Genomic DNA, 124,545 nt, shown 5'->3' on the forward strand with positions numbered 1-124,545 from the left:
TACAGCTCTCTGACCTGCGCATTTCTGATAGCATGCAGCTCACCTTCGATGGTGTAGCTTGTGTTGGGGTAATATTAAGTGCGATTGTTTGGGCTTACCTTCGTAAATCAGATAATCGCCTTCCTCTCCCACCTTCTCCTCCCACATGGAGACTTCGGGGACACCTCCTGCCCCCTCGCCTGTGAGGTTTCATATCCGCGACCTCATTTTGTATGCTAATTGTATCACATTTATGATCAGCCCATGCCTTACTGTAGCGCGGTGGATCGACGAGTATGGCCCTCTGATCACTATTCGCTCAGGAATGCAGAACATCGTGATTATCGGCCGCCACAAAGTCAGTTCCTTTATCATAGTTTCATTTCCAATTCAACACTCCGTGGCAGGCTGCAGTGGACATAATGGAGAAGCAGGGCAGAGTACTAGCTGATCGACCTCGCCTCGTTTCTGCTGGAGAAATTCTTACACGCGGATTAACCATCGGTTTCTCACACGTTGGAGACAGGCTTCGTCGTATGCGTAGGTTCGTCATTGCGATACTGTAAGGGCTCAAACAACCCTCGTCTTACTTTTCAATGCGATGCAGAGCACTTCATACGCATCTCCAGCCCAAATCAGCCGAAACATATCAGCCCCTGCAAATGTCACAAGCGAAAAACATGATCCTCAACATTCTTGACGATCCACACAACTTTCAGAGCCATGCAATAACGTAAGCGGTTCGGTTCCCTACGTGTGACGCCGGAGTCTCGTAGGATGTTACTTACGAGCTCTCGAAAGTTATGCTGCAGCGACAACCTTGAAAATTGCATATGGGAAGACCACACCGACGTCGGCAACTGATCCCGAAGTCAGAGAGGTTCGTCATCTCATCTCGCGCTTTCGTACACTCCTGCGCCCCGGTGCCTACTGGGTGGACACGATACCGTGGCTCAAATACCTTCCTTGGTATGCACCAGAACTAAGAGACGATTATAAGAGGGCCACGAGACTCTATACAGACCAGCTGAATCGTGTGAAACTGCATATGGTACGCATTGTGTTGCATATCTCCACATGCACATGATGTCTGAGTCGTTCCACAGCAAATCAATGAGGATAGCGGCCCTTCGTTTTCAAAACACGTTCTAGAAAATGCACAACTCTATGGTTTGACAGAGATAGAGATGGCTTATCTTGCTGGCGGCTTCTTTGGAGCAGGGACCGAAACAGTAAGGCGTCTTTCTGTTTTGACGATTGCAGACGCTGAGATGAGGTGTCAGACCGCTACGACGATATGCATGGTGCTAATGGCGGCTGCACGCTTCCCTGAAGAGCAAGCTAAAGTACAGGCCGAGCTTGATGCAGTCATCGGAAGGGAGCGAGGTAACTTGACTATATACCGCAGTCCTATCAAATCATTCATTTTTCTTCAAAGCACCGACCTTCGCCGATAGACTATCCCTTCCTCGTCTGGAAGCCTTCATCTCTGAGGCTCTGAGATGGAGACCTGTGGGTCCTAATGGTGGGTCTCTGAATAGTCAGTCATACGCGTGAAGTTTACACAATTTGCCTCTCAGGATTTCCTCACCGAACTACTGAAGATGTAATTTGGGCAAGTGCTCTTTAAATAATTTGTTGTGCGAGGATAATCTGACATATGCCGGCAGGAAAACTATTGCATTCCCGCTGGAACCACAGTAACCAGCAACCTCTGGTACGTCGATGTTTGTGAAGAACGACATATTGAATTGACACCATCTCAGGGCCATCTCTCGAGATCCAGAAGTTTATCCCGAGCCTGATGCGTTCAAGCCCCAGCGCTGGATTGATGACCAAGGTCATTTGAGAGACGATCTCACATTCTTTACATTTGGGTTTGGTCGGCGGTAAGCACCGTCTTGCGGGATGCACTTTCTTTGATTGTCATCTCTTCCAGTGTATGCCCAGGTCAACACGTTGCGAGCAGGTTACGGTTCTTTCTACGCATATAATTTCCCGAATCTGATTTGAAATGTTATAGATCGGTGTTCATAAATTCGCTTCTTATTCTTTGGGCTTTCCAGCTCAATCTGGATCCTACGAAGCCGCAGGATGATATGGCGTTCAGTGAAACCTTTATGCCAAATGTTCCATGCGCTATTGAATTCCAAACGAGGGTACCAGAAGTTGAGCTTAGGCGTATGATGCAGGATTATCCCAAGGCTGAGTGAGCAGAATAACCACTAGGGGGCAGGTGGCGAATCATCGTATCATAATTTCAACTTGGCTCGAAGTTTGATCCGTGTAACATAGTCAATTTATGCTTTCTCGCAAATTTTTTCAGTGGAAGTCCAGCTCACTTTGTGTACTTGCGCAATGTAGTCCCCCCATATGCATACCGAGTTACAGAGCTACGTACATAGTCTCGCAACCACGAGGTGACGGGGGAAGCACTTCCTGATTTCGACAACTCCACTCATTACATTTCCATATAATCAACGTGCGCCATGTAACAACTATACATCTATCATAACACACAGGCGCCGAAGGTACTATGAATGTCAATGCGGGTATGGCCAAGGTATAATCAGCCGTTAAGCAATGAGAAACTATACACATGTTCAATCCTTCTATCAATTTCATCATAGAATCGGGCTCGCATCTCTGCTAGGCTCTGCATCCCACATTTTGAACATCGCCGCTCCAAAAGCCTTCCCGAGAGCCAGAGCCAGCGATGTAGGTACCGCATTACCAATCTGCCTGAATTGCTATGGAACACGTCGGTTATAGAACAGCGCAACACGCGGCAAAGGCTTACATCATCGATAGCCTTTGCCGCCTTGTCCCTGTTCACCGAGACGAATTCGTAGTGATCTGGGAATCCTTGTGCACGTGCACATTCGCGGACCGTAAGGATGCGTTTTTGCTGACATACGAAGCGTTAAGGAGTCAGATTCCAAACAACAATAAGATAATGACTAGAATGCATACCGAAGGATGCAGTACTTGACCCCCCTTATTATTTGGTAGTACTGTGGTCAGTGCAGTCGAGAAGTACATGTCTGCATCCAGCCGCTGATAGACGGCTGTCGAAGGATCAGCTAATATGTTTGAGTACGAATGTATCGCGTCTCGCCTTTGTATTTCGTCCTAGCGTTCTCGCGCCTCGAGAGTCCAGTGTGCAGCTCCTTTGGCAGGTCTATGGCCTTCGCAGTGAATTCTACCCAGCCAGCAATTATGTAGATTGGCTTACCGAAATGATTAGCTCCTGCTCTTAGAGGCACGTTTACAGTTCTGAGTTCGGCTTTCAGCGAAGCTGTAATACGGGACAGATAGTAAAAATGTACCGTTCAATGATGATATCGTTGAAGCGTTTGGTATAATGGTATTGAAGCTCTTCGCTCCCTTGTCGCATGAGCTTCTGGTAACGGGATAGTGGCCCACTAGGATATTGACATGGCTTCGAGTAGCCAGCGTACGGGTCATTGGAAGTTCTTGCAGAATGCAACGCTGAAAAAGATGGGATCCCAAGATCGTCTTTACGCTTGCGCTCCACCGCTCTGTCAGCAGCAGTCTTCGAGATTTTCTTGTGTGGGTTGACCCTGAATAAAAGTTCGAATATGCCAGGTTCCAAAATTTGAGAGAAAAAATGCATACCAGTCGAATGGAGGCTACAAAATAGGCTAAAGTGAATGCATTATCAAAAAGGGGATTTGTGAACCATACCAAATCACCAATAGCTTCATGAATCGTGACAAAACGCAGCGGAGCAGAAAGGTCAGTGTTGTTGTCGCCATACTTCAAGCGCGAAATAGGTGCTAAGTATGCTCCAGTAGGCAATTTAACGCGCTGTACCCTTGCGTGCGGAAAGACATGTGTCGGGATTGGGAAATCGGGCAGGGGAACTCCTTGCCTGGCCGCTACAAACAGGACCCTCTTGCGTGCTTGAGGCGCGCCATAGTTTGCTGCATGAAGAACATTATATTCGATCTGGTAGCTGCAAAAGATCAGTATCGAACAGCGCAAATAGATCAAATTGTACTTTAAGGCAAGGAGGGCAGCGATGATGAATTTGACGACGCCGGAAGCGACAGTTTTTTCCTTCAATGCATGCTCCAGGATTCCGCCAACATTCTCCAAGAGGAAGTACATCGGCCGGTAAAACTCTACGTATGCGATCATGTTGCAGACAAGCGTAGACCTGCAATGAATCGTTTAGTGCAGATACACACCAACCACACATCGTGTTCACCGTATGTCGTCATCTCTCTGGGAACAAGAATGTCACTATGATACATAGAAATGTTTTTGATCCTTACCTTCGCATGATTCATCTTTGAGAAGGACTGACATGGCGGACCTAGTAAACACGATAAACATCACGGCTGATGGCATGGATTATTACGCACCGCCATAGATAAAATCAACTTCACCCGGCTTAGGCATTGAGGGTAGGCGCTTCTTATCCCCTAGAGCTTGGAGAGGGCCGGGATTCTTCCCATCTGCGGCATCAATAGCGTGCTGGAGGCACATGTTCGTGCATTGATTGTACACCGTCACATTAGGGTGATTTTGCCTGAGATAATATCAACACAAGCACGTCGAGCATAAAATGCACACTAACTTGTAAGTCCTTGCTGCTCCTGGAGAAAACTCAACTGCATATCTTGTCTCCACAAAGCCGGACATGTCCAATCCAGTTCCGAGGCCACCCGCACCTTCAAGTACGTGTTAGAATCAGCCGCAGAGCAACAGAAAATAAAGTCAAACCAGCAAAAAGTTCCAGCCCTCGAAGCGGGCCGAACCTCTGCAATTGCTGAGCCCGGCGTACTAGATTAGCTTTGTGCTCTTGATGGCATTGAACGCAGTGCCAGAATTCATTTTCTGACCACGGCTTTAGGTCATCGAACGTACGAATGTCGAGGGAATCAGCACACTCGTTCACGTAGTAGTGATCGTCGTGAGCGACCCATGCATCGATAGCGATATCATCTGTTTCATAAATGACGAAACATTGTCCACGAATATCATCAGGCCTTGTTTTCCCCCGGCTCTGTGCATGGAACAAGCGCCGCTATGGAATATGAATTAGAAAGACAGTAGGGTGCAGGTGGTGCCCTTACGTCGTCAGAAATGGCTCCTTTTGGTTTATCAATGCCACGGCCGATTTCCCGGGCAATGTCATTGTAGCGCCCAAAGAATCGAGTGATGACTTCAATGCACCTGCCCTTTTTAATTTTGAAGTCCTCGATCTGACCAATTTGATAGACACTATTATGGCCCGTTGAAATATACGTGAAGTCACCCTTATGATAGTTGACATCATTATGGGAGAATCCATCTCGAAGGGCTCGTGAATCAGTGAAATTTGATGCACGCTGCTTGTGACCGCAGGCGAGGCACTGTTTATGGTCGTCGCAAAAGGTGAGAAGTGTTTGAGTTTCCAAGTCTGAAAGCCGAACGAAACTAGACTCGAGGCTGTTGAACATAAGTCTGCGAGGTCGTGTTCAGTGTCGCGCGAAGCCCTGCTGAAAGAGGTTGCCTACCCAGAGTGAAAATCATTGTCGTCATCGAGAGTTGACTCGTCTGGCTGGAAACTGTCCATTGGCAGTTCACGAATATTACATTTTTGTGAGATGGCGTCAATCTCAACGTCGCTGCATTCGGAGAGCATCAGATAAAGCGCATGTGGATGTCCCGCTTCTTGGAGGAGGGTCTTTGAGCTGTGTGTATACCATTGCGCGTGGAACTTCTTGACGCCTTCGTCTTCGAAGAAGTACCGAATCACGCAAAACCTTTTAATGTAAACCCATCACAAATGACATAGCCGACGCATGAGGTCGTAACATACCAATAGTCGTTTGCGAGTTTGTTCGTCGACTGGGAGGGCTGGTACTTGTAGGATTTCGCACGAGCAGTATCCTCGTCTTCTCCAGGTACGACCATGACAGCATCTCCGACCTGACGCAAATAAGACATTTTTGTGGAGAAGCAAAGAAAAAACTTACTGAATACTTAACTTCGTCCACGAGAACGGAGCCATAAAAGCTGGGATGGTCATCCACAGGGTCCAGCCACTGCACAGAGTTCGGGTTGGTGGCATGTATTATCGAGGGATGTCGTGGCGCGTCGTCTAATAAATGCATGTCATCGTCCATGAGTTTTCCGGCAACCTTAATATTTTCGAATAATCGTTGTGCGACCCTACCGACGACAGGTGTTGTGACGGTTTTGTTCCTGTGCTTAAGAACTTCTTTCTCGATATTACCGGAACTCGACAAACGACTCTGGGGCGGACGCTGGGTACGCGAACGGGAGGCGGGAGCAGTTGCTTCCATCAAGTGATAAGACATTTCTTGGCCAACAATGTCCTTCACTACCGGAGTGCGCGCAACGTAGATTTTGTCATCACGAAGCTCGTCAAGTGTTGCAAAAACATAGGATTTCTGTTTGACGGTCAGAGAGTGATGCAACATACAGGAAACCTAGATATACATACAATGTCAGCAGATTGTATGTCATTCTCATTGAGCTCACGCCCGATGATGGTTAATGCAACAGAAACTTCATCGGGCGAGTCAGGAGTTATGTGAAGGGCAGAAATAAAATCTTCATAAGTCAACCGTGGGCTGGCCAGGGACATAGACACGAGGAGATGGGCGACTCGATGCCTGAGCCACAAGCCATGAAAGAAGGGAGCATATTGTTGTGAAGGAAGGTCGAGAATATACCAAGCATGTTTTGTTAGGATATAAAAATTACTGGATATTACCAAATGAGTTGCAAACTACGTCGGTATGATAGATAGATACTTACTCATCGAGTTCTTTAGAGTCGAGTTCTCTAGAGCGCTGTCGTATGTCGTGAATCGTGAACTTCCGGATCTCTGTCAAACGAATCCGTTGGAGGCAATCCTCATCGTTAGACATACCATTCCCATTATCCTCATCGTCGTAGTCATTATCATAGTATTCATCGTCATCCATATGGGATTTCACATAACCCGAGGCACGGTACATCTTGTTGTTCACCGCAAGATTAACGTTAAGTAGCTCAGCAATAGGCACTAGCTGTCGTTTTGCGCTCTCGTATATGGCGAAATCTGTTAATATGCGTATGGGTACACCCTCAGAATTGCCAGAGTCAGACTGTTCAGTGGGGTCGGTTTCGCCTATGACCTGAAAGTTCTCGTCCTCGTCATATTCGTCGTCGGGGGGTGTATAAATCAGGGTTTCTAGAACGAATGTCAGAGAGATGAGGTGAGACATTCAGATAGACGCGCCTTTAGGTGATTCGAGCTCTCTTGGTTCTGAATGCTGTTGCGGTGGCTGTGCCGCGTCGTTGAGCACGGACGAGTCGCGTATAACGAGAGTTGATTCCTCTGACGCGTCTGAATCCACCTGATCACAACTACCCTTTAATATCTGCTTGATATGACGGAGTGGCTAACTTACTACGAGTGAAAGTAACCTCTTTCTTCGTTTCTTTCTGGCGCGTGAGGACTGAGGCTCAGGCTCTGCAACTCTCTTCAAGGTTGTTTTCGAGGATGATGAACGGGTGGACATAGGCCCAAAGTGCCGCTTCTTAGACATAAATTACGCGTGGTGGGTAACGTATGAAGATAAAGGCTCAGGAGTAACAAATACCGACTATACCTAACCGAAAAGTTTAATAACAAAACGGGATGATTCTGGGGGTCGACCGAGAGCGATGTTTCCACCTTTCGACCACGTGGCATATAATTATCCGAGATAGTTGCTGGCAAAATCGCTTGCAGTCATTCCCAGTTGCTGACAACTGTCATGCGACTGCTCCTCCAGTTTCTTCTGGCTTTTTCAATTCAACAATGCATCTGTGCTTCACAACCAGCCAAGCGTTCTTATGCAACACACGATTATTATGTACTCGAGCATCACCCTTCCGCAGGCGCAACTCTAAATGAATGCACCGAAGAACTTGCAGTAGAGCTCATCGAGCAGGTCGGGGAATTGCAAAACGTATGGCTTGTGCGCTCCGCAAAACTTACATCCAGCGTTTCTCCAAGGACAGTATCAGATAGAGTCCTCGGCAAGTTCGAGGAATTGGTCACTCTTGCAGCGCATTCCACTAGTTTATATCCGCGGGCGGGTCGTCAAGCTCGTGCACACCGCATATTATCATCTATAAAATATTTATCACCCCAGATACCCCGCCAACGCACAAAGCGAGATGGTCCTTTCCTAGAACGTGCACCACCTCCTGTGACTCCTGGCGACTCTCAACCGAAAGCTTCTGAAATCATTGCAGAACGACTTGGATTCGTGGACCCCCTATTCACACACCAATGGCATATCGTTAATGACGAGTACCCTGAGCATATGATGAACGTGACGGGTGTATGGGAAATGGGCATCACGGGGGAAGGCATCATTACTTCGCTGGTGGATGATGGGTTGGACTACCGAAGTCGGGACTTGGCTGAAAACTTTGTGCGCTATACCTTGTTTGATCCATTTTGGCGCTGACTTTCTCAAAGGATGCTGACAACTCATATGACTTTAACGACCATACCGATTTGCCCACCCCAGTTCTTTCTAATGATAACCATGGCACCCGCTGTGCTGGTCAGATCGCCGCAGTCAAGAATGATGTTTGCGGCGTCGGACTCGCTTACAAGTCAAAAGTTGCCGGCGTACGCATATTATCTGGACCTATAACCGACAGCCGACGAGGCAGCTGCCTTGAACTACGGCTTGCATAACGTGTCCATCTTTAGTTGCAGTTGGGGACCCCCCGATGATGGCAGGTCGATGGAGGCACCGGGATATGTCATCGAAAAAGCTTTCGTAAACGGCATACAGAACGGCAGGGAAGGGAAAGGTTCAATATATGTTTTTGCCAGCGGAAATGGGGCTGCTCATGGAGACCAGTGCAATTTCGACGGGTACACTAATAGCATATACTCTGTCACAGTCTCAGCTGTAGACTTCAAAGGCCTACATCCATATTATTCTGAACCCTGCTCTGCCAATATGGTTGTAGCCTACAGTTCAGGGAGCGGTCAACATATCGTAAGCCTGCGATTCTGCACGTCGAAACCAGCTGAGGTTATTTGAAGGTCACTACTGACACCAACAACAAATGTTCCGACAATCACGGTGGCACCTCCGCTGCCGCCCCTAATGCAGCCGGTGTATTCGCTTTGGTCCTTCAAGTTCGGTAAGACTTTTATCCATTCACAGAACTTGCACCGACGAATCTTTCATGACAGGCCTGACCTGACATGGCGAGACATACAACATCTTTGCGTGAAAACCGCCCAGATGATAAACCCCGAGGATCCTGACTGGGAACCCATGGCTTCTGGACGGATGTACTCGTACAAGTACGGCTTCGGGCAGCTTAATGCCTACGCTTATATCCAAGCAGCGCAGGATTGGCAGCTCGTGAAACCGCAAGCGCGCTTTCACCCTCCTGCCGTGCAGATCAACAACGGTACTTTACTCACGGAGGATGGGGACATGGAGGGCGGGCAGCCGATTATCCCTGGAGGTATTACGAGTTCTTTCACGGTAACACAAGACATGCTTGATACGCATAACTTCGAGGGGTTGGAGCACGTGACGGTCAGAGTGTGGATATCGCATACCAAGCGAGGGGATGTCGAAGTCGAGCTTACGAGCCCTGCTGGGGTACGCAGCATTCTTGCAGCTAAGCGGGATGGCGACCACGCCACGACTGGTTTTAGAGGGTGGAGATTTATGTCCGTCAAGCACTGGTATGATCGTTATCTTCTCCAAGATTCAAGATTATCAAGTGTTTTTGCAGGGGTGAAAATGCAGTTGGCACTTGGACGCTCAAGGTCTCTGACCAATCTTCCGAAGGGCACAACGGAACCTTCTATGGTTGGCGTCTCATGTTCTGGGGCTCAACCATTGATCCCACTGTTTTAACAACCTACGTTCTTCCGCTTTCAGAGTATCAACTCCCTTCCATAGCTAACGATGACACAAATATCATCCCCACGTCGACATCCAGCAAATCTCACCCTAAGCCCACTTCTGGTCTTCCAGACGACCACGGTACTGCTGAAGGTGAAGCTGACAAACCTGCGTTCTCATCCCCGTCTGTACCTGCAACCGCAACGATGACACCCACACCAGACGAAGGGTGGTTTTCAGATATGTCTAACCTAGTGTACTAGCCAGAAATGGTTCTTCGGCGCTATTGGCGCAGTAGTGCTCTTCGGTGTTGGTGCAGGAGTGTTCTTCTGGAGACGCCGCGTGAAGCATCGAGCGTACGCTGCGCTCAGTGCGGGTGATGAATTGCAGATGAGCTCGGTCTCGGGGCAAGGCAGGCCCCGTGCCAAGGAGCTGTACGATGCGTTTGGGGGGGTATCGGATGACGAGGATGCAGATGAAGAGACTCGGTTGCATGGTGCAGGGTTTCACTCTGGGTTCTTGGACGATGTTGATCCATCGGCTGCCGGCCCCGCCCCCGTGTACAGAGACGAACCCCAAGGGGAGCACGATGCGAGTCCTGATATTAGATCTGTAAGCCCTGGAAGCGGCAGCGGCAGTGGAGATGGCAGCTGGGAGCATGCTTCTCAGACACATTGATATATATGAGTTTATGTCCTTTTTTCATTGTGGCGTTCTTTCATGAGCAGAGGATATAGGCTGCATCTGGTATTTCGTCAACACTACATTACATACCACTTGAGCATTACAAACGGATGCCAGGATACATCAGTATCTGCAACTGCTTGATGTAGAATCATCTTTACAACAGGCCACAGGATATGCAGCGACGATGATGTACAACTATGACAATAAATTTGGTATCCATGTAAAGTTGATGTAGATACGTTTTGAGATCAAAGTGGACAATACAGACACACGGGACTTCAAGTAAAAACACAATGCGCTAACTGCGAGCGCGAGCATCCTAACCATCATGCTGGTGCGATGACTGGGAGGGCTCCAGGTCCCATCGGGGAGGCATCCTCAGTCTGCCATGAGTCCAGCAGGAGAGATAGCAGAGGAATGCCATGAACCAATGCACGTTCGGGAGTGAGTCGGCGTAAGAGACCACAGACGCTGTGTCACTTTGCGCCGTGTCATGCGACACAGGCTCTTCTCTAGGCGGACGTCGGCTGTCATTGACTTTCTTGTAATGGGGCACGGAGGTAACAATGACACGCTGTAGAGTGCTAAACAACAAAAAGGGAAGGAGTAAGAAAATTTACCTTACCTCCGTAGCGTGCCCAGCTGCGACATTGACGACTTGTGGGTGGCCCGGATTGGGTATCGACCGACGGAAAGGAAGGCGCTGCAGGAATTGTGTGACCTTTTGGGGGTGATGTCCTGATGACGGGTATCCTTGCTGTGATTGCCTGCGAAATGGTAGTCGATTTACTATAGCCATGATCCGAGAGTGTGGTGCAGAGCGCTGTGACACTCCGTATGGAATATGGTTGGAGCGGCGGGGTGGATAAACCTGGAGATGGGCTCAGTCATGCTCAGGATGAAGCTAGACGAAAACTGACATCGAAAAAATTCGGCGGAAGTTCATCGTCTGGTGATGTTAGTTTTGAGACTGTCTCCTAATACGGGAATAATGTTTAGGAATGGTCAAGGAATGGTGAAAAAAGACGAAATTTGCTTGCCTGTTGGAACTGATTTGATTCACCTTGAGGAACTATCCATGTACGAACGAGCTTGTCGCGACAGCCAGTGGCAATAAGTCGGCTGTCCTCGGAAAAGGCTACATCCCAGACTTCATCAGGATGCTCAAGTGGCTCGCCGACGGGTTTAAAGGTGGTTAGGTCAAAGAAACGCGTTGTCCTGTCGTGTGACGTGGTAGCGAATTTTGTGCCATTGGGAGCAACGGCTAGTGAGACAAAGTTGTGGTCGGTGTGGGCGACAAACTGTTTGATGATGTCTCCGGTGGTAGCATCTGATATTCGGATGTCATTGGAGTCTCCACTAACGAGACGGAGACCATCTGGAGTGAATGCGATTCTAAATGCCCGCTGTTCTATTTTCAGCAATTCTTCTCCACTTGCTGGATTCCACATGATGATGTGTTTGTGGGTGCCCGCTACTAGTTTTGTCCCATCTGGAGAGTACGACACCGAGTATGCCCAGCTGCCTACTCGGAGTGGTCCAAGGAGTATTTCCCCCGTCTCCCTCTTCCATACGCATACCGTTTCGTCTATCGATGCGCTTGCAAATGTCTCGCTGTCTGGTGCAAACGCAGCGCCTTCAACACCACTATCATGTCCTTTGAACGATATCGGGACGCTCTTCTTTGTTGCAACTTCCCATACCATGATGCTTCCATTCCCTCCTCCACTAACAATCCAACGCCCATCAGGGGACGCTGCAACTGCCCAGAATACATAATCGTGACCCAACAAGGGCTTTCCTGTTTGTTTCCCCGTATCCAAATTCCAGACCCGAATACTTTTGTCTTCAGAGCAAGTGACGAGGAGACGGGTTCCAGGGATGAATGTCACATCCCTTACATAGGATCCATGGCCTTTGAGGAGAATTGACCCTTTGAATAATTCATGATGAGTGGTAGTAGATATCGCTAATACATCACTCAAGGAGGATAAGTCTCTGAATGGGAACGCGTCTCTGAAGAATGTGTCGTCTTCCTGAATCTGGGACGTCATTCGAGCTCCGACTCTGTTTCTGTCGTCATTAGCAGACATGTTACGAGGTGAGCAGACACTTACATGGGCTATGGTGAGTCGTGGTCTTGTTGCTGAATCTTCTGTCCTCGTTATTAAATCCATGTCTGCTTTGCTGTGCAGTAGTAGACATCGGAAGGGTTCCATCGAAGTTCTTTTTCACAGCGCCAGTCTAGGCCGGGAATCGAATCCAGAGTCATTGCGCCACTGCCGCAGACGCATGGTTTTCATTGAACTTTCTTAGAGTGATGGGCGAATTGGCTCACCCAGCAAAGCTCAGTGAGTAATGTATCATATCTAGCTCACATTGATCCCTGTTCTACCGTGCTCGTGGTCATGTGTTCGAGTCCAGGTTCACGTGTTGTATGGTGGTGCAGCTACACTGGCAGAGTCCATCAACATGAAGGGTACGTGTCTTCCCTTCAGGTGGGAGCGAGTACATTGATCCAGTAGCATTACGCCTTAAAAGTGCTATGCAATGAGTGTTTCCGCGTCTTTTCTCCACATGGTCTACCGAGGGCGCAGTGATTTAGCGTTCACTTGTTCTCGTGGAAGATGGAGGCTGGTTATCACGTCTAAAGACATATTCGAGCATTTTCGCAATGCACTCAGACTCTTGCACGACCACCAAAAAATCATGACAAGTCCCACTGATGACAGGTTGTCAGATGCAGACATCAAAGGCTGCAAGATCGCATTCTCACGAAGTGGTAGCACTGCCGACATGGCGACCGCCAGCTCGGGCTTTGGGATAGCTCTTGCACCCACGAACTACAGAACTAGATTGCAGGGCAACAAAGGTGGAGATATGTCCATCTTTTCGTTACTGGTGTTCGCACAAATGCTCACAGAAATAATCTACAAGCTCCCGAAGTGTTTTCATATAAGGCTAGTATTACGAATATTGGCTACATTTTGTATTTCGTTGACATATATTTTATACTCAAACGTTACGAAGAATTATGCATAGTGGCAAACCATACAGTAAATTGGCGAATGTAATGAAACGAACTTGCTCGATTCCTTGGTAGATTATCTCAATGTCAGAGAGTGCGATTCTCAACGTTCTACAGCTTTACATGCAGACTTTCACGTAAACGCATATCTGGGGCTCCGGTATGTAAACAAAGGCGGCTGTCGAGATGTCTATATGATTGGAAGGAGAGATTTCCATTTCAGGTCATATAATTACTCCAGTTATCCACACTTCGAAGTTCTTCCCTTGACGTTTGAGCATAGACTCCTAGTACGGGTATCTGGCTGCGCACCCAGACATCCTGTACCACCACAGCGCATCAACTCCCTACCAGAAATTATGATAAGTCTCACTGATGATGGGTTTTCAGATGCAGATATCAAAGGCCTCAAGCTCGCATTCTCACAACGCTGTAACACTGCCAGCGAAGCGACCACCAGCTCGGAGTTGGGAGTAGTTCGGGCACCAGCGAACTACCGAACTGGCTTGCGGTTCAAGAAGGAGTCGGGTACCCGTGAGCAACGAATCCCACCAGGTGGTATCTGGATGGAATCTCCAGTAGACGTCAAAGGAAAGGGCATCGCACGGAGCCTTGACTGGCATTTGGCTACCATGGCATCGAATGATAGGGAGCGTGAAGGTTCGTATTTAATCTACCGCATGAAGCACTACATTGACCATTTCTTGCATCCCTTTTCACTCACTCAAAATGCGATATTGCCATTCACATGAACGTTCACAGAAATGACTTACAAGCTCCTCGAGTGTCTGCCTCGTTCTGTACTTGCAAGTCTGCAGCGCAGAATGACCCCTTTGTTGCAGTTCGATATCGTCGGGGTAAGTCTGACAGTTTGTCTCTACCAGCCTTGGCTGATAAATCGATTATATTTTAGTCCCTTCCCACAGAACTCTCTCTCCTCATCTTCACGCATCTCCCAGCAGCTTCCTTGCTCGCGTGCTCTCTTGTCTCTAAACGTTGGCACACCCTTGCAACAGACCAAGGACTTTGGCGTCGTCTTTGCTATGCACACGGCTGGGAATGGCGCACGGACGTTGCTGCGCCCACACCCTGGGACGGACTTGGTGATGCAGATCCTGCGGATGCAATTCTTCGTGAAGAACGGGATGAAGATGAAGGTATGGGCGACGAAGAGGAAGATGAAGATGAAGGAAGTGGTGAAGGCGCAGGAGATGTCGTCGATTTTATAGGGGATGACTCGGTGGACTGGACGTCCATGCCGATGAACATTGACGACATTGAAGCACAGGGTCTATCACATCTCCTCATACCTCTCACTTCAACCGCATTATCGTCCTCTTCGACAACTGCCATCACTCCGATATCCCGTATCACATCACAGCATGGCGTTTTCCCACGAAGTACGCATCTTGCGCCAGACTACAGGCTCCTCCACCAGACGCACATGCTCCTCCACAACCGTTTTTGCCAGGGTGCGTATCGTAGGCGTATACTGCCTAACGCAGATACCGGTGGACACAGCGCTGCAGTGTATTGTCTTTGGTTGTGGACGTATCCGGCAGGGCTCGATGGTCGGTCCGCACCCCTGCAGGTGCTATTTACGGGTTCGAAGGACCGCACTGTTCGGGAGTGGGATCTGCGCACGGACCGCGTCCGGCGCGTGGTCGGTGAATTGCATGAGTCTAGTGTTCTAAGCTTATGCGTATCTTCCGACTTTGCGAAGTCGGGAGATGGAGAGGAGGATTTGGCAAGCGAGCCTAGTAGTAGGGCTGGTTTTCTGGTAAGTGGAGGGAGTGATAGGCGTGTCGTTGTTTGGGACCTTGGCAAGGACAGGTTGGTCAAGGTGCTGCAAGATCATCTTGACAGCGTGCTTTGTGTTCGTGTTGATAGCGGAAGGCTGGTGACGTGTTCTAAAGGTTTGTTTGATCTATAACTCTATCTATCAGTTGACTGAATGTTAACTTTCCAAGACCGGACCGTCAGAACATATGGATTTCCATCCTTGAAACCTCAATTCGTGTTTCGTGCACATCGTGCAGCTGTTAATGCTGTCTCCGTCGTTGGTGATGTGATAGTGTCTGGCTCTGGCGACCGTTCGATACGTGTTTGGAATGCAAACACTGGTGCGCTCATCAGCACCTTTGAGGAACACCATGCACGAGGGTGAAGTTCTTCCTGCATCTTCCGCTAGTAGATATGATTACTGAGATGACGTCTTCAGCATTGCCTCTATTGAGTTCAAGCCCCCATATTTGTTGTCCGGCTCCTCAGACATGCATCTGCGCATGTTTGACATAGCTTCGTCGCAAGGCTGGTCGACAAACCCTGATGTCAACAATATTCCCTCAGCCACGATTCCTACCTTTACCTCAACATCGCATTCCCGGGATAATATTGCAATGATACCGGGACAGGGGATAACGCCGTTCTTTCTGCATTCCTCTTTAACACGATCCATACCTGATATGTCACGGCCAGATGCGAACACTGTCGTGTGTCATGCTTGTGGGTCGCATGGATTAGCTGCACGGCGTGAGCAAGAGAGACATACCCATCTCGTGCGAAGCGTTGCCCTTGGGGAGGAGTTTGCTGTGAGTGGGAGCTATGATTTAACCATCAAGGTATGTTGGATGCAATTGTGGTGATTAAATGAGATTCATGACTCTGCGTCGACGCAGGTGTGGGACAGGAAGACAGGAGCGCTGGTTGCTGACCTGAATGGCGGCCATACAGGAAGGATATTCTGTGTAGGTTTTGATTGTACCAAGGTCCGTCCTCTAATTGTATTATTGGATTGATTGAATACTGAATTACGCAGATCGTTTCGTGCGGGGAAGATCAGGTGAGGAGTCTGCTTCTCTGCATTAACCAAGTAAAAGCTGACCACGTGCTTTACAGCGGATATGTATTTGGGATTTTTCTCATGGGATTGATACATCTTTCATCAAATTGTAGCTCTAGACTCATGCGATACCCTGTGTTTTGGAAGGCCTCCTCTGTGGAGCCTGTAGATTGTTTATTGATTGATGCTGTCGATGCCGTGTGTCCCGAGACGTTGTAGTTTTCGGACGACTGCCCCAGTCACGACTGTATGATGTCACACGACGTCATTTAGATTACGTGGTGACAGTACTTTCCAAAGCTCTTTCCAATCTTAGGCTTCGAGCACGCTTGCTAGGTATACGACTGCTTGATTCAAAGGGCAAAATGGATTTCTGTGTTCATCATGAAGAGATGTGTACGATATCGGCTATATGTGTGGGCATTGGATTCAATTCATCAATCATTTTGCACTTCATTCGTTTCGTTATACTTGATAGATCGCTCTTGCAAATAGTTTAGGATTGCGCAAAGATCTCATTCAGTGCGTTGACCGCTACTATAGGGGGGCTTCATGCACGTTGAGAATGCATTGGTAGAGTGGGTAATCGCATTGTGTCTGGCTCACGTTGACCAGACCATCCGGGTGTGGGATATAAAGACTGGCAAAGCAGTGGGTTATCCTTTTCGAGGGCACACAGGACCCGTTCTGTCTGTCGCAATCTCGCCTGATGGCAAGCGTATCGTGTCTGGGTCGGACGAGAAGACCATCCGGGTACGGGATGTAGAATTTCTGATCCGACAGCACCGATCACCTGAAGCACCTGCAATATGTTTTTCACACGACCCGACTCATGCCCTTCGTTCCGCCCTTTCCTTTGTTCCAGATTCCTGGTCTAAAACCCCAATATCAGCCCCACCCTCCTCACCATCTTCCGAGTCCGAGTCCGAGTCCGAGTCTGAAATTCCAGCCCCTTACGGCCTGAACGAGGAGGGATGGATTGTAGGTCCCGAAGGACGGCTTCTCCTCTGGATCCCACTCAATATCCACCCGGTGGTGTATGCCCCAGGTAACACGCTGGTGATATCCAACAATGCTCTGCAGCTGGACTTGAGTCGTGTCGCACACGGCATATCATGGCACAAGTGTCGTGAACAGTGGTAGGCTGTATTGCCTTTGCGGTTGTATCTCTCAGTCAGACTTTGGTTGTACTACGTTAATGGACTGAAGATTTATACACTACCTACATATTCTTACAATTCATGTTGCGCTCCATTCGTTTCATTTCGTACTTAGTAAATCGCTCTCGCAAAGCAGTTTAGGATTGCACGAAGATTTCATTCACTATGTGGACATACTTTTCTTTGATCGTTACTATATACTACTTAGAATTGCTTCCCGCATAATAGATCGTGCAAGAACTTGATGTGAGCTCACACCACCACTCGACAAGGGTAACCCCACTTCACCCAGCTTTGTCCTCTCCTCGTCAGACTTCATTGTCACTTTTTCTACATAGATAAATGACTCACCATATGTTGCAAGCCGCGCCCAACAGCATGGAACGTGGCATTAACCCAACTACCCGAATAACTTTCAACGAAGGTGAATTACAGGCAGCTCGGGCGTAAGCGGCTGCTCATATGCAATCAGCCTCTCCTGAGCGTATCAAGAAATATCTCACGACACACGTTTATCGGGAGGAAGGGTGAAAGAATAGGTAGACGGTGGTGATTGGAGATGAGGCGAAGCCACAGGAACATGCCGCTTCATGCGCAATGTCACAGATATTAAAACCTTCGTAGGCCAAACGGAAAACGAAGTTAGAAAGGTCGGAATTGATCAGTTGAAAATGTATTCACACCTATACGAAGTGGTAATAAGAATGCGTACCACAACGGTATTGGCAGGATGGCCCTGTTGACGTCTGAATCCACATTTTTTTTGGGATGGAAGACGATTATGATGGAAATAATTAACATGCGGTGAATGATGGGAGGAGGGCCTCATGCACGTTGAGGATGCAATGGAGCTCAGAGCAGGCTTGTGTTTCAAGAGGACAGATCGGCACTTCCGTTGTGGAAATGGAACTTCGAGGTAAGTAGTGTGTCATATATTGAACTGAATGCGAATGTGAAGGAAAGTTTACATCAAGCAAGAGGACTGCATGTAGGAGTACTCACCTTCAATAATTTACTACGTCTGACGGTTACTGAATGAGGGTTCATGTATCGTCCTGTTGGCACCCGTGGTACTCATACTGAACGCTGGACGCACGGTGCACATCGATCCGTGACGTCATTAATTGCTAACACACCCTGTACTGGCAGGCTGTACATTTTCTGCGCACGTCATCTTCTTCTTCGATGTCTTGACAGACTGACATTTCAAGTCGTCGCCCTTTAGGAACAAGTCAAAGATTTAAGATACACTCGACACATCTCACCTAACATACAATTCTGTAGAAGAAGAAAGTGCCTTGACATCAAGTGGTGGCGTAAACGGAGACTCATGCTCGAGTTCGAGTTCGACGCTAGTCAGCTGGAACATTAGTGGAACGTGGTGTTGGAGATTCGTTGATTACGTCGTTTTTTTCAGAAAACTATTTCTGTCTCTTGTCCCTCTGCACTCATTGCCACAAATCATGTCGTACCAACGTTAATAATATTTGCACACAACTAATATATAGTCAACTGCTATCACATTCGAAGAAGCACTGCGGCCAAAGACAGGACCGAACTAAATTTAGTCTAAGCCCTGTTATACTGGGCGATAGATCATCGATAGGCCAGCGGGACATGTGTCAAACTTTCTCGTCGAATATCGTATCTCCTGCGTAAGCTTGGGTGATGTAATCCGCCGGGTCAAGCATCGACAGAAATATCCTTGGCCATGATAAGGAAAAATGTCGGCGAAATCTTTTGTGACGTTCTTGAGTGTTAGTACCCTCTTGATGTTAGAGAGTAGAAATAGGATATGACGACTTGTGCAGATCATGATGAAGCTGGCAACACGAGCTCGCCATGCACACATGCTCTTGTAAAAAATAAGGGAGTCCTCCGAGCCAGGCTTGTAGCACATTTTGACGATATCGGAACTCTTAAGAGGACCAGTAGCATTGATAAGTGGCATGTCTCGAACGCGCTGGCTGAAGACAGAGTGGGACGCTCAGGGTGCATGCGTGACTGTTCTTGAAGCTCGGGGGAAGAAGTACTCCGTATATGCCGATATTGCAACAAGTCCAGTCCAAAACCACCGCTGGCAAAACTGGCGCTGAAAGACTGGCAATCCATCTATGTTCGATTGAAACCTTAATACAATTCATGATTTGTGAAGAGTATAAAATTATGCATCCCAATCTGCTACACACCGTTTCTGAACACTACGCAGGACCACCCAGATCTCAGAAGATTTCCGCAAGTAAACGAGCTCCCATGGGAGATCCACGACAAAATAAACATCCTCCGCGTTCCAATTTCTTCCCAGTTACGACTACATCAAACGATATGCTGAACGTCTTGCTTTGAGTTGCGCAGATATTCGCATAAGTCATGAGAGAATTCCGTGGCCGAAATGAGATGTCAATATTGGATGGAGTCGTCCAGGAAGGGTAGCTCGAGATCGAACTTGAGGCTGTTTCAATTTGTGAGCGGGACATGAACCAAACACATGCAAACAGAGGCGCGCTCAGCAGCTACTCACTGAATCGTTGTGCTCTTACTCGTGACTAGTCTGTAGTGCTGAACAAAGTGTTCTTTCAATACTATGACCCACGAGTACCACTGCGCGAGTGCTTGCACCTAACAATGGCGAGTTTTCCTGACGGTCTATTGCTTGATAAACTCACCTCGGTCGATCGGTAAGGATCCAGCATCACATGTGTATTGATATACTAGTCCAGCCAATCATCAATGGGCGCTTCAAAACGCATGTTCGGCAGCTGCCTATTTACACTGCCTATTCGCACTGACCACTCACCTCCCTCTTTGTTATCAAGAGAACTCTTAAACTCGCTTAACCCTCCGTCTAGGTTACTCGATGACTGAAGAGAATCCTTCTCGGAAGAAGCGTTGGGGGTTGTGGAAGCGAAGTCATTCAAACCCCCGTTTGGCAGAGGAGGGAGGCCAGAGGGCAGCCAGTGATGTATGGACTTCCGCTATCCCAGCTATGCTGCTGTCTCTGATCATAATTTTAGTCTTCCTCTCTCCCGCCTTCAAGCAATGGATCTCGTAAAGGAATATCACGGATTTTTCACAAGTCATTTTACAAGTCTGCTCGAAGCGCTCGACAGTCCCCCAACCCTGAACCCACGGTCGCAAGTTCCAGTGGTATCCCACCCGTCGAAACAATTCAGGTAAGTGTAATTTCAACTCTGCATGTTCGCGTGCGATAATTGCTCCTGCAGGATCCTTCACCTCTGGTCCCTTCCACTCTCAAACCGAATCCTGACCAGTCTTCCAATTCAGGCATCGCAAAGGTCAGTTCGATGATCCTTGTCTCGTCTTTTCGATAGTGTGCTGAGACCCATCATCAGGCGCAATTACCACCTGATACGACGCTTGTAACAGAAACGCTCGCACACGCCAAAACAGGTGTCGCAGGCATCAGCCCTGTTCGAGGAATTGTTCAAAATACTGCTTCAACAATCGGCGACCTACAGTCCGATTCTGATACGATCAACCAGTTCTCCGCGATTCTTAGTACCCTGAAGACGTTCCACGCCGTTGTTGACCAGATTGCAAATGTGCATCCGCTTATTTATACTTAGTACTCTGCTGACATTCATACGTAGCTCCACCCCTATGCAAAACTAGCATTGACTATCTTGACGCAAGCATCCAAGGTGCATTTTTTTCACTCTCTCACTACCGCGAGTTAATAGGGATGTCTCTGTGACAGATGATCCTCGATCAGGCGAACCTGGATAGTGCTGTGTATGATCTGCTCGATAAGGTCTCGAATGTGTATGTCTCGGTGATAGAAAAGAAGGCATTGGCCAACATTTCGTCCATGATTGAGATATACACAAAGATAGCAGAACATACGCTCAAGTGTGCGGAATTCGTCGTGCATCATTCGGAGACGAAGAGTTTCGGTGAGTTCACATCACCGCGTCGTTGTCTGGCACTCAATGTAATCTCTTTTCTTTTTGTACAGGGAAACGACTTGGCAAGCACGTCTTCAAGGACACGGATGCTGAGATTCGCAATTACAGTGATGCTCTCGAAGATCTCATGAAACAATTCCAATATCAAGCGATTGGTGATGCCGTGATCATGCTGGCAGATTCAGGTATGGATCGGCCTCCAACTCACCGTCAAACCTCTCTGACGTTCGACGATCCGTGACCTAGCCGAGGATCGGGATCTCAGGGACATGGAGTATGCAGCTCGTGCTGGACTGAATACATTCAAGTGTTGTCTGGAAGGTACTCGGAAAGAGCTTTTGACGGAGATCAAGTCCTGGATTGGCAGTACTGAGAAGGACGTGCCACGTGTCTTGTGGTTGTCTGGCACCGCAGGGAAAGGAAAATTGGCCATCGCCCATACAATAGCTAAATGGTCTAAGGACTTCGGGGGTCTGGGAGCTTGCTTCTGCTTCGACCGTACACGAGACGCGGATCGACTCCATGAGAAGATATTCACCACAATTGCACGTGACTTGGCTGACCACAATCCTATCATACGGAGAGCGTTGGCACATGCGCTTCACGATCACAATGAATTGAAATACACTGCAGACATCGCCAGCCAGTGGCAGGAGTTGGTCGTGGGACCGATACAAACGGCCTGGAATAATCAAGATATAGCTCCACCTGTCCTAATTGTTATCGATGCATTAGACGAGAATCGTGACGCAACTTCGCAAGAACAGATTCTTCGTTTACTTGCTGGAAAGCTGCGCGCTTCTTCGTTGCAGCTAACCAACCTTCCAGCAAACCTCCGTATTCTCATCACTTCTCGTCCACTCGGAGACATTCGCGACATCCTGGGCTCCACGCCACATCTTCGTCATATTCCCATAGATGATATTCCGACTGCGTCACATTCGCCTTTATATCTCCGACAAGCTAGCCGGTCTACGTGATGTATTTGACGACGAGCACTTCAAGATGCTTGCTGAAAAATCTGATGGCCTGTTTGAATGGGCTCGTCTCGCCTGCACATTTATCGGGTCGAACGAAGTGGGTGTGGATCCAATTGGCCGTTGTGAAGCTGTACTCGCTAGAACATCCAGCTCTCAAACTGGAACATATCTGCTGGACAATATGTATAGACTCATTTTGACAGACCTTATGCCGAAGGACAAGGGAGCAATCGCCATATTTCATTCGGTGATGGCGCAGATCGTTGCATCGCCTGAACCGCTCCCCATGGCTGCATTGACCGCCATACGACTACAATTTCCACGTAAAGAGGACCGTTACACAGTGAATCGGGTGATTGGGCGAATGGGCTCACTTTTGGCAGGGACTGCGGATCTTCAGACTCTGATTCGTCCCCTTCATGCATCCTTCTACGACTTTCTCACAGATCCATTGCGGAGCCAAGATTTTTTCATTGATACTTCATCGGTACAGAGCAACCTCGCCTTTGCCTCACTTCGGGTCATGGAGGGCGGACTTCGCTTCAACATCTGCTCCTTAGAAAATTCTTACTTGCCCAACTCCTCCGTCCCTGATTTGGACAAACGAGTGAAGAATTCTATTTCCACTCAGCTATCATACTCATGTCGATTCTGGGGCACGCATGTTAACTCTACGACCTTCGAACCATCACTCGCTGAGGAAGTTGAAGCTTTCTTTGATGGAGAGCGCCTTCTTTGGTGGTTGGAAGCACTGGCTCTGATGAAAAGCCTCAGCAGCTCGGTAGTGACCCTTTCATCTATTGTAAATTGGTTTTTGGTGCGTAGCTGAAGCTCATGCTTTTTCCAAAAAATTCTTACGAGTATTGGGGTGGTCGTAGGGTCATGCCGAGTTCACGCATGTTAGTAACGCCATCAGAGATACCCTTCGTTTCGTCCGAACTTTCGCAACCACCATTTTCCACAGCACACCCCATTTGTACTTGTCTGCTCTGCCATTCGCTCCAACGCAATCGAGAATGTTTCGCAAATTCGCCTCAAAGTTTCCTTGCACCCCCCGCATTGTCGTTGGCCATGTCGAAAATTGGCCTCCAATGGAGAAGATACTCCATGCGAATGCCATGGTTTGCTCGGTTGCACTGTCGCCAGATGGAAAACGGATCGTGTGTGGTTTATCCGACGGAACGATCCAGGTGCAGGATATGGATACTGGCGAGGCATTGTGCGCCCCTCTTCAAGGCCACACTCGTCGAGTTGTGTCTGTTGCATTCTCTCGGGATGGACATCGCATCGTTTCCGGTTCATGGGACAAGACAGTCCGGGTGTGGGACGCGAAGACTGGCGAGGCATTAGGATCCCCTCTCCAAGGCCACACTGACTTTGTTCTGTCTGTTGCAATCTCACCAGATGGAAAACGCATCGTGTCTGGATCGAACGACAAGACAATTTGTGTGTGGGATATGGAGACGGGAGAGGTTTTTGGTATACCACTCCAAGGTCACACGAAAGGGGTTAATTCTATCACAATCTCACTGGATGGAAAACGTATTGTGTCTGGTTCAGATGACAACTTGATCTGGGTGTGGGATATGGAGAGCGGTGAGGCATTGGGTGTCCCACTCCAAGGCCATGTCCGCCCTGTTCAATGTGTCGCAATCTCGCCTGATGGCAAACACATCGTGTCTGGGTCATACGACAGTACGATTCAGGTGTGGGATATGGAGACTGGCGAGGCATTCGGTACCCCCCTCAAAGGCCACACTGGCGCTGTTATGTCAGTCGCAATCTTATCGGATGGAAACCGCATCGTGTCTGGTTCACTTGACCAGACGATCCGCGTGTGGGATGCGAAGAATTGCGAGGCAGTGGGATCCCTTCTCCAAGGCCACACTGACTGGGTTCTGTCTGTCGCAATCTCTGTGGATGGAAGCCGCATAGTCTCGGGTTCGGACGACAAGACGATTCGAGTGTGGGATGCTGACGCTATTATGGGCAAGGCATCGGTTGCCGTCCTCGAAGACCACACTGATTCCATCAACTCTGTTGCAATCTCGCCGGATGGACGTTCCATTGTGTCTGGCTCAGATGATACGACGGTTCGGATATGGGATATAGAGACTGGAAAGGCAATGGTTTCCCCTCTCCAAGGGCACACTGAAGCTGTTCTATCAGTTGCAATCTCGTCAGACAGCAAGGGCATTGTGTCTGGTTCAGCTGACAAGAGCATCCGCATGTGGAATGCAGAGACTAGGGAAGCATCGGTTATTCTCCAAGGTCACACTGAGTATGTTCGGTCTGTCGCAATCTCGCCGGACAGAAATCGTATCGTATCTGGTTCAGATGACGGGACAATCCGGGTGTGGTATATTGAAACTGGCGAGGCATATACTCTCAGTGGGCACTCTGACTGGGTTCGGTCTGTTGCAATCTCATCGGATGGAAATCGCGTAGTGTCTGGTTCAGATGACCAGACAATTCAGGTGTGGGATATGGGGACTGGCAAGGCATCGAGTGGCCCTCTCCAAGGTCACACTGATTGGGTCCTTTCAGTCGCAATCTCGCCGGACGTGTCTCGCATTGTATCTGGCTTAAGGGACGGTACTATTTGTGTGTGGGATATGGGGACTGGCGAGCTATTGGGCTCCCCCCTCCAAGGCCACACGGGCTGGGTTAACACTGTTGCGATCTCATCAGATGGTAATCGCGTCGTGTCTGGCTCGGACGACCAGACCGTCCGCGTGTGGGATATGATGACTGGCGAGGCAGTGTGTTCCCCTCTTCGAGGGCACACAGGACCCGTTCGGTCTGTCGCAATCTTGCCTGATGGCAAGCGTATCGTGTCTGGGTCGGACGACAAGACCATCCGGGTGTGGGATCTAGAATTTCTGATCCGGCAGCACCAATCATCTGAAGCACCTACAATATGTTTTTCACCCGACCCGACTCATGCCCTTCGTTCCGCCCCTTCCTTTATTCAAAATTCCTGGTCTAAAACCCCAGTCCCAGTCCCACCCACATCGTCATCTGAGTCCGAAGTCCCATCACCATCACCATCACCATCACCATCACCATCCTCTGAGTCCGAGTCCGAGTCCGAAACACCAGATCCTTCCTGCCCGAACGAGGAGGGATGGATCGTAGATCCTGAAGGACGGCTTCTCCTCTGGATCCCGCTCAATTTCCACCCGGCGGTGTATGCCCTAGGCAACACACTGGTGATACCCAACAATGCCCTGCAGCTGGACTTGAGTCGTGTCGCACACGGCACATCATGGCACGAGTGTCGCAAGCGGTAGTAGGTTGCATGGCTTTCGTAGTTGTATCCGTCAGTCAGGCCATAGGCATGCACTATGATAATCGACTGAAGATTATGCACTTCCTACATATTTCCTACAATTCATGTTGCACTTCATTCGTTTCATTATACTCAATAAGTTGCTCTCGCAAAGCAGTCTAGGGTTGCACGAAGATCTCACTCACTACGTTGACATACTTTTCTCTGATTGCTACTATACTAGTTAGAAATGCTTCCTGCAGAATAAATCGTGCCAGTCAGAACTAGATGTGAGCTTGCACCACCACTCGACAAGGGTGACCCCACTTCACCCAGCTTTGTCCTCTCCTCGTCAGACTTCATTGCCTCTTTTTCTAGATAGATAGATGGCTCACAGTACGTGGCAAGCCGCGCACCGTGACATTATCCAACTACCCGAATGACTCTCGATGAAGATAAATTACAGGCAGCTTGGACGTAAGCGGCTGCTCGTATGCAATCAGCCTCTCCTGAGCGTATCAAGAAATATCTCACTTACTATGCACGTTGATCGGGAGGAAGGGCGGAAGAATAGGTAGACGGTGGTGATTGGAGGAGGTGAGGCGAAGTCGCAGGAACACGTGCGCAATGTTATCAGAGTTTTCGTAGACCAGAAGGAAGACAAAGTTAGCAGGGTCAGAATTGATCAGTTGAAAATGTATTCGCACCTATACGAAGTGGTAGTAAAAATGCTCATACGTACCGCAACGGTATTAGCAGGATGGATTTTGAATTTCTGTTGACGTCTGAATCCACATTTTTTTTCGGGATGGAAGACGATTCAATGATTATGATGGGAATGATTAAAATGTGGTGAATGATGGGAGGAGGGCCCCATGCGCGTCACGAGGATGCAATGGCTCGTGTTTCAAGAGGACAGATCAGTACTTCCGTTGTGAAAACGGAACTTCGAGGTAGCGTGTCATATTGAACTAGATGCGAATGTGAAAGGAAAGTTACATAAAGCAAGAGGATTGCGCGTAGCTTGAATGTTCTTCTTACAGCTACTTACAAGAAGTTAGGATGTTGTGGTTTCGAGCAAGAAAAGAGTCTATTATTAGAACTCACGCTCAGCCACACTGACCAGTCCGCTTTGGACCACATTCAACTCCCCCCGTCCACTCATGAAGGATTCTTAATGCTCCCACACGGCCGCCCTCCACTTCAAGAGCTCTAAACCAGGTGTGGGACGGGAAGACATGGTTGCTGGTCGCTGAACTGAATGGCGGCCACACAGGAAGGTCCGTCTTTTCTATAGAATTGTATTTTTGAATTTATGAAAATTGTTTCGTGCGGGGAAATTAGGTGGAGTGTGACCTTCTCCGCATTAGCCTGCATCTTGCAGAGGATCTGTATTTGGCATGGGATTGAACATCTTCCAGCATGCGATACCCCGTGTTTTGGAAAACCTCCCTTGTGGGCTTGTAGAATCCCCTCGGCGGCCTAGAATGCTGTAAGTACTGGGCGTTATAGTTTCATTTTGCCTCCAGCTTTGGGATAATGCTTGCGGCTTATAAGTCGCGCGACATCATCTATATAAGGCGTTATTCATCCAAGCATGTATCTAGCTGCAAATACCATGAACACACTCTTTGGTACGCTTTCTCGCACAGCTGCTCTTCGTCGTGCCCCGCTCGCCCTTCCCCGTTCGTCAAAGTTCCAAAGTTCTTTCCAATTTACTGCTCGTCCGGCAGCTGTAAACCTTACCCAAGTTCACGCACGATTTGCAGCAAGCTCCGTCTCCGGCAGACCAGGAAGCCAGAGTATCGAGCATGCGAAGCAGAATGTGAAGGAGGAAGTCGGCAACTCAATGGCAGACTGGGCCCGCTCGATCGCTGGTGGCGTGTTCACAGTAGACAGCGTCAAGCCAACAAAAGACTCTTTCGTACGTCGCCCTTTATGCGGATCAGGTCGTTCGTCTCATTAACCACAGCGCTTTGATGATCATTTGATGTAGCTTGGTATCACCACTGCAGTCGCCCACTCCGTGCCAACTCCCTATCTCGTCATGGGCCTCACTGGTGGCATCCCATACATCGCCTCATCTGCGACTACGGTATATCTTGCACACCAAGCGGGTCTCGCGACTATGGGTGTTCTCATAAACATGGACCCTGGTGTTGCCCTTAACATCTTAGATCAAGCACTCAACTTCCAAGTCCACTATGGCGCAGTCCTCCTGTCCTTCCTTGGCACGCGATCTCACCTCTACTCCGATAGCTTAGCTTATGTTATATTTAGGTGCAATACACTGGGGTATGGAATTTAGTGGTGTTGGCGGGCACAAAGGCTACCCCCGTCTTTTCCTTGGCATCTCTCCCGCAGTCTTGGCGTGGTCGACTATTACTCTCCAACCTACTTTTGCCTTGCTTTGGCAGTGGGTTGGATTCACTGCACTGTGGTATGCCGATAATAAAGTCACAGCTGCCAGTTGGAGTGAGTCTCCTTGTTTCAGGGTCGTCCTTCCCTTCTGACTTTGCCTTCTTCTCAGCACCAAAATGGTACTCCCAATACCGCTTCTACCTCTCTATCCTCGTTGGCACGTGCATCATCGGCTCCCTTGCAGGAATCTCCTATTATGGACCTGTAGCCGGCCATGGTCTTCTGTCCCATGACCTGAACATGATTCGTGATGAGCGGTCAGTTTTTTGTCTTCTTTCCCGTCCTGACAGCTTCTCACGCCTTTGCAGCAAACTTATCGAGCCTGAGCGTGTGGGTCACATCGGTGGGGACATCGAAGCTGTTTCAGGTGACGAGTCGAGCGACACATATGTTGTCATCCGCCGGAAGAACAAGAACGGGAATGCTGACGATGGAGCTAATGGAGAGGCTCATGCTCAAGAGTGATGTGTGACTCGTAAGATTGCTGCCACATAGCTGGATGTTGTGGAAATAATCATTACCATCGTTTGTACTTGTCGGCTGTATATTTGTACGTGTATCATACTTCTCGTTGTACTATCACTCCAAGATGAATCGAGTTTAATTTTCTTTACACATGTCTAATTGATCGATACGGTCGAGTTTTCACAGAGTCAGTCCCTCTGTCCTTATGATGCACATGCACGGCGGGCGGGCGAGCGGGCATTGCCTCTCGTCACTTGCTCGCCATGATTCACCACATGAGGCACGTGCTATGAAGTTGTTTCCATTGTCCTGCTTCTCACTTGCTCGTTGTCTCGTTAGCATATAGGGGCGTACTTGTATGATCGGAAGCGGAAGTCGTGCCGGTGTGCTATCGAGACGGGAAAGGGGTCTCTCAACACTATCATGAACCAGGATACGAAACCCGAGTTTCTGTTTCTCGCTGATCTCCATACTTACATTCTGTCCTTCCTTCCTTACCAAGATATTCTTCGGTGTACATCTGTGAGCAGCAATTTAATTGTTGATCCCCCTATGTGGTCTTTTGTCCTGACAATCGTCTCGCAGGTATGTAGAGACCTTCGTCAAACGTACCTGTCGTCTTCAGAGCTTCAATATCTCGTTGAACTCGGTGATTCACGTCGATCTCCCTCTCGATAACCGCACTCCCACTATTCCAGAGCGCCTACAACTCCTGAGGGACAAAGCTCATGCATGGTTCAATTTCAACACTCAACCTGTTGAAACAGTCGATGTTTCATTCAAGTGCATGTTTGTATATACAGCTATGTCAAATGGACATTTCTTCCTCATGGAACACCGGTCAAGTCCCATCTACAGGATCCAGGCTTAGCCAAGGTCTGTCCAATACTACCAGGGCCCTCACAGCAAGCATTTGACCGTGAATGGCGTCCGGAAATACTGTTCTCAGTTTCAAATGCACGCTACATTGACATTATCATGGACCCAATGCAAAACCTGCTTGCTGTCACATACAGTGTTCTTGAAAGGTCAGAGGTCTATATCGACCTTTTACCTTTGGATAGAGATGGTGTTCACCCCCAAGCTGCTGGACCGACACTGTCTACGTCATCAGGGCTGCCTGCATGCCAGCACACCCCTCGAAATTGGAGGTCCCAGAGTTTTGGGAGGCATATTGCACTCTTGGGCTGCCTGGTACTCAATGAGCCAGACAGGATCCTGTGGTGGTTGCATATTTGGGACTGGAAACACTCGACAACGTCCGATGTAAGTGAGCCTTGTTGATTGAAAGGCTCAATGACTGATGCTTTACTTAGAGTGACCTCAGTGACACTGTGTTTGGCGCAGGAAGCGCAACATCGATTGACTATCGCTTCCTTGGAACCAGCAGACTGCTCATGGTTGTCGGCATCAATTTGAATGTCTATTCAATCGAGGATATGTCCCAGGCACCACAATTGCTGGCATGCTTCTTATTGCCTGCACCTATATATAACGCGCATTTTTTTCCCAAATTACTCGGATGATGGTGCACAGAGGTCACAACCAGCAATGCGACAAAAAATATGGAAATCAGACCCTACTCATCAAGTAATATCCCTAAAAACATCGAAACATGTCATTGTCATTTACACCAAGATTTTCTTCGAGCCCAGCTTCCTTAAAGGGGCCTCAACATCAATACCTTGGGAGGGTTGGGGCCCTTTAAATGTTCGTATTTTCCAGCGCCTTGGGAAGGATTTTAATTCCGCTGCTGGGAGTCGAGTCTTAATGGTGAATCATGCCATTGACACAACAGCCAATACTTTTGTGGGTTATAGTTTGCTCATGATGGACTTCAGCCCATTAGCTATCAAGCACCGGCAGGGCCTGGGACGGTTAGTGAGAGAGTCATCTACAATAGACTTGGATGGAGAGTTGGTAACAACATCCCTGCCTTATGTCGAGGTTGTGTCGAGGGAGACACCCATTTATTACTCGGAGCTGGTGATATCATCAATCGATGATGGCAGAATTTATGCATTTCATTTTGATGAGCATGGTGTATGTCTCTTTCCTATTTCACAAAAGTCCAATCTAATTTTCGAACCGCTCGCAGGTTAAGGTCATCAAGGTTTGGGACGGGGTTTGAAGGGTGCTCCATTCATGGCAATAAATAAGTTCTACATGTAAGAGGAGTAGACTGTTAACGTCGAGGATGCAATATTACAGCACGAGATTGAACAGAAATGAGTAGAATGAAGGAGAGGAATTCTAATGGTCTAGTGGGAACGAGAAACAGTATGTCTGAGTCGAAGATACCTGGCTGTAGCTATGTGTGAACGCAGGGAAATATTTCCGATGATTCTTCTCCACTTGCAGTATTCCATGAATGACGCACCGGAAATCGGAGGTGTTTCCAAGCGACGTATCAAATGACACAGTGCGTATGAAGCAGAGGGAAATGGGCGGACCTTTACGGGTGAGCTGTGAGGTATACTCGGTGTTGAACTCCCAAAATCATGAGCAGGAACCGACGAACGCAAATCCGATATTCCAGACACTGCTTTCGTGTCCCTGGAACGAAATAAGTACTCTCTTGTTTGCTGCAACTTGTAAAATGAGAGGATAAGGTGAGATTGCAATCAGTTACGGTTTCGCAAAACTTGCCTATGATACAGCATCACTGCACGATTGTTTCCTAGCCAAATGTCGGAAATAAGTGCAGCACCGAGCCATGTAGATGTACAATGTACATTTGCAGCGAGCATCATTAGACACCATGACCATTTGAGCTGTGCTTCGGGATGTCATGTTAGCTTAATCGACTTCTCAGATGACGATAAAGCCATACCTGCCGGTCGATGCCTTCTGAGCTTCTCGCACTGCTGGAAATATCATTATAGCTTTGTGTTACGGACGCCAGACCTGTAGCCAGCCCGGGGGCCCGTATCCCGAATCCTGAACATCGCCGCTCGCGTGCAATTTGAAGTTGAGTTGTCTGATTCGGTTTGCAATTGGTCACCTCACTCTGACGCTAGAGTTGGCTTTGACACGTGAGAGGAAAGCCGAGTGCTATGCAAATGAACAGGATTTTCCAAGAGACTTTGTTGCCTTGTATGTGTAGAAATGACGGTCAGCGCGAAGCAGTGCGAATACGAAGTTGCCGGTGTCTCAGACAGAATGTTCTGGAGTAGTCACGATCACGAACTTGTAAACTTTAACTTTCAAATTCTTATAGTCGCCGCTACTCAGGCTATTGGTCCGTTCATCCCTCAGCACAACAGCCTCTGATCTCTTTTTCTTTATTATAACCAAAGATCCGAGCAAGATGGTCATGCCAAGTTCTACCGCGAACTGGCACTGGAAAAACAAAAATGTCACTCCATGGGCAAAGGAATGGTTCCAGCGAGAGCTGACAGCTATCGTGATCGAAGGAACCGAGGGAAACGTCGCGATTTCTTCTGTGAGGATCGATGAGGGTGATGTCGAGCTCGGCCAGCGCAAGTCAAAGTATGCATTCTGTTCTTTCTGCACTTTGCGCATTCATGAAGTCGTTTTGTCACTTCCAGGTTGATCACGATATACGATATTCAAATGAAGCTAGATTGGCAAGGGGCCACGAGTGATGGGACGGATGTAGCTGGAAAACTCAGTATCCCAGAAGTTTCCCATGAAATCACGCTGGATAAGCTGTCGGACTACGTTGTACGTTTCCCAATGTCCAATGCGAAGACCGTGAAGTTGATGTGTTTTGATCACAGTACAACTGGACGCTCGATACTGTTTCTAGTCCTGCAGTGGATGCGCTCTTTGCTTTCGTCAAGACACGTCTTCCACCTGCTCTCGAGGCCAAGTTTGCCGAGTTCCCTGCAGCTCTCATCGATACCCATGGGAAGGACCTTACTGTCAGCGGACAAGCTAGCCTCTCAGGTACACCAGCTCCTACCGAAGCAATTGCTGCGACGGCCGCATCGGCGTCTACGACCGTTCCAAAACCCGCCCCCGTCAAACAATCTCAAACTAATATTAACACGTCCAGTGTGGTCAAGGAAGCGACGTTTATGGCTGCTTCAGACGATCTTTTCGGACTCTTCACGGACGAAAGGAGAATTCCTTTGTGGACTCGTGCACCGGCTCAGGTAATTCGGGCGCACGTCCGTGAGCTAATCAGGCTGACATGCTTCCTTTCGTAGTCTGCAGCGCAAGCAGACACTGAATACTCGTTGTTTGGTGGTGGTGTCAAGGGAAAGTACGTGTCACTGACGCCAGGCAAAGAGATTGTGCAGACTTGGGCTTTGTCAAGTCCTACATGGCCATCAGGTCGGATATATTTCTTTTTTCGTATTGTGTTGGAAGCGCCTGAATTTCTGTTGTACCAGAACACTTTGCAACGCTGACGACGACTTTCGAGCAGTCGTCTGATTCGACGAAGGTGACGTTTACTCTTGACGGTGTGCCGAAAGGCATGGAAGACGAAATCACGAAGAATTTGGAGGGTTATTAGTACGTGCGCGTCTTCGAGAGTGCTGTCATGTACTGACTTTATTTACAGCATACACGGCCTCAAATCTATCGGGTACGTACAACTCATACCTTATACCAGACCTTTATCACCACCATCCACTCGTTCTGATACTGGCACTTCCTCCAAACCTACGAGTTCTGCTTCGTCAGCTGCGACGGCTCTAGGGATAGCCGTTGTGGTCCTTGTCGCGGCGTTCACCCTACCTTACCTCTCAATATCTCCGATCACCTTGCGTTCTTCTGCGAAATAACGTTATTTGTATACTGATAATGCTATGCTTTGCGGTTTTGGTTTTGATACAGGTTGGGCACAGTTCTCTGAACGAGTCGCCTTCATGCGGTGAAACGTCATTAAGTCGTGTCTGGGTGATCAAGAAGAAGAAATGCGCGGTGTAGGAGGATTTCTAGAGTAGAACCGAGCGTGGAACGATGTATAGAATTGGTAGAAATGGATACATTTGTGGATTTAGAAGCGGTGCCAGTAACACGTAAAGTCAGACCCCGGACCCCGACGTGAACAATTTTGGTCCTCGGTTGGCCCTCGGTTTGGTTGGCCCGTTCTTCGTCTTGACCTTCTCGTCGTCGTTTGCACCACCAGCTCTTTGCATACTTTTCCCTTCACCCATTTTCCATTTCGAAGTCATGGCTGCTGCAGCTGTCGAAGAAATCCGTGCGACGTCTTATGTCGGTTTCGACTCTATTACGCAGCAGATTGAGCACAAGCTTTTGAAACGTGGTTTCCAGTTCAATGTCATCGTCGTCGGTGAGTTTTGTGGTTGTTAATGTATCTACGTGGTTGAATGACACGTGTCGGGTTCAGGACAAACTGGTCTTGGGAAGTCGACGCTGATCAACACTATTTTTGCGTCGCATCTTATTGACTCAAAGGGTCGGTTGGAGTCGGACGAGCCTGTTCGGCAGACCACTGAGATTCAGGCTGTCTCGCATGGTCAGTCAGCATTTTCCAAGTCGTGTGGAACAGTATTGACGTCGCGGTCCTACTAGTTATCGTTGAAAATGGTGTTAAATTGCGCCTCAACATTGTTGACACGCCGGGGTATGGTGACCAGGTCAACAACGAGAACTGGTAGGTTCCTTTACACGTCTTTTTTGAACTGTCAATAATGGGTGTCTTGCAGTTGGGATCCTATCGTCAAGTACATCAAGGACCAGCACAGTGCGTATTTACGCAAGGAGTTGACGGCCATGCGTGACCGGTATATCCTGGACACGCGTATCCACTGTTGCCTGTACTTCATCAGCCCGACGGGACACTCGCTTCGTGCGATTGACGTCATTGTGATGAAGAAGCTGAGCGAGGTTGTGAACGTTGTGCCTGTGATTGCTAAGGCGGACAGCTTGACGTTGGAGGAGAGGGTTGCGTTCAAGCAGAAGGTCGGTGAGATCTTATGAACCTTTGTTCATTGACTGACCGAATTGAAGATTCGGGCGGAGCTGGTGTACCACAACATCCGTTTATACCCCTTCGATACGGATGAGACTGATGAGGAAGAGATTCAGTTGAATGAATCAATCCGGGTATGTGTATTTGTAATGCAGTTGGATCTGTACTAAGACCCTTTTAGAGCGTGATTCCCTTCGCTGTCGTCGGCTCTGAGCGGAGTGTGATTATTGACGGCAAGTCAGTGCGGGGCCGTAAGAACCGGTGGGGCGTTGTCAACGTCGAGGATGAGAACCACTGCGAGTTCATGCACCTGCGAAACTTCCTTACACGGTTTGTGATGTATGCCGATTTTTGCGGGACCGCATGCTCACGGATGCTTATAATAGAACACACCTACAAGATCTAATTGAGACGACAGCCCAGATCCACTATGAGGCGTTCCGTTCTAAGCAACTGCTCGCTCTCAAGGAGGGAGTACAGCAAAGACCGCCTACCAACCAATAGAGCGCTATTCCCCTGGTTGCGATGTGAGTGGCACTGCTTGAGATGGAAACATCGACTAAGGGAGCACAGGAAATTCGAGACCGTGATACCCTGTTGGTTCCGTACTAGTTTTTGCGTTCGTTTGTTTTTTTGATGGATTTTTTACTCGTTGTGTCGTCGTCCACCATCACGTTCATTTTGCTCTCATACCTTAATATAAGCGATTGGTTTCTGCGTCATTTAGATTATTAATAAGTGAGTCATTTACGTAATCCCGAGGCGGCCGGATGAGCTGGCTGGGGGTAAGAGAGGGGCCCGACTCTCAAGCTCAAGGCACGAAAATAATGAACTTGACTGGATTGTAAGTACGTTTTAGAAATAGTTTGAAACTGGGAGTCAGCGGACATTTAGCGTGGGTCATCATTAATGCATAATCAACTATCGGGCGCTGCTTCGGCATAGTACGTTATATCCTATGACTCTATAAACAAATCCACTTCTTTCCATTAAAATACCTCCTCCTTTCTCCCTCCTCCGTTCATATGGCAAGGCATTGCTCTACCCTTACTGCCTTGTACAACAAGGCGGTCAACTTCAACGTAGAGTCATTGTTCTCCCGTCATCCTGGCCCAGGTATCCCTCGCACCGTCTTCTTTAACCAGAATCTCCCAGATAGTTACTTCGATCCAAAGGGAAAGCCAAAGAAAGAGCATGTCTACCCCACTAATCAGGTCATCTCATCCAAGTACACAATCATAACATTTCTGCCCAGAAACCTCCTAGAACAGTTCAGGCGAATAGCGAACATGTACGTCTCCACTCTGCACCGCCTCGCCTCACTCCGCTGATTCACCACATCCTACAGCTTCTTTGCATTCATAGCAATCCTACAGTTTTTTCCCGAGTTTTCTACCATATCTCCAGGTCTGGTAGTCATACCCATCCTCATCGTCCTTAGTATCACCGCTATAAAGGATGGCTACGAGGACGTCAAGCGTCACCAGTCAGACCGTCACGTCAACCACTCTCAGGTTCGCGTCCTTGCAGGTGGCGATTGGGTTAACCCGAATATCAACGGTAGAAAAAGTCGAACCTTCGTCAGGGGTATCGTCCCAAAACGCCGTCCAAAACGAAAAGATGTCGAGGAAGGTGATGCAACCAAGCAGGATCCCAATATCGAGTACGACCATACGGATTCCATGGAGGAGGGCGAACACCATCTATTTGGCCATGCCGGCGAAAATATTAGGCCCCACTGGCACAAGACAATGTGGGAGGATATTCGGGTTGGCGACTTTGTCAAGATCATGAACAATGAGCCTATTCCGGCTGATCTCCTCATATGCGCCACCTCCGAGGAGGAGAACGTGGCATTTGTAGAGACGAAGAACCTTGATGGGGAGACGAATCTCAAGTCCAGAAATGCATGTCCTGCCCTTACTGACCTCCACACTGCTGCCGCTTGTGTTTCCGATCTCAATGCATTCTCTATCGATTGCGATCGACCGGACACCAACATGTACAGATTCAATGCTACCGTTACCCGCAACGGAGAAAAGTCCCCAGTGGACTTGCAGACCGTTCTTCTTCGTGGCACGGTACTCCGGAACACTGATTGGGTCATTGGCGTTGTTCTTTTCACTGGCGTTGAGACAAAGATTGTTCTTAATTCCGGTGGCACGCCCAGTAAGCGGAGTCGAGTGGAGAAGCAGATCAACCCTCAGGTGTAAGTCTTTCTATCTTGGGTCTCTTCTGTCCCTGAATTTGCTTTCAGCTTGGCGAATCTAGCTATTCTGGCTATTATGGCAGTCGTGTGTGGCATCGCTGATTCCACGATCGAAGCGGTTAAATATCCGGAGGGTGCCCCTTGGCTATACGATGATGACAAGTCCAATGATAACCCAAAGATCAACGGACTAATCACTTGGGCGTTTGCGTTGATCACGTTTGTGTTTATGATCCTATCATTTATCCGAAACTCATCAATCATAACAGGTTCCAAAATATTGTACCCATATCACTGTACATCTCAATAGAGTTCGTGAAGACGTGTCAGGCGCTCTTCATCTATTTCGATTACGACATTTTCTACGCAAAGAAGAACCAACCGACCATCGCCCGAAGTTACAACTTGTCCGATGATCTTGGGCAGATAGAGTACATATTTTCAGACAAGACCGGTACTCTGACACAGGTGCGCTTGCTCGGCTCATCTGCGTCCTCGTTTAACGCGATTTTTTAGAATTCGATGGTCTTTAGAGAGTGTTCCATCGCAGGAACGGTTTATCACGGCGATCCTGAAGAGGATGACGAAGACGAAGACATCAAGAAAACAGGGAACAGTAAGGAAATCATTCGTGAAACCAGCAACGACTCCTCCTATGCTTCGACCTCCGTGCGCGGGGATGATCCGGCCGCTCCATCTACTCCGGATGCCACTGTTGTCAAACTGTCTAGTGGGGTCCTCAAGCATTTCAGGGATGAGCGCCTCTCGCAAGATCTCGCACGTGCAGTAGAAGCCGAGCCAGATTCAGAAAACGCTGCACAAGCACGCTCGCTTAATGGCTTTTTCTCCGTCTTGGCACTTTGTCATACTGTTCTCACTGCTGTCGACCCTGTGACGGGCGCCATTGAGTACAAAGCGCAGTCGCCTGACGAAGCTGCCCTCGTTCAAGCTGCCGCGGACGTCGGCTTCATCTTTCGCGGACGTGAGAAGGAGATATTACTTTTGCAAACGCCTTTCTCGAAGGAGACAGAGCGGTATGAACTGCTTGATATCCTGGAGTTCACAAGCGCACGAAAGCGGATGAGCGTCATCGTCAAGAAACTGGATGAAGAAGATGGGAGGCTGTTCTTGCTTACGAAAGGCGCGGATAACGTCATCTTTGAGCGGCTCAAGGCTGGTGGAGATGATTTGAAACGGACGACTGAGGCGCATCTGGAGGACTTTGCGAATGCTGGGTTGAGGAACGTTGACTCTGGCATACAAGGTTATTCAGGGTAAGTCGCATCTAGTTCCTGTTTCCCTCAGCTAAAGGCTTTGTGCAGATGATGAGTACGAGGCCTGGTCTGAGCGTTACCATGAAGCTTCTACTGCCCTGGAAGATCGTGAAGACAAAGTCGAGGCGGTTTGTAATGAGATGGAGCGCGAGCTGCGACTGCTTGGTGCCACTGCTATCGAAGATCGTCTCCAGGATGGCGTGCCAGAAACGATCGCTGATCTCAAGGTCGCTGGAATCAAGATCTGGGTCGCTACCGGTGATAAGCTGGAGACTGCCATTGGTGCGTATTCCTTCTCCTTTTCAGTAGTCCGTCTCACAAATATTCGACGCAGCTATCGGGCGCAGTACAAATCTCATCGCCGATGAGTCCAATATCATCATCATCCGCGGTAACGACCGCCCAGTTGAACACCAGATGATTCAGGCGGTAGAGGAATTCTTTCCGGATAGCGGCATCCTCGACGAACATAACATCGTGGCTTCTCCATCTAAATCACCATCAACGGAATCAGCTAGTGCTATTCCTATGCGGAGGCTAAGCATTGGAGTCCGTGATATCGTCGGAGATGACAACGGTGATCGACCTGGAGGATTTGTACTTGTCATTGATGGAGCTGCACTAGACCACGCCCTTCCGAATGACGAGTACAAGGCTCTTCTTCTCCGTCTTGCTACCCAATGCGAAGGCGTCATCTGTTGTCGTGTTTCTCCGCTGCAGAAAGCGCTTGTGGTGAAGATGGTCAAGGACGGTCTTCGCGTGATGACTCTTGCTATTGGTGATGGCGCGAACGATGTCAGCATGATCCAGGCTGCGGACGTTGGTGTCGGCATTAGTGGTGAAGAGGGTCTGCAAGCTGTCAACTCGTCGGACTATGCTATCGCACAGGTATGTGATTTGGTTTGGTCTTAGACATGTCGCTCATGATGAAATAGTTCCGGTTCCTCAAGAAATTGCTTCTTGTCCACGGTCACTGGTCTTATGCTCGTAACGGGATTATGTCAGCTCGTTCATATCTGTGCTTAACGCTGGTGCTGATAATTTTCGACTATAGGATTGTCAACTTTTTCTATAAGAATATTGTGTGCATTGGTGTTCTGTGGTGGTTCCAGATCTATTGTGGCTGGAGTTCAGCTTAGTGAGCCATGCTCTTTCTCTCAATTCTGCGTAGCTGCTGACTCCTTTTTCCAAAGCGCATTCGAGTATACTTATCTGTTATTCTGGAACTCGTTCTGGACGATTGCTCCTGTCCTCGGAATCGGTCTGTTCGATCGGATAGTTGGTAAGATTATATCACTAGACATATGAGGCGCGGGTTCCTAATGAGTTACACAGATGCCGACGTTCTGATGGCCTTCCCTGAATTGTATCGCTATGGTCGCGAACGGACTTGGTTCTCTATGAGATCGTTCCTCATCCACATGATTGATGGAGTCGTACAGGTACGTTGCACCTTTCCTTGGATAGTATCACCTCACTGACATCCATGCAGTCTGTTCCCATATACTTTATCATCACCTATACATACTTCACGACTACTTCTCGTACTGATGGATATAGCATCGAATTGTACGAGTATTCGACAGTAAGCTTTATTCATCCCACTAATGTTATGTTGTTGATGGTAATTTTCCGCAGACCATGGTTTTTGCCACCGTTGTAGCTGTCAGCTTGTTCAATGGCCTGAACACGAATGTCTGGACTGCCTGGGTCTTCTTTGCTGTTTTCATCGGTATCATTATTCTCTGGTTATTCACGGTGAGTTCCTAACGCTCTTTCTGCCACCTATGATACTGACGTCTCCACAGGTTGTCTACGATGCAATTAGCCCGGGATGGACAGTGACTAACGTCTATGGCAACAATTACTACCTGTTCACGTCGGCCTACTTCTGGTTGAGTCAACCCCTCGTCATCGCCATCGCTCTTCTTCCAAGATACCTATATCGAGCATGGCAATTTGGCTATGCACCTGGGGACCTAGAGATGCTACGCTACATCCGGAAGACACGACCTGATCTTGACTTGGCAACACTCCGAAGTGAATCAATGCGCTCCAAACCGTATGCGTCTTCAAGACGGCGTCCGTCCTCACACATGTCACGAGCGTCGATTGCTTGTTCCAGCGCCGATAATTTATCATTGGATTTACGACCAACACAAGATCCTCGCGGTGCGAGCCGAACAGACATGTCCACTGGTATTCGCTCCGTACACCGCGGATTTGACTTTGCGACGGAAGAAGGTGGCGTCGCAATGCGACGCATGCAAACCAATCTGTCAGAGCGGAGACAGAGTAGCCGTAACCTGCCTTCACTACGACAGAGTTCGCAGAAGCGCAGCATACGCTTGTTCTCCTCTCTGCGCCGCAAAAGGTCGCCTACTCCTAAGAAGGACGACTGATGTTACTGTCTGATTTGCATGCCATGATTCACTTTACATTTTATTCATTATTCATCGCATTGTGCTGCTCACTTATCGCGCCCCCCTTATTCCCATTTCACTTGTATGGTCATACTCACTGTATTCCTCACCCACTATTTACGACATCTGGTATTTGCTATAACACCTCGACAACGACACATCTCATGAATATATAGATATCGGAACTAATACACTAACTATATACTGGGATGTAAAGGAAACAATAAATATAGGACGAAAAACGAGATAATAATGGATGATGACATATATAGGCCTTTCAAGCTTCAGGACTGTCGCTGTCATGCGAGAACTTGATCTTCTTCCTGGAGCTAGGGGTAGATATAACGACTTCGGCCATGAGCTTACGCTTCTTGGACGAATGTGGAGGAGTTGATGGTTTGATAATAGCAGCTGCAGGCATACGATAAGGTATTGGAGTGTATACGGAGGGTCGTGAGCGAGTATAGTCTCTAGAAGAAGTTCCTTCGTCTTGGACGTCGTCCATGCGCGCGGGGAATGGTGCAACGGGCAGAGCATCAGCGTCATCCTCAGATTCGCACATGCGCTGCACCTCCTCCTCTTCGTCATCGGATTCGACAATATCCTTGGCTTTGCCTCGCCGCTTCTTCGTGCTTCCCTTTGACTTGCCCTTCTTCCCCGTCTTGTTTTCATCCCCTTTACCCTGCTCGTGAACTAAACACAACTCCACTGCTGTTCCAGCTCGGAGAAGGACGTCGATCCAGAGCTGTAGCATTTATGAACGTCAGATGAGATACGTGCGCGGGGACTCGTTGATAATGACCTTTTGATTTTCCTGAAGACTATCACCTGGGCCCTTAACCTCAACGAACTTGCATTTTCCTGTATTCGCATTCCACACACAGAGATCTGGCCCGCCAGAACTGCGCCCAGCGTAGTCTTCACAAAGAATATGACATATCATAGACAGCGCCGTCCCGCCAAGACACTACAACTGCGTCAATTATCAGCCTGCTCAGAACGGAATTCACACTCACACGAACTATCTCTACGATCTCTCCTTTCTCTACCAATTCCCAGTCTACACCTACGCACCACGTTTTACGTGCTCTATGCTCTGCTTCTACTTGGTTCACAATTTCCTCTCCTCGTCCATCCTCGAGTTCCTTGAGCCTTGTTTCGATTGGATCTCGCCGGGCATGATAGAATGCGTCTTCCGCAATATCCAACGGTGCGGTCTGGAAAGGGGTCTCGAAGGCACCGGGGATGGGAAGAAATATGATATCCCAGAAGAGAATACCAAAGAGGGTAGTGATGATTCTAGTTTCTGAGTGTATGCTGCAAAATTGAGTGCTCACGAGGGTGGAAGACGACAAAGGCGAGAGATAGACATACCCTTTGAACCCCTGGTCCTCGTACCATTGTAGTGCGAGTGTTTCAACATTCACTTCTAGGTTATCTCGTCCAACCCAGATCGACTTTCCTTTCTCCTCTTTCTGTCCCCTTGTCTAGGAACAGATCAATATCTGGTTTCTCATCCTACGAGAACTCACCTCGACTTTGATCGAGACAGGTGTCGCATCCACCTTTGTCACGCAAGGCTTTTTTGGCGACAAAAATTTCGTGATGTCTCCCGCCTGAGTGATATAGACTTTTGGTTTGGCGGTGTCGATGATGTTCCGCCCAGAACGGTCAAGTTTCAAACTCGCTGCACGGTGGCGCACGCGTACTCCTTCAAAGGAGACCGATACGAGGGGTTGAAGGTTCCATTCGCTTGTATGCCGATCTGCAGGCTCAACTTTGAGCTTTTTCTCGAGGGCTGTCAAGCGGCGGTCAAGTTTGGGACGAAATACTATCCAGTCATCAGTCAGGATGCAATAGCTAGTAGCTTCAGGATCCCAACCCACCAATATGCGTATCGTTGTCTTTTAGAGCCTCGAGGCATGCCGAAAGCGCATCATCATACCTGACTACATATCTTTCCAGGATCAGCGCCCGGCGTTCATGCCACCTCCCCCGTCGTCCCCGACGCCACCGCTTCTGCGCAAGCAGGGACTCGAGAACACTGAGTTCATATTCATATTCTCCGAGAATACCGAGCGCATATGCACCTTTACAAACGAGGCGAGTTAGGACGTGCCCTACAAAAAAATTAAGCAAGTGGGTATATATGGTGAACGGAATATACATACCGCTCTCAAACCTTTCCAATCCATACCCCCTCTCTTTCCCCTCAAGACCACCTTCACTCTTCGTCTTCACAAGAGCCTGCCAATGTGGGTACACCTCCTCGAAGATCTCCTTTACTCGCCGCGCCCCAAGCACACGCACAGAGTCTGATTTCTCAATCTTAACAGACACGCCAGGTCTTGATTGTGGCTTGCCCTTGCAATTTGAAGCAGGCGTTGCAATGGTATCCGACACAGGGGTCTGCACAGTCTTCGTAGAAATTGGTGTCTGTGGTGCTCCAGGTGCAGCACTCGGTGTTACTGGTGTCTTGAATCGAAGTTCATCTGCGGCCGGAGTCTTGAATTCCCTGTCGGTTCCCACTGCTGCAAAGTTCCCGGCAAACGCCGCGTCTACAATTTCTTCTTGCTCCAGCGCTTGTTCGTAAGCGAGAAGGGCATTGCGTGTTGGCCAGATATCCTTCGTACGCGTAGAAGCTATGTTTGCATAGGAGCGCTTCTTAAACCGAGACAGCAGGGCAGGCAGAAGAAGACTCTGGGAAGATTGAGTCCTACTTATGAGTTAGATTGTGGTGTAGACAAGAAAAATAAAATAAAAGGCACAAGAAACTATTGAGGGAGAAGAGGAGACGCACATCCTGAAATAAATTATGTTTGCCCGCCTCACAAACCGGTGAAAGCTCTCGTGCACACGCACACACTTGCCGAGTGTACCGAGAACAATATCACGCAGTCGTTTCTGGGCTGTCTCGCGACCGAAAGGGAGAGTAGTTTGTCGGAAAATGGCTGTTGATGATGTAGACGTTGCAGAAATTTTGGATGTCGATCGACTCTTGGACGTCGTCGTAGCAGAGGCAAATGATGATACTAATGTTGACTGCATGCAAGAACCTCTTAGAAGAGCATGTATCATTTCGGGCTGTATTCATGGAGATTCAGAAGTTCAGGGCTAGATATAACAAGGGTTACGAGGACAAACTTTCGAACTAGCTTTGACACGCATTTGCTTCGCGATGCACCGTAGCTCGTCGACTCTGAGACACTCGAGGAGGGCAGGAAGGTCCATTTGAGATTCGTCTTCTGCTAGGATGCCTGCAGGCTCTGGTATTGTTTCAAAGTGGTTCATAAGCTTGGTGTCAGCCATAGGAAGGTCTTCGAGTTTTATGGAAGAGGGACCAGCAATAGTATTTGCAGCAGAGAACGTTGCATCTAAAGGTATTGGGACTTCTTCAGTCTTGATAGTAGAAGGTATATGTGGTGCGGGTTGATACAAGTGTAGCGCATTTTTTTCCTGAAGTTGTGGAATGTGTGAAGGCGGGAAATGTGATGGGGAGTCATCATCCGCGAGGTCTATTATTTCCCTTTCCTCTACGCCCATATTGGCGGCCTCTTCGTCTATGGCGTCTACTTTGACTTGACCTGGTACAAAGCACATCTCGTTGATAGCTTGAATAAGACCTTCTTTGCTACCTATTTCAGCTTCATATTTGAGCGAGTCTAGACGGTGCCATGCATTAAATTTTCGCAGGAGAAGCCTCGTCATAAGAAACTTTGCATTTGCTATTCATCACTGAGTTTAGCTTATGAAGTAATGAAAAGTAAACATACGCGAAAGTCTGTCGTATCTTTGGAAGTAATCAAGTTCTGGAAGGTCGAATAAATGTCCCTCAGTCTCTACCAAAGTCCTCAGCATGTCTGAACGCGTCTTCAACATGCATAAAAATACAATCTTGACACATGACACACCTTCAAAAAGTTGGACATATACGTTGACCTTCTTGTCAGATGAATCTCCTGTCTCGTGGTCCAAGTTGGAGAGCTTTTCCAGGCGCTCGCCTTCGCATATTTGGGTTTCGTATGAGTAGTCGCTTCCATTTTCGCCACCAGAAAATATGAGCGTACTAACTAAGTCCGCTTTTGGTGAACTTGGGCTCATTGTCGGGGTTGAATTGATGTGGGGTGTGTCCGAGTCGATGTCTCGCAGACGTATCGCGATCACGTGGCCCACCATTTGTCTTAGTTCCCAGTTAGGAATCGTCTACGTACATGGTCGCGGGCCCTTATACTACTACAGGGTTCGGGCTTCTAATGGAAACGCCCTTCTTCACTGCACACTCAGGTATGTGCTCACCACGCATCAGAGGCCAAGCACCCATGGTCATATGCTTCGTATTTACAAGTTCACGTTGATGACGAGGACCCCACGAAGCTCTGGAGGTTTTTCCCCGTGTAAATAAAACGGTGGGATCATGATTCGAGTTGGCGAATGGCATACTCAGTAAAGCTCTGTTGTGAGTCTTTGGTTGTTTGGGGCCGTGTCTCGAGGGGATGTGGAGTCAACAGCTCAATATATCACTGACTGTTTGCTCGTGTGGGCAGTCACTGAAATTTGTCGGTCGTATAAATACAAGGTCAATTTCGCCATCATGCACTGGCTCGTATGGTGCCATGCATAGTCTGTTCTAGGCGTACAGAACCCGGTCAGATCCGTCAAATTGTTCAGTGGATTGGAGAGAAGCGGGAAGAAAGGATCGTACAACATTCTACTGGCTATACTACAGCGGTCCATCTCCCAAAAAATCAACCTGAGGGATGCTCAGTACCCTCTCCTCAGCCTATCATTTTCTTCCCGCAACTTCACATTCTCCCTCAATTTTTTCACTTCCTCACCCCACCCCTCCATCTCCTGCCGAAGCCCGCGCCCCATTCGCAGCATGTCAACGTGTAGCGCTTTTATGTCTGCGTGGTTCTTGGTCTGCATATCTGCGATGAGCCCCCGGAAGAGCTCGTATGCCCCACCTGCACCAGATTGCATAGGGAACGCGCCTGAGTTTCGCCTAAGTGGTGATGGAACCCAGGTCTGTGCCACGGGTCGGCGAGGAGAAACTTGCATCGATAGCTCGCGCTCGTGGGCAATTTGCACCTCTTCGTCTTCTTCCACGGCGCCTAACTCACACTTGCCAGCATCTTCCGCACACACATTGACCTTTTTCTCTTTTCCTTTATTCTTACTTCCCTTGGACGTTGCGATACCAACAACACCAAGCCCTGTGCTCCTCATCTCTGTTCTCGTTCTCCCTGCACTTGTTCTTACCCTTGGTTTCTGGCCTTCGATAGCTATTTCCACCGTCTGCCTCTTCATGTTAGACACGGGAGTTACGGGGTCTATCGGCAAATCTGGAGACGAGAAGTTTGTACGTGCATCCTCGTCTTCATTGGTGGGCGTCTTTGAACGAGCGCTGTTCCTCGTCTTGGATGAAGATATCGATATTGTCGATGAGGCGCGCTTTAACGAAGACCCTTTGGTTTTCGTGCCGACACCTAATATCGACGACGTCCTTGTAATCTCAGAACGGGCAGATGATCCGGAAGCAACCTTCGTCTCTCTCGTTTTATCTGTGCGCATAGAGGCCAGTCTAGCAGAGATCGACTCGGCAGGATGCGCATGGATATCCGAAAGCCCCGATTTTTGAGAAGATGCGGCCCGTGTATTCGATCGCATTGGGGTGTCACCTACATGATTAAAGATGTTTTCCCGTGATGTATCCACACTAGTGCGTAGTACGCCAGTCGCTAGTTTTTGAGACTCATGTTAGGCTCTTTACGTGTACACTGCATAAAAGGTAACCCACCAGAACTATTGGTACCTCTGCCACCATGCGGTGATATAGGATTCCTCGATGTCGAGAAAGCACCCCGATTTGAGACACGCCTGATCGGCGTACTAGTCTCTAGAGAATCCTGCTTAGGTGACCCAGCAATGGATGATTTAATTGACGATATCCCATTCTTTTTTGGTACAGCAGCTGTCACAGGTCGAAGGGGAGAACGAACGTTTGAAGCTACTTTGGCGCGAGCACGTGCAGGAGAGAAGTTTGCTGGTGGATTGGAAATACTTGGTTTAACAGCAGACGCAGACGCAGACGCTTTTAGCTTTTTCTGCTTTTCTCGTTAGATTGGGTAAGTTAACGAAATTTGTGCCAAAGATATGTACCTGAACAGCGAGACATACTACTCCTTGTCCAGCCTCGCCCACAGAAACCCTCTTCATCTCCTTGTCCAGTTCTCTGAGATTGAGAATCCTCAGCCCATCTCGCATACCAAGGTAGATAGCTGCACCCTCGGGTGAAAATGTGATCGAGGTAATGAGCTGCGGGGACAAGACTGTCTTGAATAACCTAAGCTAAGGAAGTTAGTGCGTAATGAAATAGAATGTGTGTATACGTACCCCTTATCCTTATCCTTGTCCAAATCAACAAGGCAGACGCTATCTGTGCCTGCAACAGCAACCAGCGTCTTGCTAAACGGGCTGCACGCGATGCCTACTACATCCCGTCCAATGCTGATAGATTTCACAGGCGCGGAAGGCTTGTCCACGTCGTAAACCAGTATATCACAGCCGAGACCAAGAAGGAGGCGGGTTCGAATATGGGGATGGAATGTCATGGTACTCACAGACCTTGGAGCATGGGTGGGGAGGGGGAGAGATGTATGCTTGGCAGAGACGAGTAGATCGTGAATATGCACGCCCTTTGAAGATGCAGAAGCCATGAGCGTACTGTCGTTTGACACAGACAGCACGGTAATTGTCGTTCCATGGGATTCAAACGTTTTGAGCACTTTTGCTGATCCAGTTGCACATTCCAGTACAATCACCTTCCTCCCGACACCAAGTACTACGTTTCCTGATGGAGTTACTGCCATAGTATTTATCTCTCCTTCCTCCTCGGACTGCACGTATATGGCCTCATCCAATCGGCTTTGAGAGATTATGAAGCAATCGATGCTAAAGGGAGAGGCAAGATAAAGAGATGAGTTATCGGGGGACCATGCTGATGCTAAATATGGAGATGAAAGAGGCTGGCTTGTGGAAAGCAAAGATGGAGGACTCTTTAGGGTGACAGGAGAAGCCAGCGCAAGGGCTGTCGTGGTGACCAAGGCAAGCATGATAGTCGTGCTGTAAAATTATCACAGGTTGATTTGCAAGGAGTGGTTATAACGTCGGTGAATGAAGGAGCACGTAAAAATTGTAAAAATTTCTTGGTATGACAAGTTGGATGATAAATATCTTATACAGAGCTGAGAGGATTGATTGAACAACGATCCACAGCACGCGATCGAACAAGACGCGTCGGTCATGTGATACAAAGCTAACCATTTTTTTGCACGTGAAAATTACATAAGACGCGTCAGTCACATGATGTAAACTGTGACTTCTCTAGATGTTTTCGCTGAGTATGCACTCCGATTCGTACTCGCGCTGAGTCGCGCACAGTCCATCTGCAGGTGGGTTTCTCAGTTCAGTAATGATGGAATCAAGGACACGAGAATATCGGGTATGAGTGCCCTAGAGAACAGATTTGCACATTCTCCATATAATCAATGTTTTCGCAGTGCCGTTGTGCACTAGTGACAACGTACCTCAGATGTAAGCAGTCTTTTACTGTTGCTCCTAAGTGCACAGAGGCTCATGATGCATTCCAAGTGATGACTATATTTCGCATTATAGGGACGAGGTCCAGGACAAGTCGCTCCTATAACTGTGTGCTACCCTGCTGATTGCGGAGGAGCTGCTGCCTGTGACTAGTGTTCGTGGAGTGTTGTTCTTGTAGCTGGATGGTGTCGCCTCTGCGCTGGTAGCACGGCTTCGAGGGGTGAAGAAATTAATCACGGGGAGATATCTGTTCAGATAAGGAGTCAATGGAGTCTGATGAGGAGAAGACTCTGATGCTGAATGTGGTAAGGTCGTACTAGTTCAACTTCACATTGAGTTCTAACCTGCGTACTTGATCCTGGAGGAAGGAAACTGTGAAGCAATTCTGGACAGTATAGTAGCAAGGAGGATAGTATGTGGACATAATGATTGAAATTGTCATGCAGCCCAAGATTGTTTTGCGAGAGCGAGCCCATTGACGGTAGCAGCACGGAACGAGTGATGTCCAACAGACTCCATCCGCTATCGATATCTCACTCATCTATAGGCTACTCCGCCTACTACTAGGAGTCTAAGTGGGAACTACTACTGAGTACTTCATTTTCGCCGCTTGAGAATTTCTTCACGCGCGTAACAAAGAAACTATATATTCAGTCATGGCGGCCCTGTGGATTGGAACGAGTGCACACCTCATTCGAGACCAAGGTCCAACACCGCATCGAACATTCTGCTCTCGCCGGATGCGTTGGTCCTGACTTTTTATATCACTGTAGATCTGCACCCAGTGACCACTGAAACGGGTATTTCACCAATAATTTCACTGCTTTCTAATCCCAATCTGCGTTTGATGTAGTGCGACTAGTAAATCCTAGAAGCTGTGGTGTCGTGACATCGCTCGATCCCATCGAGGTAACCTCTTCCTACAAAGCACATAAAGAGCAGACACCGAAAGTTGGTCACATTACAAGTTATTCAAGTGCGCCGAAAAATTAGCTGCGCTATAGAGAATACAGATTATCGACGGATTACACATATTCTACGAGCTCAATCAAGGAGTTCATTTGTCCAAGGAAAGATTAAAGTGGAGTATAATCCAGAAGCCCGTACAATCGGTCACCTTTCGCGATCCAACTCTCGACGGTGAAACGCATTTTCGGGGAAACGACTGGTAGGACCTCCGGCTTCGTATATGAGTCATGCACTTGCCTGAGGTTGCCGATAACGGGTTGTAGGCGAGCTACGAGTTGATCAAAAGCACCTTTATCCGCTTCCAAGTCGGCAGCAGGCAAGCCGCACAGAAGTTTGCACTTTGCAGCCGCTCAGAATCTGACAGAATATGCAAAACGAGACAATAAAACTTACATCTTCGTTGCAGGCAGAAACCGAGATCGTGTTTCTTTCATCATCTTCCAATAGTAATATCAGTTTGTAAAACCATTTGCAATAAGTATCGAGCATGTCATCGCAGTCGACACAGCGTTTCCAGGTCCGCCGTAAGCTACAGAACAGATTAGCGTCGCCTGCGGAAAGAATTGGCTTGAGCTGACATGGTTTCGCACTTCGTGCATCGCAGGTACGTGGCATCATTCAGATCGAAGGGATAAAAATCGGTCACCCGTGCAACAACTGTGAATGTGTTGGGACAGACAGTACTGGCGATAACTTGTTTCAGAGTGAGATCCTGCGATGTCTCGGGAGTACGAGGGCGTGATGCTGCAGTAGAAATATTCAATGGTTCAATGGACACCCCGTCTCGTTTCATTTCTAACTTCCACTTCTCCTTGCGTCTGTTGTAGGAGTGTCAGCGACCAGATAAACAGTCCCACCGACACGCACTGTAGAAGAGCTTGTACTTCCTCCTTCTCATGGTCATTGGCTGCGATGATGAGTCGTTCGTCACCCCCTAGACGCCCGAAAACACCTTTAACACCTGTCCTCTTGATCAAGCGCAAATTCTTGATTCTATACATCGCGCCTAGCTGAAGGTCACGTGTTCTCCCTTTCTGCCCACCCTCCAGGACAATCTTGACGATCCGGCGGTCGAGGCCGAGGGCCCAGGGTGCTGGCTCTGCTGGGTTGACGAGGTCGGGATTAAATGTGTAATCCGTCACGTAAACAACGGGCTCCTCTGCAGAAGCAAGATCAACATGAAGAAGCTGTAGAACGTGTCATGAAGTGGAAGGCAAAGTCTTTATCCGACTCACCTCAACCGTGCAGTGGAAGAACGCGACCTCTTCGTCAACATCTTCAATCAACTTGGTGTCAAACCGTGCAGAAGAGCCAGACATCCCTCCCCTCTGCTCAAACTTCTTTTTCCGCCTAGAGAACACGCGATGAGCGATATAATTGACCAGCCAACAGTACCACTCACTCTAACAATGCGCGAAAATGTAAGTTATTACCAGATTCGGCCTCGTCAAGTTTTTTTGACTTTTGTGTTTCCACCAATTTACCATGGAGTTGATAAGAGTCTGTCCTCACGCGTGCATTTGGGAGGCTCCAGAACTCTCCGGGCTGCATTGTCTTTGCAAGAAGTCTCGCTTTATCCCACATCTCCATCTTGAAAACGTATGCTGACAGTTCCGGAGGGCACCAGTTTGCTTGTGGCGGTTTGGTGTGAGGGTTCACAGTGTAGTCGGTCACATACAAGGTGTGGGGTCCGCTGGCATTTTCGTAGCTGTACAAAATCTAGACTTTCATCAACTTCACATTTGCGAAAAGTTGTATATAGACTCACTTCGACGGTGCAATCGAAATAACCTTGAGGAGAAGTGTCCGGGGTAACCTCAGAGATGAGGTGATGCTCTCGCGAAGGGCGTGGGGCGCATTGCACGGTTGTAATACTTTGATCTTTCGCATGTATCGCTTGCCACCAATCGGCAAGCTGAGCACAATACTCTGCTTCTTTGCCTTGTCCACTCGGCTCGTAGTAAGGTGAGTACAAATATCCAAATCCTTCACCTGATGTCTCGGAACGCGGAGCGTCAATTCTGTTAGGATTGCGGAAACGCCGGGCTTGGGTATCATAGGTGACCCAGCGCAACTTGTCCTCATACCCTACACCATTGAGACCCCCATGGAATGTGGAGGCCTGAGGAATTGTGAGCGAGTGTAGATCAGCACAGGGAATCGATCAATACCTTCAGCCTCCGAAAGAGGACTATATCGCCAACTTCAGCCTGAGGGAGCCACGCAGTGTGCTTCTTCTGGAAGCAATTGACCGTGAAACTATAAGTCACGACATCTATATCGTCTTCCATGCAGGACGGGTCGACGATGGAAAAACTACGGGACCACTCTGGTGCTACGATGAGTAATGGAAGAACAATAAACGCTGACAGAATCCCACCTTGTGAGCGCGTTTGTGACATAGGCCTGGTTGACGTAACTACACCGATGACGTTGAAGAATCCCGGTCCCGATTCAATCTTCTTGATTGGTACAAACTCATCTCCCTGCAGGCAGGTTTAGAATGAACTTGTGCTGAAGTTCTCTAATGACACAAAACTCACCCCTTGCGTGGTCATTCCAGCCTTCATGGCCAGCGGTCCATGATTGCGGGCAGGATCGCTTACAGGAAGTTTCGAGGGTATGATTACCGCCGCTGGTGTTACCCCATTGGACGACGACGAACTGGTCTGTTTAGAACCCGAGCTTGTGCACTCGTTGGAGGATAATTGTGGTGGTGACCGTACATCGGTGGGGGGCGATGATGGTGCTCGTGAGGCAACCGCCTCTGCTTGGGGTGCCGCTATCTCATGCCTCTCCGATTCACGTCTGGTCTTTAAAGCGGATGACTTCTGAGCTTGCTTTTTCAGCCTGCGCCTCTGCTTTTTTGTAAGCTCCATTTCTGGTGACTGCGCGCCAGATTGAGGAAGATTAGTAGCTGGCGGATCGAGATGCTGACGGGACGCAAGAACAGGCGTTGGTTCTTCTCGCGCCTTCTGACTAGCAACGATTTCCGGCCGTGGGCTTTTAGATAGGGGATTTGTGTTTGACATTTCCACGTCTTCTGTGGAACGTTGCCGGACAAGGTCCCCAATACGGGGAATGTCGCCGGTACCGCTATACCAGTCTACTAGATGTCGAGAATGTCGCGTCAGCACAAACTACTTCTGTAAACATTCAAAAGTCACCTTCCCAACTACTGAATATCTTCCCTGCTTCGGGTCCTGACATGAGCATGGCTGCGATCCCATCTTTGAATATGAGCTTGACGGGTAGATAGAAAGGGGCAGAAGATTGTGCCCTTGGCAGAATCTGCACGCCCTTGAGAGAAATGCAGATTTTGTCATTAACAGCGAATGGGAAGGGAAGTAATTCATCGACTTTGGACGAAATGAGAATGAGAAAGCGGTAAGTGTCGCCATGCTCATGCATCTCGACGTTCACCTGGCGTTTGTTACCGACACAAGGAAAGATCATATGAACTTTGGCTTCGATATTATTTGTTTCCTCTGTCGCTGGGTCGAGAAGCTCAGTTGCATTCTTTCGACGTGTTTCGTCGAACAGCGTGAGGCTATCCTCCAGGTGAGGTCTTTTTGGAGGAGATCCTTCTCCCGTAGATATTCTTTTCATAACTGCGCTGGAATGTGGACAGTGTGCGCACAGAGGAGAACGTCTAAGTTGATGAAGCTAAAAGACGAACAAATTGCAAACTGACTCTGGAAATGTAGTACGACGCGATGTAACGCGGGTTGACCCCCGGGCACTTTTAATATACAGAGTTAAGTATGTAAGATAATCCTGGCAGGACCCCAGAAAATCCTTACCATGACCAGCACACTTCCCTTACCAACTCTATTCTCCAGGGCGCTTGCAACAGCCTCAAAGGCCGCAAATCTGCCCACTGTCGAAGATGAAACACAGGTGCGCTTTCACCCTGGATCACTTATTGTTTATCGTTATTTGACAATACTACAAAGGAACTAATTCAATCAGCCGTAACTGATCTCAAGGAGCTGGACCGGCGCATTGCAGCCCTTTCATTGTTCAGTTCCAATGAGGTTCTTGAGGATATATCCACCCGGAATCTGGTGTACTTGTTTGCACGATATGTTCTAGCTGAGGTGCAGAACCGCATGAAGACGACAGATAGGGATGAGCGCATGGCCGTTCTCAAGCAGACACAGGTGAATTCTCTATTTCAGTCGATCAATTAAATGGTCTAACCTGGGATCAGGTCCATCTGAGATCATTCATCCATTATTTGGATACTTACTGTTTAGTACCCGAGGTGGATCGTGCGCTGTACGCACAGAGCGCATCCTCCATAAAGGACGCGGCTAAACGGCGAGAAGTCAAGATCAAGCAGTTTAAGGCACAGAAGGACTTGCGTGCGCGAATCGAAGCTGTGCGAAAACGACGGAAGCAGATACCCATTGAAGACCTGTCTCAAAGTGATTTTGATCTTATCCGGTCATTACTCCCGTCAACCGTTACTCAACTGAACGACGAGGACGAGGACGACGATTCAGAGACAGATGAAATCCTTCGGGAAGCATTATTGCTACTACTACGATTCAACTATGCACAAGCATACTCTCAACTCGAGAGCATGGATCAGGAACTCGAACTCCTGTGTAACGCCCCACCTCCTCCCAGGCCGGGTCCACCCTCAGACGATAGGAAAAGTAAATCAAAGGACCAAGATGACATGTGGAAACTGGACACAAAATCTTCCGTCAGTGAGAGCGGACCATTACTTGACTCCAGCGGGAAGGTACCATAACATAACATTACCACCCCAATGAAGTTGATCGTCGTGATAGCCCCTAAGGCCATTTACTATCCTTCCTGCAGGCGGTTCAGATCGCATACGTCTGCAATCTCAGGTCTTCGGACCTGGTCACCGACTGCCAACGATGAGTATTGACGAATACCTCAGGATTGAACAAGAACGCGGCAATATACTCACAGGGGGAGGGTAAGTTCTCACCATTTCAGTTCTTAAACACACTAATTGATCTGTTCAGCCCACAATCTGAGGAACAACCGACGTCGTCAGAACAATTGACGATAGACTCCGAAACGGACGGCACAGTCTTTGGTGAGCTGAAATCGGAAGAGAAACGACAGAAAGACGAACAGTGGGCACAATTCAAGGATGCAAATCCGCGTGGTGCGGGAAACACTATGAATCGCGGTTGAAGGGGGTTATCGGTGGGAAATGAGAAGTTCGTTGCATTGTGTCACAAACAATCTGTATTGTGATGAAGGGGGCAGCGAGCGTACTTGTTTGTAACACGAGCAAGTAAAATAGGTATCACGAGTGGGTAGTACGTATCATCACATGGAAAACACGGAATTAGCAGTTGCATTGTGATGCCTCTGGTACGGTGGCGGCCTGCTGTGTCGTAACATCGATTTCTACAATGAAAGATCAATCCCTGAAGTAGCGATACCGCGCAAGAGGGCATACTTGTATTCTGAGCATCTGCTTGGCCTTCTTTCTCCATCCCAGGTAATGATAGAGCAATCTTTTTGAACAGGCTCTTTACATTATGTCCAGCTTTCGCTGATGTTTCCATGAACATGATGTTCATTTGTGTCGATTTTGCAGTTGCCTCCTCTACAGTGACTTGGCTGATTGCCGTGTCAGACAACTGCGTATTATAGACTGAAGAAATTGCTTCTACAAACCGTTTCTCCGACAGGTCAGCCTTATTACCGACGAGCACAATAATGACATCGTTCCCCCGTTCTGACCGAACGTCGTCTATCCATTTTGACGTTGAAAGAAAGGATTGCCGATCTTTCCAGCAATTAGCGACTGTCAGACTACGTGAACTGAACTCACTCACTAGTGATATCATACACGACTATAGCTACGGACGAATCTCGGATGTACGATGGTATTAGTGAACGGAAGCGTTCCTGAAATGATACCGTGACAGATCAGCTAACAACTACCAGCACGACCAACTACCGCGCGTCACACGCACCTGTCCTGCAGTATCCCATAACTGTAACCGCACCGTCCGGTCCTCCAGGTACATAGTCTTGCTCAGGAAGTCAATGCCGATGGTGGCCTGGTAGGTGTTGTCAAACGTATCGTACATGAATCTACGCCCATGTCAGAATATGTAACTGGCCCAAAATCCACTGCAACTGACCTGGTGATAAGACTGGTCTTCCCGACGCTCTGGTCGCCAAGAAGGACGATCTTAGTGCGTTTCGGGGGCGTTGAGGAGAAGTCGGCGGTTGCGGGAGTTGATGAAGCGTCCATTGGCGAGGTACAATCCTGGCTTAATGCCTAAACCGTGTACAACAATGATAAAACAAAGCGATTGGCTTGCCAAGTGCTGCTAAAGACCTCTGGATGTGAAAGTCAGTCTCGTTGAGCTCTGTCATGGCAGTGTGTTTATCCGTGTTTGCTCCGCCATTACTTGTATGTAATCCACGTGATATTCTACATAGAAATCTTCAAGATCACTGCCTCCCTGCGATCAAACCTCGAGACTCTAACCAACCTAACTTGATATCGGCGTATTTTGGATAGGATATGCAATGAAACTTTCAGACAAAATTGCTGCGTACAACTCCCCGCATCCTTTCTACACCTTTGAGTTCTTTCCCCCTCGGACTGACCAGGTTCGTGTGTAGTGTTTCCTTATTATGCACACCCTATTCAAAATCTATATCAGGGGTTCGAGAATCTAATTCCACGTATATCACGCCTGTCAAATCTGAACCCCCTTGCGATAAGTGTAACATGGGGAGCTGGGGGCTCGACGAGAGAACGAAGCATTGATCTTGCAGGTCTGACCCAATCAGATTATGGGATTGACACCGTTTTGCACTTGACATGCACAAATATGGTCCCAGGGATGGTGGATGATGCTCTCAGGGTGAGTTAATTGCCTCCCACGAATTTCCGGGCTACGGTGAATGCCGCCTTGACAGGCTGCAAAAGTGCGGGGTATACAGAATGTGCTCGCGCTACGTGGTGGTGAGCACCGCGATTCTTGTTAGAGACACTTTATGTTACTGATAGTTTTACGGAAGATCCATCCCGAGGAACCGAACATTGGACTCCTGTCGACTCTCAATTCACTTGTGGAATTGACCTTGTGAAGTACATCCGTTCTTCTCCGGAGTTTTCCTCCCACTTTTGTATTGGCGTTGCAGGTAGGGCCCTTGTATTTGAATTCCTTGTTACTGATATATGTGTAATAGCCTACCCAGAAGCTCATCCAGACCGCGAGACTGATGAAGAAGGTAGCTTAAATGTCTTGAAAGAGAAGGTCGATGCTGGAGCAGATTTTATCGTCACACAACTATTTTATGACGCGGACCCATTTCTTGAATGGGTCGACAAAGTTAGAGCAAAAGGTCAGTAGCAACTCACGGTGTCATTTACGTTTTCCTGATCGGATCGCAGGCATCACTGTACCAATTATACCTGGTGTCATGCCTATTCAAACATATTCTTCCTTTTTGCGCTTGATTAAGCTATGTGGAGTCAAGGTTCCCCCATCCGTCATGGCTGCTTTGGAGCCTATCTGTGTAAGTAATCTAATTATAAGTCACATTACCCTTCTCATTAGAGGACAGCATGATGACCAGCTTGTCAAGGATTATGGTATAGGTCTTGCTGTCGACATAATTCGGAAGATTACCTCCACAGGAACAATCAAGGGAATTCACTTTTGCACTCTAAACCTCGAGAAGAGTGTTCAGCTTGTGATAGAGAAACTGCAGTGGGCAGGTGGAAGCCCGACAATGAAGAACAGATTGATCGCTGCAAGTCTCATTAATATATGGCTGAGGTTGAGTCGCTGATGTAACTTAGGATGCTCCAGGACCGATGATCCATGTACAGCTTGCTAATTCCTCCGATTTGGTCATCGATCCCACTACAGCAACAAACACAGCAACAAATGCGCTGACGTTTAAGCAAACGTTGGACCCAGATCCCGGCCGAGGGGAACTGAATAATGCAGCAACATGGGATGATTTCCCGAACGGTCGTTTTGGCGACTACAAGAGTCCTGCGTTCGGTGCTCAAGATCAGTGGGGTGGTAGTGGCCTGTGTGTGCGAATTATCTTTCTACCCAGCCTCAACCACCGTGTTAACAGTTTTTGCAGCAGTATGAAGGTCTTAGTGAATGGGGCCATCCAAAAAGCAGTGATGACCTTACGTCGCTCGTCCTGCGCTACCTTCATTCTGAGGTGTCTTCGTCCCCATTTTCTTCCCTACCACTTTCTCCAGAGTCGCTGACTATACTGCCCCACCTCGAGCAACTCACGAAGCGCGGGTGGTGGACGATTTGCTCGCAACCCGCAGTAGACGGAGCGTGCTCTACCGATGAAATTTTCGGGTGGGGTCCGAGGGGTGGGTATGTTTATCAAAAAGGGTTCGTAGAGTTTTTCGTGGAAGAGCAAGATCTAGAGAAGATCGAGAAAAAGATCAAGGAAGAGGGGCAAGGTTGGGTGCACTATTTCGCCGGGAATTTGCAAGTGAGTGCTCCCTTGAATATTGCACCATTTGCGGACTCACGCGGGTAAAGGGAGAATGTAGAAGTAATGTACCTGATGACGGCAGGAACGCAGTCACTTGGGGTATGTTTCCCGGGCAAGAAATCACTCAGACGACCATAATCGAGCGTGAATCTTTCCTGACGTGGAAGGTATGCGTTGCCTTCAGATTAATTCTGTTCATGATTGTACTGATAATATCAATATAGGATGAAGCATTCTCTATCTGGGCTGAGTGGGCCTCCTTCTACCCACCAGGGTCAGAGGAAAGGGAGCTATTGAACACTGTTCGCAGGGAGCGTTGGCTAGTGAGCATCGTTCATCATGACTACAAGAGACCGGACGCGCTATGGACGTTCCTACTGGATGGAAAACTATGACGTTTGTGCTAGTACGAAATCGCCATGTTCCAATTTGTTGGAATAGTTTTTGCTAAGTCTGTTTACATAACTGGGAAAATTTATGATTAGCTAATGTAAATTCTGCAAATGAACCCGGCGAGCCGGAGAATTCCAGGTGTGAGGCGTACTGCTAAGCGGCGTACCATGAGAAGTCTTTACAAACCGAGCCTTAAAAGTCGAACTGTGCATGGAAATTCCTTGGGCATTGAGCACTGGGGGTCTTTCATTGGCTCTTCATCATTCTATTTGAGTTCCCCTACAATGCCTCGTTTGATCTTTCCCATCCGTCGCCATCATTGCGTGGCATGGTGTCGGACTCTCCGGAATGCTCGTACTTCCAGAACGAAGTCACCGTCAATTTCCTAGGCTTTTCGGAGCGGCGCCCTGGCAACCCTGCAGGTGCAGGACAAGTTCGCGTTGCCAACAATACTCCCTCAAGATCTGGAACTCAGCATAAAAATGCATCTGTTGCTTGAAACAGAATCATATTTCCCTTGCTCTGAGGGTGAGTAGGCTGCATAGAAGCTTCGTGACCCTCTCTGTATCGAAGTCAGTCTTGGTCTCCGGGTTCACTGAGTAATCATGACTTGTTGGTGCAGCTACAGCCGAACCATGATAGCCAATACCCTTTACCGAGTCAATTGTCCTTCACCTGGAGTTCAGAACGACAAATGGAACGAAGTGTCTGCCAAAACAGACGAACAGTAGAGTGCTGCCACCGTTGTTACTTGTTATGGTGTGGGTAGCGCAATCCTCTCTGCATTGTAGTCGCGATATTGGCAGGTCCTACTTGCGAGGTTGCAGCTGTCGCGGTTCAATGGCAGGAACCTTACGCTATGCGTCCACCAGTACAGTGATTATCAATTCCGTCAACATTCTTGACACATCCCCTTTCTCATCGATTGGTTGGACAAAAGTAGTGGACTTCACACGCTATATTTTCGATGAATCAAGGATCCCGTCCGGAGTAGAATATAGGCCGTCAACGTTGCAATAAGAACAGATTCGCATCGGTGAGACTCGAATGGATATATTCTTCCAGGTTATTCGATCGATGCTGCCTTTGTCCTACCGTGCAGTTAAGTTTCTGAATCTGGTGCAAAGCTTTTAAATTGATATTGCAAGTTGCGGACCGGTTCCGGTGTTGTCTGGTTCGTCGATGACGAATCGGCGGTTTTTCAGCGGGGCTTTGTGGCGCATACCGTTCAAACTCATTGGGGCAAGGTAACTTGACTGCTGATTGGATTGTTACTCAAAAACACACTCTCTAAAGCCCTTTCGACGATTCAATGGCGGACGCATTCAATGGACGCCAGCGCATTGCCAGCATGGCCCTCTTCGCAATGCATTATTTAAATACTTTCTAACCGCGCACTTGACATTCCTGCTGTGCCCTTGTCATTTTGCATATCTGCCCGTCAACCACCATGTCTGTTTTCCCATATTACTACCCAGAGGACGAGGAGAAATCTGTTGCCGGGCTTGAACATGCTCAAGATATGTACGCGATCGAGGCAGCACCAGATCACGTGATCGTCAAGCGTTTTGGTAAATCAGGACCTCTTCTTTCGAGACTTTTTGCAAGCGGTGTCGAGGCCTGTGGAGTAGAGCGTATTCCAGAGAACCAGCGAGAGTCAAAAAATGCCTGGAATAAGTACGTATCTGAGTTCCACTTGTATACTCGATCTGAGCCCAGTGTAGCATATTAATGTGGTGGTCAGTCTGTCACCTGACCAATGTTCGTCCTGTTGCTGGACCTTTGTTTAGGTCTGTTAACACAGTGTTTGATATCATTCCAATCGGCGTGCTGGCACAGTCAACTTTTAATTTGAGCTTCGGGTAGGTCACTCGGGCGGGCATGGTATTGCAACCACACTCATTCTCCCGAGCAATGCTGTAGCTACTATCCTCTGCTTCGGCGCTCTTGGGGCCGTCGCGACGGCATTTGTTGCTACCCTCGGCCCCATAACGGGCCTCCGTACCATGGTCATCACCCGCTTTAGTTCGGGATATCTCGGTTGTACCATCTACTCAGTCCTCAACATCCTCACACAGTGCAGTTATATTCACTCGGGTTTTCCATATTTTCTGAGTCTGCTCTAGGCTTGGCTTTGCCACAATGACTGTCATCATCGGAGGTCAAATGCTGTCCAACGTAAACCCTGGTACCCTTCCCTCCGTCGTGGGAATCATCATCATTGGTGTGTGCTCCCTTATCCCGTGCGTTGTCGGATACAACATGGTGCACGTCTACGAGCGCTATGCATGGATAATTACTCTGATCAGCATGCTCTTCCTCTGGGGTCTTGGCGGAAAAGCCGGATATGACATCAACGCGCAAAAGCCGCTTCAAGAGAACACGGGGCACGCTCTCTCAGCAGACGTTCTCAGCTTTGGTGGGATCATATTCGGTTTATTTACTGGGGTGAGTTGAATCATCATTTATGTTTGCTCGACGAGTACTAAATTGTCGTGTAAACCGTTACCAGTGGGCGCCAATTGCAGCGGACTTTAACTGTCGGTTGCCTGCTGATACATCACCCATGCGCGTATTTCTGCTTACATTCTTCGGCTTGTTCATCCCTATCTGCTTTGTCGGGATTCTCGGCGCCGCTCTCATGACCATCACGGACCCTGCATACGTTGCAGCATTCAGAGACGGTTCGACAGGCGGCCTCGTTGCGCAGGTCCTCTCGCCATTGGGTCACATTGGCCAGTTCATCCTCGTCCTGCTCGCACTTTCTGTCATGTAAGAATGAGTGAACGCATTTACCTGTTCGCACTCAACCAGTCATAGTGCCAACAACATCCCGAACACTTACTCCGCTGGATTGTCCATGCAGGCACTTGGGCGCCCATTCGCCATTATTCCGCGCTTCTTTTGGGTACTGGTGGCTTTCGTAGCGTACACTGTAGCTGGTGTTGCGGGCCGCGAGCATCTTAGTACTATCCTTTCAAATTTCCTTAGCATTCTCAGCGACTGGACGGCATTCTTCATTGTGATCGTAGCCGAGGAACACTTCATCTTCCGGCGAAAAGATGGGCCACTCGGTGGGTACCACTTGGATGATTACGATACACCATCGAAGTGAGTCCAGCTGGTAGTGCTTCTGTTGGATGAAGATCGTGACCTCGCCATCTTCTCTTCACTTCTTCAGACTACCAGTAGGCGTAGCGGGTATACTTGCGGGGTGCTTTGGTGTTGCAGGTGCTGTCATTGGGACGTCGCAGGCGAGTCATCGCCACTACATCAGTCCAGCCGACTTATCATTTTGCTCGTAGGCGTTGTATACAGGCCCACTTGGAAAGATGGTAGGAGCAGAGATCGGGTTTGAGGTTGGTACCATCTTTGGTCGTCTGGACATTGATTCGCTCACAAGGTTCAAGCGCACAGCTTGCAGCAGCATTTTCAGCTATTACTTACCTTCCGTTGCGTGCGCTTGAAATTAGGCTCACTGGTCGATGAATGCAAGATCTCCTGATGCTGGTGTCAGTAAAGTGGTGCAAAGATTATGGCATATATTTATGTATCTAGTATAAGTATTAAGACGGATAACTAGAGCTGGGGATATCTGAGTCTCACCAGTTTACTGCCGCCCATGGCAAAGCTGTATCTACCCACTGATAAATTTCATCCGCAGCTACCAAGCTAGCAGTGATTTTGGACTGCGCCCTCTCCTCGAAGCTGGTTGAATTTTAGCCGCTCCCCAGATCATATTTCATGTGTAAACTTTTTCCGCTCAATTTCGTGAAGCTTGACGCTCAGCATCGACACCCGGGGGTCTGGCTTAATGAGTCACGTGTCGAGATTAAGCGTGACAAGGAATGTCACGTCCTGACCTGGTTGTGACAGACGCGCTTTTGAGACGCGACTAACAGCATACAATGTCTCTCCCGGTGCTCAACATATCCATTAATTACGACGATGAACTAGGTATGTTTGCTCGATAAATTAATGATGAAGCTAATGTGTTTACAGATAAAATACAGAACTTTTTATCCACATATGTGGGCACATACAAGCAATGGGACGAGGGTTTTGCAGATATGGCGCTCAGCGATGACGAGGAGGATCAGCAAGATGCTAGCAGGAAAGGTCTCAAATATATGCAGCAGCTTGTACGTGTAATACAGTGATCAGGGCGCGTCTTTACTCAATGTTTGATTCATCAGCAACGCATAGCAAACCGTGACCAGCAGATGCTCACCATTGACATGGAAGACATCCACCAGGTACAAAAATTCACATTTTTATATATTCTATACGTGTTAATCTTCTGTAAAGCACGAGAAAACGGTCGCTGAACTGGTATCTCGGATACGAAACAACACTCGGCGCTACGTCGCGCTTTTCAGTGAAGCCGTGGACAAGCTCATGCCGCCTCCAACCAAGGACATCAGTGAACATGACGAAGTCATCGATGTCATCCTGCATCAAAGGCGAGAGAGGAATGAGCAGACTGAAGGCAGCCAAGAGGGCTTCCCTAACCATCTCTTGCGGCGGTAGTAAGTGGACACATTGTCAATATTCGTTCCAGAGCTGACTTTATATTCAAGCAACCTTTATTTCCAGCCTCTTCGGTCCGATGTTGCTCTGGCCGTCCGAGAGGTCAAGGGAACCTATCTTGGCAGGTTGATCACTGTTCGGGGTATTGTTACTCGCGTGTCAGAAGTCAAGCCACTGCTCCTTGTGAACGCCTATACCTGCGATGTCTGCGGTTCCGAAACATTCCAGCAGATTTCTAGTAAAACTTTCTCTCCCATTACGGACTGTCCAAACGAACAGGAATGCAAGAAGAATGGCATACGTGGCTCTCTTCACATGCAGACACGAGCATGTCGGTTTAGTCCTTTCCAAGAAGTTAAAATTCAAGAGATGGTGAGCCATGTACACCTGCTTTGTATTGACATTAACAACTTCCAGGCCGACCAAGTGCCAGTAGGGCACATACCCCGATCCATGACTGTGCACGTGCACGGCAACCTGACACGCCAAATGAACCCTGGTGATGTTGTCCACCTCGGGGGTATCTTCCTCCCTATTCCCTACACAGGATTCCAAGCCATCCGAGCTGGACTGCTGACAGACACCTACCTCGAAGGACACTATATCCACCAGCTCAAGAAGCAATATAGTGACATGGAGATGACGCCACAGATACAAGCACAGATCGCGGAGATGCAGGCAGACCCGTCGCTGTACAACAAACTTGCCCAGAACATTGCACCCGAAATATATGGACATACTGATGTGAAGAAAGCCTTGTTGCTGTTACTTGTGGGGGGTGTAACAAAGACGATGGGTGACGGGATGAAGATTCGTGGCGACCTCAATATATGCCTGATGGGCGATCCTGGTGTGGCCAAGTCGCAGCTACTGAAGTACATCTCGAAGATCGCTCCTCGAGGAGTCTACACCACGGGTAAAGGTTCGTCAGGAGTTGGTCTTACAGCCGCGGTCATGAGAGACCCGGTTACAGATGAGATGGTCCTCGGTGAGTTTCTTTCAGCTTTGCTTAAATTCTCGGTCTGACACTACTGAAGAGGGCGGTGCTCTGGTTCTCGCCGACAACGGCATTTGTTGCATCGATGAATTTGACAAAATGGAGGAAACAGACAGAACTGCGATCCACGAAGTCATGGAGCAGCAAACAATCTCCATCTCAAAAGCTGGAATATCGACAACTCTGAATGCTCGCACATCCATACTTGCGGCCGCGAACCCTCTGTATGGCCGGTATAACCCGAAAGTGTCGCCTGTCGAAAACATCAATCTGCCCGCTGCGCTCCTTTCTCGTTTTGATCTTTTATTCCTCATCCTGGACAAACCGACTAGAGAAGACGATGAGCGACTGGCACAACATGTAACCCATGTACACATGTTCAACTCCCACCCAGAGCTTGAGTACGACGCTGTTGACCCTGTCCTTATGAGGTGAGCATCGGTGCTGAAGACGATTATTCATTTTAACGAGCCTCCTGGCAGACACTACATTGCTCAAGCTCGCCAACGCCGTCCTACCGTTCCCTCAGATGTCTCTAGCTACATCGTTGACTCTTACGTCCGTCTTCGCAAGCTCTCGAAAGATGAGGCTGCACAAAAGAAATCTCATACTTACACTTCCGCGCGTACGCTCCTCGGTGTTCTCCGTCTCGCACAATCTCTCGCACGCCTCCGCTTCGCAGACATCGTGCAGCGGGATGATGTCGATGAGGCACTCCGGCTTATGGAGTGCAGTAAGGAGAGCCTGCACGATGACGATGACAAGGAGTATGAGCCTGATCGGTCAGTTGTTAGTCAGATCTTCAGACTTATCAAAAGCATGTCGAACGAGGGCGGACGGAAACGGAGAAAGAGACAGAAGAGGTTTGGTCGAGGCCCCGGTGGGGAACGCGAGATGGACGTCGACTCAGATGAAGATGAGGATGATGGGGAAGAACTCGCTCTCATTGACGTTCGGTCCCGTGTGTTGGGTGCTGGATATACCGAGGTGCAGCTTAATGATACCATTGCGGAGGTGAGTATATATGCATCTGATAATCCGGCCTTTCTGACACCCGTTTCCAGTATGAAGCCATCGATGTCTGGACACGTGTAGCAAATGGCGCGAAACTGCGTTTCATTCTTGATTGAGGTATCTTGTATAGGGCACTTGCGCTGTGACTTTTCTATCGATTGATCTTTCTGTGAATGTAACATCTGTTGTGCGAGTCTGCATGAGGTCTTGTGTTTCCCAGCTTCCGCACTTATTGTGAAATTGTTCACGCAATCAGTTTTCCATTCCTTTCTTGTTGTTTGCAATTGAAAAATTGACATCAAAGCCTCCAACCTTATTACCCACACAAGACCAACGATGTCTTGTCTGTACATCAATGTGGGTCATCTGCTAATGCGATCGACGGAGTTTCTCAAAGTAAAATTCCGGATCAAGGGTTAGTGAGAAGAATAATGGTGAAAGATATCATTCCATAACCACAGCGCAATACATCATGACTATGTGTTTAGCCACGAAATGAGCCTCGGGGTCAATCCGCGAACCTAACCGTTCGAGGTCGTTTCAAAGCCCGGTCTACCGTATCATCTGAGGTATTGATGATGTTGATATTTGGGGCTGATAATGTGGCTGAATCCTCCGAGGTGTGAGTCTGTCCTTGAGGGTCTGCATACATTAGCAAGGGTATCTGAAACGACGAAGAGAAATGTTCTGGCTCTATTGGAACAGCTAGAAAGCGAGGGTTCTAAGAAGATAAAATTTTCATGAGTGATTCTATGACCAAGTATAACTGAGTTGCATTTACCTCCATAAAGTGGCGCATCCCCACTTCAGCAGTCATCCTTGGAATTTTACTGGATCCCTTCAGGAGATGACGCCTAGCGACCATCGTTTCTTCTGCAGTGTGTTTGATCACCAGAGTCTTAACTAAGGATAGTAATGTGATGAACCGAACCATTAACCGCCATTAAAGAAGAATTACCAGTAATTGGTTTTGTCTGTCCGATACGGTGCGCTCGCTGGCAAGTCTTTCAGTGACGATTGTCTGATCTGAAACAAAATCTGACCTTTATAGCTTGCGCCTCGACATCGGGGTGCCAGACAGGCTCACAGAAGATCACTCGGGAAGCAGAGATCAAGTTCCTGTCGGTTGTATTAGGAACAATAAAAATGAATTCAAATGCGATATACTTACAGACCACGAGCACCGAGCTTCAACTCCATCAGGAAAACACGGAACGTCTCAGAGGACTCGAAAGTCATGACGCATTGCTCTCGTAGTGGCGGAGACATATCCGTTGTATATCGAAGGTACTTAATTTCGATCAAAGAGAGTGCCTCTGCGATGTGGGCAAGAGTGAGTGGCGAATTAGAGAATATGAGGAATTTTTCCTTCTCTGAATACTCCAGAACCTAGAAAGAGGAGTGGGAGGTGGGTGACACAATAATACTGTGCACTTACCTCGGACTAGGACAAAGTTCAGCTTGGTGGATAGAGATGGCCCGACACATGTCCCTGACAATGGCGATAAGCTGAGTAGATTGGATGGCGAAGGAGCATCGTGATGCCCCAACTTGCGGCGAACAAGGTCATCGATGTGTGTTTCAGGCACATCCTCTGTTTGATATATTTTTTCTTTCTCTTTTATGACCTCCAATTCGTCTTTAACCTCAGACACCATCTTTTTCATCTGTGCGGCGTTTGTGACATCATGCACTTGCGTGGATTTCTTCTCGCATCGTGCTCGTTCATTGAAATCCAGCGCTTTACCCTCCTCGACCAAACGACTAAGATTCATCAAAGGTTGATTGCGAACAAGAGCTCGTAAATCACATAGCCGGTTCGCGTGCATGAGATCATGAACACGAGATCTGTCCTTCAACCTTCCCCGTGTCCAGGCTTCGAATACAGCTGCATCCATCCCCGTAACGTGGAAAGGTACATCTTCATGATGTTGCATAGCGCGCCATAGAGGATCTTTCGCTATCGCCTCCCTGCGAGACGTTGCTAAGTATTGAGTATACAGTGACGAGGAGAGCAGACTAACGCGTGTGCTAGTGCTTCTTCCAACAGCGCCATATCATGATCGGGCATGTTGGCTGCGGTGGCACGAGCCAGAAATTTAGGGGCCTCATGTCGTATTTGATCGACATTGAACAAGATGTCGGACACCGACCAGAACATTCCTCTAAATTTAATTTTGATTCTAGTTATTGATGTGCTAGGCCCAAGAACTCACTGTGATAGGTTGTCCATGGCAATCTGAAGACTTTTTGCGTTCTAGTGTGAAATGAGAGTCAGCGTTCAATAGAGCCAATGATTTGAAAGTTTTTCACCCTGGGGTGGAACATGTAATCCTTCAAGCGATATGAGTTCAATCTCAGATATACGATCAGACACGCACCTGACCCTCACGTTGAGAGTCAATAGCGTTAATTGCAATACTGGCTTGCATTGCATTGTAAGACTTCGCAGCGTAGGCATCGAGATCCATGTAAATGGGTGTATGCCGCATGGGAGGTAGAACTACTTCTTCCTCAACGTCTTCAATCCTGGATAAGATGAGTCTTGCACAGTCTCTAGTAGTATACAATATGGCTAACCTGTGACGAACCATGACCATCTCCATGACCTGACTCAGTACTTTGACTGCGCCTACGCGAGGCCCACGACGATCGCAAAGGGGTGCAGAAACGTGGCTACCGAACAATTTGAGATCAGAATGAAACTGGGGGACGGCGAGGAAGTCGCTGATCATTGCCCCGAGTTTTCGCAGGTTGACGTAGTCATACGTCCCCCATACTCTGACTGTGTTCTCTGCATCGCCGTCAGAAATCGAAGAGCTATCGGACGAAGAACACTCCGTCGTAGCAGGTATAGGTAATGAGTAGGTATTGTCGATTCCGATGCCATTTTCTATGTCCTCATCCTGCTTGCGCCCCAAGCTCAGCCCTAGTATATTCGACGTTGGTGTTCCAGTCACAATCCATTTACGTTCGATGCTTAGCTCACGAACGAAGTTATTTAACGCGGCGGCCGTGTTTCCTGACGTATGGCCTTCGTCGATCACCAGCCTCTTCCAGCGAATTTGAAGAAGAGGTGATAGATCTGGGTCGCCGGGACAACGACAGTCTGGTACGCGGCTACCAGGAAATGGAGCACAAGTACAGGGTTTGAATTTACACAAATGAGCAACTTTATTCTTCACTGACTCCCTGCGAAAACCTAAAGATAATCAGCACTGAAAGACATACGAAGTACTGAAACGCACGGCTATCTGTCATAATGATCAGCTTGCATATTTACAAATAAGTAATGCGGTGTCAATGCAGATACAATGTTACGTACATCATAATCAGACGCCAACACCTTCGCACTTGGTATTTTCGTTGTCTGTCGGACGATAAGATATCTCAACGTGCTATGACAATGTTTCAGAATTTCCATGCCCCATTGTCCAAGTAGATTTACGGGCACAACAACAAGTGTTGCTGTTGTTAGGTGCATCAGTCGTGGATATGCAGAGACTCGATCTCTTGTGCGAGAAGGACCAAGGCCATGCATGTGTGATTTGACGAGGTAGTGGTGATAAAATGGCGTATTGGCTTGAAGGAGATGCCAGAGGTTGGACGCTTCTAATCGTTCTTCGTGCGATCGCGTATCCACCTTGTCACCCCACGTCCTTATGCGGTGAAGAAGAATTTCAACGAGAGAGGGTACATGTGTTACATCCAGCGCCAAACTTTTATGCATGCCAGCCCTTCTTCGAGCATTATGGTACTCATCTGCAGGGAAGGTGCGATAGGCCAAGGGAGACATGACGGGGCGGTAGTCCAATAGCGATTCCTCTGGATGAGATAGCTGATTGATAGTAGCAAGGATCAAGCCCAAGACCATCACTGTCTTTCCCGTGCCTGTGTACGGCCATATATAAGTCGAGGAGTTGAGAATAATCTGGCACTTACCTAGTTCTTCACATAGGATTCCGCCCTTACACCGAGCAACTGTTGGGCATTCACGTACAACAGTAAGAATTGAAGGCTGGAAGTAAAAGCGTTCGCCATGCATATTTGAGATCGGGATGTATAGAGGGTCTTGGACAGGCTGGTTGCTTAGCTCCTTCTCGATCATCACGGCCACGGACTGTCTCTGGTACTCATACAAAGTACTGCGAAGACCCCTTATTTCGTGTCTCACAGCAATTTTTGAAGAGAACAACGATGGTAGGTCGCTATAGATTTCCGCCATTGTGCGATTATCCTGTGTGATGAGATATACAGTTACTAGATATCAATCACAGTAGGAAGTGCTTACAATATCCCTCGGCAAGAAATACTTTTGAGGTTGACTGGTCGAGGGGAGTTCATCTGCATTCCAGGAATGTCGGTCCTGTACGATCGAGGGCAGTAAGGCCTGAAGGTGACGGCGACCCTCTTTCAATACAGCTTCACTGCGAAGTCGCAGGCTTTCTTTTGCACTTTTCAAATCGGTAGGCACGAGGTAAATGCGGATATACAACACTCGTTGACTCGTTCCAAGGCAACAGGTAGCGCGCAAGAATTGATGTTCAGTTAAAAAAGAGATCTTACAGAATACATCATCCTCTACACAAACAGAGAGCTGACACGACGGTACTGGATGCCAGGTGTCACTCGCGTGTATATGAGCGCAATGCAGATGACGGCCTTGAAAATCTACACTGATAGTTCCCGCAGATAACAGATTATCCAGAGCAAAGGGGTTCGATTTGTCGTGCTCGTTGCCCACGCCGTTTCCTATGCATGTCTGACAGCACAATAGACAAGATCTCGCTCCGTCCATGCGTGCATACAGGTTGGCCTCAGACAGAGGCGATGGTGATGACCAGTACTGTCAATGTCAGTGGAACGATGTCGATGATTGCTGAGAAAGACTTGCTGTAGTAAGTCCGAACTAGCCGTAACGCTGGAGAATAACAATTCCTTACATAAGTGTGGGAATGAAATTCCTGTCTTGGTATTTCGCTGTTGGCTCGGCTTGGTTGAAATGAGGAAAACCGCCATCTTTCTCATAATGTCAATACCTCTTGCGAGGGTCACCTGTCATGAAGTGCGCCTTGCGCCGTCACGGATATGCCGTCGGGCAGTCCTGAACATTAGACATAACTCAAGCACAGCGGTCTCCGAGGCAGAACAGCAGAGCTTGTCCTGGCCAGAATATTTAAAGATTCGCAAAAGTAAACGAAAATGGGAAACTGTGAGGTACCCTAGCTGCAATTCATGTTCACGTTTTCTCATAGGCTATGAACACATGATAGGCTGCTACTATTCCGGCATGTATTCTCGGGTTTGCGGGAGGAATTGCGTACTTTGGTTCACTGGAGTCAGACGCGACGAAGCCTATCATGGTGTGTAATAGATTGATATATCCTTGTATTTATCTCTCATAAAAGTAGGGGATAGATCCGTTATTATTCTACGGCAGTTGTACGGTCTCATGCATGGGTAAGACACTTTTTTTATGCGAAGGTGACCTTAATTAATCCAGTTAGGGCTTGGATATCTCATTGGCCCCGCTATCGGGGCTGCAGGTTGGAGAATGACTCACCGGCGCACAATGAACCTCATAGAAGCCAAAGACCGCGAATTTCACCGACACATAGTGAAGAATCGCGTAGATCCCACAGCTCAAAGTGCCACGAACCCTGTGCCAGATTTCTATGGTAAGTACCGATGCTTGAATTGTGAATGTGAGACTTATATTCTGTTCGCGGTACCATAGGAGAAAAGATTGGATCTCTTCACCAATATCGACAGGTGCGGTGCTTCTTAGCCTCCCTTGCAAACAAACTCACTATTTCATCCAGTGGTTGCGTGACCAAGCTAGGTTTAGACGTAAAGCACAGTTTGCGGAGGAATGAGATGTTTATGTCCTAGGATTGCTGAGTAACTTTGCACCTTACTATCCATAATTGACAGTATTCTTGGCAAAACATGTTTCGATAGTAACTAGGTTTACTATGTTTCGTTCTCTCGTCCCAGTCTCGATGAGTTTCGTTGCTCCGTCCTTAAACGTGATTCATGACTTCGCATGAAGGGAATTGGCTAATAGTCCAGGTGATAGGGAGGACATTTACGCCAATTTAAGGTGTATAAGAAATGAGACGATGAATCAAGACGTGGTGGCCTGGTGATTGCTGTCTATCCTCCATTTCTCAATCGAGTAGTGACGATGGGAAGCGTTTGTGCGTTACAATGCAGGCAACGCGCTATGGGTGATTTAGAGATGCGGTGGAGGTGCTTATTGAGTGCACATGGCTTGTGCAGCGCTGGAATAGGAGGGAGCAGTGGTATCGACAACGAGATTGCTGAATTTGCTTGGTAGCAATAACGCGGAGCGGATCAATCATATATATAACTTAATAAATCAAGGCTTTATGTAAAAAGGAGTGGGATACGCATTGCCATGAGCTTATGCGGTGAGGTTTCCATGTCTCCGAAAAATTAAAAAAGGGAAATACCTAATACCTAGAACCAGAGCTTGTACCTAGTGGACTGTAGTGGGATCTCGCTGAATCTGTGGTATCGTAAGCAGTTCTGTCCTGAATCATCATGGTCATTCAAAAGTTGCAGTAACTCAAACATCCCAATCCCGTGTTCCCTGTTCCTTCGTCCAGAGACCTCTAACCTGATATCCACTGACGGAAAGAGCATAGGGTTGAGGGGATAACGGAGAGGAGATGGCGTGGTCCGCTTCGCGAATCCCGGGTGAATTTGGAGGAGCAGACGTGGGTCGGGGGTCAGCAAAGGGATCTTGAGATGGTTTAGAGACGAGAGATGGCAGCGGAGAACGCGAGCGCTTGGGAGGGGGAGATTTAGACTCTTTGGCAGCTTCTCTTACATACTCAGGACCGCTGATCGAGCGAAACTGGGGTGCCCAGCCAACACCGGCAGGTGCCACGACGGTGTTAAGAGCTAGGGGAGCAGTTGCAGACGGTGCAAGCCATTTGTCTTTCTGTCGTTCTATATCTCCTTCATCAGCAACGTTGGCGGCAGCCTTAACGGATTTCATTCTTCGCATTCGTATGCGCCAGAACGCGATGCCTGATAGATGTCAAGCCCAGATGATATTACCATAGAGAACGACGTACCGAGGACGATAAACCCAATGATTGAAAGTGCAATGGCAAGAGTTTGACTTGAAGCAGGGAAACCCTTTGAAGTGCCTACGGGCGTTGTTGTTGGTGAAAGTGTCAACTCAGGTCCTTCAGGGATAGCAGGTGAACTTGAAGGTGCAGAAGGTGTAAGGGAAGTGCTAGTGCTAGAATCGCGCCGTTGCAGAAAACGGGCGATCCTGCGCCCTTCCAGCTGAACGAGACGCATAGAGTATGTCACGGAGAAAAGAAAAAGGGTGTACGTTTTGGAGGAAACTCGGAAAAGATGAATGAGTTCCTTACTACATACCCTGTGCAAATCATGAAGGCCTGTCATTCATATTGATTAGTCCTTGGCAACAATCTTTGCACCGCCGTCTTGAAAGCAGTGAGGATAATCATAATGGCATCAAAAGCGCTTCATGGGAGTGGTCGCTGATTGGTGTGAGAAGTTATAACTGCCAAGGGGTACTCGTCTCAGAGGTGCTTGGCACATAACACGAAAAAAAAATTGGACCTGAAGTTCAGCCTGGTCTGCTCATGTACATAGTTCGAAACCAACTGGAAATATTGGGCTTTATACAAGCTGTCCCTCCTGAAATAATATTCGATCAAGCTGGAATCATGAATCTCGCATAGCCTCGCAGTGCCACCGTGACACGATCATACGCACGCTGTCTTCCTTGTATTACAATGAAATATTGTCCAGACCTATGTCTCCTTGAAATCTACTTCCTAACACCAAACAAACTTGATCATCGGATACCATCAGATTAAATAAAGCAAATTCTGTTTTCACTGCGCGTCAGGCCTCACAAGTTCAAACATGAACAAATAATACAGGTAGCAAGTGCAAAGCGCCAACTGCATCGTGAATGTAAGGTTTATGGAAACTCTAGGTCTAGTCTACATAGAGTCTATTATGGGTCCTGTCTGGGTCCTGTCTGGGGGTGTGCCAGCTGCCCGGCCAGATTGAAGTGGAGTTCAATTCCAAATCAGGACGAGTCAGCTTGTAATGCCTATGGTATACCACCCGCCGCCTCCTGCTTGCTGTTTCCTATGTTGAGAAAGACCAAAAGATTCGCCTAGAAATCTGGTGGTGCTGGGTGGTAGAAAATGAGGTGCCAAGGAAGTAGAAATTCTGTAAGGCTGAGGAAGGAGGATGTCATCTTTGATCATACTGGCTGAGTTAACAAAGCGGGTTAAAGACAAATATAACAGGCCTGCGAGTTCGGCTTCATTGGAGAGTCCCTCAAAGAGAGTGACGACATCCATGGCCCCGCCGGGTGCGTGGTCGTCGCAGTGAATGTCGACGAGCTATATGACTACATCAATAAATTCTCACCATCTCAAATTGATGCACAATCAGACTAGTTATGAGTCTAGATGAGCTAGGGGCTGGCACAGTTGTCGTGCATGTGTGTGAGTACTCACTGGGCATGAGTCGTGACACGTGACTTCCAAGCTGCCTCACATCTTCCTGATTTGGAATTGAACTCTGCTTCAATCTGGCCGGGCGGCTGGCACACCCCCAGACAGGACCCAGACAGGACCCATAATAGACTCTACGTAGACTAGACCTAGAGTTTCCATTTCCTGGACGACCTCACTGCATCGATGACTGAATGACAAGCGATAGCCTTGAATGAATCTTGTCCTTTCAATAAGTACTTTCACTTGTTGAACAATGCTGCCCCTGCAAGTTCATGCACAAAACAATGGTGAGGTTTCCTGGTGGCCTATTGCCTGATCCCCTTTTTCAGCTTTTGAGGATTGCTATCATTAGTCCAGGTCAAGCAGCCAATTGATAACGGGCGCTTTTAGGCCCACATTCATAATCCATAATTCTCATTGCAGACATCTAGGCGCTCGTCGAATCTGTTTGTTACTTGCCACCTAGTTCCATCGCACCAAGACAGCCTATTAACACCCACACCTATCTACTTTTCTCATTCACTAGATGGGTGAAAACAATCCTACTTGTAAGGAACGTTGGAGGCGGCTGAAGCAAAGTCATTCAGACCCTCATTTGGTAGAGGAGAGAGGCAGGAGGGCAACCAGTTGCGATGTATGAACTTTCATCTTGACAACTACATTATCTCTAATCATTACAGTCGTCCTCTCTCTTGCCTCCAGGAAATGGATCTCGCGGATGACTCACGAGGTCAATGTGCAAGATCTTTGGCAAGGTGAACAAGCGCTTCACTCGAAACACTCGACAGTCCCCCAACCCTGAACCCACAGCTGCAATTTCCAGCCTACAGGACACCCAACCTGTTCAATCAACTAAGGTAAGTGTAATTTCAACTCTGAGTGTGCCCTGTGTGCCATGATTAGTACTAATCACTTCTGCAGAATCTCACCCCTCCCACTCTCGAACCGAATTGCGAGCAATCTTCTAATTCAGGGATCGTAGAGGTAAGCTCAACTAATGAAACTCTGAATATTCCCATCCGTCTCATTTGACAACGTGCTGATGTCTATGCTTAGGCCGAACATTTCGACCCAAAGGTTGTGAACAAAAAAATCGCCAATGCCAACAAAGGTCTCGCAGGCACCAGCCAAGTCCCCACATTACTCCAAAAGGCTTCTTCCATGATCAACAATGTACCATCTGTTTCTGATGAAATAGACATGTTTTCTGTGTTGCTTAAACCTTTAAAGGCATTCAACTCCATTGCCAACATGATTGCAGACATATGACCATCTATCTCACTTCCGCACGTCACTAACATTCACATGCAGGCCCATCCTTATGCAAAGTTGGCATTGTGTATCTTCACTTCTGCATCCAATGTAAGCTTCTTTCTCGATCATCGCTGTCGCAGGTTGACAAAGTTTCGGTAACAGATGATTCTTGATCAGGCAAACTGTGATGAAGACGTTTCACGTTTGCTCTCGAAGATATCTGGAGTCTATTATTTTATCATGGAGAAGCAGGAATTGATTGAGATGGAATCTATGCTAGCGATATGCGGAAAAATAGCGTGACGGGAGACGCTGCGATGCGCATGAGGCAGTGCTTCTCTTGCCCCATTTGTGATGGTGTCAGTTGGGAAGCTGACATGCGTTTCATGCGCACGGTTCTGTGCCCGAGCGATCATCACAAAATATACCCCCTGCCCAGAAAGAACATCTATATCAGCCAATGCCTGACATAGAAGCATGATATCACCAGTATTCGACCATACCCCAACAGGACAGATATGAATGATCAGTGAGTGAGGCAGCTCCCTGTGGGACCTGAGACATGCAACAGTCAGAGCCTCGAGGTGGAAATTAGACGCACGCTGCATTGCCACTCACCCATATTAGGCAATCTAATGCCCGAACGCACCATGAGGATGATGTAGCAGGGCACAATCACCACAACCCTGAAAAAAAAAATTTTGTGTAAATGATATTGCAAAATGTATACGTTATAAGTAGTGAACGTCCGACGTACGAACAGCCCACCATAGCAGCAAAACACCAAACACCCATACCAGTACGTCTACTGGAGCAGCTGGGCAACCACTGACATGAGCAACTGATCGGACAGACACAGAATTTTTTCACCATAAGTAAGAATCTATGAAGTGCACTGTTGATGCTTCTCCTGTCCGGCAAGAGCTGGATTTTTGATGACGAGAGCAGCATACTGGAAGATTTGTTTGGGCTGGATGAAAAAATGTTCCAGGTCCCGAATAAGCACCTAACCGAGAATCAGCGGGAGTCGTTTTGTGTGATGATCAACGCGATCTCACAGAGGAAGACAGCAGACGCACGTTACAAAGTGCTGGAAGGCAAGAGCGAGGGAGGATGGAGTGCAGGACGTGAGGCTTTGTCGATCTGGTTCAATAAACAAAAAATTTCATCTAAGTTAGCTAAGTGTATTGACGATGTCTGGCACTCAATAGGTGTCTCACCGATGCAACTGATTCACGACAGGCTGGAGGAGGGGGTTGAGTTTCCGAACATCTTGGACACTGAGCATGCCAAAGAAGACGTTCTGGCTGCGATCTTGGGGGACCATGCCAACAAACAGCTCCCGCGCGGTGATTTTCGCGATGCAGGAACGACAATCAACCACCACGCATGGGAACACCATCGTAAGCGTTTCAGATGTGCCCAGGACTCATTGCCCACAAAAAAACTTGCTGCTAGTGTAGCAATCAAAGGTATGAATACGACAATGACCTGAAAGATAAACTAACCTAGAGGCAGACATTGAGGAAGCGGACGAAGTAGGTGCAAAGATGTTGCGTGATGCCACCAAGGCCGTCAAAGCTCTGAGGATGGCCGTGGTGTGGTTCCCAGATGAGAAAGACCAAGTTGGCGAGTATGAGGAATTTTTGAAGGAGGTTGTTGTCACTGCGGTGGTGAAATCGAGGAAGGTTACTAAGGAGAAGGTAACGGTGAAGACTGATAACACACCTGGCAGTGCGTGATGCTCCGGTCCCCTATGGGAGCCATCAATAAAACCCACTCTGACAACACTTTGCAGGAAAGCATGGTACTGAGCAAGCACGCAAGATCAAGACCACGTTGCTCGTTGCACCTGGGGATGTCGAGGAGATCTGGGCCCTGTATGTGCAGCTGTTCGAAACTGAACCTGGTGAGTTAGAGGCGCCAAGAGTAGACAAGGAGGACGAACCTATTGGAAGAGATGACTGGGACAACAATTGCGAGGATCTTGGGGTAGATGGTTGGTGAGAGATGGATAATGATAAGTTAAACCACTTACTTCAGTTTCCCGGTGGCAAGCCCGCACTCTTTGCGGAATTGCAGTCAAAAACAGGACTGTGTGCCTGGGATGCAGATGTGGCATCGATGTTTATGAGGGAGAATGAATATATGGAGCTGTTGTCCCTCCTGTGGCACCAGCGAGTAGGTGTCGCGGCGATCATCGACAAGATATGGGCATCTGCGCTAAACAAAGGTAACACTCCGGGAATTTTAATAGCAGATGAAGTAGGTGTTGGGAAGACAGCACTCACCATGGGCACCATCGCCTTCGTCATTGATGCTTACTGGGTTCAAGAAGTCGCTGCCGGACGAGGAAAACCTGCCAGGGTGACCACAAGTATCAACCTGAGCAACCTTCGCCCAGCCCCCATCCTCGGTGAGTGTCCTGTTTGTGTAACGGTCCCCTGAGGGAGCTGTCCGTATCGACATGTGGGTGTTGTGGATGGATGATGGATCTGGTCCCCATAGGGAGCCATTGCTGGCTGCTGGTGTAACGGTCCCCTGAGAGAGCTGTTCGTGTCACGCACATGTGGGTGTTGTCAATTGATCATGGGTGCGGTCCCCGTAGGGAGCCATTGCTGGTTGCTGGTTGAGACACGAGTCTTATGTCCAGCATGAGTACAGCAGAATGATCTGACATACGGGTGTGACAGCAGTCCCCTTAGGGAGCTGCTGTAGGAGTGGGCACCTGTTGGACAACGGGTGTGATTGCAGTCCCTGTAGGGAGCCGTCTGCTGATCGTAGTCAAAGAACGGTAGCTCACCTGTGATTTCTCCCCCACAGCTGAACACCTGTATTTTGCAGGCCGAGATGCAATCCCGAACCTGCCCCACATCATCATCGTGCCAAATTCCTTGATCAATCAATGGTATTTGGAGCTACGCACCTTCTTCGCCCCTGGAGCTGTCGAGATCTACAGGTATCCATCAGCAGAAAGTGAGTTTGGCGATTTCTGGAACGGTCCATGGGCCACGTCGGCCACACCATTGATTCATTGAATCATCTTGGTCACTCATTCTGTGAGTCTGATCAGTTTGCCCTCACAATTCTATTCTTACAGCATACTTCACGCCAGATCATGGCTACATTAGGCAAAGTGTTCGACACACGCAAAGGCCTCGCAGGACACAACAGTCACAAGGTGTCGGACGAGACACGCTCCGTCAGACAATGGAAACAAGCATTGAAATGTCTGTGGGCTGGACATGAATTCCTTAGCATTTTAATTGACGAAGTCCACGAGATGCGCAACCTTACTGCAGGTTTTTACGCGACACTCGAGGTCACGAAGGCCTCCGTCATTAAATTACTCGCATCAGGCACTCCACTTTACACCGGCCTGATGGTAAGTCTCAAAATCAAACATGGTTAGTTAGCACCGACTCACTCCTTATTCAGGATCTTTGCAATATAGGTTGGTTAGCGTGGATCCAGCACTTCATGAGCAAGGAGGGCAATGAGCACGATAAAGATCACATCAAGCAACTTTGTGCTGCACGTCGAGCGATGACACAGGAGGATAAAAATGATGCTGCCGCACATACCATTCATTTGGTTGATAGAGGATTGTAGGATTGCCAGATGGACGGCACAAGGGATAAGACCCTAACCCTAGCATGGGGTTATATTTCTGGCAAAAGCTTCCATTTATGGAGATTGTAACCCTAGATGCAAAATGGTGCATGCTCATCGGCCACCTGTCATGTTCTACACTGTACACAGCTCCCATTGGGGGCCACATCTGTGATGAGCATTGAGTGTTGAGTGTTAACATGAGAGAACTTCTGTGATGAGTCTGCACATTGATCTGTACATAGCTCCCATTGGGGGCTGCCTCTCCTATGAGGGTAGTATGACATGACCAGCTCCCTGTGAGATGGCTCCCATTGGGGACTGCACACTCTGATGGTGTCAGTCAAATGCTCCCAGTATAGACTATGCTTGTAATGAGTGCCACTATGGCATGGCTCCCATTGGGGACTGCATCTATTGCTAAGACATATATTCCTATAAGTGGTACAGCTCCCTATGGGGACAACATGTCTGATAGGTCTAAGTATCATACATCCAAGCCTGTGCACAGCTCTGTTTGTGGATAGTGGACCCATGACTGTTGGACAATTACCACTGCAACAAACCAATCAACCACCACAAGGACCACATCAATGATAAAATGAGTTTCACCTATTGTCCTGTCTGTGGTATGGTCCCATTGGGGACCATACCTGTGATGAGCCTGATAACAAGACCCTCATTATATGTGCATGGCTCCCATTGGGTGCCATTTGTGTTGAATATGCATATATATGTACAATCACCAGAGGTTTTCCTTATGGACAGTCTCTCTAGAGGATTTAGCATATATAACCTGTTTGTATTCAAACTGTGTTGTTTATGATGGAACAGTCCCCATTGGGAGCTGTGTGCTTTGTAGGCACATGTCCATAAAAAACCCTCTGGCACTTACACATATATGCAGGTTCAACACACACAACACAAACAGCTCCCAATGGGAGCCATGCACATGGAATGAGGGTATCATTGTCAGCTTCATCATAGGTGTGGTCCTCAATGGGAGCCATACCATAGACAGGACAATAGGTGAAGATCATTTCCAATGGAGACAATCCATAAGGTAAACCCCTGGCACTCATATACCACTGCTGTAGTTGTATGGCTTATTGGGGACCACACTGCTGATGGTCAGTATGTGGTACGGCTCCCAATGGGGACTGCATCTGCAACAATGCTCAGTATTGTGGTATGGCTTCCAATGAGGACCGCACCTGCAACAATGCTCAGTATTGTGGTATGGCTCCCAATGGGGACCACACTGCTGATGGTCAGTATGTGGTATGGCTCCCAATGAGGACCTGCTGATGGTCAGTATGTGGTATGGCTCCCAATGGGGACTGCACTGCTGATGGTCAGTATGTAGTACGGTTCCCAATGGGGACCACACCTGCAACAATGCTCAGCCTTGTGAGATGGCTCCCAATGGGGACCGTACCTGCAACAATGCTCAGCCTTGTGAGACGGCTCCCAATAGGGACCATACCTGCAACAATGCTCAGCATCATGGTACGGCTCCCATTGGGAACTGCACCTGCAACAATGCTCAGCCTTGTGAGATGGCTCCCATTAGGGACCGCACCTGTAATAATGGCCAGCTTTTTGATACAGCTCCCAATGGGGACCACACCTGCAACCACTACCAGCCTTGTGGTATGGCTCCGCATGTTGATGATTGTCAGCATTGTGGTACAACTCCCAATGGGGACCGCACTGCTAATGAGTGTCACTTTGTGGTACGGCTCACATTGGGGACCACACCTATAACGACGCTCAGCATTGTACACGGCTCTCATTGGGGACCACACCTATAATAATGGCCAGCTTTTTGAGACAGCCCCCATTGGGGACCGCGCCTGCAACAACCCCCAGTTCTATAAAATGTCTCCCAATAGGGACCGCACCTGTAACAAACTCCAGCCTTGTGAGACGGCTCCCATTGGGGACCGCACCAAGCCTGCTATCAGTATCATTACATCATCTCTCAACCTTAAATTATGAATCTTAAATGTGATGTGACATCACAATTTTCTATATAAACCCTGTGATATTCAGTATGAGTTTCCCCTCCTCCTCCAATATCCTATGCTAAGAATCTTTAGCATTCTCCTACCTGTGATCATCTTCAATATGCCAGCCAATGGACCTGCTCACCAGAATATTTGAGGATGCTCTCTTGCTACGTTCAACAACAAGTGCATTAGTCTTCTTCAGGTTCAGGTTAATGGAGGAGATGAGCCTGCAAATGATGCTCAGTACTATAGGGCCCTTGATTTTGTGCTCACCAGAAAGGATTCTCAGAGTGGTGTTCAGCATTCAATTGAGCCAACATGCAATAGAATCACTGAAGACAGGGAAGTCACTATTGTCAGAGACTATGACAGCCTTATCAGCTTCACTTCTTGGATCCCAGTCGCCAGAGACTTGTATATCTATCCTGTCTCTAATTCTGTGGACACTCTTACATCTAGTGTGCATCTCAGGGTTCCAATGAAAATCTGTGAACATCAGGTAATGTCTCTGCTTTCTCTGATTAGTTCAGTCCATGCTTACAACCAAACCAACCAACCAACCAACCAACCACCTGGAAACAGCCTGCAGTGCTAGTGCATCCTCATCTTGTTCCCAACATATGCTTTGGCATTGTGAATGTTTGCACCAAGGTGCGGCTGTTCTTTCCAGCATTATATCAAGAGGACAATGCAAATGCATCTGTTGAGCTTACCCTGGAGCAGAAGACTGCAATTTATGAGGATGGTCTGTTGCCAACACTCAAAGAACACAACCCAGAGACTGTTACCAATTGGCCCACCAGCTATACCAGTGCCCTCAATCGTGCCAAGAAACACAACAATCGGTATCAATACAGAACTCATCCTTTCCAAAATGTGATGATGGCTAATCTCGGATACTACCTGCCTAGGAAACTGGCTGAGAAGCATGCCTGGACAAGAGATATGTTGTTTATGATGCAGATTCAGGGTGTCAAAGAGGCAAACCAACATGTTCCAGGATCCAGGGAAGAAGCAATGAAGGCAGTATGCATCATGATGGATGACCTGGAGCCTGCATTGCGTGAAGAACCACACTGCTGGATTGATGTAGGCTTGGAGCTATCTGAGCCAGGCTTCTCATATCAGTGGCGCACTGACTCTCACGTTGACATTATCCAACACTTCACATGTCTGAACAATTATCAAGCTGCCAACTATGTTGACCGTCCATCACGCCAGTACCACAGGGACATCTCTGCTGGTATGTTGCATATCTTTGGATTCCGTGGCACATTTGCACTGGCTAATGATGATCTGTTATACATCCAAGCTTACACAACCGATAAAGCCTTGATTCAACAACTGGATGGTGGAAGACATGGTTTAACCATGATGGGCAAACAGCTGTTAAATGGTTGTCCCCCAGAATACATGCAGAGGATGCATGATCTGTATTTTGATGCCAAGGAACACCACAACTGCACTGCTCGAATTGAGCTCAGAATTCTGATCTGGTATGCTGCCAGGAGGGTTTTGGACATTCCACAGGAGTTAATAGGAAACAGCATCTTGGCATTTGATCGTAAGGATTGGTGGTGAGTGAGCTTCATTTCAGTTGGTTGGTTGGTTGACTGGATGGTCGGTCACAGGCAATGGCGACTTGTCCGTCTGCAGGGATTTTCATGCACATTGGCTCTGCAAAATCCAGCTGGTGGTGCACTTTGAGTACAACCAAATGCCCTTGCCCTGATAGCAGGTCTCCATTGGCTGACTAATAGGCTGCACTCTCGACCAGATGATGGTAGTGCAGCACGTGAGATCATGTGCACGGTCCTGCCTCTGACCCAGGATTATGGAAATGACATGTTGCACATCCGTCCCAGGACAGAGCTTGTCCAGCATGGTGATAGCTTGCCATTCAGTGCATATGGAGCATATTTTTTCCGAACAATTATCTGGCCACCCACAGCAGATGTTTCAAGAATGCAGCGAGGTCCCATCATGCGCAACTCAACATTCAAGTATGTGTTCGGGTTGGATTATGAAGCACTGCGGAGGAAGTATCAACCTCCAGCTTTTATTCCCCAGGCAATGGTACCTCGTGCATGAGTGGAGACACAGAAGGGATTTTCCAAAAGACACTGAGTGGATGATCCGGTTCCAGCACCAATCCTTGCACACCTTGATATTGACCTTGTGTTGGACAACAGGATGCCAGCAAAGACCTCCCATGGGATGAACATGCTGACTTCCCTCCTGACCTTGAAGAAGACTGCACAGTGCAATTGACCAAACTGTAGAACCAATTTTGCAGTGACTTGCTGCAAAAATGCGGAAATTTGAAGAACAAGCCGCTTGTGCCATCACACTGCAGACTCACTATGGACGAGCGTCTGCATGTCACAGATAATGTCTACAAGGACCTGAACCTTGCGATGGTCTTCCACCAGGTTCAGTGGAAGAAAGTTAGTGGACAAGAATGGAAGGAGGCCTTTAACATTTTCTTCCCACCTCACAATGCACCACTGCAAGTGCAGCCACAGGACTATCCAACAATGAAGTATTGGGAGGAATGGTGGAGCATGAAACAAAGATTGCCAGCCGCCACTATTGATATGGTCCAAAACAGTTTCTGGAAATTATTCAAGGAGTTGCTATGGGTTCCAAAGCCACACAAGGACCGGCTGTGGAAATATGTTGTCAACCATGACTTCAGGACATTTCTGGCCAATTACAGTGATCAAGCTCCTCACATCATTGTGAGCCCAGCATCACACACTCCGAGATGGGAGCCAGAGCGTGTATCCGGGGGAGCTGATGAAGTGGAGGAAGAAGAGGTGAGTGAGGAAGAGCATGGAGGTGAGGCTGAAGTGGACCAGTGAGAATGGGTAAACGGAATTGCACCAATCCTGGACCAAATCCTTTTGCATGAGGAGGAGGAGGAATCCGGCTCAGAAATTGATGTGGAGTGACCGGTTCCGGTCACTGTTCAAGGCAATGCCAACCTGGCAGCAATGTCCATTGTACATAAACAATATGTGCCGTGTTTTTGTGATCATCCGTAATATTTCCATATGTAGTGGCAAGGATTTCTAGAGACTTGGTGTTGAAGCGGATAATCGGAATGTGCATCAAGAGATGTCCTGTTAGGTTCCCTATGGGTGGCCATCTCCCTTCAAGGTCAATAAGTGACCACTTGGACAGCTCCCATTGGGGACCATGCCTGTTGTAGCTTGTGCCTCGCTGTGAGACTGCAACTCATGAGATTTCAATTAACCCGCACATCATGGACGGGAAGAATGGAATTCCCTGTTAGACACATGCATGCGGTCCCCTGTGGGAGCCGTCTCATAAGCAACCTTTACACAGGTGCGGTCCCCGAAGAGAGGCGTGTCGCAAGGGAAAGTTGGCTGCCTAATGGGAGCCATCTACCCAGCAAGAGTGGATGACTGTCACTACTAGGTGTGGTGCCCAAAGGGAGCCATCCAACCAGCAACTAGCATCATCCGACCATATTGGGTATATGCCAGATGTGGTCCCCAATGGGAGCCGGCCACAGCAGGCAGAAAAGAAATATTACCTGCATCAGAGGTCCAGCACTTAATCAGAGCCATGGACAAGTCCTAGTTCAATTAGCCTAAGATTGCTGAGAGGTATGGCTCCAATTGGGGACTGCGCCTGTAACAAACCCCCCAGCCTCGTAAGACGGCTCCTATTGGAGACTGCATCTGCAACAACCCACAGTCTTGTGAGACGGCTCGCATTGGGGACCGCACCTGCAACAATGCTCAGCCTTGTGAGACGGCTCACATTGGGGACCACACCTGCAACAACCCACAGCCTTGTGAGATGGATCCCATTTGGGACCGCATCTGCAACAACCCACAGCCTTGTGAGACGGCTCCCATTGGGGACCACACCTGCAACAACCCACAGCCTCATAAGATGGCTCCCATTGGGGACCGCACCTGCAACAACCCCCAGCCTCGTAAGATGGCTCCCATTGGGGACTGCATCTGCAACAACCCACAGCCTTGTGAGATGGCTCCCATTGGGGACCGCACCTCCAACAACTCATAGCCTTGTGAGATGGCTCCCATTGGGGACCGTTCCTGTAACAAACCCCCAGCATTGTAGATGTAGTTTAGATGTATCAGTCCTTGTAGCACCACAAAAAATCAGATACAACAATGCACTCACTCTCTGGTCACTGTGCTGACCCAGTGCTTTGCTATGAATAATGTGGGATAGCCCATTGATGGTTGATGGTTTATATGGTCATTGGGCTGGCCCGGCGCTCTGCTATGCATAATGTGAGATAGCCCAGTCCAAATATTATCACCTGTTTATCACTATTTTTCTATATTCTATAACATTCTTTCTGCACAGCTTTTTCTTCTCTCTTTCTCCTACATTATATTATATTTTGCAACATCCTCACTCAGTATTAGGCCTGCAATGTTCTCTCTCCTTTCTTTGCTATTTCACTGGGTTGCTTATCTAGGTAAGTGCTTACTGCTAGGCTTCTCTGCTTTAACTAATCCAGTTTTTTCTGTAATATTTCTAGTAGTGACTTGCTCTTGCAAATCTGACACTAGTTCAGCAGCACATTCTGTGACTCACCAACGATCTCTCAGTTTCCTGACCTATAATTTTATCAATCTCTGGTTCTTAATTGTCCTCATCATCATTGCCATTATTACCATTCTCTATATACTCTACATTCATTATCTTCAACGCACAACTACCAATAGGCTAAATGCTATTGGGCTTCAATACATCACCACTCCTCATGAATCCCTTGCTAGACCTGAACCTACTCTTCAATGTACCAGATTATCAAGCCCTCCTATGCTTGTCTTCTAACCCTACACACAACATCCAAGGGCAGGACTTTCATGTTAGTACTCCACTATTCCTTCTTACCCAACTGCCTGATATATTAAAGGGACAGTCTACTATACAAAGTGAGTTAGCCCATTGCGACTTTCATATATATGGGTCAGCCGGATATGTGTCCTGGGCTGTCTCACAACACATTACATAGACATCGGGCTGACCCCACTGCATATATATATCTTTAACATACCACCAGGGATAGTCCACCTATTATTAATTGATTTCTGCTTGAGATGACCTAGCTACCCAATATATATCTGGGTTAGTTCATTATTCTTAATTTGCTTTGTGGGTTAATAGTCATGATGATCTAAATTTACATATATGAAAACTCCTAGATGCTGGCATTGTCTTTCAAGTGACTATTGTGCAGCACAGTTTGGGACAACAAAACAGATGGTTATTCAATCCATCATATACAACTATATACAAATATAGTTCAAGTGATATGACTTATTGGTCACAGTAAACAAAATCATGATCATATAGACAATAACCAGGAGCTGCAGTGTCCCTGCTATAATTAGATCTCTCACATGTCCTTGCAACTGCTCTCGAAGGGCCTGCAGCTGAAAAATAATGATGATGATGATGGTTAACATTATTCCCATAGGATTGAACATGACACAGAGACATCTGCTGTACCCCATCATCCCAATATTGATGTGGTTCATAGTCAGGGGTAGGTGCATAAGATCGAGGTCGAGGATGAGCAGGGACAAAGTATGCAGGTGGCAATTCAATGTGCAGGGCACCACCATGATAATGTACCACCTAAAAATTAACTTGAATGAGATAATGATAGAAGATGTCAATCTGAAGCTCATCTTTGACTTCTTCCTGGTGTGAGAGTCTGATGCATTCAAGCTATCAGCCTTAGATTCAAATTATTGATCTACTATACACTCAATTAGAAGAGTATCTGCAAGTAATTTATGGACTTGCCATATTCCTCTACATGTGGTCACTTGCAAGCCTTCTGCGGCTGAAATACTGATGGTCGGTGTTCTGGACAAGGTAGATCATCATCACTGTAGTGGTCCTCATGAATGATAGAATATTCACAAGCAGTGGAGGTCTGTTGATAAACAGGGCAATAAGTACCTTTCTGCCAAGGAACAATATCAATCTCAGACATAGCAATGTCCAACTCATCAATGATATCATTAAGAGTTTTATTGCTGCGTTCTTGCTTGTGCCAAAGTTCGAGTAAGTTTTCAGCTTCTGTCTTCAGTTCGGCATCATAATATTGTGTAGCTCGGCACTTGATGTAATGTACGAGTAACTTCAGATGTTGTGCGCTGAGGGTGTGGTAGTTGAAGTCTGGACCAATCAGGGGAACTTCATCAGGCCAGAGTTTGAATTAAAACTTGTTCTAGTATGCAATGTCCAGTAGCTTCTGCTACTGGACAGACTTTGTTTTATAGCCAAATTGGTCTGTTTAATCAAATTAAAATAGAGTCATGGACAGGAATAAGTTTGAGCTTACCTAGTTTCTCAAGCACCATAACTGGCCAGATATGTCAGTAATGGTCCTGTGGGGCTTTGCCAGGCTTCCAAAACAAAATATCATAAGCCCCTTCGGACTATGGCAGTGCGAGCTGGTAGTTTTTTGCACTGGACACATTGTAAGATTAAACTCGGGTTAGTTCCAAGCTATGTACTTTGCTGCAGTAATAATCCAATCTAATGCAAGGTGGGCATCAGTGTACATAGCTTGACAATGTGTTGTAAAGATGAGGGCACATCTAGTAAATTATGTCTTACATTATAGAATGCAAGCTTTCAGACTGCACTTCTTTCATTCTATGCCTATGACTTGCAAGGGAAAGCCACTCTGTGACGATCAAATCACGCATTAGCTTATGGCATAAACATGACCACAGAGGTTCGTGTCATATCAATGTGTGGCAATATAATATCATGTTGTTTATGACTTGCAAAAAGCTTATCAGCATGCCATTGAAAAGAAAGAAGATATAACATTAATGTTGAGATTTGTGTGGTTGGTAGCTAGTCAGAAATTGCTATCCTCATTATCAGAGTCAGTAATGAGACCCTTGTTGTTATTGTTGACATCATCATCATTGCTGCTCTGACTTTCCCTCTCGCTATGCCCCTCATCCTCATCACCACTGCTTTCATTATTCTCTCCATTGAGATTCTCCACATCTTCCTCATCATCATATCCCATATTGTCACCCTCATCAAATTCAACATTGTCAGAGGCTCTTGTCAGATCCTCATTGCTTCCACTCGAATCTCCAACTCACCAAGGCCCATGTCCAACTCCGGCACCAACAAAATGTACGAACATATCACAATCCACAAAACTATGCAAATAATTAGATGATAAATAGATTTCAAAAGGAGGACTTGCATGTTAACATAGTATGCCATCTATTCATTGTATTCCTTCCATATACACCCAGATGAATGCGGCTGAGCTACAGAGTGGAGTACCTTTCCATCTGCAAAAGCTGGGATCAGGTGTATCCCACAAACCACTAACATGGGATCAAGGAAACCAAATGCAGAGTCATCTGACTCGGGCACAAATGAGATTTTTGGCAACCGAGCTGCTTTGATTCCTGAGCGGTGTCACTGCACTGGATCAAACCATCTCACAATCAGAATCTCTATCCTGTTACAAGAACATCTAGACGCTTGGGCCCCTACCATTTTTCTCCTAATCCTCCTCGTATCAGCCCTCGCGTCATATCCTTACCCCGACCTTACCCTTGTCATCCTTGTCATCCTCGCATTCCCTTTCGCTCTCTACCTGTCGCTTCAGCAAAGCCAGTACATCTGGCCGGACCCTTTCGCTGACGAAGCATACCCATGCTCCGTTCCACCACCTGACTGATTCTGTGGACAGTCCCCTTGCCCTTACCGTCCGGATGGTAACCTATGATCTGATGCACGACGCATCCCCTTTGCCCTTTTCCCTTTCTTGATCTCTGACTCGATGCGCAGTCGCACATGCGACTTATACTTAGATCCGCAGCTGCACGATCGTGCCCCTGCGCGTTTCACTTCTTATTTCGATCTTTGACTCACTTTCTTATCTAGCACGTTCTACCTAGACCGAATGTGCCTTCCTGTTATGGTTATACCCTTTACCGATTGCCTCTCCCGGTAGTACGAGTTATCACCCACTAATACGTCTCCTGTCCTCTATATAAACTCGCTACCATGTAACATATTCCCTAACTTGAATCTACTTGGTTCTTGACCTCCTACTCTCACCAGAGTGATCCTTTCTGCCTTGCCAGCAGTCTATATTCTATCTTCTTATCTGCTCATCGCGGATAAGCCTATAGTCTTGACCTTTACTCCTCGACTTCGTCGACGAGCAAAGCCCCTGTTAACTAGTCGGACTTTTGTCCTTCTAATTAACGACGATCTTACGATTAACCTTCAGGTGTCGTAAGCCTAGGCCGATATAGCTTATCATCTCGCATCCGCGTGACATAAGCTACCCGATTTGGACATAGGCGTCAAATCTTACTTGCCAAAGCCTCGCCAAGTAAGACCCCTAACCTTGGGCTAGCCCAAGGACGTCCTCGACCGTTGACGACACACGCTCTGTTTGAGCATCGCCAACAGATACCATCCAAGTCGTAACATATCCAGTGTTTTTGTGGATTTGCTCCACCTGATTGTAGGTCAATCACATTGACATGAAATATGCGCAACACTCAGCCAAACTAGTAAGGATAAAGTGAGCAGGATTCCAAATTGCCTGATAGTGTTGTGATATCAGCATGATTTCGAGGGTTGATTAAATCTTGCCTGCATTGCAAATCGTAGGATGTGTAGTTGACACATAAGGTATTGACCGAAAATCGAACATTGTCGCAAATAGAGACACTGTTCCTGTTGTCACTAGAGAAATTGACAAGGGTGTCACTATCTTGTACCCATAAAGAGCGTAAGATATGGTCCTTGAGTTTGGGAATAAATTTCTTGTGAGGAAAGCTAATGAGTTCACACACGTAAGCTTGAGAAAAGACACCCTCAATGTTGGGTCCCTGTGACTATCTGAATCTTGCAACAACTTGTATATATGTACAGGAGAGTTGTGGTGGTGGGATACTTGATGGTGAAAGCATGGATCGGGAGATGGGAGATTTTCGGTACTGATTGCACCCGGAGTTGATTCTTTTTCTGAGTCACGGATTTGTCAAAGTCAATGACGATGATGTTCATGTTTGGAAAGCTGCTTGGCTGTATTCTGCTTATTGGTGAGCAAGTAAAATACCTTAATTGCCCTATGAGCAAGTTCACCCTACAATCCATGTTCAGTTTGTGACTTCAGGACTGGAATTGTACATACAATCTGCATTGTAAAAGAATCAGTAGTTCCGAAAAACTTGATAGTCTGAACATAATCTCATAGAGCATGAAACTTGTAGGTTTTCATATTGAATGATTTCTTCTTCGGAGAGGATGAAGGCACACCAGTATTCTGGTGTTCGCTGCATGCTTCTTGTCGCTGCCATGTGTTCTGTTCCCTCGGCAGTTCGAAAGTGTTGTATACATCACAGACCTGATGCCGGAACTTTTGTAACTGCCGAGTAAGGGAAGTCAACGCCTGTGACATGGAATCAAGAGCTGCTTCAGTGTGTAGTCGCATCTTTGCATATGCATGCCATTTAGCAAACCTGAATAACAAGGTCTGTATTGTAGCATCATGTGAGGCTGGAAAAAGGCCCTCAAAAATAGGCATAGCACACTATAATATAGTCAGTAGTCACCAAGTCTGGGCTGAGAAATAGGTCTACCTGTAGAATATCTTCAAAATCTCTTGCAGCTAACCTCTTCATGCTGAGGTATCATTTGAGAACCTCCTGATCACACCACGACCGAAGGTCGGGACTTCTCTGAACCTTTACAAGTGACATTTAAAAATATGTCAATATGAAGAGCAAAATCTTACCTTTTGTTGAGCGTGATTATAACTTCAGCGCCTTTGGGAAGGGTGTAAATGAGGCGAATCAGATGAGTAAAGAGAGCCTTCCAGGTCCCCAGCTCACACTCATGCATAATATCAACGACGAGCATGCGAAATGGGTCCAATCCGAAACACCCAAGCTTTTGAGCAAAGGCATTCTGAACACCGTATCTCAGACAAATAAGTAATCACATGAAAGACTCATGATAGTTGGTATCCATGACTCGCTGGAGAGGAGGTTCTCCACTGCGGTTCTGTCAACTGCATACCCTGACTGATATATAAAGTTGTGTGCTGCTTGTATCTTCTGCAAGTAATAGACCCTTATGCCTTTAATATGTGTGTGCATGTCTCTGATGAATCCAACACAATCGGCTTTCAATTTTGTCACCAGGCAGACATGCAATTAAGCAGCCGATATACTGACATATTTGGGAAAGGATGTGGAGGCGGAGGAACTGATGCAGATGGTGTAGAATCTGCTGGTGTTGGGCATTGTTTAGCCAGTAGACGCGAAGGAACGAACACATCAGGTTCATAGGACAGGCATTGAGGGTAGTCAGGAGATAGACTGAAAGCTCCAATGATGTTGTGAATGGACTCAGTTACCAGAAGAATTACCCTTTGGATGGTTTTGCTTGCTCGTGGTGTATCATGCATCACTAGAGGATCACCTTTCACCATATCCTGAATAGGAACTTCAATATCCTGGACTATATGTTCAATAGGCTCAGAGACTCAGTAATGACTGGGTAGTCGGATAGTTCTCTTCGGTTTTGAGAGCGCTAACAAAGCTTTAGGAAAAGTAAAAGTGCAATGGTGAGTTTCTCACCAATGCAGTTCCAGCTCTCATTACTGGCGGGTAGTCCACTGGATTCTGGGACATCTAATATGAAACTAGTTAGTACTACAAAAACTTTAGTGGAATCCCGTACTCACCAACATCTATGATTGGTACATTGATGCCCTGCTCCTTTGTTGTGTTGACTGCATCTGTAGCATTCTGGTCAACATCTATTGGAGATTCAGCATCTGGAGGGGAGATCTCTTCGAATCCAAGAGTCAAATGCCCCAAGGACACTCCACTCTGCAATTCAGCGCTATTAGTAGTACTCACAGATCCCCCCGCCAAAGTGATAGCACACTTGAGATTTCATGAGTGTGGTAAAGTGTCCCGGGTGGTATGATAAAACTCACTGTTACAGGATGAGATAATAGCCTGTCTTTCGATACCTTTGTGGATATCACATCACGCGCTTGATCCTTTCGTTTTTGACAGGTGGCAAGCACAGCTTTTCTGTACTGAACACAAGTTTTGCAGTGCAAATTCAGAGCTCGCTGGTCTTTGAGTACCCACAAACACCCTGAGTGCAGGGCTCTGCAAGCAATTCCAACCATTAACACAATGTAAAAACACAAGATGACAGTCGTGATATTGGGGCATTTGCTTCTGGTATGGAGTAGAACCATGTGGTATATGTTGAAGAAGTCAACAAGCAATAAGTGCGACATTAATGATTATTCTGACATGTTCAATTGCTGGTGTTGTCAGAATTATCCATTAGACAGATATTCAGCACTTTATGTGTATTAAGAATAATTCATCAAATATGCATTGCAGCAATATATGAAGTTACAATCACATAGCTACTATGTTCTCCCAATCCGACTCCAGAACCTCCTTCACTACATGTAAAAGTGTGAAGCAATTATAAGTTACCCTATGTCTTCCTAGTCCCCTGGCTGACAAACCTACCATACTAATGACATCGCAGTACCCATAAAGCAGGTCGGGTGATCTCTGATGAAGCAGATTGGTGACTGGAATGAGCGACTGTTCAGTAATAATAACTGATTAAGAGGGGGGGGAATGAGCGACTGTCCAGTGGTGCTAACTGCATGAAATTCGGAAGAGTTCAAAATTTTTCATTGTGAATTACAGGTCCGCCGGAAGTAGCCATGTGTACGTAATTAGGAGCAGTCTGCACTGATCAGCGTGAGGAAAGTCCCAACATGTGATTGGAAAAACCTGATGCACTTATCATAGAGTCTGTACACGCCCGGTAAACAGTGATAATTGACGAGGTGGACACCCCAGCCCACAATGACATCATTAACAGTAGCACCCAAAATACTTAATATTGAATGATAAGTCAAATATGTGAGTCAAATACTACTAAACAATTGTGTTGTGCTGACTAGAAAGGTTTCCCTCATTGATCTTGAGTTGTTGCATTCTCAAAAATTGGATACACCATTGTTAACATGTAAAAAGCACAAAAGAATAATGTGCTAAGTGCTGAATACTGAATTCTGAGGTCTGAGTACTAAGTAGTACTAAAAAGAATCCCTGATATCAGCTGACTCAGCCTAGAAAGGCTGTGCAGGCTATATACATCCATAGTGGAACCCATGGGAGGCACATCCACATCATGCCCGCTACTACCTGTCTTGCATCACCAGTCAAGACATACACTTCTCAGTCACAGTCTCCATCTACAGCACCATATAAAGCACCATATCAGATTTCTCGTCTAAGAGGAAAACAGAACATGACCTTTGTGAAAAGTTCCCCCCAAGCCAACACTCCCCTCACTGGCACTCCAGACTCATCACTGAATACAAAGGATCAAATGAGAATCAATCCAACAGCAACATCTTTGCAGAGGGAAGCATCCCTCAAGCCAGCTTATGATGAATCTTCTGCCAAAGATGGTAAGTGTGTCGAGCACACTGTATTGCATATTGTGCACCCTAACCCTGAGCAATAGCCTTGCGCAAGTGAATTATCGCCACCATCAAAGATGCTGATAACGTGCAAGAAGTCAAAGTATGTAATAATTATTCCGTTATCTTTTCAATTGACTCATGCTCCACTGATCTTAGGAATTCCTTGATGTGTCAAAGGAGGATTATGATTATGTCTTAGATGCCATCAATGATGATAAACTACCATGAAGGTAAGTATTCCCGCACACCCTTATCTGTCCGGTTCTGACTCTTGTTTACATATATCCATCAGATTAGTATACGCTGCAGAACTCAAACTCCTCACCGCCACCCTGCCTAACCGACTACACCAATCATATATCTCCCCTATGGCTGCTACACTTCTTGGCGCCATAGGGGAGATGGGTCTCCCATACTGCTTCAGGCAGTTATGCGTGCAAACTGATGTTGATCTTCTGAACACCATTGGTCAGAGGCTCAGAGTGCCAGATATGCTGGTGGAGTACAAGGATCCAGATGACGATTGCATCCCACTCTGGGCCACTGAGATCAGTGTCTCACAAACAAAGCAATCCACCATCAGGTGACTCAGCGGCTTCATGGAGAATCACAAGGATCTTCTTGCTGTCTCGTTGGTCAACATGAAAGAGGTCAAAAAGCATGCAGGGCCCAAGGATGAGTCAAAGGCAGTGGCATTGCTGGAAATGAAGCCATCAGTGTTTACATTTGCCCAGTGGTTGTCACAAACACCCTCAAGCGCTCGGAGTCCTACTGTGATGAAGACCTTTCATTATACCTGACAACATCCCATCAAGGTGACCATCACTACATGGCTTCACCGCCCAGACGGTGGGTTTGATATCAATGAAGAGGATCCCGACCTCTTCGCAACTGCGGTGAGTTGCTTATCCCTCTTTTAAACTGTGTTCTAATATCTACTACAGCGCTTGTTTCCTACACGTGATGGTCTTGAAGACGTTGACCATGTTTTTCAACTTACCCTGCAGAGGATCAGGAACCACATCATCAACCTGATCGAGGTGAAATCTTCAGAGTACATTTTTCTGTTTCTCCTCTGCAAATTGACCTCATCAACACCTTTTTCCCAGTGAGGTTAACAGTACCACCTTTGATCATATTCGCTCATGGTCTCCCCCATCATCACTGATCAATTGGGACCTCCTCACTGATGAGATTATCGTTGGTGCCAGACAAACAGGGTACAAGCACTATGCTACATGGCACAAAGTGATTCTCAAGCGCAAGGCAGAGGCGGACGAAGTGACCACCGGAGGGTCTAGGACTTCGAAAAGGGCCAAGATGGCTTAGCAAGTCATATGGACTTTTTCTTCTTCATTCTTACTCATGCAGCATGTTCATTGATTACTTGTTTGATGTTTTGACCTCTGCTGAGCCAATTTGTTCATGTCCTGACATGTACAGTACATTCTCACTAGTGTTTGTGTAACAAATAGTACCAGCTTTCAATCAAATTTTGACCCATGAGCCACACATGCATGAACACTATTATTTACAGCTAACTACTGATGATGTGCCTCAATATCAAGAACATGTGCTAAAATGACAATTTGTTCTTGGAGAACATAGAGGATTTCTTTTCCTAATTTGAGATTTGCTGTCAAACCTTCCACGTGTTTTCTTGGGAAAGCCCTTACTCTAATTGTGAGTTTGATTTTTTGGTGATCTGAAACATGAGAGACTCACTCCAACACACTCGCAGCCTCCAGGTGTGGATCCATCCAAGTCTGACAACATGTGTTTCAAATTAGGCCTTTGGTGCTTGAGATTAGGTGTAAGTCTATTTATCCAACAATCAATATTCAAATTCAAAATTTCATGTGCTACTTCATCTTCTAAGTCAGGCTGTACAACTTTGATGCAGCCTGAGGATGATTTAGGTGCCAGCGACCAAGATCTACTTTTGGAGTCATCTTGCATATCGAGACTGACTTGCTCAGGATAGATCTGATTGTAGATGTAATTTTCCACAGAGTCAGCTGGCGTGCCTTGACCATTTGCTGGGTAGCACCATCTGTGACAACCAGTAAGTTTTCAAGTTCTGGTCCGAGAATAATGAGTGATGCACTGTTGTTGTACCTAGTAGAACTTTGAGAGCTCTGAGTCTCATCATTGGCAGAGCTTGGATGCATTATGATGAAAGATGAACTCAATGGTGAGTGAAAGGATGACAACAGGTATTCATGGTCATTCTGCCGTTGCCCTTAAATGCGACTGAAATCTTTTTGGTATATTTTCCAATCCCTACTAATCGTGCACTTCTGTTTGACTTTCCAAAGGGTTCATTCTACATACGGCAGCTCCATGGCGGTAATTAAATGGTAATTTGATTTGGATACGTTACACCTTTGCATATTGATTTAGACAAACCAATACCATATTTGCTTCAGCTGTTTAGCATGACACAGAGTGTGACACTGACTGTCACACTGCTCCACTTGCCTGCAGCGACGTCTATGCTGCTGCATGAACATGTTATCGTTGAGCTGGTAACATGAAATGCACATACCTGTCAACAAAATTGTAACACTTTCGAGTCTTTCACGCACAACAGTTTACAACATCTTCAATCAATTGATCTCTACACAATCCACTTGTTCTACCCAGTGGCAGCCACCATCGTAAATTGAAAGTAGAAGGGCTTCTCAATGCAGATCCCACTATGTTTCTCAATGAAAGTTAAGATCACCTTGCTGAAACACGCAACATTGAAGTCTCTATTTGCTACACTTTCTCACACCCTTTGAAATCTCTCAATCACACACCCATCTCTCACAAAGGAAGCACTGGAACATGATGAACTATTGGGGATTCAGACCCACAACTGAAAGCTTGCAGATGGGCCAGAGGTAAAAGTGGGTCAAATGTGCTGCATTACTCATAGAGATTACTTTCATGGACAGTACACGAGGCCCAGCATCTTTTGTTTGGTGATGACGACTTCAGCCCAGTGGTGGTTGTCTGCGACAAGCATGTAATATATTTGTACCAAAAACATGACCAAACATATCAGCATAGTTTGTAAATGCCCATGATCATTTGATACCTTGGTCGTGTACACGCACACCTTGCCTCTGTTTCATGCAGCTTCGAACAATTCAATCTGGATATTGGTCCAGATATTGTATGTCTTAAGTTGCGAACTTTCAACTATTAGTCATGGTGCTTCTAGGTTTGATCTCGAAGGCATCACCCTAAATTTTTTCAAATGACAAGGTCACTGTTGCTCCACCACTCGTGTCTCAATCCCTGTTAGTGTGCCGTAAAGTTGAAGGTCAATTCAATTGCGTTCAAGCGAGTGCCCTTGGTCAATTTCGGGATGTATGACTTACATGACAAATTTTCTTGCAGGCATTATACTTTATGTTCAATGTATAAAGTACCAGCCAGCGTCTACTCTACTCACTTGCAACTATCGTGATCCTCCAGTGATGAGTTGCCAGGCCAATGGAGAAACAAGCTCCAGCATTCATGACAATCAAGTTGCCCCTCCTGTTGGTACTCAAGTTGACCCGTACTATATTGGTACCCCAAATCAGCCATTTTTCCCCTTGGCCTTAGTGAGTCAATGTCTCATTTGACTCTTTCATTGACGAAACTCTGATATAATCTTTACAGCTTTCCAAACGAGTCATGACCTCCATCAGGACGTATTTGGAGCAGCGATCTTGCAAAGCTTCAACATGCATCCTAGTGTTTTAGCTGGTGAAGCGAGCCGCTACTTTTATCTTGCCATGTTGTGAAACAGTCCTTGTAGGTTTATTAACGATCATACTCGTCAGACGCTGATCACTGTGTGTTGTAACAGCATCGGACGCTAACCAAGAGGCCTTCAGCTATTTGAAGAATGAGATTGGCACACACAAACCAACATGACTCCTTTCGATGTGGAAAAAGTGTAGTCTCGGATTTTTTCTTGAGGTGGGCATTTGGACCCGGTTATGTTTACCTTCACTCCCGTCATTTCGGATGCCATTGCTATGGCTAATCAAGTCGGTACAGCATTTGAATGGCTGCACATATGTGATTTGGGACTGGTCGGTCTACTGATGGGTTCTTTGACTTCATGCTGATGTCTTTTTTTGTTGGGAATAGGCCCAAAATTTCCAGTTCCATAGCCCACTGCCATATTGTCTCCTAGCAGAATTTCTTTCCAATCCGAAGTTTTTTGGAATTGTGTTGAGGAATGAGTTGCAAGTCACTTGCTCCACAAGAAACATGACTTGCCCAGTGGTTCTTTCTAACATGCGGTTCAGCCTTGCTTCTTCCATTATCATAGTAAAGTTTATATTATTTTGTTTCTATCATACAGTGACTTAAAGAGGATCTAGTTGCATCGCACTTTTAAAGGGCATTGGAACTGGTCATTGATTCAGGGGTTTGATCCTCTTTATACAGATGAGTTAGCTAGTGACGAGGAGACCACTAGTTTCCTTACCAACATCTACATTATGACTGGTCAATTGGCCGCCACTGGGGAGGTTGTTCGCAGGCAACTGAAGGATATGTTGAGCCTTGCTATGTGAGTGCTCATCCTACTCCTTTGCCAGAGTTTGAACTGATTTTTTTTGCAGGCGCAAAATGGACCCTACCTCGTACTTCTCATACTCATAGTTATGGTCAGTCACTGAGTTTTTGAGACATCTGTTGAAATTGATCGTGAGCTCTCCCACTTCTGCTCACATGTCCGACTTTATATTAATGACTGTCGTCATATTACATGCAACTTTAAGAATAAATGAAAAGGGAACTGCCCATCCACCTCCTTGCAGCCTTGCAGGCCTCGACCAAGACAGCCCATGAAACTCTTTGTCTCCAGCTGTAAGTTCCTTAAAGGTATTCTGTGTTGAGCCGAGGCACAAGGCGAGCGCAGAAGTTAATCTATGTGCGAATAAGCGAGGTGGCACAGCACTTCTTGCTTCCACCCACCTCGCAGCATCCTCTAATCCTAAGCTCATATTTAGTTCTCACTCTTTTTGCACCCACCCGCCTCTCCCAGATCAGAGTGCAAGACAAACACGCTGAATTCTAAACAAACCAGCTACATTTGTCTGACACTTGGTGGCTGCTCCTTAGACATCGCTATCACCAACTAAGTAAGCTGATCGGGCCCACCCGCCCTCACACAGCTCACTTCAATGCCCAGGTTCGGACCCAACTGTCAGGCCGGAAAAGCCCTGTGGGCTTTCACCCAGACACCCAAACAACAATCACTCACCCTAGCTTCGTATTCAGTAATATCCTCTGTAACATTAACACCATTTCATACTCACAAATATACATACTCATTTGTCCCCACTCAAACTCGTCACCATTCCTTGATAGCCACATAGTTATTGATGCACATAGACTTGAATTGTATCCACCTTTGCTGTATAGTTCTTGGATACATGAAATTTTAATTGTGAACCAGCTTAAATTGTCGTGTCTCGAGTTTACTGAGTGAGATGAGGATATAAATTATAAATTATGACTACAAATATCTGACAGGAACACAGTGGGTTAGTATGTATGAGGTGTAACTACAAGTAAGAGAGAGATAGAAACAGGATGCGGTGGAAATCACTATATGAAGATGATAGGTAGTCCCATGGTAATTGGTAGGCAGAGACAGTGAGGGATCTGGCGCTAGGTCTTGATGACATGCCACCTGGTCATGGTGCACTGTTCCAAAAAAAATTACCAGTGGCAATGGCGACAACCTAGCCAGGTTGCAGGAAGGAGCAGGTCCACAGGAGAAGGATTGGTGTATAGGCAAAGAGAGATGGTGGCATTCACAAGGCAGGCACTAGGATTGGGACAGAGTCAGCATCACTCAGATACTCGGAAGCGAGCCGGTCAGCCAGAGACAGGGACTTGGCAACGCTTGAGTTTAAATGTTACATGATACTGCTGCTTCTTGATAGCAGGCTTATGCGAGCTTCTCGGGAGCATATTCTAGTAGAACCCACCCTCAATCGCACCCCAAGTGAGAATACTTTCTGGAATATATCGAGTGACCACACTCATACCAAGTACGATTTACTCCTGTCTCACAAAATACCGACAAATTATAAAATCATTGTAAGTCTCTCGCTCTTTTGTTGTGCTCTTCCATCCTGATGGCTATACCACAACAAGAATCTGACAGTGACCACAAGGATGACACCGCTGCCCGTGCCAAATGGCGCATTGCATCTCTGGAGCAGGAGCTCAAGACTATGAGGGCTAGCAAGTGGAGCAAGCCATGACTCCCAATCTCCTTTCAATTTACAACGGGGTCTCATTCAGTTTGGTATAACACGCACAGACAAGCTAGCTCCAACATACACAAAGGACGCTGCATTCACTGGCTTGTATCTTTGTTCGACAGCCTTGAGGACCTAGTGGCTGAAAACAATCAACGCGAAGATTTACTGCAATTGCTTGATTCACAAGATGAACTTGTCATGAGTTGGGAGTATGTTCTTCTTATTCACATTGCAGCTTTCATGTTCTAACTGTGATCAGCGAGGATAGAATATTTAGTGCTTTCAATGAACTCCTTCGCTGCCTCCCTTGGCTAAGGAAGAAGCTTTTTTCTGACATTGAGGAACTTGTTTCAATTTTGAAAGAGGTGACCATTTCTCCCAAGACCACACTGGCCCATATCTCTGGGCATTGATCTTGTTCAAATGAAATGTGAGTGATATGAAACAGACGGTAAGGAAAATGAACATACACCCCACTATTGGATAGTGGTCATGCCAGGTGGAGGTGGTGCCTCCAATATATCCATATATTTCATGAAATTGACCTGCCACAGTTTAGCCCCAAGTCGATGGTGCTGTTGTTGGAATATCTTCATCTTTGTCCGAACTTTGAGTTTGACGAATGAGTCTCTGGAGACGACTTGCTTTTCCTTTCTTGACACAAGTTTCTGGGGCTGATGCAGTGGTACCCATTTCAAGGTAGTGAGCTTCAAACTTTTAAACACGTCAGATATGAAAACATATATTAAACATTGTTTGACCTACCACTCGTTCCATACATGCAAGGACCTCTTGCTGGAGATTGTCGGGCCAGTTTTTCTTGAAGTAAGCCATTTTTTCCATTGGATCAAGTACTTGCATTTCAATGTTAGCAATCATAATATATACAGTAACCACATTGACGAACCCATGGCCATAATATATGCAGGAGTCTTTGTTGTCTTCTCATAGTACTCGTCAATCTTCTCAGCAGCAGCATCCAGCGCTTGTGCAAAACAAGTATACTTCAGCCGTCCCGCATGAGAGGACCATGCTTTGTAGAGCATCTCAAGTGCAGGAACTACTAGGTGCAGCGTGGTGCCTGTATCCGACGAGAATGCCTGTTGGGCAATGTCCGCACATGTGCACATGTTGGACAAAGATCAAATCTGGACAACACTGTACCAGATGCCTGTGGAGTGATCCTGTAACTGTGAATGGTGAATACATGTCATATATTGGACAAACATTAAGTCGTGACATCAAAGTTGATTCTCAAAGCAACTGTTGCATTTGACGTCAGGAACCGATTTATGCTCATTTATGCTCAGACTATTTTTAAACATTTCATACAAGCCAACAGTAAATACACTCAAAGCCGTGGCCTGAGCCGCCGGCTCACAGCTTTTTGAAATCATGGGCCAGGCCAAAGCCCTTATCAGGCCACAACTTTGGCCTGGCCTGGCCCACGGCTTGAGGCCGGGCCGTGCACATCACTAAAGGTATGCTGCACTATGTCAAGGGTGACATTGCTCACCTAATTACCAAAGGCATTTAAACATGTCTTTACATCTCCATCCTCTGCCAAAGAAATTGACAGTGATGGCAATGGTGCTGATGTCATTGCGGCATCTCAACGTCGTCGGTCCTCAGAGAATGATGCGGCTAACCATAGTCATGTGGCTAATATAATAGGCATGAAAACGGTGACTCCACGCGCCATCACATATGCAGCTTGTCAAGTTCATCAACAATCTTTTTCATAGTGTTTCCGATTTGAAACTTATTGTTGATATAGCTTCCATTTGCTCTTTCCAATGTGAACTCCTGGCGGAGTGTTGATGGAGACTTTGACTACTATGACTTCTACAACAACATTGTAGACTTTTTTGAGGTTGTACCAGGTGCTGATGCTCAAGCCCGCATTACTGAGTTGCTCAAATGGTGGAATAGGTAGGTTCTTTGTCGTTGTCATGTGCCTTGTACTCCAATGTTTCGCATCACTCGCAGGAAAGTATTTGGAAAAGTCCGTATGGTTCCCCTTACTTCAACACAGCTCAGGAGGTTTTCAGTTACTAGGATGGGTTCACAGAGAGAAGTACATGAGGGAGGCTCTCCTTGACACACTGGGCACCAGATTGTCAAGCAAGTATCAATGTTGTATATGCCTGTTCATGATTATTATACTCGTCACAAAATATGATGCCCTGTTACTTTGATGACTATAACCTAGAAAGTGCTCTGAGTTGTGCGCATTTATTCAAAGCTGCCAAAGCCCCTCCAATAGAACAAGTTTTGCACTTCCGTTCGAACCTGCAAACACCCTCCAAACAAATGATTTTTTTTGAAATGCTCAATTGTATCCCATACAGTTCTACTTTGTCTTTCCCAACCAAATTTATCCGCGTGATTGACTTACATGCATTCGTTCAATGCTGGCAAAGGCTGCCCCACAGAATAAGTTTTGCACATTTATTTGAACCTGGCGAAGTCCTCCGAACATATCAAGCTTCTTGTTATGCTTCACAATGATCGTGCAGCCGTAAGGCAATGACCATAGCCATAATATCTCACATTTCTTATTCCCTTTTAGATTCTTTGCTGGTTGACTTTATACTGGTGAGCCAACTGTTTTTTTGAGCTTCATGTTCTCATTCTTCAATAGTCTGTGGTGGTCCTACGAGTATCACTTCGAAATCCGTCAGCACATTAGTGGTATGTGTTTTGTAACTATACTCGATCACTTCCACTAACAACGCTGCAGCTCTTTTGTGCCTTCATTGCCTTTGGTTAGTATCCTTTCTCGTATGTATTCGCCTTGCCTGACGTGACTTTTGATTATAGTTTTCAGCTTAAGTTGGTGCATATGATATTCAATTGAACCTTATTGACACAAGTGCAGCTTTAGTAGGGCAATTGTAAGCCAATATTCTAAGAGCATCCTTGGATGCTGCCGCTGATTCTCGTTCAGCTTCTAGCAGAGGCAGTTATCCACATTTGCTTCTCCTTCCATGGCAGTGAGTGTCAGTTTTTGCTTGATTCAGAAAATTCTCAACCAGGAATTGCAGATCATCGCTGGTATCAGCCAAGGCTTTGCAGCAGTCGTGAACATCATCATTCTTATTGCGATGTGTTGGTCATTGCATCCAGCACGTTATCCGGACATGCTTCAGTCAGTGTTTTGTATTATGAGACACAAGCAACTGCTGACATATTTTTTTCAGGCCTGAGGGAGTGTTTGAAAACCTTGTCATGCTGTTTGTTTGCCATGGCCTAGGATTTGTGTGGGTTTACTCCACATTTGGGTTTTGCAGCCTAACCATGTTTTTCAGCATTATTCATCTAATGTATCTTGGCACAGTATGTGGATACTTGGTCAGCATACCTTTATAGCTCATCTGTATAGTTTGTTGCTTTACCAGGAAAACCATACTGGATAGCAGTCCAGATGGTGGCACCCAGGGGTGAGTTTTCACCATCCACTCACCTTGTGCACAGGCTCATAGTAGATCATAGTTTACACCAATGCTGTCCTGGGACTGTGAGTCATTCACCTAACATCTCATCATACACTTGTTCTCATTTTTTCGCAGCTTGAATACCCGGGAAGTCAAACACGGTGTCGGTCTCAATGAAGAAGAGACCTTGTCTGATCGACATGAATCTCAAAATGATCCTTTCCCAGGTCAGCTCCGTTTTCGCGACATAAAGACAGTGAGCACACACCTTGAGACTCAGTGATCCAACACTAATGTATTATCATCCTCGGACACAGCAGTCATTGAGCTTTTTGCGCCAGGGAGAGACCGGTCGGGGTAGTGAAATTGAGGAAGCATGCAAATTGGACCAGAACCTGGTGGGTTCATGTCATATGGTGTTGAAGATGTCCCCCGATCTTACGGATTATACAGGAGTCCATTAGTTCTCATTGCAGCGAAAAAAATGCTGATGACAAGGCAAGCTTATCATGATGCGGAATGTCTGATTTGCTGGTTTTCATGCTTATTAATATCCATTGTACTAACCATCGCTGTCGTCCCTCCCGCACTTGCTTTCTTTGCTTTTGCCCCTCATTTGTATCATATCACTGTCAATGTTACAGTCGACACAGTGCATACTACTTTCTACATTCGTCCTTGCCTCTTGAAGTAGCTCGGACTTGGAAGACACGTATTATATCACGGACTCGGGGATTCTAACATAGCGTATATTGCACATATTGTACGCACCAATTAACATTTTAACATTCCAAGACAATTATTTTGGGAGATGGAATCTTTCTGAACCACACTTTCTAGATGTCGACCACACAAATTAAGCATTGGTCTTTGAAGCGATGTTTTCTTTCCCCTCGACATGAGTTGTGTCTGTCATGTGACAGTCACGTAATGTTTGATGCATTCGCTTACCTTAGATCATTAGTAGTACTTATGTCACAGTCAGCATTTCTTCCAATCAACAAGGACAATCGAGACGACTTCACTTTCGCAAAGCTCTCTGATCTCAAGCTCCCTGTCATTTTTCACATGTATGCACTATTACTCATTTTGCAGGCTACTTGCCCACACTCAACACCAGTTCTCAGTTAGAGGGATCAATACCACAACTGTCTGTTTCAAAGCTACTTGAGAACCCAGAACTGAGATTTCATGGTTCACAATCTTCGTGCATTTTTCTCTGATATTTAACTTCTCTATATTGCAAATGTCAGGGCTTTCTCAGACCTCTATGTCTCCTGCCAGCTCCTGGTGGATAACAAGCCACTGACCATACCCTTCCGCACTCCCTTCAAAGCTTTCAAGAACAACTACATGTACGCCTTATTTCACCCTTATTTCTTTTGAGCTCACTACTTATATAGGTGGAACGAATGGATAACATTACCCATTCGGTACTGCGACCTCCCATCAAGTTTGTAAATAACATTTACTGTATGGGATATCGGGGCTCCACGCACAGCGCTGCCCGTTGGCGGCTCAATGTTTAGGATGTTTGGAAAGAAATGGTTCATCAGGTATATTTACATTACATAACAATGCTTATCATACGGTCACCACATCAGGACATTGTGTCGGGGAAAACACTGCTTATTGCTTTGGGTGTGTGAAGAAGCGGACAGCTCCATGCAGACCGAAACTCCCAGTAAACTTGGCATTAGGGATGAAATGGGTCGTTTAGAGAAGGTAGGCAGTGCCACAGCGCCCTGATATGCTCGCTCATTGCTTGCCTTTCCCTCAGCTTGTGAAGAAATACGAATGTGGCGACTTGCTAAAGTCAGATTGGTTAGACAACATGGCTTTCAGAAAGATGGAAGATATACATGCCGTAAGTCTTCTTCAATTAAATACAAGCACAAAGACTCAAAGAGGATTGAAGGCAGAGACAGAAGTCAGAATATGTACCTTTATGTCGACCTTCCACGATTTGACTTTCCCTGTGATATTCAGCAAGGCTGTCAGTGTCTCTTTCTTGAATGTAGTTTCCTTCACAGTTTGACTTTCTGTAGGAGGCCCAGAATCAGACAACAATACCACTTGCACCTCCAGCTGCAGGTCAGACACCTCTCACACCTGTACTTCCCAGTCAGATCCACACCTCTGGGCCATCCTTGACCCCGAGATTTCACACGAAAGCCCTGTGGAGGACAAGCATCACCAGCTCGTATGGAGTCACCAAAGTAGGCCATACAACAGAGAGCTCAAGCCAAATGCCAAGCTCAGAGATGAACTTAATGTGTGCAAAATATCAACTCAATATGTACTGTTGATTTCCTCACATGCCATTTGTAGGAAATACTCAATTATGCACCCTCCCAGCCTCTCAACTCTGAGGAGAAAGACCTCATCTGGAAGTTTCATTTCTACCTCACATGGGACAAGCGCGGGCTTACCAATTTCCTCAAGTCTGTCACTTGGCGCAATCCTTCAGAAGTGAAGCAAGCAGTGGAGGAGCTACTGCCAATGTGGACAGAGGTTGACACAAATGATCCATTGGAGCTCCTCGGACCAGGGACCGGGAACTCGAGAGTAAGAGTGTTTGCAGTACAGCAACTTATCCGTGCAGATGATGAAGTCAAACATTTCCTTTGCCTACATGATTGCGGCGCTGATGATCTTAGCAGGAGCTTTTGTTGTATCTCTTGCAACTCATACAGGCGCTCAAGTTTGAAAGTGCCGCTAGCGAACAGCGCTTGAGTTGATCCACAACAAGTGCAATATCTTATGATGATAGTGGCCTGACAGACTTTTTGATCGTACATGGAGTACAAAACCATATACTGGGTAACCAGCTGTATTGGTATCTTATAGTAGAAGTGGAGCTGGAGGATAGGGTTGTGGCAAAAATGTACGGGCGAGTGGTGTTCAAGTTTCTGAGCAAGATTTTGGAGGTAATCAGATTCTTACCCATGTCCACCCTCGCTGATAAAACAGTTTATTAGTCTGAGGATGGCAGTGAATGCCGTGAGCTCATGCGACGCCAAGGCATCCTTGTCGAGACCCTCACCAAATGAGCCAAGGAACTGTGCACTTCTTAAGACCCATGACCCAAAAAAAAATCGAGAAACTCCACACCTTCATCAATGACTCCAAGAATGGGCTCGTCAACATCCCTCCTCTGCCTCTGCCGCCAGTCTTCAAGTTGAATCTCTACCCCTTCTTGTTATATTTCCAGTGTTCTGATGGCACAGAGAATCCTGTGATTTTCAAATATGGTGATGACATGTGCCAGGTCCAGCTTGTCCCCCAGTTGTTCACACTCATGGATCAGTCGCTCAGGAAGGAGAATTTGGATCTGAAGCTCATTCCTTATGATGTGCTGGTGACTGGGCCATTGCAGGGTATGGCACAGTTTATCCCCAGCAAGACTATCACAGCAATTATCAGTGAGAATGGGATGCTCTTCAACTATTTGAGAGCGAATAATCCACATGAGGGTGGCATTGGAACGTATGGGGTCGAGCCGATGTTCTTATTGAGCGTTTATACTCATGGTGCCTTACGTTCTCATTCACCTGCTGACTCGCTGGATGAGCCTATCAGTGCAGGCATGCGTTGTCGAAGGTCATCTAGTGCTGACGGTAGTAACCCACTTCTGCTTACGCCCAGAGAGTCAAAACGACTCAAGACATACACTATAAGGGTTGCTGAGGATAAGGGCGTCTCTGAGACTCTCCTTCATGATTTTATTGATGTAAGATTTGCTTGTTGCTATTATGAATTCTTTTTGACATGTTTTTAGACGGGAGGAATTTACTACATGCTCTCATTGATCTTAAAGTCTTGTTGCTTACTAGCATCGCAAATAGGGAAACCGTACTCAATAATTTGAAAGAGCTACTGGAATCTAAAGATTTCAAGGTATTTTTGTCAGTATTGCCTTGTGATGTGTTGGACCTGATCATTTACAACACAGTCAGGGCTGCAATATATATATAATGTCTTGAAGTTTTTAAATGTCTAGTGGCGCGACTGAAAAAACCAATAGCCAGGGCCCCCACCGTATGGAGAAGCATTCAAGCAATTGTTTGTGCTTCGTGTGAAATGACTTGCTTGTAACCAATGGACTTCGTTGATATTGTCTTCTAGGGCTCAATCTTTTGTTGGTCTTTATCCTGATATCTGTATGTTTCTTTCTGTCTTTGCTTCAACCATCTAATGTATGGTGTTTGAAGTGGGCTATAAACTTTGCTCTTCCCAATCAGTACACTCTTATATTCGTTTGTAAGTATGTGATCTAATCTTTACTGTAACCAACCTTATACATTGTTCTAGTTACATTTCTGGCTATCATACCGCTGGCCAAGGTAACCTAGATTCACTTTTCAGCCTGTTTGATGTTTTCGCAGCTCCTCGCCTTTGCGACTGACAATCTGTCACTACAAGTTGGCCAAACTCTAGCTGGTCTTCTCAACGCTACATTAGTCAGTAGTTCATGTTTCAGTCTTTTGCCCCGCTGAATTTTGATGGCTAATAGGGAAATGTGTCAGTAAGTTTTTTCTCAGTAGATCACTTTCTCACCTTTTTCCTTTTATCCACAGCGTCAAACTCATCGTATCAGTATGTCGTGCTATTTTCCAGCAGCCTGTATGACAACCAATTGACCCATTTTAGATCATCGCACTTGCGAAGTGTCAGCTTATAATCATTCAGTCGTCCTGTATGTGTCCCATAGCTTTACTCTTTTGTACTTTGCCTCAACCCTGACACGTGGTTTTTTTTATAGTGGTGGGCTCTCTATCCTGAGCAATCTCTGTATGTGCTTAGGTTTACTGTGGTGAAATCAATTAATGTGTACATAGCGCTGGTACTGGGCATGTGTTTCTTTGCTGGTGGTCTCTGCTTTTCGGAACAAGGATTTGGTCAAAGTATGCAGTTCCTTGTTCTGAGTTGGTCCAGACTGTTGATGCATACGTCTATGGCTTAGGCACTGTATAACTCAATTCATCATTACTGACCATCAGCATGATTGCTGTTCTGTTACCTGGGGCTTTTCACATGGCTCTGCAGGGTCAACCACAATATAGCGAATTGTCGACCAATTACAACATATTGAAAACTAGCCATGGGGTGTGTGGATTATTGTTCGTAATAAGTTTGGTCTTACATTCCCTATAGGTTGCGATTATTTTCCTTTTCAGTAGGTGAACAATATGATTTTCTTGGCAGTTGACTAAACCCATTCCAATCATCCACTGGCAGTCTACGCCTCGTATTTGGTTTTCCAGTTATTTTCGCACAAGCCCTCTACGACGATAATAATGAAGATATGCAACCAACCAAGGAGTACGAGGGCCAGAATCCATTTTGGTTGCACAGGGCACGGAGGAATATCACAGATGCCAAAACAGTGTCTTCCCTGACTCCAGCACATGGTGGAGAGGCAGCCGCAACATTGTCCCACCCTACAGGCGCCAACCCTGATGTAGAACCTGGGAACCATTCCATTGCATCAATAGAGACTGAGGCGCCTGAGCAACCATTGATGAACCTCGCTGTGCACCTTTGGCTTTTGGCTTTTGGCTTTTGGTTGTCGTAACTGCGGTGCATCCTCACTGTGATAGTCACACTAAGTTCTTAATTTTTTTGCTTTAGTTGGTTGCTGTTACTGCAGAGTTTCTCGTCAACTCAATTAATGGCTTGACATCATCTGGGTTGATCAACAAGGAGTTCGTTGGTGTTATTTACTCCCAATTGTCGGCAATGCAGCAGAACATGCACTGCAGTTACGGTATCCATGAAGGATACACTGACTCTAAACTTGGGTGTTGCTGTGGGTTCGAGTATTGTGAGTTCACTCTAGGCTACAGACATGGCTTCTATAGTGACTCACTGTTTTCAGAAAATTGTGCTCTTTATGATTCCATGCATAAAGTCTTTGGGCAAGGAAACCGAGCCAGGGGTCCAATAAGCGAAACAGAAAGTTCAGCTCTGGTGCTATAACTCAAATTTGTAGTTCAAGCCCAATGAGTCCATTGTAAGTCTCCACTGATGCCCCCACTGCCGTCACATAATGAACAATTCATGTAGGACATGGATCTTTTGAATGAAAAACAGCTCTCTTATTCATGCTGGCAAGCTGCTGCAACAACCCGACACTGGCTTTGAATGGAACAGGATGGACTGAGCTTTTCATCTTACAGTTTGACAACTACTGTAAGTTTTCTAACCCTTGTATTGTATCGGGACACTAGGTACAAGGGTCCTAGTGATCGAACATGGATTTTAATGTGAACAAGGGCTGAGAATAATTGGGAGTGAGTCCACATGTGTGCATGAGAGTCAAGGGGCAGAGGGGGCAAAGCAAGTACCATTGGGCAGTAGACCATCAAAGTGGACTGAGGGATGGGTGATGTCCAGGCCTCCAGGCACTGGCCCAGTTTTGCCACGATGTCGATGTCATGAAACCATGATAGGGTGCTCACGTTCCTTCTATAATAATGTGACCACTCGGCTTCAAGCCTTGTGTTTCGAGTCAACCAAACCCCAATGTTCTTCAAAGGCTTCAAGTATGGAGTGAATTGTTTCAGTATTTGTGGTTTCCTTGCAGCCATTTTCCATCCTCTCATGAGCTCTCCTTGTGATGTCCCCGGCATGTTCAGCCAGTCTGAGAGTAAATACAGCGTAGGAGATTGGCAGGTGCTCCTCCTGGGTAGTGAACTGTCTTTGCAGTGCCAGCTTGAAAAGGTTGTTTACTGCAAGCTTAGTATGAGTGCCATGCAGTGTGATACCAGTGTAGCCATTATTCTCCTTTCCTCACCATCAATGTCCTCATAATGATTAGACTCAGTTGCAGCATACATGAAACATATCAGAATTGACTGCTACAGAGTTTGACTAGGTTTTTCTACACAATTATGTAATGACAAGTAATGTAATCTGTTTGCAAAGAATATCCAACCAACCAACCAATTAACCACCCTGCACTTGCAGGTAAGGGGCCTGAGGTAGGCTAGGCTGGGCTCATTTTCAGTCTACACCGCAACTACCCCCAAGTCCCTATCTTTACTGCGGCATGCGAGTCTTTCAATTTACCCCATCCCTATAGTGTCAGAAGCCCCACATGACTCAGACACTATCTGGAGACCTTCAAGCTGGTGTGAGCACCGGACATGGTTGGTTAAGAAGACATGAATTAACGCAAACATGAAAAACTCACCTCCAGCTGATTTAGCATGAGCATTCCTTATCCTGGTGGAGCGTGATCGCAGGAGAGGCAGAAAAGGTCTGAATGGATGTCCATGTTAATGACAGGCATCAGGTAAATGACCCGAAAATGATAAATTATAGCAAGCTATTATAATTACTAACCACCTATACAAAGTAGTGTCAAAAATAGCCTGTATTCCAGTTTATTTTTGTTGGTTGGTTAGTTGTGTGAAGTCAAAAAGATGCATCAGCTTATTCTTATTCAAGACATTCTGTGCATAAAATAAAATATTGGCAGTATGGTTTTCACTCACACTGCTTGTTATCAATCACTACTGTTACTGTTGTTGTTGTTGTTGTTGTTGTTGTTGTTGTTTGTTGTTACTGCTAATACTGTCGCATGAGTGCCCATCACAGACACGGCTCCGATTGGGAGCCGGTTGGATAACAGGTAGTGTGCCAATATCTATGCACACATAATCAGTGTTCACCAGAGTCACGGTCCCTACAGAGAGCCGTGTCACATAGTTCATCTGCGTCTCTTACTCAATCAATTACTACTGTTACTGTTGTTAATACTGTTGCATGAATGCCCATCACAGACACGGCTCCGATTGGGAGCCGGTTGGATAACAGGTAATGTGCCAACGTCTGTGCACACATAATCAGTGTTCACCAGAGTCATGGTCCCTACAGAGAGCCATCTCGCATAGTCCATCTGCCGTCTCTTACTCACAGTTGAGATGTAAGCTGTGCCCAATTAATACTACATCACAGACATGGCTCCCATTGGGGGCCGGTCAGTGTATATGGTAGTGTGCCGACGTGCATAGGCTCATTTTACTCATGATCATTTCACCGGTAGCCAAAAGGATCAATTAAGACACGGCATCTTATCAGGCACATATATGTCTACTTATCTTATTGACCTACAAAATTACTGTCATTGTTACAAGAACATCTAGATGCTTGGGCCCCTACCATTTTTTTCCTAATCCTCCTCGTATCAGCCCTCGCGTCATACCCTTACCCCGACCTCACCCTTGTTATCCTCGTCATCCTCGCATTCCCTTTCGCCCTCTACCTGTCGCTTCAGCAGAGCCAGTACATCTGGCCGGATCCTTTCGCTGACGAAGCATACCCATGCTCCGTTCCACCACCTGACTGATCCTGCGGACAGTCCCCTTTGCCCTTACCGTCCGGACGGTAACCTATGATATGATGCATGACGCATCCCTTTTGCCCTATTCCCTTTCTTGATCTCTGACTCGATGCGCAGTTGCACATGCAACTTATACTTAGTTCCGCAGTTGCACGATCGTGCCCCTGCGCGTTTCACTTCTTATTCTGATCTTTGACTCACTTCTTATCTGCACGTTCAGGACTCGCCTGTGTCTCACCTCGAATGTGCCTTCCTATTATGGTCATACCCTTTACCGTTTACTTCTCTTGGTAGTATGAGTTATCATCCACTAATACACGTCCAGTCCTCTATATAAACTCGCTACCATGTAACATATTCCCTAACTTGAATCTACTTGGTTCTTGACCTCCTACTCTCACCAGAGTGATCCTTCTGCCTTGCCAGCAGCCTATATTCTATCTTCTTATCTGCTCTTCGCGGATAAGCCTATAGTCTCGACCTTTACTCATCGACTTCGTCGACGAGCAAAGCCCCTGTTAACTAGTCGGACTTCTGTCCTTCTAATTGACGACGATCCTTACGATTAACCTTCGGGTGTCGTAAGTCTTGGCAGATACAGCTCATCGTTCGGCATCCGCCTTACGTAAGCTACCCGATTTGGACATAGGCGTCAAATCTTACTTGCCGACATGTCGCCAAGTAAGACCCCTAACCTTGGGCTAGCCCAAGGACGTCCTCGACTGTTGACGACACACGCTCTGTTTGAGCGTCGCCAACAGATACCATCCAAGTCGTAACAGTCATACATGAATTGTCCACTGCAGATATCAGACTTTGCCAATTTTTTTGTGAACGTGAATACATGTGACTGCGTAGCTGTGGTTGTGGTTTGATCATTGTGGAACAATGGGTGGCACACGGCCACAGAATCGCGGCTCACTATAACTTGCCCACTGATCTTCTTTCGCCTCTTTTTCCTCAATATCCATCATCTGAATCTTACAATGTCTATGCAACCAGTCAATCACAGTATTTTTGCTCATCCTGACCCAACCGTGGAAGCCGAATACATTCTTACCCTCACACGCGAAGTAGACACATTGCATGTGGATCTCCACGCGATGATGGAATTGGCTCCTTCTGAAGACGATGACACTCTCTTCGTCAAGAAGGAAGATTGGTGCCAGCAGTGGACATGTTTCATGGTGCGTCCCTCAACTCATTCACACTAAACTCATGCCGACCGGCAAGCAAATTTACGACACTCTCCAATGCCAAGTCAGCACGATAAAGGAGGCTGTGGCAGGAGCAGGCCGTTCCAGTGGCCGAGAACATTTCCAGAGAGCAGCTGGAGAAGGATAGTAAGGATGCCGAAGTGGAGGAGGAATTGGAGGAGGATCAGATGGAGAAAGATGGAGATTATGAGGAAGAGCAAGAGAAAGAGGAGGCCCTGATAAAGAGATTGAGGCACATTTATCGTGCAAGGACCAACACAAGACATGTTGAGTCTGAGGCCAATGTTGAGACACCCGCTGTGCCCATCAAAATAGCAGAGCAGGTTGTCAAAAAGGTAAGGCTCCCTGACATCTCTACCCTCATCTTGACATTGATACAATCATTCATGGTTCTAGAAGGAGGTCCAGACCCCGCGCATGAGCGTCGCGCAAAAGCCGGTCAATGCAGTTCCATATGAAAGATGTGTGACAGCCAGTTGCACCTGCTACAGGGTTCCCATTGGCATTGTGTGCACAAATTGTAAGCGACTCAAGGCCGCATGCTCTCTTGTGGCTGGTGAGCTTTATTGTATCGTTCTTGTATTACCAGCGCTGATTCCAGATAAAGGCAAAGGAAAGAAAAAGCAAACCCCACCTACCAAACCCACTTCCGCTTCTAAGTCCATCCTGGATTCCTCATCCACCACTGCTAGCCCTCTGCCCCAAGCACGGCCGGCTCCCATGGCTGCTAAGGGTAAGAGTCGGGTTGAAGATGTGCCAACCGTCGCTCTGGAAATTCCATGGCCAGCTCCAGGGCCCTGACCTGCCCGGCGTGTGTATGTCGAGGTGCCTACCATTCACAAGAGGAAGGCCACTGAGATCAAAGAAGAAGAAAGTGAGAGTGATAAAGACCAAGACATTGCCTTTCTGGCCAGGTAGTATCAGTGGCATGAAAACAGTCTATGGAGTTGATAAGGAGGGTGATTGATGGGATGAAAACGGAAGTGGACGAGATTGATGAATACTTCGGACACATTGTAAACAAGCGCTGCCACTGCCACTAGACAAATGAAATCAGTAGTAGACTTACATTAGGAAGACTCATATTATGTATCAGCACATTTTTGGCTCAAAATATTTGTGTGATAGAGCGGTCTCATGCCAGACAATGGCACATTAATAATTAAAAATCTTATAAACTTAACCTCATCAATGTATTATTCAGGGTGCTAACAAACTCTATTTAATCCTCCATAGTAGTGAGCATATATATTTGGATGCTTTTGAACCGATGCCATGAGACAGACGGTCCCCTTAATATATTTGTGAGTAGTGTTATAATCCACCCAGTGGTTCCACCATGGACAGTCCCCATTGGGAGCCGTCTCTCCAGAGGGCGTCTGTACATGACCAGTTTCTATCAAAACTGTGCACATAGGACGGGACAGTCCCCATTGGGAGCCATCTGCTTTGCTGGTGCATGTATGTGTTACTACCATTGGGTTACCTTGTATGGACAGTCCCCCACCCCTGGCATGCAGGACGGCTCCCAATGGGGACTGTACGTCTTCTGGCATCGGTTGGTTGGTTGGTTCAGTTGCAATCAAGTCTGCAAGGCACCAATGACAGACGGCTCCCTATAGGGACCGTGACTCTGGTAAACACTGATTATGTGTGCAAATGGTCATTGATACATTACCAGTGATTTAACCGGCTCCTGATGGGAGCTGTGTCTATGATGAGCCCTCAATGCAACAGTATTAATTAGGCACCACTTATATCTCGGCTGTGAGTGCCATATCTGAGATGGCTCCTTGTAGGAGCCGTGACTCTCGTGAATACTGATTATGCAAGAACCGTGATAGTGTTGCTTATAAGCGACACACAAATGGTTCACCTTACCGGTGCAAATACAGCCAAGGAAATGTGGGACCAGCTGAAACCTGTCAAAGAATCTCAAGGTCAGCAAGGTATCTACACCTGGAGGCATAAATTGTACCAAACTTTTGCTTCAGAAACCAAAGATATTCCTACCCATATTGTTGAGCTTAAGCAAATCCAGGAAAATCTCCATTTAATGGGAAGTGTAGTGCCAGATATGGATTTCCACACTATTTTAATGGGGTCATTACCACCAAGCTGGGAAACATTGGTCGTGATACACCAAAGTAATCCTACTATGACATCACACAAGCTCATTGTGATGATTCTTGAAGAAGACTGTCGTCAAAAAGAAAGAGAGTTGGAGTTCACTGAGAGCAAGATAGTAGTGAAAGGACCTAAAAAGCGAAAGTGTGTTGAGAAGAAAGATGGAAATACAAAGAAGTGCAAGGTGTGTAAAAAGATCAGACATACCAAAGAAGATTATTGGCACAAGTCTAAGAAATGCTCTAATTGCGGTAAAACCAGACATGAGCATAAGGACTGTTGGGCTACAGGAGGAGGCAAAGCAGGTCAGGGACCATCCACTAAAAAGTGCTTGAAGAAGGATAAGGTGCTGCTTGTCCAGGAAGTGCTTATGGAAGAGGAGGATGAGGCCATAGATGACGTGGCCTATATGGCCAGTACATTAAAACTTGCCAAAGACCTTACTGAAGTAGTCAAAGATACTGAAAATATAAATGTAGGTGAAGACAAATCTGAGAAACTTGCCTGGTATGATTGGTTTGCTGATTTGAGATTATCATCCCACATAACAAAGATTTGATTAGTGTTGACCAATTATGTACCACTGAAGGAGCACTGAGTGTTGGGAATTGGAAACAAGTCCCTAAAAGCGCTCAGGAAAGGTACAATAGAACTTGTTAGTACATTAGGTAACCAACAAATCAGAGCTAAACTTACGAATGTCTTATATGTCCCGAGTGCTAATAACCTCATATCAATCACAAGTTTAGATAATGAAGGAGGAAAAGTGCTAATGGAAAATGGTCAAGTCACCTTACAATTAAAAGGAGGATGTACCATGATAAAAGGTCATATGACCAAAGGCCTATATAAGTTAGATACACAGGCACAATTATATTCAAAGACCCGAGTACAAACTACACAGGAAAGATTAAAAACAGATTGGATGACATGGCATCAAAGGTACGGACATATCATGTGTAGTGGGCTAAAACATTTGTGTTAGGAAAAACTTGTAGGTGGGTTAGAAGTTGAAATCAACTCATCTATAATAGACTGTGAAGCTTGTATATAAGCTAAGCAGGTACACAAACCGTTTCCTGACAGTATTGATGAGTGAAGCAAGAATCCTGGAAAACTAACTCACAGTGATCTTTGGGGACAGGCAAGGGTAGAATCAATAGGCGGAGCTAAATACTATATTTCATTTATTGATGACTGCTCACAAAGAGTCAGTGTCATATTCCTGAAATATAAGAATGAGGCAACTGCTAAAATAAAACAACACCTTACCTACCTTGAAAGACGCTAGGAGAATGGATCTAGAAAGATTCGTGTTGATAATGGCAAAGAATACATCAATAATAAGCTACTTACATGGTGTAAAGATAGAGGGATTGAAATCCAGATGACTGCCCCATACTCACCAGAGCAAAATGTCATCTCTGAGAGATTCAACTGAACTCTAACTAAATTAGCTCGTGCGATGATAATAGCCAGAGACTTACCTGAATTCTTATGGGCAGAGGCAGTGGCACATGCTGCCTATCTATGAAATCACGTGCTGACGCGAGCACTAGAAGGCACAACTCCTGAGTAATTATGGAGTGGTAAAAAACCAAACATATCTCACCTTAGTAAGTTTGGTACACCTGTATATATATTGCAGAAAGGTACAAAACCATCTAAGATGAAGTCAAAGTCAGTGAAACATATCTTCATAGGATACAAAGATGGACTGAGGGCAGTGAGATATTATGATGCTCGATTATATCAAGTCCAAATAAGTAGGAACTATCAATTCCTACAAAATGAACTTCCCAGAAAAACACCTGATGTGCAGTGCAAGGGGAAGATAGGGAGTATAGACATGCAGCTATCAGAGGGAGCTGACATGCATACACCTAAAAAAACCACTCACAAATGAGAATGAGCCCATGATAGATAGCAACATACCAATAATTAAAGAGAGAAGGAGTGAAAATACTACTTTCTCAGAGAGAAGATGGATGCGTCCATCAAACAATAATCTGCCTAGAAGAATGAAAAGAAAGGTAGTCAAACAAGACTACTGTAAGTTAAATGATCCAGAAAAAGAATGGGCTTACCTCAACCACAAAAGCAGATATGAGGAGATAAAACTAAACCAGACTGAAGCTGATATCATAATGGTAACTGTTGCTGAAAATGGAGGCTTCAATCCTATAGAACACATACGCTGAAAGACACACATAAATCAGCAGACTGAGACAAGTGGAAACAAGCCATAAATGCGGAACTTACCCAATTACAAGAAATAGGCACCTGGGAACTTGTAGACCCTCCCAAGGATCTAAAGATTGTCAGGAATAAGTGGATTCTGGTTAAAAAGACCAATAAAGAGGGCGAAGTTGTCAAATATAAGGCAAGATTGATAGCAAAAGGGTACTCACAGATATCTGGTATGGACTATACAGATACTTTCTCACCAGTCATTTGTCTAGAGACGATACAATCTGTTATGACATCAGCTGCTATCCTTGACTGGGAGATAGAGCAAATGGATGTAAAGGAACATACCTTAATGGTATACTAAAAGAGGAAGTATACATGGAACAACCAGAAGGGTATAACAATGGCACCGGTCAAGTTTGTCAACTAAAGACTTATGTTTTCAAACAGGTTCAGCATTGGACACCATTATGTGGAAGTGCAAGACTAACAAAGAGGCTATCACCCTGTCCAAAGCATCCCATACAAACTCCTCGCATATCAGTCAAAGCATTCCCGCACCTAATCTATCTTCTAGCTCACATACCTTCGAGTCCACCATCACATGTATAATTATTTATGGATGTCATGCTTCCTTCATTGCCAGCCATACAAGTCCCAAAACCCAGTGACATTGCACTTCCATGTGCTGATTTAGAACCTAAAGGGTTCTTGGTGGTTACAGTTGGCCAAGAAGTTGGTATATTCCATCACTGGTGAGAGTTATCAAACTGTTTACTGATAATAATATCAATGCTAATGTTAGAGCTAATGTGGCTGAATGCACCCATTTTGTAAGTGGTAACATTGAGTCAGTCAAACTTAGCAAGACACCACAATAGCAAAGGAATAGGGTACACCATGATATGATAACTTACGATAACAATACAATAGTCAAGGATAAGGATAAGCAGGGCAATCATACGTTAGATTCCCCCCACCCCCACCCACTAAAGATAGGTTTCTCATTGTCTCGTATAAAAATGTATTCTCTCGGTGTCTCGGTTCTTGGTCAGTCAGCTCAGCAAGACACCACAATAGCAAAAAAATAGCAAAAATCACGCAAAATCAAGCCAAGTTCAAACTAGGTTTTCACCTAAAGCTACGCCTCAGATCAAGCCATGCAATGGCAAAAATCACGCAAAATCAAGCCAAGTCCGAATGAGGTTTTCGCCTCAAGCTACACCTCAGATCAAGCAAAAATCAAGCAAAGTCAAGCCCAATCCTGAAGAGGTTTTCGCCTCACCCTACACCTCAAGATCAAGCAAAATCCAGCCCAGTCCTGACAAGGTTTTCAGCCTTCCCTTATGTTTCAGATCAAGCGAAATAAAGCAACACAATAGCAACAAAATAGCAAAAATCAAGCAAAGTCTGAACGAGGCTTTGACCTGGAGCAATCTAGACAATAGAAAGAAAACAAGCAAGCACAGACATGCACAGTCAAGGCAAGACTATGAAATGAAGGTCAAGAGATCTAGACAACAGAAATAAGCAGGTGTCAGCTTATTTTCAAAAATCAGGCAATGCAATACCAATGCAATCCAAAGCAAAGTCCAGTCCAGTCCCGACGAGGTTTTTGCCCAAATTTAGGCCTCAGATCAAGCAAAAATCAAGCAAAGTCGAGCCTAGTCCAAACAAGAATTTTGCCTCATGCCATGCCTCAAGATCAAGCAAAAAAATAGCAAAAATCAAGCAAAGTCAAGCCCAGTCCTGACCAGGTTTTCGCCTTTTGCTCACACTTCAGATCAAGCAAAATCAAGCAAAAATCAAGCAAAGTCAAGCAAAGCCCAAACAAGGTTTTTGCCTCAGGCCACACATCAGATCAAGGAAAAATCAAGAAAAATCAAAACAAGGTTCTGACCTTCGTCCATTAATCGCTCCAGACAAGGATAAGGTCAAGTGAAACAATAGTCGAGACCACAACAATAAGGGCAACAGCGGATCAGAGAGAACAAGCAAACAACAAGATACACCTCACTACGATGACAAGAGAAATACAAGACAAAAAAGACTACAACAAGATACGCTAAACTACAATCAACAAGGGAAACACCCCAGTTTAGCGCTAGCTTTGGTTACCCCTAGGATCCACCTAGGATCCATTTTGTCTCAATTTCTTTCATTATATCCTGGTTTGATTTGGGAGTCCAGGACTCCCTCTGTGTTTGGGCTCCATTTCCCATGAACTACAGGACTCCTGTTGTGTGAGGGCTTACTATCTGCTCTGCTATGTTATGTTATGTTATGTTATGTGATGTGATGTTCTATAGTTATCAGCTGATGGGAGTCCAGACTCCCACTGTGTTGGCCCATACACTATATCCTATATAGGGTACATGGATAGTGTATGATGGGCACACACAGTGGGAGTCGGACTCCCATCATGCATGGACAACTATAGAGGGCATGCTGGATACAGTTCACAGACTTCGCTCTTTGTTTATGCAATACAGAGATATAATATAGAGTTTCAACAATATTATTGTTGAATTTCTTACCATCTGCTCTGTGATGCCCTCTATAGCTGTCCAAGCATGAGCTGTCCATACATGATGGGAGTCCAGGACTCCCAGGACTCCCACTGTGTGTGGGCCCATATACAACTACTATCAGTTATCACAACTTTGGTCACCACTAGTTCAGACAGTCACACAATGTCACATCCGCCAAAACAAGCTCTGCTTGCCATCCAGTATCAGCGCCTTCAAGTGCACAGGCCTCACAGTGTTCATTACTCTAATTAAAAGTTAAACAGTTAAAAATGTTTTATTGAATGTGCATTATGAAGAGGTACAAATTTATGAGGGCTGTAGGAACTATGACTGGGACATTGTGGTACAAAATAAGGTGCTGCAAAAGAGTAAGTATGTGCCACTGGTGCGTAAGATCCATACGACATGATATTAGCTGATGAGTGTATATGATATTGTAAGCTTGAAGGAGGAGTACACAATGTGTGTTTCGAGTCCTGCAGGTGGCCATGAGACTGGGAGCAATGAGCTGAAGCCAAAATGTTGTGCAGGGGATGACACTGAATGACTACCACTTAGCAGTGTTAATATTAGGAGCGGAGTCCTTGCTGAGTGGGATGTATTTTGAATGTGTGCGACATTTTGCACCTCCAACTTGAAACAATGCAGAAAAACATGAATTGTCTGCCAGCGCTGGGTGCTCGTAAAGGTGTGCATCCTGATTTTATTAGTCAGTGAAGCAATTGTGTCCTTTTTTCGACAGCGAGTCCGAGAGCTTGCGCAATAGTGAGAAAATCGTCCTTAAGCTTGTATGAAGAAAGTGAAGCATCAAAATATTTCATGACTGCATTTTGGTTGATCTTCACTGTCCTCATGGTTTTGTCATGACGAGACAAGGATTATGATGTAGGAAATGGCATACCCAATTAAGGCCAGGGTGTCTATGGCATATCTCAAACACACAAGTCCGGAAAGCATGAGCATGGAGAGGAGTGGTAAAACTTGAGTTGAGGTGGCACCAATCCAGCAATGCAGCTTCCTGTGATGGGCTTAACAGTCAGCACTTCCTGGCAGCACTTTGAATTGATTGGTGGCGCCCAGTTGCACAGTCATGTAGTGTCTGGAAAGAAACCTAAACAAAAGACGCGAGGCCCTATTAAATATGCCAGTTTATTGAAGCACAGATTATCCAGACTCACCTGGTGAGCCTTCACTGCTGCCCTATAGCTCTTATATGTTCCTTCTTGAACTCCAGTAAGGGCTTCTTGAATCCACAACTCGCATTGGATGGTTTTGCTTAGAGTTGAGGAATGGGCACCCTTGCCCCATGCACTGCACAAATCTGCCGATGGTGAGTGGTTCAGCAGATCTAAAACTCCACTACAGCAGACTCAGCTTGGTGACAAGCAGATGTGACCTTTGGCTCTGTCACACCTGAAAAAGGATCTCAATCATTTCTTGACCAAGTGTCCAAACCAGTGGTTGACCAAAGTTGTGATAACCGATAGTATGTACTATATAGCTGTCCACCCACAGAGGAGTCTGGGCCCTCTATCCACTATGCACTCTATAGCTGTCCATGCATTTAGTATTCTGTGACGTCCGAGGCATGAGGTAGTCACAGAATTTAATCTATGTGTGAGTAAGTTAAGGCAGCGCATTGCACCTTGCTCTGACCCACGTCAGTAGCAAATTCTTCAGTCCCTACATCAGTAGTAGTCCCTCATTATTGTTCTGTACATTTCCTGTCATTTCTTTGCAAAAATCACACTCCCTACTATGCCTTTTCCTATGGCAGATCCAAACCTCGCAGCCGCTCCCAACTTCCATTTGCCCAAATATGCGGAAGCAAGAGCCCATCTTGTCAACAATGCCATTGATGACTTACAAGCAGTGCTTATCTTAGCCAATATCTGGTGTATTCAAAATGAAGTACACAAACAGCAATGGACTACCAGACTCGAAAGAGAAGCACAAGAAGCCAAAGCCAAGCGAAGAGAAGCCGAAGAAGAAGAAGCACAACACCAACAAGCGCTAAAAGCAGAACAAAAAGCAGCTATCAAGGAGGAACGCAAGAAGAATAAGGCCAAATATGCCCCCATCAAAGACATTGAAGTCCCTTCAGATCCAATCATCCTCCCATGTCAATATGCCTCACAGAAGATAAAAGCTGGCGAGTACTGTGACCTTTTCTCCTTCACTAACAAGGGCCTCGAAGAAGCATCCCGGTCAGCCTTCACGGCAGACAAAGATGCACTTGTAATGCTACCTTCAACTGATGTTCTACATAAGTGGTTACCAGCTGGGGCAGCCAAAGACCCAAAGCTCCAAGTCATTAAAGATGAAAATCTCACCTGGGAACAGTTCAACGAAGCAGCACCTCGCATGGTCACCCTCATGAAAGACAACGACTGGCCAGACAACCGAGTAGAAATGCACATTGCTTTCTGGTCTGCATTGCAGACTCACAGATGGTGCCATGATTTCAATGTCAACAAGCAACATGCACTTCTCCTATACCAAGCTCAACAGTGCAAATGCTGGCACTTAGCCATCGGCAGCTCTAGTAGTTGGAGCCTCACAAAGATCAACCAAGAACTGCTAAATGAAGCATGCGAAACAATATTCAACCAATTGTGAATGCAACAATTGTTCATCTAGGTACGTCCTTTCCCCTCCAAAACTCACCTCAAAGATTCAAAACTAAATATATTCGTAATTCATTCATACATTGCAACCCCACCCCCCTCTACATACACATTTACATCACGTCCGAACTGACCCCAATCACTGGCGGACATCATGCGAGCCCCTTCAGTGACAAATTCCGTATTATACGGGTCACCCGACCTACATAATATCCCATATAAGACAGGCCAGCAAACTATGGGCCGATGTTATGTATATCCCCGATGTTGACAGATGGGCCGGGAGGGATATTATTTCCAATGGAGACGGGTGGGCCCATCTATGCTGATATTATATATATCCTCGAAGATGTCGGGTGGGCCGATGTAATGGTTTATTGTATAGATGGGTGGGCCGATGTACAGGAAGTATTTTGTACACGGGTGGGCCAAGGGAGTGGTGGAATATGTATTACATAGACGGGTGGGCCGATGTAAGGGTTTATTGTATAGATGGGTGGGCCGACATACTGGAATTATTTTGTAGACGTATGGGCCGAGGGAGTGGTGGAATATTCATTATATAGACAGGTGGGCCGAGGTAGTGAGATATCTGTCTGACATTCACGGATTACCGAGTCCCAGATGCCCAAAAACCGAATCCCATTGTGCAACATCCATTCCAGACACCCGAACACCCCACCAAGTGCCGAGTGCCAAGGCCCGCGCCCTGATGTCCGAAGCCCGAAACACGAAGCCCGAAATCCGAAAATATGTATACAACATATCCATATTTCCCTCACTGCACAAATCACCAGGTGTCAAGTACCAAAACCCGAAACTCGACACCTGGTACACAAATCACCAAGTGCCGAGTGCCAAGGCCTGCGCCCCGATGTCCGAAGCCCGAACCCCCGAAACCCGAAAATATGTATACAACATATCAATATTTCACTCATTGCACAAATCACCGAGTGTTGAGTGCCAAAACCTGAAACTCAAAGCACAGCACAAAAATCACCAAGTGCCAAGGCCCGAACCCCGACGTCCGAAGCCTGAAACCCGAAAATATGTATACACTATCCATATTTCCCTCACTGCACCAATCACCAAGTGTCGAGTACCGAAACCGAAACCCGAAAATCGACACCCGGTACACAAATCACCAAGTGCCAAGTGCCAAGTGCCGAGGCCTGATGTCCAAAGCCCAAAACCTGAAGCCTGAAACCCGAAAATATGTATACAACATATCCATATTTCACTCATGCACAAATCACCGAGTGTGAGTACCGAAACCTGAAACTTGACACGGTACACAAATCACCAAGTGTGAGTGCCAAGGCCCGAAGCCCAAAACCCAAAGCCTGAAACCGAAAATATGTAACAACATATCCATATTTCACTCATTGCACAAATCACCAGTGTCGAGTGCCAAACCCGAAACTGAGATACGGTACACAAATCACCAAGTGCTGAGTGCCAATGCCGATGCCCGAAACCCAACATCCGAAGCCCGAAACCCAAGCCTGAAACCCGAAAATATGTACAACATATCCATATTTCCCTCATTGCACAAATCATGGAGTGTCAAGTACCGAAACCCAAAACTCGACACCCAGTACACAAATCACCAAGTGCTGAGTGCTGAGGCCTGAGCTCCAATGTCCAAGGCCCAAAACCTGATGTCCAAAGCCCAAAACTCAAAGCCTGAAACCTGATAATATGTATGCAACATATCCATTTTTCCCTCATTGCACAACTCACTGAGTGTCGAGTACCAAAACCCAAAACTTGAGACCCGGTACACAAATCACCAAGTGCAGAGTGCCAAGTGCCAAGTGCCAAGGCCCAAAACCCAACATATGAAGCCCACATTCCAAAGCCCAAAACCCAAAAACATGTATGCAATATTTCCATTTTTTACTCATTGCACAAATCACCAAGTGTTGAGTGCCAAAACCCGAAACTCAAAACCCAGTGTGCAATACGCAAAGATAATGAAAACATGGAAGTTGTTGTCCGAGTCTAGGTGAGTGTATTGGTAGTCTTTTCTTGTCTATCAGTTATCATTTGACCAAGATATAAGCTAAAGAAATCTGAAACATTGGCGAGAATGAAAAAATGAAAGTTGTAGTCCAAGTCAAGGTGAGTGTATTGGTAGTCTTTTCTTGTCAATTGGTTATTTCATTACTCGGTACTCGGTACTTAGAAATCAGTACTCAGTACTTGGTTCTGATACTTGGTACCTGGTGTAATGATAGTCGTGGCACTAGGCTCAAAACCCGTGTTTTTGATACTCACATTAAACAGTATTTGTCCGATGCATCCCTGACATTCCAATCCTGATCCCGACACCTGACCCTGGCCTGAAAGTTTCGGACCCAACATTTTTGCATTGGACTCATCCTTCCTATGTCCTGTCTAGTCGTATCTATCCCCACTGGTGCATATTTACTCATTTTCGCATTATTGAATATTACAGACAGTGTTATTACATGTAAGCATAGACCATTGCACTTTTGACATTTTTCACGATTTTCAGTATCTTGCCCTTGCATCCATGATCCAACCTTTTAATATATAATGAGCATAGCTTATATTATTGCCTCTTATGACCAAGATCAGCTCACAATAGGCTGGAGTTTGTGAGCTAGTGTGCATACTTGCCATTTCTCCTGATAAGGGGCCCATACCTTCAAAACATTGAATCTTCATGATCAGAAACCTGGAGTACATTTAAAATATAATAAGTATCATAGACATAAATTTACAGACAAATCCACCAAGAATTGAGTACTGAGGAAGTGAAATAGATAAGAAATGGAGTGTGGGAAACTTCAAAGACCCAAAGCATCGAAAATGGTCAGTGAAGCAATAATAGGACTTTAATGCTGAGTCAACTCATGTTTTCACTATATCCCTTCCACCCACCCCCTACCCTCAAGGCAGTAGGCAGTATGGGTTCCTTAGGTAGTTTACAATCTATCCTACATATTTGTAATGAAATCTTTGGCCTGAATCATCTATAAATGCGACTTTGTAAAAATATGTCTATTGTCACATTTCACACATATGCCTGTCATTACATCAATCCTTCATGTATCTTTCTAAACTATTAGGGCTATTATAATGGACATATATGGGTGTTATTCCAGGTCTATGATCCCATCACAGGCTTGTCATGTTGGATATCTCAACATAATGTGCAAGTCTCGCTATTAATATTCATTCTTTTATCTGTATGCTCACTTACTGCACACATGTACAAATGCACACCTCATCTTTACATCATTGCTAACATGCCAGACAAATATATAATCCTCATACCTGCATCATCCTACCTCAGTCTATTT

At 46.7% G+C, this 124,545-nt stretch overlaps 33 protein-coding genes across 33 annotated transcripts; 24 read left to right on the forward strand and 9 right to left on the reverse strand.

The window, feature by feature from the left end:
• Window positions 1-32: 32 nt before the first annotated feature.
• EDB93DRAFT_1243143 (cytochrome P450) lies at window positions 33-2,192 on the forward strand (the record flags this gene model as incomplete). Its single annotated transcript, XM_041452102.1, has 13 exons — window positions 33-181; window positions 241-337; window positions 387-523; window positions 587-712; window positions 781-1,030; window positions 1,086-1,211; window positions 1,263-1,365; window positions 1,418-1,519; window positions 1,560-1,594; window positions 1,650-1,696; window positions 1,746-1,868; window positions 1,919-1,948; window positions 2,003-2,192. 13 exons carry the CDS (start codon window positions 33-35, stop codon window positions 2,190-2,192), a joined length of 1,515 nt encoding a protein of 504 aa, XP_041302422.1.
• Window positions 2,193-2,603: 411 nt separating this feature from the next.
• Window positions 2,604-7,229, reverse strand: EDB93DRAFT_1255541 (S-adenosyl-L-methionine-dependent methyltransferase; the record flags this gene model as incomplete). The annotated part of the gene is made up of 20 exons (XM_041453799.1): window positions 2,604-2,729; window positions 2,780-2,887; window positions 2,953-3,047; window positions 3,080-3,255; window positions 3,309-3,563; window positions 3,619-3,632; window positions 3,688-3,958; window positions 4,004-4,162; window positions 4,214-4,230; window positions 4,281-4,321; window positions 4,371-4,537; window positions 4,586-4,679; window positions 4,732-4,809; window positions 4,876-5,035; window positions 5,085-5,454; window positions 5,508-5,756; window positions 5,813-5,922; window positions 5,970-6,407; window positions 6,461-6,722; window positions 6,778-7,229. 20 exons carry the CDS (start codon window positions 7,227-7,229, stop codon window positions 2,604-2,606), a joined length of 3,642 nt encoding a protein of 1,213 aa, XP_041302423.1.
• A 393-nt stretch (window positions 7,230-7,622) lies between these two features.
• EDB93DRAFT_1323226 (peptidase S8/S53 domain-containing protein) lies at window positions 7,623-10,559 on the forward strand (the record flags this gene model as incomplete). Its single annotated transcript, XM_041454980.1, has 7 exons — window positions 7,623-8,429; window positions 8,477-8,632; window positions 8,673-9,011; window positions 9,059-9,159; window positions 9,212-9,718; window positions 9,769-10,065; window positions 10,145-10,559. The coding sequence occupies exons 1-7, from the start codon at window positions 7,764-7,766 to the stop codon at window positions 10,557-10,559; spliced, it is 2,481 nt and encodes an 826-aa protein (XP_041302424.1). The 5' UTR covers window positions 7,623-7,763.
• Window positions 10,560-11,340: 781 nt separating this feature from the next.
• On the reverse strand, window positions 11,341-12,952 carry EDB93DRAFT_940846 (WD40-repeat-containing domain protein). The gene is made up of 3 exons (XM_041458024.1): window positions 11,632-12,952; window positions 11,489-11,545; window positions 11,341-11,439 (listed from the first exon to the last, which is right to left on the reverse strand). Exons 1-2 carry the CDS (start codon window positions 12,785-12,787, stop codon window positions 11,511-11,513), a joined length of 1,191 nt encoding a protein of 396 aa, XP_041302425.1. The 5' UTR covers window positions 12,788-12,952; the 3' UTR covers window positions 11,341-11,439; window positions 11,489-11,510.
• On the forward strand, window positions 12,896-13,709 carry EDB93DRAFT_940663 (uncharacterized protein). Its single transcript, XM_041458023.1, has one exon. The coding sequence runs from the start codon at window positions 13,119-13,121 to the stop codon at window positions 13,608-13,610; it is 492 nt and encodes a 163-aa protein (XP_041302426.1). The 5' UTR covers window positions 12,896-13,118; the 3' UTR covers window positions 13,611-13,709.
• A 158-nt stretch (window positions 13,710-13,867) lies between these two features.
• EDB93DRAFT_1178401 (WD40-repeat-containing domain protein) lies at window positions 13,868-16,895 on the forward strand. Its single transcript, XM_041450580.1, has 8 exons — window positions 13,868-14,256; window positions 14,359-14,453; window positions 14,510-15,512; window positions 15,567-15,759; window positions 15,818-16,217; window positions 16,275-16,364; window positions 16,415-16,438; window positions 16,495-16,895. Exons 1-8 carry the CDS (start codon window positions 13,956-13,958, stop codon window positions 16,549-16,551), a joined length of 2,163 nt encoding a protein of 720 aa, XP_041302427.1. The 5' UTR covers window positions 13,868-13,955; the 3' UTR covers window positions 16,552-16,895.
• A 3,560-nt stretch (window positions 16,896-20,455) lies between these two features.
• Window positions 20,456-22,504, forward strand: EDB93DRAFT_1311691 (uncharacterized protein; the record flags this gene model as incomplete). The annotated part of the gene is made up of 8 exons (XM_041454840.1): window positions 20,456-20,560; window positions 20,613-20,771; window positions 20,823-20,894; window positions 20,952-21,161; window positions 21,210-21,260; window positions 21,317-21,512; window positions 21,575-21,709; window positions 21,771-22,504. The coding sequence occupies 8 exons, from the start codon at window positions 20,456-20,458 to the stop codon at window positions 22,502-22,504; spliced, it is 1,662 nt and encodes a 553-aa protein (XP_041302428.1).
• Window positions 22,505-25,675: 3,171 nt separating this feature from the next.
• Window positions 25,676-25,978, forward strand: EDB93DRAFT_1178428 (uncharacterized protein). The gene has a single exon (XM_041450581.1). The coding sequence runs from the start codon at window positions 25,773-25,775 to the stop codon at window positions 25,956-25,958; it is 186 nt and encodes a 61-aa protein (XP_041302429.1). The 5' UTR covers window positions 25,676-25,772; the 3' UTR covers window positions 25,959-25,978.
• Window positions 25,979-27,393: 1,415 nt separating this feature from the next.
• On the forward strand, window positions 27,394-28,661 carry EDB93DRAFT_1243147 (uncharacterized protein; the record flags this gene model as incomplete). The annotated part of the gene is made up of 5 exons (XM_041452103.1): window positions 27,394-27,699; window positions 27,772-28,006; window positions 28,056-28,250; window positions 28,306-28,453; window positions 28,505-28,661. 5 exons carry the CDS (start codon window positions 27,394-27,396, stop codon window positions 28,659-28,661), a joined length of 1,041 nt encoding a protein of 346 aa, XP_041302430.1.
• Window positions 28,662-29,685: 1,024 nt separating this feature from the next.
• On the forward strand, window positions 29,686-30,912 carry EDB93DRAFT_941111 (uncharacterized protein). The gene is made up of 3 exons (XM_041458025.1): window positions 29,686-29,927; window positions 29,978-30,704; window positions 30,760-30,912. The coding sequence occupies exons 2-3, from the start codon at window positions 30,081-30,083 to the stop codon at window positions 30,790-30,792; spliced, it is 657 nt and encodes a 218-aa protein (XP_041302431.1). The 5' UTR covers window positions 29,686-29,927; window positions 29,978-30,080; the 3' UTR covers window positions 30,793-30,912.
• A 1,065-nt stretch (window positions 30,913-31,977) lies between these two features.
• On the forward strand, window positions 31,978-33,147 carry EDB93DRAFT_1094424 (activator of Hsp90 ATPase; the record flags this gene model as incomplete). Its single annotated transcript, XM_041446593.1, has 5 exons — window positions 31,978-32,153; window positions 32,213-32,348; window positions 32,405-32,782; window positions 32,837-32,963; window positions 33,023-33,147. The coding sequence occupies 5 exons, from the start codon at window positions 31,978-31,980 to the stop codon at window positions 33,145-33,147; spliced, it is 942 nt and encodes a 313-aa protein (XP_041302432.1).
• A 662-nt stretch (window positions 33,148-33,809) lies between these two features.
• On the forward strand, window positions 33,810-35,076 carry EDB93DRAFT_1094423 (Septin-type guanine nucleotide-binding (G) domain-containing protein; the record flags this gene model as incomplete). Its single annotated transcript, XM_041446592.1, has 7 exons — window positions 33,810-33,930; window positions 33,988-34,116; window positions 34,173-34,254; window positions 34,307-34,562; window positions 34,611-34,706; window positions 34,754-34,902; window positions 34,959-35,076. The coding sequence occupies 7 exons, from the start codon at window positions 33,810-33,812 to the stop codon at window positions 35,074-35,076; spliced, it is 951 nt and encodes a 316-aa protein (XP_041302433.1).
• Window positions 35,077-35,597: 521 nt separating this feature from the next.
• Window positions 35,598-40,457, forward strand: EDB93DRAFT_1311710 (uncharacterized protein; the record flags this gene model as incomplete). The annotated part of the gene is made up of 14 exons (XM_041454841.1): window positions 35,598-35,863; window positions 35,921-36,781; window positions 36,830-37,000; window positions 37,051-37,249; window positions 37,298-38,045; window positions 38,104-38,337; window positions 38,390-38,943; window positions 38,991-39,055; window positions 39,110-39,193; window positions 39,249-39,337; window positions 39,391-39,497; window positions 39,548-39,640; window positions 39,694-39,813; window positions 39,864-40,457. The coding sequence occupies 14 exons, from the start codon at window positions 35,598-35,600 to the stop codon at window positions 40,455-40,457; spliced, it is 4,185 nt and encodes a 1,394-aa protein (XP_041302434.1).
• Window positions 40,458-40,755: 298 nt separating this feature from the next.
• On the reverse strand, window positions 40,756-44,579 carry EDB93DRAFT_1243151 (uncharacterized protein; the record flags this gene model as incomplete). Its single annotated transcript, XM_041452104.1, is given in 11 exon segments — window positions 40,756-41,223; window positions 41,307-41,396; window positions 41,495-41,795; window positions 41,853-41,953; window positions 42,011-42,345; window positions 42,365-42,598; window positions 42,650-43,194; window positions 43,311-43,429; window positions 43,623-44,203; window positions 44,252-44,338; window positions 44,390-44,579. 11 exon segments carry the CDS (start codon window positions 44,577-44,579, stop codon window positions 40,756-40,758), a joined length of 3,051 nt encoding a protein of 1,016 aa, XP_041302435.1.
• Window positions 44,580-45,008: 429 nt separating this feature from the next.
• EDB93DRAFT_941808 (WD40-repeat-containing domain protein) lies at window positions 45,009-47,768 on the reverse strand. The gene is made up of 4 exons (XM_041458026.1): window positions 46,872-47,768; window positions 46,638-46,821; window positions 46,276-46,585; window positions 45,009-46,216 (listed from the first exon to the last, which is right to left on the reverse strand). Exons 1-4 carry the CDS (start codon window positions 47,588-47,590, stop codon window positions 45,240-45,242), a joined length of 2,190 nt encoding a protein of 729 aa, XP_041302436.1. The 5' UTR covers window positions 47,591-47,768; the 3' UTR covers window positions 45,009-45,239.
• Window positions 47,769-49,153: 1,385 nt separating this feature from the next.
• On the reverse strand, window positions 49,154-52,078 carry EDB93DRAFT_1094395 (uncharacterized protein; the record flags this gene model as incomplete). Its single annotated transcript, XM_041446589.1, has 10 exons — window positions 49,154-49,384; window positions 49,440-49,575; window positions 49,637-49,864; window positions 49,914-50,233; window positions 50,282-50,396; window positions 50,449-50,765; window positions 50,815-51,168; window positions 51,218-51,375; window positions 51,427-51,532; window positions 51,590-52,078. 10 exons carry the CDS (start codon window positions 52,076-52,078, stop codon window positions 49,154-49,156), a joined length of 2,454 nt encoding a protein of 817 aa, XP_041302437.1.
• Window positions 52,079-52,850: 772 nt separating this feature from the next.
• EDB93DRAFT_1243153 (TAP42-like protein) lies at window positions 52,851-54,227 on the forward strand (the record flags this gene model as incomplete). Its single annotated transcript, XM_041452105.1, has 5 exons — window positions 52,851-52,946; window positions 53,003-53,209; window positions 53,260-53,799; window positions 53,849-54,003; window positions 54,053-54,227. The coding sequence occupies 5 exons, from the start codon at window positions 52,851-52,853 to the stop codon at window positions 54,225-54,227; spliced, it is 1,173 nt and encodes a 390-aa protein (XP_041302438.1).
• Window positions 54,228-54,305: 78 nt separating this feature from the next.
• Window positions 54,306-55,439, reverse strand: EDB93DRAFT_941893 (GTP binding protein). Its single transcript, XM_041458027.1, has 5 exons — window positions 55,193-55,439; window positions 55,022-55,142; window positions 54,881-54,953; window positions 54,499-54,831; window positions 54,306-54,446 (listed from the first exon to the last, which is right to left on the reverse strand). The coding sequence occupies exons 1-5, from the start codon at window positions 55,303-55,305 to the stop codon at window positions 54,385-54,387; spliced, it is 702 nt and encodes a 233-aa protein (XP_041302439.1). The 5' UTR covers window positions 55,306-55,439; the 3' UTR covers window positions 54,306-54,384.
• A 25-nt stretch (window positions 55,440-55,464) lies between these two features.
• EDB93DRAFT_941963 (FAD-linked oxidoreductase-like protein) lies at window positions 55,465-58,100 on the forward strand. The gene is made up of 10 exons (XM_041458028.1): window positions 55,465-55,670; window positions 55,724-55,927; window positions 55,983-56,028; window positions 56,085-56,411; window positions 56,461-56,585; window positions 56,634-56,822; window positions 56,872-57,114; window positions 57,168-57,539; window positions 57,590-57,709; window positions 57,767-58,100. Exons 1-10 carry the CDS (start codon window positions 55,587-55,589, stop codon window positions 57,935-57,937), a joined length of 1,881 nt encoding a protein of 626 aa, XP_041302440.1. The 5' UTR covers window positions 55,465-55,586; the 3' UTR covers window positions 57,938-58,100.
• An 812-nt stretch (window positions 58,101-58,912) lies between these two features.
• Window positions 58,913-61,632, forward strand: EDB93DRAFT_942033 (permease for cytosine/purines, uracil, thiamine, allantoin-domain-containing protein). The gene is made up of 11 exons (XM_041458029.1): window positions 58,913-59,182; window positions 59,232-59,612; window positions 59,660-59,674; window positions 59,726-59,797; window positions 59,848-60,012; window positions 60,062-60,383; window positions 60,448-60,707; window positions 60,756-61,046; window positions 61,117-61,189; window positions 61,241-61,294; window positions 61,353-61,632. The coding sequence occupies exons 2-11, from the start codon at window positions 59,386-59,388 to the stop codon at window positions 61,422-61,424; spliced, it is 1,551 nt and encodes a 516-aa protein (XP_041302441.1). The 5' UTR covers window positions 58,913-59,182; window positions 59,232-59,385; the 3' UTR covers window positions 61,425-61,632.
• A 168-nt stretch (window positions 61,633-61,800) lies between these two features.
• EDB93DRAFT_1331890 (DNA replication licensing factor MCM7) lies at window positions 61,801-64,786 on the forward strand. Its single transcript, XM_041455227.1, has 9 exons — window positions 61,801-61,892; window positions 61,938-62,077; window positions 62,132-62,191; window positions 62,244-62,464; window positions 62,516-62,837; window positions 62,883-63,453; window positions 63,503-63,893; window positions 63,945-64,476; window positions 64,527-64,786. The coding sequence occupies exons 1-9, from the start codon at window positions 61,844-61,846 to the stop codon at window positions 64,590-64,592; spliced, it is 2,352 nt and encodes a 783-aa protein (XP_041302442.1). The 5' UTR covers window positions 61,801-61,843; the 3' UTR covers window positions 64,593-64,786.
• A 49-nt stretch (window positions 64,787-64,835) lies between these two features.
• Window positions 64,836-69,371, reverse strand: EDB93DRAFT_1178490 (uncharacterized protein). The gene is made up of 14 exons (XM_041450582.1): window positions 68,768-69,371; window positions 68,419-68,713; window positions 67,798-68,367; window positions 67,057-67,678; window positions 66,858-67,005; window positions 66,790-66,810; window positions 66,693-66,733; window positions 66,501-66,641; window positions 65,904-66,447; window positions 65,648-65,865; window positions 65,520-65,595; window positions 65,435-65,471; window positions 65,258-65,379; window positions 64,836-65,197 (listed from the first exon to the last, which is right to left on the reverse strand). The coding sequence occupies exons 1-14, from the start codon at window positions 69,272-69,274 to the stop codon at window positions 64,985-64,987; spliced, it is 3,555 nt and encodes a 1,184-aa protein (XP_041302443.1). The 5' UTR covers window positions 69,275-69,371; the 3' UTR covers window positions 64,836-64,984.
• Window positions 69,372-69,505: 134 nt separating this feature from the next.
• On the forward strand, window positions 69,506-70,352 carry EDB93DRAFT_1094406 (mitochondrial import protein Pam17; the record flags this gene model as incomplete). The annotated part of the gene is made up of 6 exons (XM_041446590.1): window positions 69,506-69,688; window positions 69,750-69,839; window positions 69,888-69,936; window positions 69,984-70,154; window positions 70,214-70,248; window positions 70,299-70,352. 6 exons carry the CDS (start codon window positions 69,506-69,508, stop codon window positions 70,350-70,352), a joined length of 582 nt encoding a protein of 193 aa, XP_041302444.1.
• A 237-nt stretch (window positions 70,353-70,589) lies between these two features.
• On the reverse strand, window positions 70,590-72,109 carry EDB93DRAFT_942127 (uncharacterized protein). The gene is made up of 2 exons (XM_041458030.1): window positions 71,583-72,109; window positions 70,590-71,535 (listed from the first exon to the last, which is right to left on the reverse strand). The coding sequence occupies exons 1-2, from the start codon at window positions 71,920-71,922 to the stop codon at window positions 71,069-71,071; spliced, it is 807 nt and encodes a 268-aa protein (XP_041302445.1). The 5' UTR covers window positions 71,923-72,109; the 3' UTR covers window positions 70,590-71,068.
• A 1,644-nt stretch (window positions 72,110-73,753) lies between these two features.
• Window positions 73,754-77,885, forward strand: EDB93DRAFT_1108145 (uncharacterized protein; the record flags this gene model as incomplete). The annotated part of the gene is made up of 15 exons (XM_041447804.1): window positions 73,754-73,876; window positions 73,941-74,003; window positions 74,076-74,192; window positions 74,331-74,381; window positions 74,436-74,572; window positions 74,785-74,802; window positions 75,015-75,072; window positions 75,196-75,446; window positions 75,516-75,676; window positions 75,786-76,007; window positions 76,072-76,265; window positions 76,317-76,689; window positions 77,118-77,249; window positions 77,405-77,658; window positions 77,712-77,885. 15 exons carry the CDS (start codon window positions 73,754-73,756, stop codon window positions 77,883-77,885), a joined length of 2,328 nt encoding a protein of 775 aa, XP_041302446.1.
• Window positions 77,886-82,260: 4,375 nt separating this feature from the next.
• On the forward strand, window positions 82,261-82,761 carry EDB93DRAFT_1255565 (uncharacterized protein; the record flags this gene model as incomplete). Its single annotated transcript, XM_041453800.1, has 1 exon — window positions 82,261-82,761. The coding sequence occupies one exon, from the start codon at window positions 82,261-82,263 to the stop codon at window positions 82,759-82,761; it is 501 nt and encodes a 166-aa protein (XP_041302447.1).
• Window positions 82,762-89,174: 6,413 nt separating this feature from the next.
• EDB93DRAFT_1255567 (uncharacterized protein) lies at window positions 89,175-90,892 on the reverse strand (the record flags this gene model as incomplete). Its single annotated transcript, XM_041453801.1, has 6 exons — window positions 89,175-89,516; window positions 89,566-89,608; window positions 90,163-90,448; window positions 90,526-90,621; window positions 90,675-90,822; window positions 90,881-90,892. The coding sequence occupies 6 exons, from the start codon at window positions 90,890-90,892 to the stop codon at window positions 89,175-89,177; spliced, it is 927 nt and encodes a 308-aa protein (XP_041302448.1).
• Window positions 90,893-92,287: 1,395 nt separating this feature from the next.
• EDB93DRAFT_1108149 (uncharacterized protein) lies at window positions 92,288-94,651 on the forward strand (the record flags this gene model as incomplete). Its single annotated transcript, XM_041447805.1, has 12 exons — window positions 92,288-92,450; window positions 92,540-92,565; window positions 92,665-92,695; window positions 92,763-93,019; window positions 93,080-93,181; window positions 93,281-93,361; window positions 93,410-93,519; window positions 93,575-93,760; window positions 94,097-94,148; window positions 94,207-94,278; window positions 94,478-94,530; window positions 94,588-94,651. 12 exons carry the CDS (start codon window positions 92,288-92,290, stop codon window positions 94,649-94,651), a joined length of 1,197 nt encoding a protein of 398 aa, XP_041302449.1.
• Window positions 94,652-100,254: 5,603 nt separating this feature from the next.
• On the forward strand, window positions 100,255-100,670 carry EDB93DRAFT_1094417 (uncharacterized protein; the record flags this gene model as incomplete). The annotated part of the gene is made up of 2 exons (XM_041446591.1): window positions 100,255-100,455; window positions 100,512-100,670. Coding segments are annotated over 2 exons (360 nt in total), but the record flags the coding sequence as incomplete, so codon positions are not given.
• A 1,794-nt stretch (window positions 100,671-102,464) lies between these two features.
• Window positions 102,465-107,137, forward strand: EDB93DRAFT_1311743 (putative atypical/PIKK/PI3K protein kinase; the record flags this gene model as incomplete). The annotated part of the gene is made up of 15 exons (XM_041454842.1): window positions 102,465-102,569; window positions 103,177-103,241; window positions 103,292-103,378; window positions 103,575-103,628; window positions 103,776-103,896; window positions 103,952-104,038; window positions 104,065-104,149; window positions 104,223-104,446; window positions 104,503-104,784; window positions 104,835-104,907; window positions 104,956-105,101; window positions 105,153-105,203; window positions 105,275-105,704; window positions 106,688-106,770; window positions 106,937-107,137. The coding sequence occupies 15 exons, from the start codon at window positions 102,465-102,467 to the stop codon at window positions 107,135-107,137; spliced, it is 2,094 nt and encodes a 697-aa protein (XP_041302451.1).
• Window positions 107,138-111,507: 4,370 nt separating this feature from the next.
• On the forward strand, window positions 111,508-112,539 carry EDB93DRAFT_1255574 (uncharacterized protein; the record flags this gene model as incomplete). The annotated part of the gene is made up of 4 exons (XM_041453802.1): window positions 111,508-111,708; window positions 111,810-112,073; window positions 112,135-112,294; window positions 112,346-112,539. The coding sequence occupies 4 exons, from the start codon at window positions 111,508-111,510 to the stop codon at window positions 112,537-112,539; spliced, it is 819 nt and encodes a 272-aa protein (XP_041302452.1).
• A 1,963-nt stretch (window positions 112,540-114,502) lies between these two features.
• Window positions 114,503-114,850, forward strand: EDB93DRAFT_1094385 (uncharacterized protein; the record flags this gene model as incomplete). Its single annotated transcript, XM_041446588.1, has 1 exon — window positions 114,503-114,850. A coding segment is annotated over one exon (348 nt), but the record flags the coding sequence as incomplete, so codon positions are not given.
• Window positions 114,851-120,344: 5,494 nt separating this feature from the next.
• On the forward strand, window positions 120,345-121,272 carry EDB93DRAFT_1243162 (uncharacterized protein; the record flags this gene model as incomplete). Its single annotated transcript, XM_041452106.1, has 3 exons — window positions 120,345-120,680; window positions 120,726-121,096; window positions 121,227-121,272. 3 exons carry the CDS (start codon window positions 120,345-120,347, stop codon window positions 121,270-121,272), a joined length of 753 nt encoding a protein of 250 aa, XP_041302454.1.
• Between the last annotated feature and the right edge of the window lie 3,273 nt (window positions 121,273-124,545).

The sequence above is a fragment of the Suillus bovinus genome (assembly GCF_016758785.1).
Source record: "Suillus bovinus strain UH-Sbo-P2 chromosome Unknown EDB93scaffold_96, whole genome shotgun sequence".
NCBI lineage: Eukaryota > Fungi > Basidiomycota > Agaricomycetes > Boletales > Suillaceae > Suillus > Suillus bovinus.

Excerpts from the sequence above, each read along its gene's own strand:
- EDB93DRAFT_940846 (XM_041458024.1), bottom strand. The coding sequence starts at position 12,787 with ATGGAACCCTTCCGATGTCTACTACTGCACAGCAAAGCAGACATGGAT. Across the intron at positions 11,546-11,631 it reads TACATGGATAGTTCCTCAAG|GAGACAGTCTCAAAACTAAC; the intron begins GTGAATCAAATC and ends TTCCCGTATTAG.
- EDB93DRAFT_940663 (XM_041458023.1), top strand. The coding sequence starts at position 13,119 with ATGAGTGTTTCCGCGTCTTTTCTCCACATGGTCTACCGAGGGCGCAGT.
- EDB93DRAFT_1178401 (XM_041450580.1), top strand. The coding sequence starts at position 13,956 with ATGATAAGTCTCACTGATGATGGGTTTTCAGATGCAGATATCAAAGGC. Across the intron at positions 14,454-14,509 it reads TGCAGTTCGATATCGTCGGG|TCCCTTCCCACAGAACTCTC; the intron begins GTAAGTCTGACA and ends ATTATATTTTAG. Across the intron at positions 16,439-16,494 it reads TTTCGTGCGGGGAAGATCAG|CGGATATGTATTTGGGATTT; the intron begins GTGAGGAGTCTG and ends CGTGCTTTACAG.
- EDB93DRAFT_1178428 (XM_041450581.1), top strand. The coding sequence starts at position 25,773 with ATGGCACGAGTGTCGCAAGCGGTAGTAGGTTGCATGGCTTTCGTAGTT.
- EDB93DRAFT_941111 (XM_041458025.1), top strand. The coding sequence starts at position 30,081 with ATGTCTATTCAATCGAGGATATGTCCCAGGCACCACAATTGCTGGCAT. Across the intron at positions 30,705-30,759 it reads TTCATTTTGATGAGCATGGT|GTTAAGGTCATCAAGGTTTG; the intron begins GTATGTCTCTTT and ends AACCGCTCGCAG.
- EDB93DRAFT_941808 (XM_041458026.1), bottom strand. The coding sequence starts at position 47,590 with ATGCTTGCCTTGGTCACCACGACAGCCCTTGCGCTGGCTTCTCCTGTC. Across the intron at positions 46,586-46,637 it reads TAGTATGTCTCGCTGTTCAG|CAGAAAAAGCTAAAAGCGTC; the intron begins GTACATATCTTT and ends TAACGAGAAAAG. Across the intron at positions 46,217-46,275 it reads CAGAGGTACCAATAGTTCTG|CGACTGGCGTACTACGCACT; the intron begins GTGGGTTACCTT and ends CTCAAAAACTAG.
- EDB93DRAFT_941893 (XM_041458027.1), bottom strand. The coding sequence starts at position 55,305 with ATGGACGCTTCATCAACTCCCGCAACCGCCGACTTCTCCTCAACGCCC. Across the intron at positions 54,954-55,021 it reads TATGGGATACTGCAGGACAG|GAACGCTTCCGTTCACTAAT; the intron begins GTGCGTGTGACG and ends GTATCATTTCAG. Across the intron at positions 54,832-54,880 it reads AGTCGTGTATGATATCACTA|ATCGGCAATCCTTTCTTTCA; the intron begins GTGAGTGAGTTC and ends ATTGCTGGAAAG.
- EDB93DRAFT_941963 (XM_041458028.1), top strand. The coding sequence starts at position 55,587 with ATGAAACTTTCAGACAAAATTGCTGCGTACAACTCCCCGCATCCTTTC. Across the intron at positions 55,671-55,723 it reads TTCCCCCTCGGACTGACCAG|GGGTTCGAGAATCTAATTCC; the intron begins GTTCGTGTGTAG and ends AATCTATATCAG. Across the intron at positions 55,928-55,982 it reads TGGTGGATGATGCTCTCAGG|GCTGCAAAAGTGCGGGGTAT; the intron begins GTGAGTTAATTG and ends CCGCCTTGACAG.
- EDB93DRAFT_942033 (XM_041458029.1), top strand. The coding sequence starts at position 59,386 with ATGTCTGTTTTCCCATATTACTACCCAGAGGACGAGGAGAAATCTGTT. Across the intron at positions 59,798-59,847 it reads ACTTTTAATTTGAGCTTCGG|CAATGCTGTAGCTACTATCC; the intron begins GTAGGTCACTCG and ends CATTCTCCCGAG. Across the intron at positions 61,047-61,116 it reads GATTACGATACACCATCGAA|ACTACCAGTAGGCGTAGCGG; the intron begins GTGAGTCCAGCT and ends TCACTTCTTCAG.
- EDB93DRAFT_1331890 (XM_041455227.1), top strand. The coding sequence starts at position 61,844 with ATGTCTCTCCCGGTGCTCAACATATCCATTAATTACGACGATGAACTA. Across the intron at positions 62,078-62,131 it reads TCAAATATATGCAGCAGCTT|CAACGCATAGCAAACCGTGA; the intron begins GTACGTGTAATA and ends TTGATTCATCAG. Across the intron at positions 62,192-62,243 it reads ACATGGAAGACATCCACCAG|CACGAGAAAACGGTCGCTGA; the intron begins GTACAAAAATTC and ends TCTTCTGTAAAG.
- EDB93DRAFT_1178490 (XM_041450582.1), bottom strand. The coding sequence starts at position 69,274 with ATGGACGGAGCGAGATCTTGTCTATTGTGCTGTCAGACATGCATAGGA. Across the intron at positions 67,679-67,797 it reads GGCGTCTGATTATGATGTAC|GTTTTCGCAGGGAGTCAGTG; the intron begins GTAACATTGTAT and ends GATTATCTTTAG. Across the intron at positions 66,811-66,857 it reads ACTCTCAACGTGAGGGTCAG|GATTACATGTTCCACCCCAG; the intron begins GTGCGTGTCTGA and ends TATCGCTTGAAG.
- EDB93DRAFT_942127 (XM_041458030.1), bottom strand. The coding sequence starts at position 71,922 with ATGACAGGCCTTCATGATTTGCACAGGGTATGTAGTAAGGAACTCATT. Across the intron at positions 71,536-71,582 it reads CATTGGGTTTATCGTCCTCG|GCATCGCGTTCTGGCGCATA; the intron begins GTACGTCGTTCT and ends GACATCTATCAG.